The sequence below is a fragment of the Ascidia mentula genome, chromosome 6 (assembly GCF_947561715.1).
Source record: "Ascidia mentula chromosome 6, kaAscMent1.1, whole genome shotgun sequence".
NCBI lineage: Eukaryota > Metazoa > Chordata > Ascidiacea > Phlebobranchia > Ascidiidae > Ascidia > Ascidia mentula.
The window spans coordinates 6,254,348-6,392,414 of record NC_138571.1 but is presented as its reverse complement, the minus strand read 5'-3'; the positions used below and the strand labels follow the sequence as shown (position 1 = coordinate 6,392,414).

The 138,067-nt window shown below is 37.4% G+C and overlaps 22 protein-coding genes across 26 annotated transcripts; 12 read left to right on the top strand and 10 right to left on the bottom strand.

The window, feature by feature from the left end:
- Positions 1–3,104: 3,104 nt before the first annotated feature.
- LOC145905640 (uncharacterized) lies at positions 3,105–9,422 on the bottom strand. Its single transcript, XM_082992893.1, has 8 exons — positions 7,785–9,422; positions 7,277–7,511; positions 6,883–7,069; positions 6,148–6,255; positions 5,817–5,872; positions 5,181–5,460; positions 4,275–4,394; positions 3,105–4,037 (listed from the first exon to the last, which is right to left on the bottom strand). The coding sequence occupies exons 2-8, from the start codon at positions 7,505–7,507 to the stop codon at positions 3,412–3,414; spliced, it is 1,608 nt and encodes a 535-aa protein (XP_082849019.1). The 5' UTR covers positions 7,508–7,511; positions 7,785–9,422; the 3' UTR covers positions 3,105–3,411.
- Positions 9,423–12,204: 2,782 nt separating this feature from the next.
- LOC145907040 (pancreatic secretory granule membrane major glycoprotein GP2-like) lies at positions 12,205–17,209 on the top strand. The gene is made up of 8 exons (XM_082994479.1): positions 12,205–12,324; positions 12,503–12,616; positions 14,714–14,925; positions 14,987–15,144; positions 15,520–15,774; positions 16,142–16,298; positions 16,492–16,690; positions 16,980–17,209. Exons 1-8 carry the CDS (start codon positions 12,264–12,266, stop codon positions 17,207–17,209), a joined length of 1,386 nt encoding a protein of 461 aa, XP_082850605.1. The 5' UTR covers positions 12,205–12,263.
- Positions 17,210–21,498: 4,289 nt separating this feature from the next.
- LOC145907039 (uncharacterized) lies at positions 21,499–22,521 on the bottom strand. The gene has a single exon (XM_082994478.1). It carries the CDS (start codon positions 22,519–22,521, stop codon positions 21,499–21,501), a length of 1,023 nt encoding a protein of 340 aa, XP_082850604.1.
- A 7,693-nt stretch (positions 22,522–30,214) lies between these two features.
- Positions 30,215–31,237, bottom strand: LOC145907037 (uncharacterized). The gene is made up of 2 exons (XM_082994477.1): positions 30,727–31,237; positions 30,215–30,558 (listed from the first exon to the last, which is right to left on the bottom strand). The coding sequence occupies exons 1-2, from the start codon at positions 31,235–31,237 to the stop codon at positions 30,215–30,217; spliced, it is 855 nt and encodes a 284-aa protein (XP_082850603.1).
- Positions 31,238–38,952: 7,715 nt separating this feature from the next.
- On the bottom strand, positions 38,953–39,975 carry LOC145907036 (uncharacterized). Its single transcript, XM_082994476.1, has one exon. The coding sequence runs from the start codon at positions 39,973–39,975 to the stop codon at positions 38,953–38,955; it is 1,023 nt and encodes a 340-aa protein (XP_082850602.1).
- A 5,032-nt stretch (positions 39,976–45,007) lies between these two features.
- On the top strand, positions 45,008–46,030 carry LOC145907035 (uncharacterized). Its single transcript, XM_082994475.1, has 2 exons — positions 45,008–45,429; positions 45,598–46,030. Exons 1-2 carry the CDS (start codon positions 45,008–45,010, stop codon positions 46,028–46,030), a joined length of 855 nt encoding a protein of 284 aa, XP_082850601.1.
- Positions 46,031–51,140: 5,110 nt separating this feature from the next.
- On the top strand, positions 51,141–106,752 carry LOC145907034 (uncharacterized). The gene is made up of 2 exons (XM_082994474.1): positions 51,141–51,884; positions 106,573–106,752. Exons 1-2 carry the CDS (start codon positions 51,141–51,143, stop codon positions 106,750–106,752), a joined length of 924 nt encoding a protein of 307 aa, XP_082850600.1.
- Positions 55,531–58,408, top strand: LOC145906163 (hillarin-like). The gene is made up of 12 exons (XM_082993576.1): positions 55,531–55,629; positions 55,682–55,742; positions 55,800–55,857; positions 56,122–56,182; positions 56,325–56,400; positions 56,648–56,760; positions 57,014–57,140; positions 57,204–57,352; positions 57,432–57,604; positions 57,663–57,799; positions 57,874–58,104; positions 58,169–58,408. The coding sequence occupies exons 1-12, from the start codon at positions 55,619–55,621 to the stop codon at positions 58,286–58,288; spliced, it is 1,317 nt and encodes a 438-aa protein (XP_082849702.1). The 5' UTR covers positions 55,531–55,618; the 3' UTR covers positions 58,289–58,408.
- On the bottom strand, positions 58,540–61,260 carry LOC145906158 (protein unc-93 homolog A-like). Its single transcript, XM_082993569.1, has 8 exons — positions 61,010–61,260; positions 60,808–60,954; positions 60,555–60,736; positions 60,049–60,495; positions 59,825–59,995; positions 59,529–59,763; positions 59,297–59,464; positions 58,540–59,228 (listed from the first exon to the last, which is right to left on the bottom strand). The coding sequence occupies exons 1-8, from the start codon at positions 61,119–61,121 to the stop codon at positions 59,152–59,154; spliced, it is 1,539 nt and encodes a 512-aa protein (XP_082849695.1). The 5' UTR covers positions 61,122–61,260; the 3' UTR covers positions 58,540–59,151.
- On the bottom strand, positions 61,575–69,493 carry LOC145906172 (cytosolic sulfotransferase 3-like). 3 transcript variants are annotated; one of them, XR_014402802.1, is made up of 8 exons: positions 69,247–69,493; positions 68,964–69,077; positions 68,434–68,543; positions 68,068–68,197; positions 67,392–67,507; positions 67,107–67,278; positions 65,851–66,410; positions 61,575–61,657 (listed from the first exon to the last, which is right to left on the bottom strand). XR_014402802.1 is itself a non-coding variant. In XM_082993589.1 (7 exons), exons 1-7 carry the CDS (start codon positions 69,455–69,457, stop codon positions 62,009–62,011), a joined length of 999 nt encoding a protein of 332 aa, XP_082849715.1. In that variant the 5' UTR covers positions 69,458–69,493; the 3' UTR covers positions 61,922–62,008. The 3 variants fall into 3 exon arrangements, 2 of the variants coding, with proteins under 2 accessions (XP_082849715.1, XP_082849714.1); XM_082993589.1 differs by lacking the exons at positions 61,575–61,657; positions 65,851–66,410 and adding an exon at positions 61,922–62,154; XM_082993588.1 differs by lacking the exon at positions 61,575–61,657 and having other exon boundaries at positions 65,698–66,410.
- On the bottom strand, positions 62,829–65,490 carry LOC145906157 (protein unc-93 homolog A-like). The gene is made up of 8 exons (XM_082993568.1): positions 65,224–65,490; positions 65,022–65,168; positions 64,770–64,951; positions 64,260–64,706; positions 64,036–64,206; positions 63,740–63,974; positions 63,508–63,675; positions 62,829–63,450 (listed from the first exon to the last, which is right to left on the bottom strand). Exons 1-8 carry the CDS (start codon positions 65,333–65,335, stop codon positions 63,374–63,376), a joined length of 1,539 nt encoding a protein of 512 aa, XP_082849694.1. The 5' UTR covers positions 65,336–65,490; the 3' UTR covers positions 62,829–63,373.
- On the top strand, positions 71,001–75,392 carry LOC145906169 (N-acylethanolamine-hydrolyzing acid amidase-like). The gene is made up of 8 exons (XM_082993584.1): positions 71,001–71,329; positions 71,450–71,515; positions 71,829–72,017; positions 72,371–72,497; positions 72,639–72,803; positions 73,006–73,181; positions 73,730–73,859; positions 74,669–75,392. Exons 1-8 carry the CDS (start codon positions 71,205–71,207, stop codon positions 74,780–74,782), a joined length of 1,092 nt encoding a protein of 363 aa, XP_082849710.1. The 5' UTR covers positions 71,001–71,204; the 3' UTR covers positions 74,783–75,392.
- LOC145906168 (N-acylethanolamine-hydrolyzing acid amidase-like) lies at positions 75,397–79,845 on the top strand. Its single transcript, XM_082993583.1, has 8 exons — positions 75,397–75,551; positions 75,668–75,733; positions 75,793–75,981; positions 76,341–76,467; positions 76,713–76,877; positions 77,264–77,439; positions 77,753–77,882; positions 79,224–79,845. Exons 1-8 carry the CDS (start codon positions 75,424–75,426, stop codon positions 79,335–79,337), a joined length of 1,095 nt encoding a protein of 364 aa, XP_082849709.1. The 5' UTR covers positions 75,397–75,423; the 3' UTR covers positions 79,338–79,845.
- LOC145906160 (uncharacterized) lies at positions 80,110–85,068 on the bottom strand. Its single transcript, XM_082993571.1, has 9 exons — positions 84,956–85,068; positions 84,665–84,748; positions 84,502–84,612; positions 83,110–83,296; positions 82,096–82,222; positions 81,526–81,671; positions 81,172–81,321; positions 80,965–81,109; positions 80,110–80,732 (listed from the first exon to the last, which is right to left on the bottom strand). The coding sequence occupies exons 1-9, from the start codon at positions 84,957–84,959 to the stop codon at positions 80,163–80,165; spliced, it is 1,524 nt and encodes a 507-aa protein (XP_082849697.1). The 5' UTR covers positions 84,960–85,068; the 3' UTR covers positions 80,110–80,162.
- LOC145906161 (uncharacterized) lies at positions 86,237–88,746 on the top strand. 2 transcript variants are annotated; one of them, XM_082993573.1, is made up of 6 exons: positions 86,237–86,580; positions 86,731–86,854; positions 86,920–87,562; positions 87,733–87,849; positions 87,918–88,059; positions 88,214–88,746. In XM_082993573.1, exons 1-6 carry the CDS (start codon positions 86,436–86,438, stop codon positions 88,525–88,527), a joined length of 1,485 nt encoding a protein of 494 aa, XP_082849699.1. In that variant the 5' UTR covers positions 86,237–86,435; the 3' UTR covers positions 88,528–88,746. The 2 variants fall into 2 exon arrangements, with proteins under 2 accessions (XP_082849699.1, XP_082849698.1); XM_082993572.1 differs by having other exon boundaries at positions 88,211–88,746.
- Positions 89,188–92,873, top strand: LOC145906156 (uncharacterized). Its single transcript, XM_082993567.1, has 9 exons — positions 89,188–89,409; positions 89,582–89,662; positions 90,048–90,155; positions 90,240–90,423; positions 90,597–90,723; positions 90,877–91,022; positions 91,169–91,318; positions 91,592–91,736; positions 91,814–92,873. The coding sequence occupies exons 1-9, from the start codon at positions 89,379–89,381 to the stop codon at positions 92,387–92,389; spliced, it is 1,548 nt and encodes a 515-aa protein (XP_082849693.1). The 5' UTR covers positions 89,188–89,378; the 3' UTR covers positions 92,390–92,873.
- Positions 93,554–96,966, top strand: LOC145906159 (uncharacterized). Its single transcript, XM_082993570.1, has 9 exons — positions 93,554–93,927; positions 93,983–94,063; positions 94,453–94,563; positions 94,670–94,853; positions 94,993–95,119; positions 95,505–95,650; positions 95,789–95,938; positions 96,036–96,180; positions 96,246–96,966. Exons 1-9 carry the CDS (start codon positions 93,876–93,878, stop codon positions 96,780–96,782), a joined length of 1,533 nt encoding a protein of 510 aa, XP_082849696.1. The 5' UTR covers positions 93,554–93,875; the 3' UTR covers positions 96,783–96,966.
- On the top strand, positions 98,407–104,699 carry LOC145906151 (protein-glutamine gamma-glutamyltransferase E-like). The gene is made up of 13 exons (XM_082993561.1): positions 98,407–98,913; positions 99,977–100,159; positions 100,753–101,016; positions 101,130–101,377; positions 101,439–101,613; positions 101,858–102,052; positions 102,273–102,412; positions 102,652–102,808; positions 103,109–103,269; positions 103,568–103,697; positions 103,818–103,981; positions 104,187–104,323; positions 104,387–104,699. Exons 1-13 carry the CDS (start codon positions 98,874–98,876, stop codon positions 104,526–104,528), a joined length of 2,136 nt encoding a protein of 711 aa, XP_082849687.1. The 5' UTR covers positions 98,407–98,873; the 3' UTR covers positions 104,529–104,699.
- An 88-nt stretch (positions 106,753–106,840) lies between the features above and the next one.
- On the bottom strand, positions 106,841–108,225 carry LOC145906178 (uncharacterized). Its single transcript, XM_082993597.1, has 5 exons — positions 107,708–108,225; positions 107,495–107,654; positions 107,380–107,438; positions 107,131–107,267; positions 106,841–107,056 (listed from the first exon to the last, which is right to left on the bottom strand). The coding sequence occupies exons 1-5, from the start codon at positions 107,853–107,855 to the stop codon at positions 106,844–106,846; spliced, it is 717 nt and encodes a 238-aa protein (XP_082849723.1). The 5' UTR covers positions 107,856–108,225; the 3' UTR covers positions 106,841–106,843.
- Positions 108,226–109,443: 1,218 nt separating this feature from the next.
- On the top strand, positions 109,444–114,866 carry LOC145906162 (uncharacterized). Its single transcript, XM_082993575.1, has 10 exons — positions 109,444–109,563; positions 109,877–109,957; positions 110,566–110,676; positions 110,793–110,976; positions 111,616–111,627; positions 112,636–112,762; positions 112,819–112,964; positions 113,039–113,188; positions 113,355–113,499; positions 114,113–114,866. The coding sequence occupies exons 1-10, from the start codon at positions 109,521–109,523 to the stop codon at positions 114,668–114,670; spliced, it is 1,557 nt and encodes a 518-aa protein (XP_082849701.1). The 5' UTR covers positions 109,444–109,520; the 3' UTR covers positions 114,671–114,866.
- Positions 114,867–116,706: 1,840 nt separating this feature from the next.
- Positions 116,707–123,198, bottom strand: LOC145906149 (protein-glutamine gamma-glutamyltransferase E-like). 2 transcript variants are annotated; one of them, XM_082993558.1, is made up of 15 exons: positions 123,180–123,198; positions 122,912–123,016; positions 121,791–121,946; positions 121,362–121,544; positions 120,994–121,257; positions 120,562–120,809; positions 120,052–120,226; positions 119,312–119,506; positions 118,950–119,089; positions 118,550–118,706; positions 118,262–118,419; positions 118,018–118,147; positions 117,515–117,678; positions 117,105–117,241; positions 116,707–116,942 (listed from the first exon to the last, which is right to left on the bottom strand). In XM_082993558.1, exons 2-15 carry the CDS (start codon positions 122,937–122,939, stop codon positions 116,801–116,803), a joined length of 2,277 nt encoding a protein of 758 aa, XP_082849684.1. In that variant the 5' UTR covers positions 122,940–123,016; positions 123,180–123,198; the 3' UTR covers positions 116,707–116,800. The 2 variants fall into 2 exon arrangements, with proteins under 2 accessions (XP_082849684.1, XP_082849685.1); XM_082993559.1 differs by lacking the exon at positions 123,180–123,198 and adding an exon at positions 123,054–123,068 and having other exon boundaries at positions 122,912–123,020.
- Positions 123,199–128,411: 5,213 nt separating this feature from the next.
- Positions 128,412–136,320, top strand: LOC145906154 (putative flavin-containing monoamine oxidase A). The gene is made up of 10 exons (XM_082993563.1): positions 128,412–128,625; positions 128,840–128,927; positions 128,985–129,162; positions 129,400–129,514; positions 129,812–129,969; positions 130,802–130,891; positions 132,108–132,311; positions 132,646–132,798; positions 133,675–133,865; positions 134,865–136,320. The coding sequence occupies exons 1-10, from the start codon at positions 128,502–128,504 to the stop codon at positions 135,160–135,162; spliced, it is 1,599 nt and encodes a 532-aa protein (XP_082849689.1). The 5' UTR covers positions 128,412–128,501; the 3' UTR covers positions 135,163–136,320.
- Positions 136,321–138,067: the final 1,747 nt, after the last annotated feature.

The following is a 138,067-nucleotide window of genomic DNA, read 5'->3' as shown; positions in this document are numbered from 1 at the left end:
AATGCAAACCATTATTGTTTTTTACGAATATTATGAAAATTAATGACGTCTTTGATCGAATATTGAATGAGGGCATTTGGCATCTTTTTATTGCGTAATGCGTTTGCTTGCTGTGACGTTGTGTCAATGCCTGACTACAAGGTTCGAGAAACAGGGCGCGGGTTTACAGTGCAGCAAAAATTAACATCATAATTACAATATTGTCGTGGTTCGTAGTTGCTTCGCTGGGCAGCTTTTTTGAATAACTGACTGCAACTGCATGTTTAATTGAAATGCAATGTTTCACTTGATTTAAAAGATTTAATTGCGGTATCCACTGGATTCAATCGCGCTGCAATGATAACCGCATTTGTTTAGATTTTACTTTTGAATTACACCTTGTCTCGCTGTATACATTACGTCACATCCTACGCTTTGCATTGCTGCTCAAATACATTTGTTATTGTAAGTTTTCTCGGTTAATTTTGCATTTAGAGACATCCTCCATAATCGTACTGTACATTTTCTGCAAGTTACTCACCGTGGATCTTGATAAGCATATATATGTTATAGAACACCAGTTGCAGCAAGGAAATATGTAATGCTCAATATTTATAATTATAAACGTAAATAACAGTTCGTCGTATTCAATTTCAAAAGTGGGTTTGGTATCTTGTTGAAAGAAAACGTAGAATAGGATAGTGGTTGATAGTGGTTAATAGTGGTTGATAGTGGTTGTTAGTGCTGGTATCCCACTAAATTTCAAACCATGGCGTAAAAATTAGGACAACGTTGCAGATATTTCGTCTTTTAATTAACTTGTATTTTATTTTTAGGGCGTCTTGACCGATGTTGCCAATTCACGTCAATTCAGTTTATTGATATAAATCGCCAATCGACTGATGTAAGTCGAACAGGCGCTGTTTCAACAGCTCCCACTAACGGCTTTCAAATACTAGCGACAAAACATACAAGCAGTTATGCCTCATTGTCGTCGTTAAATGTTTCAGAACTAAACCTCAAAGACTTCAAACCAATTAATTTATTTCTAAGTTTAAAGGAAGTTTTCTATATTATTAATCGTTGTGAGAAAATTTCGGTTGTATTTTTCCAGTGTTTATATACAAATGTTTACGCAAGAGGTTGATCAACTTTCGTCACTTGGTGACGCTGCGCAGCAAACATGATTGGGAGGTTTCTCCCCCGAGGTACCCGGCCCACTAGGGGAAAACCCTATAGAGAGAGTTAGCTCCTCAACGACTTCCGCCATTTTTTCATTGCGCTGGAATCATAGCGCCCTCTATACAGGTGGCTGGAATGTTTTGCAAAATTTTCCACGATTTCGGCACCAGCTTACCATGTGGACGATACCAATTAGCTCTATTCCTAATTTTTGGAATAGTTTTCATGACATTTCTTATTGTGATTCTTAAAGTGTTTCAAATATTTTCATGAAGTCGAAACAGCATTGTTGGTCACAGTTTCACCAAATTTCTAATCAATGGCCGAACACCCTGGCGAATATTAGAGATATTTTATTTTTTTTATTTTAAACGCCTTAATTGAGTCTGCTTAAGCCGTAATTTAGTTCAGATCGGCCAATATAGAGACGCGAATATTGGCCTGGATTTACAATTGTTTTTGGTGGAAGAGGAAACTTTTCCCACTGCAGATGCATGTGTGCTTGTTTTGAGTCAATCCGCATGGAATGTCATGTTACGGTTGTTAGGAAAAGGACAAATAAGAATAAAAGACAAGTAAGCAAAACCAGAATAAGAAATAGTCACAATTGACTTTCTGTGTTCATTGCAGAATAACCCAGATTCCTCAGATTTTTACACTTGCACAAACTTGTAAATGCTTCGCTAATTTGAGAAACACCACGAAAATAAAGGGGTTTTTCAACATTAGACTCACAAATTACCAAACCACAAGAAAATGGGAGGATAGTTTGTGTGTTACGTATCAATTATTCTTAAAGGTAAAGTAAAATGTACACACATTGCTTTCAGACTTCAAATGACAATTCCTTGTCATATTAACACAGTTTTGTGTGAAAGTAACGCATGTGTGTCGAAGAGGTGGCGATAGAATTTCGTCACCTGTTGGCGCTGGGCCGCTTTTAGTCACCGAGAGTTTCTAACATGCGGTATCCGCCACCTGGGGAATCCCCTATACCAAGAGACAGCTCCTTCAACACCAAAGTCCGCCATTTTTTGAAGTCGAAGTCGGTGTTGTTGTAACGGCATTTCGCAACCAAGCCCGATTGCGACATCATCTCTTTATACTGGCGAAACCAAGGTTTTGACCCGTTATAGGCTTTTGATGGCTAGTGATGTAGTTACATACAGAAAACCAATTAGATCTTTCGGTTGGCTGGCAATTGTCTGAGACTGCAAGTGATTAAAATTGTTTTGTTGTAACGATAAGGAGTAAAGTTTTTTTGTAAATATGCGCATTACACAACTTAAACGAAATCTATATTTTCGATGTTTTTAATGCAGTTCAACGTAACTCACACTTCCTTTCTGATGCCTGTGTGAGCTTGGAAACCCAATAATGTCACAACAGAATAATAGAAAGAATTTTCCTTCACACAATTGATTTTTAATCTACAACTTACAAGGCGAATCAAAATTGAACAGGAAGTTGGCGAAAATGAAAACTACAACAATTATTCTCACTCAAATGGAAAACTGGAATCAGTTGTACTTGGAAATAATGTATTATTGTCCACTCTATATCTTAATGTGTACCAAGAATTATTGTAAGTGCCCATACAAACTCAACTGGTACAATGGGTCAAAGTATGCCGACGTGCTGTACTAAACATTATCATGCAACGTTGAAGAAAAAATAAACATAGCCGTCTTGGACGGAAACTTTGTACAGGGAACTGTCAAATCGTTTAGAAATTGTTAAAATAACGCGAGGAAAGAAATCCGTTCAATAACTCGGCTTTAAAACAAGGCAATTATTTCTGACGCATAAAATGGGGGGGGGGGGGATTAGGTTTACAAAGTAAAGTTTGATTTTTCAGAAACACGCGTTACGGAAAAAATAAATATGTCTAATTAGCAAACAGAGCAGAACTTTGTTTAAACGTCAAGAAATAATGTTAAAAAAATGTTCCTATGTACGGGTTTCTGTGACTCAAGGGCTAGTAGTTTAAGCGTTGAATACTTTTACAAATATACCAAAGAAAAGTACTTCGAATCGCAACCACCAAGCAATTATTCACAAAAAATATCACAATTTCACTGGAACATGTGGACTGACAATGCAAAAAGAATTAAATTTACAGAAGGTCACTGGCATCATTCTAACAGTATATTTGCTTAGTTTAACAATATGGTATTTTTTCGTGTCCCAATCAGCCAATTCAAAGAAGTTTGAACAGAAAATGGCTAAAAACAGTCAATTTTGAACGTGTTATAACATGCGCAGGAGATTGTCCAGCGAATTTTGAGCGCTGAAGGCAAATAAGGAAGTAGGGTCAGGACCAAACACGCTCTCAATCACCTTGCTGGCTGCCACAGGTGTTATGTTAAGTATCACCGCTGTTTGTTTGCTGGGCCCGCGGGGTTTCGAACCAACGTACAGGCGATATTCCTGGTTTGGTTTCCGACCGTTGACGTGACGTTGGTGCAAAGCCTTCTTCATTGCATCCTGGAACGAGAAGAGCTTGACAGGTTTGTATCGTTCCAGTTTAATGGGTGCCGTTGGAGATACTTCCAGATCAAAGTAAAATAAGACGCTCTGAGAGAGACGTGTGACCCACAAGTTTCCACCTTCGTCGCATTTGAATGCAAACCCTTGGTCAGTACGCTGGAGAATTTCCGACACAGTAGTATGGCCGTTGCCACACTTGGGCATGGTGTACGAAGGGTATTCGAAGCCCTCAGCTGGTATAGAACGACCGAAAAGTTCTACGATGGCCTTTTGTAAATTTTCGTCGCCGTAAAATATGCGCAAGCCATTGGAACAGTCGAAGGATTTGTAGTCGACCGTCGTGTTGTCGTACTTAATTTCAATTTCGAAAGTAAACAATTCCTTGTCTGTAATAAGTCATAGATTGGTTAGACTTATGTTGTGAGTAATTTTTTTACCATATTACTCCAGGCCGACTTTTTTACCATATTACTCCAGGCCGACTCGACTAATAACAAAGATATAATAAATTATAACTTACAAAATTATTATGACGTATTATTTTCAGATCAAAACTGTCAAAATAAGTTGCTTGAACCCGTGACATTAAAAACAGTCACGTTTGTTAGTATAAAAACTCTTACGTTCGATGTTATTTGAGCGAAGGATGAAATCGTAAGCTTGTGGCAAAGTAGCGGATTCCTGACTGCTGCAAGTTTGTTCAGCGCCAATTGACATTGGAGAGCCGTCATACGAATTCGAAGCTGAACAACAACTTATATGAAAATACGTTGACAAAAATTTGGTTTCAAAATACCAAGTTTAACGTCCATCAACGGAATGCTGCAATAAAGTCACATGTGGAGCCCTAATGTAAACGAGTCTAGAAAACCTTTAGTTGTTAGAGATTTTTTTACCAAAATAAGTCGCAAAATTGCTTGTTGGGACGAACAATATAGTCTAAATGGAATTGTTCTTTTGGCACTTAAGTTACGAAATTGTTTATTGTAACCAACGTTCCATCCGGCGAGATTTCCTCAGGATTATGTCGCAACGATAATGCATTAAACGCATAAAACACCAACGTCAGAAAAACACAAGAAAAAGGGATTCGATAGCAATGGCACTGCTTGCATCGTCACGTGACCGTTTGCGTCTACTTTCCAGCGATTTTTAACAGCTTGTCTTTTTTATTGTTTATGCGCTTAATGCATTATCGTTGCGACAAGTCTCGCCGGATGGTGGACGAAACGTTGGTTACAATAAACAATTTCGTAATTTTAGTGCCAAAAAAACAATTCCTATTAATTACTCTGCCTGGCAGCAAGTAGCACTGCATAGTCTGAATGGTTTTCAATCCTGGTTTTGGCCAAAATGGACTGAAACCATTTTTCGTGGACGTTGCATGTGCATAAATGGTGGGGATTATCAGTCATTAACTTAAATAGTCAAAACAAGGTGCCTTGCAATTTCCTACGACGTTAAGAACGCACCCAATATTAAGTATACTGATCATAAAAACCTAATTCACAGCTAAACTTTTAACTTACAGTTGCCAGGACTGCACGCCAGAAGATCATTTTGGCTCAAGTTTGTAATAGAAACGTCACTGGATGCCGGCAATGCAAAATTAAAATCGTCACTAGCAGGTTTCAGTGGTGTTAATTCGTCAAGGCTTCGTTGCACGAAACCGGCCTCATTCATGGGCTGCATTCCCTGTGCGGTTGAAAAGGCTGAGGGCTGAAATACAGCAAGCTCTCCATAACCCTGGTTCGTTTCTATGGCATTGGCTGGGTTTGTTGGGCCAGACGCTGGATGTTGTCCGTACGCCTGTGACGAATAGGAAACGATGATATAGTTGAATGGAGGTAGATATTTCCTCTTGCAAAGTCATTTATGTTGAACAATGCACCCTAAGTTGCTTTTGTTCGTTAATATTGTTATTGTTATTTCCATTAAGATTACATGGGAAAATCAATGCCCCACAACCATCAATAACAGCTTTTATAATTATCTAATCTTTTTCCACCAAGGAAAATGCTTTTACAAGGGAATGGAACAGGGTAACACAACACTAATTTACCCTTTGACGTGACAAGGTGAAATATATTAGGTTACGGTAAACACAATCTGTGTACATAAACCAATTTATGACACAAAAATACACATGGAATGTAACACAATACCTGCTGCATTGAAACATGAGCTGGAATACCTGCAACCATATCTTGGCTCACATGACCTACATACAAGATAAAAGGCATTTAGTTCTGCAAGAGTTCACAATTGACAGGTTTTTGAAGATCAATGTACACACAAAGTAAAGGCTATCAAAATATATCGTTATTTGGTGTGTGCATTCTTAGGGCGCAGTATTTGACAAACATTGGGTAACTATTGTGATTTCATAATGTCGAAGGACAGAAAACTGTGTACACACTTAACTGCACAAACATACATCACAGGTATTAGCAGCATGGAAATTATATGAACCGATAAGAAAATGTTATACATTACCTGGAGACATTTTTATATCAGGGTACACAGATGTTGGTGTTTTTTGCAGCAATTTAGAATCATGTTTGTGGCTTTGATTGATGCTGATTTTCTTTTGTCTGTTTTTTTCTGTTTAAAAGCAAATAAGATGAACACAATTGTCTATGTTTACAACTAACACGGATACTAACCAAGTTGTTTCACTAGGTTTATGTTTTAATTTTTGCTTTGTTACTTTTATTGTTCTTTTATATGAACGTATTGGCATGATATAGAAAATGTCAAAAGTGACTACAGGAATCAGCCTGTGAAGTCGGTGATCATGTTAGCATGATACATGTTTTTCTCAAAAGCACTGATTGTTAATATAGGACAGGGGTGCACAAATAAAACAATTATGTATCCCATATTTGATTTGTACTCTTAGGTCCAGTGCCACACACAGTTACAGCCATACAATATTACAAAAATATCAACACGGTCGAAATTGTTTGACTTTTGAGGAGTGTTGTATGCCAAGACAGATGTATATCACATAAACTATGTTAAAGTTGATTTTGCATTGTTAGACAGCTGCATCGCTGCATGGCATGTCATTTTCAAACCAACATTGTTATATGTCTCATTAAGCATGTTTCCAATATTGTAAATATTTCATTGCTTTCAATCAATTGTAATGAATTCAAAACTTTCCGAAATAATAAATCAGTGCACCCTATAGAAGTGACGGTGTATGCAAAAAAAGTCATAAATTACCTTTAACTTCTTCACGTCGAAGCACTCGATAAATCTTGTAATTGCCTGTTTGTTGACCCATAGCATTTGAGCTGCTAATTTCGTCAAAGTCCACAGACTTGTGCAATGCACACCGAAAGTTGCCCTTAAGCTTTTTCTCATCGGGTGGATTATTTTCATCATATTTGTCCTTGTGTTTTGCCCAAGCCTAGCAATGGTAATGTGATGTTTACAAATGAATTCAATTGATTCTTTTTGAATAGGTTTCATTAGGTTTTTAGGTACATGCCAGTCTATATAATGACACAAAACTAAAGATTTTTAACTCGATTGATGACTATACTGGGAATTTTTTAAAAATTTTCTTGCAAATTAAGGTAGACTAATTAAAAAAAAGGCATGTATATTTTCATACCCGAAAGATTTCAAAATGCTCATGCCAGTTTGGATAATGCTTCTGCGTCCACGGAATCTTGAAAGTTCCCTCACTTTTATCCAACCACTCAACATCTTTGAAAGCTTCTTGGTCGAGCTTGTTTATGAGCCATTGTCGGAGTGGAAGTTTGTACTCTTGCTCAATTCGTGCTTGGTTGTCCATGGTATAGTTGCCACTCAACCAAGTTTGTTTTGAAGACGCTTGTGGCATTTAACTGTGGCAACAAAAATTCATTACAAAACACAAAAAGGTGCACAAGGTAAAACAAGGGTTAAGTCACTTAGCGAAAATAACATTTTCCAAAAATAACAATTGCCAAACTATGACGGAGCAAAATTTATGCAAAAGACGCTTGACTGCTGAATATTTTTTTATAGCATTGCAATTTAAAACAAGCAAAACCAACCATCAAAGAACAAATGAAAAAAACACGAAATTATCAAAACAAAATTTAAACACATATTGACACCCACATTAATAAACTTACTCTTTTGACATGCAATAAAGCCAAGGGCAACACGTAACTCAATTTCCAAAACTGCCATAAGTCAACCGCCGAAAATATAAATACCATACTATGCCTTCTTTTCGCGCTTGCCTCAGCAACACACATTCAATAATAAAGTGACGTCAGACAGCGATACCGAGGATTCGCCCAGGGTGATTCCCCAATACCAAGAAGTGACTTAAGACTTTGGTCATTTTACAAATTCGTGGTTGACCGAACACAACTGATATATGGGCCATTTTTGCGTATATATTTTTACACATATTTTTAGCGACAGGGATTTTGTATTAATCACTTTGTAAGCAATAAACCGCGGAATTGTTTTTTTGATAAATCGAATTAGTTTAAAAACTTTCCTAACCTCGGGCAGAAATAAATTTCACGTTTCAAATTTTTGAAATAAGTCATCAAAAACTGATAAATGTTGCTACGTGGCTATTATATACTTGTTAACCGCAATTATATAACAAAAATATTGCGTGACATATCAGCATTTAGGGCTATGCATTGTACAAATATTTGAACAAAAATGGCAAACAACAAAGTCATCTGATTTTCGTTTTGTCTCTAGCTTAGACCTCCAAAATCTTGTAACGCAACCATTCCAGAGCCAACAACCGAAATCTAGGGTAGGCATATAAGCTATATATTGCGGCCTGGATGCTGAAGTGGGAGATAAAAAAAAAACGAAGTATTAATTTTACGAGGGCAATTTTAGACGTGGACGCCTGACGCTGCAGAAGCTTTGTAGAAACAATTATAGAAGGTCTAGCAGAAAAATTTTTGATGAGTGGTCAAATGCATCATTGACCAAATTGTACTTTTTCACGCCAAAAGTAGGCTACCTTTTTCATCTAACTAATCACCTAAACCCAACATCAATTCCTGATGAAAATACTTTCCCAAGATCAAATGCAAAGCCATTTAGCAAACAGATTAGTATACACGATTTCCTTGGGTACCTTGTTACACTTTTCATTTTACATGCGTGTTAAAGCACGAAAGTAATGTGAATAAGCATCATAAGAAATGTACAATATGTTTAATTGGTATCGGTCGGAAGAAGTGCAACATTTATTACGCTGGACAAAAGAATTGGATACATATGTTTTTTGTGTAACACCTCATACAAAATGGAATACACAACTTAATCTCTTCAATTTTATGCTGTGCAACAGATAACCAACTGCAGAACGTTGAAATATTTCGGTTGAATTACGAAGGCTCTCATGAGGCGCTTAATAATAAAGAACCTTACGCTCTTGTACATAGCAACTAGTCAAACGGGATCTTCTGTTTAATCTTGAACTGTTTAGTGATACATTCCAACCTTACATTACATTGTCACTTATAACTTTAAAGGCAAAATAAAGACATGCCCTTCACAAGCAGTTAGATTTCAATAACAGTTTGTACAAAACATGTTGAAATTTTGCAAAAATTAGGAGGGATTAGGGCGGCTTATACAATAATGTAAACTCTGTGGCAAACTCCACGTGGCAACGAAATGCGCCATTTTGTCACAAATATCAACATGTACAGCAAATACAGGTTAACTGACTCAGACAACTTGTAAAATATTTCATCTATATAATCAAACATACTTTAATGAACATTTGGGAACAGCCAGCCTATTGACACAACTAACAACTGTTATAAAGTCGTTGCTTCGCATCATGGTCGTACGAGAACGGAGAAACTCTAGTTTCGCCGACTGGTGCGCTTACAGCTGGGTCGGGGCCTTATAGTGACATCCTGTGGACAAACTTCGGGTTTAATTTAGTCGCATGTAGGCGCAAAACAGCCTACTCTATCGAAAAGGAGATCTGCATCCCAGCCCATAGGCGTCGATTTAGTGGTGACTGGGGTGACATGTCACCCCTCACAAACAAACAGGGGTGACAGCGCATACATTGTCACCCCTGGATTTCGTTCAAATTAAAAATTATTGCCAGAAAAAAACACACACATTATACTATGCATTAAGCTATTTTCCTGTATTATCACTGTCACAATCTTGACAAACAAATGTGTCTGGTGCATTATTGCGCAGCGCAGCAATTGTTGTAGCATAATGGTAAGAATCGACATTGTTGCGTATTAGATTTGATTGTTACTTCATAATTACTAAATCTGCAATAGGCCGGGTGAAACAAATGTGCCGCTTTTAGTAAGGGGATTCGTAATTAAAGTGTTTGAAACTCATGATTTAGTGTAAAAACAAAGTAACACGAAACGGAATTTGCATCGTTTGCCTACGTTTAGGGCGATACGAAATGTTTTTTGCGAGTTTCTAAAACCTGGAAATGTCACCCTTAATATTTTACAAAACGTTGAAAAATCGACGCCTATGTCCCAGTCATGTTGTGGATCGAGGGTTTGAACGCCACGTTTTCCTGAAATGATTTGATGTGTTGAAAATTTATCCAATAGAAAAAATTTTACTTGTAGAAAGTTTAAAATTTGAAACGACAATTGTAGTAAGTGACTGATCCAGCTTGACTGAGATGCCAATAAACCTCAGATCAAAATACGAGAACTGAAATCGCATAATAAAAAGACAGCATACGCAGTGGGGCGATCCAGCCTTGCTATGCGAAAGCATGGTAACACTTCTGCGTTGTTGTGTGGGGCGAGAATGATAGTGTGTCGGTTTAATTTTGACGGGTGAATGTGTTGAATGTTAAGTTGCAGAAAACTTTATTTTCCTAATTTTTTAAACATTTACAAATGTTTGAATATAACGTACCTCCACACATACCCGCTATTTAAACATGATAAACATTGCATTTTATCTACAGCAAAATATCTCCGAATCCAAGACCTTTTGGCCATTTAATTTACATGAGATCTGATACATCGATAATATCGTTATCTTCACACCACAGGCGATGACAGTTTACCTGCAAACTTATCTGCTTACCATATCTTGCAGGTCATAGAGGTTCCTGTTGTTCCCACGGAAACGGGGTTTCTCAGTGCTTGTTTATCTGCGCAGGTGATTTTATGGTCGCAAGAAAGCGCAACGCGGACCAACTTCTATTTCTCGCTTCTTGGGTTGTCGTGTTTACGTTGAGGTGACAGTTGTTTATCATCATGCAACAAACCACAAATATCCGCAACTTTGTAAATAAAACTGCCAAAAGTTATTGCGCTAAAATTTATAAATTCTTTTGGTTTTGCAACTAACGCCAACAGCTTAATTATAACTCATATATTAAATGTAGTTACGGATCTGGCATTCGCTTTTTTTTCAATTAACCATAATTTAAACTTAGAAAAATAGCTGGTGCTCTGTCTATTTTTGTTTGCAAATGATACTACAACTATAATGAGTCGACTCATTACAATTATGTGTTGGATTACAGCTAAATAGTTTTGTTGCAATAAACTTACACGGTGAACAACGGTTGCGCGGTGCCAGCATTTCGTTCGACGTTCTTCCTCAACGTTCGCTTCGAGTATATTTTGGCTCCATCGTTTTCCCAGAACATGTTATGTGTTTGTTTATTGCCTCAATACACAAAAATTGCATTGAGAATGTTCGAGGGATGGCGAAACAAACACAACGCCATGATTTGCTAGAATAAATTGTTTGAAAGAATACTTGTTGATTTTAGAGGATTTTCTTCAATTACATCCAGCGAAATGTGACTTTTTAGTAGACACAGGGATGTCATACCGTCCTTATTTCTAATTTTTGGATGCAAAATTTAAACTGAATCAAAATTTCATCCATGGTTTAGGAGTTATGTTTAAACAACCTCCGAACCAGTAGAATATTCACGAAATGATCCACTACACATATAACACTTAGGTTTCTGTCTAGTTATCCGGGATACGACCTTCAATTACGTGCGGAATAACACCGTGTAATTAACGAGCGCAACAGACTGTAACGAAAACGTCAGTTTACAATTGTGGAAGAGAAAACTCTCAACTTCTTGGTTATTTCCCGATCATTTCCCACGCAAAACTGTCAAGTCGTAAAATAAAACCACTAACGACTTGACGAAATGGAAGTTTGTATGCTTGTTAGTAATTGTTTGGCATCACGTCCACAAAAAACAAGAGGCGTCGAACAGCGGTTGCCTGCGGGCACATTCTGAATGTCACTTACGTCCGGCGTGCAGGCAGAAGTTGCCATCAGTGTTCTATCGGCTTCGGCGAACCGCACCGTTAAGCCTTTGATGTGTGTTCAAGTAAGATGTACAAAGGTATAATGTTGGGGTAGTTACATGTATGTTATGTTTAGAAGTTAAAAAATGTGTATCTCTGGACATGGTCCAAAATACAGTTTACCGATTGAAATTCGCAAAACTATAATTGTTGGTATGTTGTCTGAGTAAATTGATAAAGAAGATTTATGCAAATAGCATTACTTCATGTATATCTACAAAAGATAGCTTGGTTTAGGACAAGGACGATCGTATTAAGTATTGACTGCCACGAGGAGTTATGAAATGTTTTTTGTTATTGGCCTTTCTGGTGGATTTTGGAAGGACGCAGTTTATTCCAGGTATTCAAATATCACCGTTGCGCGGTGATTACTTTTCTGCAACACATAGTGGTTATAGTTAGCCTAAATTGGACAACTTAATAATAAAACTTTTGCATTTATTTTAACATTTGCTGTCGTGTCAGTTATTTTAGTTATGATGCTGTTTTTTATGACCGCTTTTTTACTTTGTTGACAGTATGCACTCCCAACCTGTGTAATTACAATTCAACATGCGTGGAAAGACCAATGGAGCCTGGTGGGTTTATTTGCATATGCAAGGATGGCTACCATGGAAAAACCTGCGCTAACCGTAAGTTACATGTATAGAAATCTTAATTTACAAAGATAAACTTTTTATGCTGGGGAGATAACGAAAGATACATGTTGCTTAATTGTCGTATTTATTTTATTGGAAGAACCCACCAAGATATTATGGAAAGGCGATTGTTGAGGATGTAAATATTGCGTCGTTAATCATGCGACAATTTCCCCAGTTTCTGTCTGCGCAAAAACCAATTCATCAACATAAACGTTGACGTCAAGTTTAAACACAATATTTCTAAACAACGGTTGCCCTAGAGTTCGTGTTTGTTTACCAAGGATCGACCTGTGACGTTTTAAGTTGCAGTGACAGTGTTTTTATACAGCAGGCAATAATGAAACGTAGTGGTTATGGTTTTAGTTTTAAGACAACGTACGCTAATTGGTGCAGGTGATATACTTTGCTTTTTAATTGGATAAAAGCTTATTCCAGTGGATCGGTTGCAAAACTTACTGTTAGCTGTAGTGTCTCCTTGTGGAAAACCAGAGGTTCCACACAAATTGTTGGAAAACAGCAATAGTCAAAACAAACTACCAACTGCACATTAGCTTACACCACTACGTAGCATTGGTAATAAAAAATGAGCAACGTAATGCCAAAATAACAATAAACGAAACAATATAAAATTGTCCCATGCTTGGATTGCAACAAAATCGAAATTAATAACCTAACAAAGGGTTTTAGCGTGCATTGTTACGTTTAGTGTTACGTCACAGTCGACATTTTGGCAGCTGAGATTCATAAACCAGTGTTTGATGATGGCAAATTTGCGATAAGAGGGACAGGTTTTATGTAACTTGATACCCTTGCGTACGCGCGAGGTACAAATCGTTTCTATTATTGCGTTAGAATGAATTGAACAAATTGCTTCTAACGGCAATTGCTGTCGTAAATTCGACAATGAAATGAACTGTACGCGGGAAAGTTACTTCTAAACGGAAATGCTGACATTCGAAAGAGTGTCGCGAAATCTAATGGGTCTTGGTTCGGATAATTAGGTGTTAATTGATTGTAACGCATTATTGTCGCATCAGATTGCATGTCCTTTAAATTAGTGCTTCCCAACCAGTGGGTGGCTACCCATTGGTGGGTCGCGAAGCATTTCTTAATGGAACAGTTTTCTATTAGATCACGAAAATATTGTATTATCATTACGTAACATTCGTTTGGTCATATCTCATTGTGGGTCGCACAATAAAACTTGCATTAAAAGTGGGTCGCGAACTGAAAAAGGTTGGGAAGCACTGCTTTAAATAATGGAACTATTTGTTATTCGTGTGTTATAAACCACATCTTAGTGGTTTGCTGTCGTCGTAGAATGATCCGGTATCATCACTGTTGGCTTACTGGCTGTTTACGAATGTAATAGATTGATTTATTGGAAGATAAGATGTGTCATACGTAATAACCAATATCTGTAAATCGTAAAACACATCCCAGGAATTGCGTACAGACAGAAGATAAAAATGGTCATAGTTATAACATTAGACCAGTGATTCCCAACCTTTTTGTGGTTGCGTACCACGTGGAAGTAAACAATTTCGACGCGTACCACCTAGTTAAGTGTTACAATTTAACCAAGGGGATGAAGTAATGAACATTTTGAAATCAGTTATGATGTTTAAATTCGAACTATATCCGAAAATTAAAGAAAGTTGCTCGCTTACCACCTGGAATGTCGCCGCGTACCACCGGTTGGGAAACACTGCGTTAGACACTTTACAATGTAGTCGTGATGTTTATTTCACCACCATTGCCAAAGTACAAAACCAGTAAACAAAATTTACTTGATTTTCCGCAAACTACTTAAACTGGAATAAATTCCATATACTTAACTTTTCCAGCAACTTATCATGTTTTTCGTGAAAAACAACCTTTTGTGTACCTCGTTTTTTGTCAAATGCAGTAGTTTGTCCGAATCGAGTTTTTCTGTCCAAATATAAACAGGCAACTTGTTGGTGAAATCTTTGGGTCTAATTATTGTTTCATGTGTTTTGAATCCTTCTTTTTAACCAACGTTTACTTATTTCTACGAACACGTTTTTTCAATTTTTTTCAAAACAAACTTTGTTATGCATGTTGCAGGACTACCAGAAGTCGATTGTCTGAGTGACCGGATAGTACTGAAAGTTGATAAAGGACTGGTAGCAGAAGAGGCCGACTTCGTGGATGCGAAAATCGTATTCCTCGGCGAACAAGCTTTCAACCAATCAGACTGCGTGTCACGTGATACAAACAACCAATTAGTGGTCGAGCTACAAAGTCCCTTTGAAAAATGTGGGACAGACGTAATTTCTGTAAGGTTTTGTTTAATTCCCAATAGTTTTATGACTTGCTAAACCAGTGTGTGCTACACAGGACGGCGTAAATGTGGAATACCGAAACCGGTTGTATCTCGACACAACTCGCTCACCATTGGCGCAGTATCAACATCGAATGGTTCTGCTGGATTGGTCATGCGTTTATTCCAGCAAATATCAAGTATCGTTACCTTTTGGCATCAGACCGGCTGTAAAGTAAGTTTTGTTTCGTGTTTATCCACGTATGTGATAAAAGTGATACTGTACACACTGTTTGAGACAGCGTAATATAACACAATGACCAATTTCTGTTTTTACATAATTTTACAACGCGCAAATAATAAGTCAACAAAATGGGGATTGACCCATATGCAGGTAATTCTATCGCAAATACACAATTAACCCAAAGAGAACATTTGGGGCAAGATTCTCAAAACTACACTAAGAACGGGTGATATACATTCCAAGTGGGTCGTGGTTTGGAATGCAATCCCACCGTTAGATGAACCAACATCACCCCTGCTTCTTCTTTATAACTGCAACCATTCGTGTGAACTGTATTCCTTAATTCGTATTTTATATTTTCACCAGCAAACCGGAACGCCGGGTTGCATTTGGTCGATTCACAGTCGATTTGAGCGTCTACACTAATGAGGATTACCTCCCTGCATCGCGTCTTCGTACACCTGCCACACTCAGCTCGGGTCAAAGGCTCTTTGCACAAGTCGAGTTAATGTCGTCACAACAGCCTGATCTAGTTGTGACGTATAAATCTTGCAGGGCAACAAACAGTCCACTGGAGGGAGTAAATGGGACATTGTTTTCACATGAACTCGTTAATCGTGGGTAAGAATTGCATGTGGTTAAAAAAAAACGTTTTTTATTTTTGAACATTTACGATGTTTGTGTAAGTGGTCTTTTAATTTTGTAGTTGAATCGCTTGTTGCATTCGAAATAATTATTTTGTTACAATTAACAGCATTAAGGAGTTCCATGTTAAGAATTGGTTATGCGGTGGAAGACAATATAATTCCGTGTTACGCCGTTTGTGCGCAACCTGATATAAAATATCGATTTGATAAGAAAATTAACACAGTAAAATATGAAAATGACAGTACCCATAATACCGAATAGATTTTTAATATTAAATATTCTTAATGTAGCGCATTTCCTCAGTGGTAGAGGATAAATATAAATATATTCGTTTGCTTAGGTGTCCGAGCGATCGTGATCCAACGGTGAACCTCATATCGTCCGGCGAAAGTCAGAAAGCTAGATTTTCGTTTCGTATGTTTATGTGGTCAGGAGAAAAGTTGCCTGTCTATCTCCATTGTGTCGTCACAATCTGTAACGTCACCCTCTACGAAAGCGTGAGTGCATGTTTACAATTGCAAAACCACAATACCCGAGTATCGAAATTATTCAAATTACCACTTGCTCTGTGCACGGATAAATTGCATGCGTTTAATACCTCTTCTGAATCAAAGTAACTAAAGCTTCCATACTTTTTCATTTGTAACAATTCTGTCCTTCGTCTAATTTCTGAATCAAAACTTACTTTAGGCTTGTCAGCCACCATGCGTGTCCACGTCTGGTTCTCGAGAGCGCCGTTCAGCGGACGATAATGCGGCCAGAGAACCGGATTTGTTGTTGGCGCTCGGCCCCTTCCTGATCACAGAGGATGAAATTTTGCCGACCGAAAAAGTTGTAGTTTACAACACAACGCAGCGCACAGTTGCAACCAAAGCTGCAAATTCCGCAGGTAAACATGTTTATTTTTGCATTATATAGTTGTTAGCATCAGCGTATTGGAGACGGGTTATTAGGCTTTATTACGGCTTATTAAGTTTAAGTAAAATTTTTTTTTTTTAAAAGTATTTTATTCTTCTTTTGAAAAAATTCAGTACAACAAACAATCAAATTTCCCTCGTTTCGCAGCTTATATTTGTAGGTGCGAAATGGCAATATGTAAGCTGGCAACGTGTTCAGCTAACGCAACAAACAAATTGCTCGTTGAAAAAATACCGAATAACGTTTGAACATTTTCACAGATGCAGCAAAGCCGGAGTATTACGTATTAGCTGTAATCGGCGCCTTTGGAGTTATTTGCCTTGTCGTAATCAGCCTTCTCGCCTATCGTCGTTACTGGCAAAACAGTGGCTACAACATAAAGAGGCAAAATCGTATGACGTCATCAGACGAGGATGTATCGTTTCGATCCAACGCGTCAGTAAGGACGATATCACACGGTCAATTTGAGGAATATCGTGAAGCGCCGTAAGATCTTTCCTTGAAACTTTACAAACTTAAGTGCGAATATGTTGCTGAGAATAGGTTATCGATTGATGGTCTTTTAAACTAAGAGCAACATAACGAAATATTCTATGTGTAAACATATTTTTGCACTTCAAAATCGAATTATTACAAAATATTTTACGTTATTTTTGCACGTTTTCTTTTTCCTCGACTGTGTTGTCTTATCATTCGTTAGAATAATAAACATGAATTTTTAAACTGTTGTGAAAGTTAGTCAGATACCTACTTTTGTATGTCTTCAACGTTTCTGAGTTTATATAGCGTTTCTAAATAAGATTGGCCACTGCCGGTGCTTATTTGGCGATCTTAGGCATCACATATCGATTATAAATTTATGAACCTTACCATGCAGTATATCAACCGCTAAGATTCTGCATTGTCTGATAACGGTGTTCGAGATTAGCTTCAATATGGGTCTTGCACTTCAAGTGATTTTGGAAGTCATACTGCAATACTTTGCCATACATCCCGGATTGTGTTGCATCAGAGAGTAAATTCCTAAAATGCCTATAGTCCGAGGATTGTAGTAATTTACCATTATAATGTATGTTGCAGTCAAGATGCAATGGTGAATACAAAAAGCTGTATATATTTTGGTGTGCGTAAACACGCGAAGTTACTAACATTTTAACATATTTGTAAAATGGCACTCGGCGTATAAAATGTTGCCGACCGCTGGCTTGCAAAAATGTTTAGGGCGCCTGGAAAGTTGTGCGTTTGGGAACCATTGTAACTTGACAACAGTTTACCAACTCCTATCGCTGAGTCTCCGCATATGAATCGGAGCAGTGATCCTGTGTACATTATAGTATGCCCTTTCGACATCCATGAAAAATGTCCAACATTGATGCGATGACAGTTGATCTCATTTCATACTTTCCACTTATTGTTCAGAAGAACAAGGCAGTATACATTTTTGTGTAAAAAAATCTGTTATGCAACTACAGCACAACTAATTACAAAATAAGGTCTTGACATGCGTGTGTAAGTTGTACACATCGTTTATCAATCAATTGTGTTTTCCATAAGGCTCGCCCCAATTTTGACAACACCATGCAAAAAAAATTGAATCTATTACGTAACATTGATACAAAACACGTTATTTAGCACTGATATTGGTTGAACAAAGGGCTAACAAAATACGCCCTTAAACAAAAAAAAGTCGACCCTTTTATGTGATTCACTTTCTGGTTCATTGGTTGACCTTTACACAGATATGAAAATTATGAAAACATTACATACTTATATTCATGTTCACTCTGATCCTTTGCAACAAACATAACTTCTGCTCACAAGTCTTCACATAACAAACAGGAATATTACTGGACTAATTGAACAGTAACCATAACCCCCTTGCGCTCCTACATGACTCCTTATCGTCCATAAAACATCGTACATTCATGGTACATACAATGCCTTTACAACAGGAACTTATACACATTTCTGCTATTTAAACGTTATCTTCCTCCATGCTTACTATCGCATTGAACACATATGCTCGCTTGTGCAGTTGTCCTTTTTTCCTGGAGGGTTTACGCACGCATTCACGTAATAAACCAGCACCCCGAAAGCAATCAACTCGTTTGCAACCAAGATAACAACGTGCTAGTATCAACGATTTGTCTGGACCCCTACACTGCACTAGAACACCACGTCTTTTTAATCAAGAAATTACATTTTGTGAAAAAAAAAGTTGTCTAAAAAGATTCCGAACCACTACATTGTATTCAATCTATTTCTATACCTAACGTTTAAATTTGTAGCTTGACTTACAGTTTTACATATTTTTTTTCGTCAACTTTAACAAAAGATAGTTTTATCTGAAATTATATTGGAACAACGGAGGTTTCTGAATTACTTGTGTTTTGAACTTGTGAAGTGCTTTGACTCGGCGACATAACTTTCGAGTCTTATATATTTGAAATGTAACTGATTAACGTGGATACAATTTGGTAACTGTGGTAGGAGGCATGTTTTCGTTGTACGTTGTTTGCATCAGTGGTACTGTAACGTAACAATCCGCTTCGTGTGAGACCAGGAGTTTTCTGAAATATACGCTTATACGGAGCCTGGTCCTGCGCCGTTCGTCCCACTAGGTAAAACGCGCCCACCCAACTATCCACCAAGACAACCCACTCCTGGTCTCACACGAAGCGGATTGTTACGTCACAGTACCACTAACACAAACAACGTACAACGAAAACATGCCTCCTACCACAGTTACCAAATTGTATCCACGTTAATCCGTTACATTTCAAATATATAAGACTCGCAAGTTATGTCGCCGAGTCAAAGCACTTCACAAGTTCAAAACACAAGTAAAACTAAACGTACCAACTGTGGGGTGACCCAGGTTCGTACCAGCCCACGGCTAGTGGTTCCACCAAAGTTCAAATTTACATACATTATTATGTTTGCACCTTATTCAACTAGACACCGGATAAAAATTAGTTATTTCTTAACAGCACCCTACAAATGTGTCGCCCTAAAGACAAGCACATGCGCGGATGGATACAAAACACTTTACTGGTTAAAGGTGAACCCAAATCAGTCAAGCGTTAATTTTAGCTGTAATAGTTTGGCGTGGAGTTGGATCACATGGGACAGGAAATTATTAAACGCTTGTGATTATGCGAGTTTGTATCTAGAAGTTGCTTGTTTTGTTCTACTTCTGGAAAAAAAATCCAAATTTGTTTTGTTCAGATACCACCAGCGTGAAACATCTAAAATAATGTGCAATTGGTTACGCTTGAGTGGTCATTCAATAAAACATGTAAGATATGTTGTTCAACTCTTGACATTATTTTGGTTTAAACTCTTGATATATTGAATAACTGTTGATAAACGCAAAAAGCAAATGGTCGTGTGTGTAGTTTGCATCCTATATACAGAAGATTATGTATGTGTAATGTTGATTCTTTATATTTTAAGCACCCTGCTCCCCCTGTTTTTTCTCTTTGTTCACAGTTGGCTGACACAGTTGGCTACTCCAGATTCACATAGTTTGGCGTTGCGTTGGATCACAATCTATGCTGGACAGGAAATTATCAAACGTTTGTGATTATGCGCGTTTGTATCTAGAAGTTGCTTGTTTTTCACAACAACTTAAAAATTGTAAGATGGCTTTTGTTTGAAATCTTGTTCTGGTGTTGGACAAAAATCTGCAACTGGTTACGCATGAGTAAGCAAGCGGTGATAAAATCATGAAAGAACTTTGGTCCGACTCTTGATGACGGCAAAAGCAACTGGTCATGTGTGCAGTTTGCCAGTCTATACACAGACGGTTGCAGATTATGCAAAATGTGGCCATTTTCCTTATTTTGAAGGTTGTGTTTTAAATTTATACAAAATATATGGGCAGAGCGTGATAAGAAGAAAGGCGACACTTTCTGCAAAACTGTTTCGTTCTTTCGTTGAAAAACTACAAACAAACATTTTTTGACGATTCGTCTGTAAAATTGACTGAGCGTTTTCACGGAATAAAACCAACACAGTGAGAAAACCAATGGGCAGGCATGAAGCATTGTTTTATCACCACAAGCAACGCAATATATCGTCGCTGGTTGCCCATTACGTCATAATGGGTAATTTCCCTAGGCAACAAACAATTATAAGCTGGTTGTAAACCAACGACTTACCAGATTTCGATTTTTAGTAATTTGGACATTTATAACAATGGAGTTGGATTTTACAGAATAATCATATGTGGATACCCGGGAATACAAGAGATTTTATAGTTGGAATATCCAACCTTTGAAGGATTTTTATTTGTTACAATGGTGAGTGAGTAAGAAAGATGCGTGGTTAGTCCTGGCAAGTACAACTGACATAACTGCATTACATGAAAAAAAAATGGCTCCCAGTATAATCAGCATTAGTTCCAATTACTCTTATGAGAAGGAAACATTTTGTATTAACCAAAGTAACGAAGACAAATTATAATTATAATGAATATCAAATGATATAAAGCTAATCACATGTACAAATTTCAGAGGTGGTTATCGACTTCGCTTTTAAGTTTTAGCGATAAGGTGGTTCTTCTAATATGCTGTAACGTTTTTTTTGTATTATCTCTCCAAAATATGTGGCGATAATTCGCAAATAATGACGTCATTGTCCTGCATCTTCTCACAAGGGAGCTGTTGTCACGTGATGACTTTGTTTAAGAAAGCTTTTAATTTAAATATGTCAGCGTTGATGCAAATATGTTCAATCTAAAAGGTTACTCTCCATTGTGAGTTCGAACATGCCTGCTTAGATGTCCTTGGCCTTGGAATGTTTTTGAACACAACGTGCACCTGACAGTTTCTCTGCAGTATGCGTTTTTCTGTGGTTTCTTGATTCCCCTGCTGTCTTGAAGCATTTTTCGCATATGTCACATCTGTAAGGCTTTTCACCAGTGTGAATTCTAACATGTGCAGTTAGATGTGATGTCATGCGGAATGCTTTCGAACAAAATGTGCATTTGTAGGGCTTCTCTCCAGTATGAGTTCGCACGTGTGTGTTTAGACTGGAACTCTCGCTGAAACCTTTGGAACAAATTGTGCATTTGTATGGTTTCTCTCCAGTATTAGTTCGTCTGTGCCTTTTTAAATAATCTGCAGAATTGAAGAATTTTTCGCATATGTCACATTTAAAGGGTTTCTCTCCAGTATGAATTCGAACGTGTCTTGTTAGATGGGTTTTACTTGTGAATGATTTGAAACACAATTTGCACTCGAAAGGTTTGTCTCCATTGTGTAGTCGAACGTGTCTATTTAGATTACTCTTGTGGCTGAACGCTTTTGAACATAAAGTGCACTTGAAAGGTTTCTCTCCGGTATGACTTCGTCGATGGATATTTGCTTCCCCTGACGTTGCAAAGCATTTTTCGCAAAATTCACATCTGAAAGGTTTTTCTCCAGTGTGAATCCTGGCATGCTCAGTTAGATGGAATTTATTGCTGAATGCCTTTGAGCAAAATGAGCACTTGTATGGTTTCTCCCCAGTATGAATTCGTACGTGTTGGTTTAGAACGCTACTACGGCAGAAGCTTTTTGAACAAATTGTGCACTTGTATGGTTTCTCTCCAGTATGAATTCGTCTGTGCATTTGAATTTCTCCTGCGCTTTTGAAGCATTTTTCGCAAATTTCGCATCTGAAAGGCCTTTCTCCAGTATGTATTCGAATGTGTGTGACCAAATTACCTTTGAAGGTAAACAATTTTGAACAAAATGAGCACTTGAAAGATTTCTCTCTTTTCTGTTTCAGTACCGTTGTATCTTGATCCTTTCCCATCCCGGCAGTTTCGTTGAAATAACTTTATACAAAACGTTCATTGAACGTCTGTTCTTTTGATTTTGTATCTTTTTTTGCTTAAACTTTTTTTGTGGAACAAAAAGATCTGAAAAACCACAACAGACGAAATTTTAATTTATCACAAAACTTACTGTAGACGTGTGTGTATAACACGTTAGTATTTAAGACATATTACGTTGATATAACGAATTGCACCACATAAAAAAATCGAACCTTTTGGGCGATTCACTTTTTGGTTCATTGGTTGACCTTTACACATATATGAAATTTATGAAAACATTACATACTAACATTCATGTCCCGCTCTGATCCTTTGCAACAAACATAAACTTCTGCTCCCATGTCTTTCACACTAACAAACAAGAATATTACCAAACTGAACTAACTGAACAGTAACCATACCCCTCTCGATTCTACATGCTGCAAACATTCAGACACCTTTAGACCATAAAACATTGTACATTCATGGTACGTACAATGCCATTACAACAGGAACTTATACACATTTCTGCTATTTAAACGTTATCTTCCTCCATGCTTACTATCGCATTGAACACATGCTCGTTGTGCAGCTGTCCTTTTTTTCCTGAAGCGTTTACGCACGCATTCACGTAATTTCCAACTGGCGTGACTAACGCCCTAAAACAATTACGTCGTTTGCGACCAAGATAACAACGTGTCAGTATCAACGATTTGTCTGGACCCCCTACACTGCATTTTGTGAAAAAAAAGTTGCAATTGTCACAGTTTCTTTTTGTGAAGGATTTGAAAATCTTTACCAAAATCGTGGCACCATGTCTTACAAAACCTCCGATATTGAAGGTCGTCAACCTTTCAGATCTGGAGAAGTTTATTGTGAAGATGGCTGACAGGTTGAGTAAAAGTGTTTTACTAAACAGGAACTCGCGTTATTGTATCATGGTTTAGGACCTGCATTAATTATAATTTATAATATGTTTATATATATAACCTACATACTGTTTCTCAATACGATATAACCATTCGTACCAAAGTTATGATTAGGTGTTTCAGCGTCGTTATGATGGATCTGCTAGTTTCGATAGAGATTGGGTGGATTACAAGAACGGGTTTGGGGATCTATCAACAGAATTTTCAATGCGTTTGTATTCCAATAAAGCAATCCTTGACTAAACACCTTACAAGTTTAAACAGAAACCAAACACAAATGTATTTTAAACAAACGCCATGTTTTTTCCTCTCAAGAAATACTTTTAAACTGGAGTTGGATTTTTAAACTAACAAATTTTGTTTCTTTTACTGAGCGATTGGTAACTATTCAATCTAGGTTAGTAATGTATATATGTACTTATTGTAAATACTTTAAGGGTCGTTACACGATCAATAGATCTAACCAGGTGTTCATACCGGCAGTTCAAACAGCAGTTTCCATGATTTAGATGCAAATGGTTTTGTTCACCCAACAATATTATTACAACGAACAAATTTTATCAGGATTGGAGTAGCTTTATTAAATCACCAGTGCGTCCACTGGGTGTCGCATTTGTGTCGATCTTCGTGATTTTTTCGGTAGCCAAGCTTTTGCCGAGTGCAGGTAAGACTGTGATTTCAGATTGAACTCAATGAATTTGTAGCGGTGCCCAACTAGCGGATGAACCTACAGTCGTTACAACACGGATTTCTGAAATAAAAAGTTTATCGAATCAAAAAACATTACGAGGCAATTTTGTTGCAACGCAGAATAAATTCGTGCTTCAAAATTTGATGAATTTTACTTCAGAAAAGATTTCCGTTTTTGACTTTGGCCTTCCTGGCTCTTGAATAGCCCTTGAATAATGTAACATCAAGGTATTTTTCAACCGAACAAAACGACCTACGCTCTTATTGGTTTACCTATAATGACCTTGGTCGAAGGCTTACAAGATTAAAACACGCAAAATGAAAACAAACAATATCACTCTTTTATCTAACATACTTGCACCACCGTCAGACCTACTTTATTACGTCACCAAAGAGTTTGAACAACATCTTAAGTCAGAAAAATCTAATTTATATCAAGTAAGAATCCACCAACTTTTATCTCCCATCCAATCACCGGCCTTGTATGTTGCGGAACTTAGGTCTCCTGTAGCTTCTAAACCAGTGGTTCTTAACTTTTTTTCTATCACGCCTCCCTTTAGTAACGGTCCTGTACCTTATAGGTTATTAAAGTTACCACATATATTGCGTTGCTTGTGGAGAAAAAACAATCCTTCATGTCCTGGAGTTTGATTTTCTTACCGTTGGTTTTATGCCGTGAAAAGGCCCAGTCAATTTTACAGACGAAATGTCAAAAAATACAAAAGATGTTTGTTTGTAGTTTTTTAACGAAAGAACGAAACAATTTGGCAGCAAGTATCGCCTTTCTTCTTATCACGCACTGTCCATATCAATTGTTTAAATTTAAAACACAACCTTTAAAATTAGGAAAATGGCCACATTATGCATAATCTGCAACCGTCTGAGACTGGCATCAAGAGTCCGACCAAATTTCTTTCATGATTTAATTACCACTTGCTTACTCATGCGTAACCAGTTGCATTTTGGTCCAAAAGCAGAACAAGATTTCAAACAAAGCCTTTTTTTGCTTTATGCGCGCGTGAATATTTATCACCGTGTGGGCGTTTTTACTTCATTATCCTGATGAAGGTTTGTTGTATAACAACCGAAACGTCGAACAAACAAGTTTTTCTTTTGCCAGAAGAGCTTTTAATTACAAATTTTTACGTTGTTGTAAAAAACAAGCAACTTCTAGATACAAACGCCCATAATCACAAACGTTTGATAATTTCCTGTCCAGCATAGATTGTGATCCAACGCAACGCCAAACTATGTGAATCTGGTGCAGCCAACTGTGTCAACCAACTGTGAACAAAGAGAAAAAACAGGGAAGCAGTGTGTTTAAAATAAAAAGAGTCAACATTACACATGTATAATCTGCAACCGTCTGTATACAGGAAACTACACACACGACCATTTGCTTTCATCAAGAGTTATTCAACATAACGTCAAGAGTTAAACCAAGATAATGTCAAGATTTGAACATCATTTCTTTCATGTTTTTATTACCTGATCACTCAAGCGTAACCAATAGCACAATATTTATTATTAGATGATTCACACTTGTGGCATCTCAACAAAAAAAATTGGATTTTTTTCGACAGCAGAACAAAACAATCAACTTGTAGATACGAACGCGCATAATCACAAACGTTTGAAATCTCTACACAATTTCCTGTTCAGCATAGATTGTGTTTCAACTCCGCTATGCTGTGAATGTTTAGCAGCGTTTCGATCCAACGCGTCAGTAAGGACGATATCGCACGGTCAATTTGAGGATTATCGTGAAGCGCCGTAAGATCTTTTCGGGAAACTTTACAAGCACAAGTGCGAATATGTTGCTGAGAATAGGTCGTCGATTTGATGGTCTTTTAAACTCAGAGCAACACAACGAAATATTCTATGTGTAAACATATTTTTGCACTTCAAAATCGAATTATTACAAAATATTTTACGTTATTTTTGCACGTTTTCTTTTTCCTTGACTGTGTTGTCTTTTCATTCGTTAGAATAATAAACATGATTTTTAAAACTGTTTTGAAAGTAGACGGATGACTACTTTTGTATGTCTTCAACGTTTCTGAGATTATATAGCGTTTCGAAATAAGATTGGCTACTGCCGATGCTGATTTGGAGATCTTAGGCATCACATATCGATGATAAACTTATGAACCTTCCCATGCAGTATTTCAACCGCTAAGATTCTGCATTGTCTGATAACGGTGTGCGATATTAGCTTCATCATGGGTCTTGCACTCCAAGTGATTTTGGAAGTCATACTGCAATACTTTGCCATACATCCCGGATTGTGTTGCATCAGAGAGTAAATTCCTAAAATGCCTGTAGTCCGAGGATTGTAGTAATTTACCATTAAAATGTATGTGGCAGTCAAGATGCAATGGTGAATACAAAAAGCTGTATATATTTTGGTGTGCGTAAATAAACTGACACGCGAAGTTACTAACATTTTAACATATTTGTAAAATAGCACTCGGCGTATAAAATGTTGCCGACCGCTGGCTTGCAAAAATGTTTAGGGCGCCTGGAAAGTTGTGCGTTTGGGAACCATTGTAACTTGACAACAGTTTACCAACTCCTATCGCTGAGTCTCCGCATATGAATCGGAGCAGTGATCCTGTGTACATTATAGTATGCCCTTTCGACATCCATGAAAAATGTCCAACATTGATGCGATGACAGTTGACCTCATTTCATACTTTCAACTTATTGTTCAGAAGAACAAGGCAGTATACATTTTTGTGTAAAAAAATCTGTTATGCGACTACAGCACAACTAATTACAAAATAAAGTCTTGACATGCGTGTGTAAGTTGTATACATCGTTTATCAATCAATTGTGTTTTCCATAAGGCTCGCCCCAATTTTAACAACACCATGCAAAAAAAATTGAGTCTATTACGTAACATTGATACAAAACACGTTATTTAGCACTGATATTGGTTGAACAAAGGGCTAACAAAATACGCCCTTTAACAAAAAAAAGAAGTCGACCCTTTTATGTGATTCACTTTCTGGTTCATTGGTTGACCTTTACACAGATATGAAAATTATGAAAACATTACATACTTATATTCATGTTCACTCTGATCCTTTGCAACAAACATAAACTTCTGCTCACAAGTCTTTCACATAACAAACAGGAATATTACTGGACTAATTGAACAGTAACCATAACCCCCTTGCGCTCCTACATGACTCCTTATCGGCCATAAAACATCGTACATTCATGGTACGTACAATGCCTTTATAACAGGAACTTACACACATTTCTGCTATTTAAACGTTTTCTTCGTCCATGCTTACTATCGCATTGAACACATATGCTCGCTTGTGCAGTTGTCCTTTTTTCCTGGAGGTTTTACGCACGCATTCACGTAATAAACCAGCACCCCTAAAACAATCAACTCGTTTGCGACCAAGATAACAACGTGCTAGTATCAACGATTTGTCTGGACCCCTACACTGCACTAGAACACCACGTCTTTTTAATCAAGCAATTACATTTTGTGAAAAAAAAAGTTGTCTAAAAAGATTCCGAACCACTACATTGTATTCAATCTATTTCTATACCTAACGTTTAAATTTGTAGCTTGACTTACAGTTTTGCATATTTTTTTTCGTCAACTTTAACAAAAGATAGTTTTATCTGAAATTATATTGAAACACCGGAGGTTTCTGAATTACTTGTGTTTTGAACTTGTGAAGTGCTTTGACTCGGCAACATAACTTTCGAGTCTTATATATTTGAAATGTAACTGATTAACGTGGGTACAATTTGGTAACTGTGGTAGGAGACATGTTTTCGTTGTTTGCATCAGTGGTACTGTGACGTAACAATCCGCTTCGTGTGAGACCAGGAGTTTTCTGAAATATACGCTTATACGGAGCCTGGTCCTGCGCCGTTCGTCCCACTAGGTAAAACGCGCCCACCCAGCTATCCACCAAGACAACCCACTCCTGGTCTCACACGAAGCGGATTGTTACGTCACAGTACCACTAATACAAACAACGTACAATGAAAACATGCCTCCTACCACAGTTACCAAATTGTATCCACGTTAATCAGTTACATTTCAAATATATAAGACTCGAAAGTTATGTCGCCGAGTCAAAGCACTTCACAAGTTCAAAACACAAGTAAAACTAAACGTACCAACTGTGGGGTGACCCAGGTTCCTACCAGCCCACGGCTAGTGGTTCCACCAAAGTTCAAATTTACATACATTATTATGTTTGCACCTTATTCAACTAGACACCAGATAAAAATTAGTTATTTCTTAACAGCACCCTACAAACGTGTCGCCCTAAAGACAAGCACATGCGCGGATGGATACAAAACACTGTACTGGTTAAAGGTGAACCCAAATCAGTCAAGCGTTAATTTTAGCTGTAATAGTTTGGCGTGGAGTTGGATCACATGGGACAGGAAATTATTAAACGCTTGTGATTATGCGAGTTTGTATCTAGAAGTTGCTTGTTTGGTTCTACTTCTGGAAAAAAAATCCAAATTTGTTTTGTTCAGATACCACAAGCGTGAAACATCTAAAATAATGTGCAATTGGTTACGCTTGAGTGGTCATTCAATAAAACATGAAAGATATGTTGTTCAACTCTTGACATTATTTTGGTTTAAACTCTTGATATATTGAATAACTGTTGATAAACGCAAAAAGCAAATGGTCGTGTGTGTAGTTTGCATCCTATATACAGAAGATTATGTATGTGTAATGTTTGCTCTTTTTATTTTAAGCACACTGCTCCTCTGTTTTTTCTCTTGGTTCACAGTTGGCTGACACAGTTGGCTGCTTCACATTCACATAGTTTGGCGTTGCGTTGGATCACAATCTATGCTGGACAGGAAATTATCAAACGTTTGTGATTATGCGCGTTTGTATCTAGAAGTTGCTTGTTTTTCACAACAACTTAAAAATTGTAAGATGGCTTTTGTTTGAAATCTTGTTCTGGTGTTGGACAAAAATCTGCAACTGGTTACGCATGAGTAAGCAAGCGGTGATAAAATCATGAAAGAACTTTGGTCCGACTCTTGATGACGGCAAAAGCAACTGGTCATGTGTGCAGTTTGCCAGTCTATACACAGACGGTTGCAGATTATGCAAAATGTGGCCATTTTCCTAATTTTGAAGGTTGTGTTTTAAATTTATACAAAATATATGGACAGAGCGTGATAAGAAGAAAGGCGATACTTGCTGCGAAACTGTTTCGTTCTTTCGTTGAAAAACTACAAACAAACATTTTTTGACGATTCGTCTGTAAAATTGACTGAGCGTTTTCACGGAATAAAACCAACACAGTGAGAAAACCAATGGGCAGGCATGAAGCATTGTTTTATCACCACAAGCAACGCAATATATCGTCGCTGGTTGCCCATTACGTCATAATGGGTAATTTCCCTAGGCAACAAACAATTATAAGCTGGTTGTAAACCAACGACTTATCAGATTTCGATTTTTAGTAATTTGGACATTTATAACAATGGAGTTGGATTTTACAGAATAATCACATGTGGATACCCGGGAATACAAGAGATTTTATGGTTGGAATATCCAACCTTTGAAGGATTTTTATTTGTTACAATGGTGAGTGAGTAAGAAAGATGCGTGGTTAGTCCTGGCAAGTACAACTGACATAACTGCATTACATGAAAAAAAAATGGCTCCCAATATAATCAGCATTAGTTCCAATTACTCTTATGAGAAGGAAGCATTTTGTATTAACCAAAGTAACGAAAACAAATTAGAATTATAATGAATATCAAATGATATAAAGCTAATCACATGTACAAATTTCAGAGGTGGTTATCGACTTCGCTTTTAAGTTTTAGCGATAAGGTGGTTCTTCTGATATGCTGTAACGTTTTTTTTTTGTATTATCTCTCCAAAATATGTGGCGACAATTCGCAAATAATGACGTCATTGTCCTGCATCTTCTCACAAGGGAGCTGTTGTCACGTGATGACTTTGTTTAAGAAAGCTTTTAATTTAAATATGACAGCGTTGATGCAAATATGTTCAATCTAAAAGGTTACTCTCCATTGTGAGTTCGAACATGCCTGCTTAGATGTTCTTGGCCTTTAAATGTTTTTGAACACAACGTGCACTTGACAGTTTCTCTGCAGTATGCGTTTTTCTGTGGTTTCTTGATTCCCCTGCTGTCTTGAAGCATTTTTCGCATATGTCACATCTGTAAGGCTTTTCACCAGTGTGAATTCTAACATGTGCAGTTAGATGTGATGTCATGCGGAATGCTTTCGAACAAAATGTGCATTTGTAGGGTTTCTCTCCAGTATGAGTTCGCACGTGTATGTTTAGACTGGAACTCTCGCTGAAACCTTTGGAACAAATTGTACATTTGTATGGTTTCTCTCCAGTATGAGTTCTTTTGTGCCTTTTTAAATAATCTGCAGAATAGAAGAATTTTTCGCATATGTCACATTTAAAGGGTTTCTCTCCAGTATGAATTCGAACGTGTCTTGTTAGATGGGTTTTACTTGTGAATGATTTGAAACACAATTTGCACTCGAAAGGTTTGTCTCCATTGTGTAGTCGAACGTGTCTATTTAGATTACTCTTGTGGCTGAACGCTTTTGAACATAAAGTGCACTTGAAAGGTTTCTCTCCGGTATGACTTCGTCTATGGATATTTGCTTCCCCTGACGTTGCAAAGCATTTTTCGCATATATCACATCTGAAAAGTTTTTCTCCAGTGTGAATTCTGACATGCTCGGTTAGATGGAATTTATTGCTGAATGCTTTTGAGCAAAATGAGCACTTGTATGGTTTCTCCCCAGTATGAATTCGTACGTGTTGGTTTAGAACGCTACTACGGCAGAAGCTTTTTGAACAAATTGTGCACTTGTATGGTTTCTCTCCAGTATGAATTCGTCTGTGCATTTGAATTTCTCCTGCGCTTTTGAAGCATTTTTCGCAAATTTCGCATCTGAAAGGCCTTTCTCCAGTATGTATTCGAATGTGTGTGACTAAATTACCTTTGAAGGTAAACAATTTTGAACAAAATGAGCACTTGAAAGATTTCTCTCTTTTCTGTTTCCGTACCGTTGTATCTTGATCCTTTCCCATCCCGGCAGTTTCGTTGAAATAACTTTATACAAAACGTTCATTGAACGTCTGTTCTTTTGATTTTGTATCTTTTTTTGCCTAAACTTTCTTTGTGGAACAAAAAGATCTGAAAAACCACAACAGACGAAATTTTAATTTATCACAAAACTTACTGTAGACGTGTGTGTATAACACGTTAGTATTTAAGACATATTACGTTGATATAACGAATTGCACCACATAAAAAAATCGAACCTTTTGGGCGATTCACTTTTTGGTTCATTGGTTTACCTTTACACAGATATGAAATTTATGAAAACATTACATACTAACATTCATGTCCCGCTCTGATCCTTTGCAACAAACATAAACTTCTGCTCCCAAGTCTTTTACACTAACAAACAAGAATATTACCAAACTGAACTAACTGAACAGTAACCATACCCCTTTCGATTCTACATGCTGCAAACATTCAGACTCCTTATCGACCATAAAACATCGTACATTCATGGTACGTACAATGCCATTACAACAGGAACTTATACACATTTCTGCTATTTAAACGTTATCTTCGTCCGCGCTTACTATCGCATTGAACACATGCTCGCTTGTGCAACTGTCCTTTTTTTCCTGAAGCGTTTACGCACGCATTCACGTAATTTCCAACTGGCGTGACTAACGCCCTTAAACAATTACCTCGTTTGCGACCAAGATAACAACGTGCCAGTATCAACGATTTGTCTGGACCCCTGCACTGCATTTTGTGAAAAAAATGTTGCAATTGTCACAGTTTCTTTTTGTGAAGGATTTGAAAATCTTTACCAAAATCGTGGCACGATGTCTTACAAAACCTCTGATATTGAAGGTCATCAACCTCTCAGATCTGGAGAAGAAGTTTATTGTGAAGATGGCTGACAGGTTGAGTAAAAGTGTTTTACTAAACAGGAACTCGCGTTATTGTATCATGGTTTAGGACCTGCATTAATTATAATTTATAATATGTTTATATATATAACCTACATACTGTTTCTCAATACGATATAACCATTCGTACCAAAGTTATGATTAGGTGTTTCAGCGTCGTTATGATGGATCTGCTAGTTTCGATAGAGATTGGGTGGATTACAAGAACGGGTTTGGGGATCTATCAACAAAATTTTCAATGCGTTTGTATTCCAATAAAGCAATCCTTGACTAAACACCTTACAAGTTTAAACAGAAACCAAACACAAATGTATTTTAAACACACGCCATGTTTTTTCCTCTCAAGAAATACTTTTAAACTGGAGTTGGATTTTCAAACTAACAAATTTTGTTTCTTTTACTGAGCGATTGGTAACTATTCAATCTAGGTTAGTAATGTATATATGTACTTATTGTAAATACTTTAAGGGTCGTTACACGATCAATAGATCTAACCAGGTGTTCATACCGGCAGTTCAAACAGCAGTTTCCATGATTTAGATGCAAATGGTTTTGTTCACCCAACAATATTATTACAACGAACAAATTTTATCAGGATTGGAGTAGCTTTATTAAATCACCAGTGCGTCCACTGGGTGTCGCATTTGTGTCGATCTTCGTGATTTTTCCGGTAGCCAAGCTTTTGCCGAGTGCAGGTAAGACTGTGATTTCAGATTGAACTCAATGAATTTGTAGCGGTGCCCAACTAGCGGATGAACCTACAGTCGTTACAGCACGGATTTCTGAAATAAAAAGTTTATCGAATCAAAAAAACATTACGAGGCAATTTTGTTGCAACGCAGAATAAATTCGTGCTTCAAAATTTGATGAATTTTACTTCAGAAAAGATTTCAGTATTTGACTTTGGCCTTCCTGGCTCTTGAATAGCCCTTGAATAATGTAACATCAAGGTATTTTTCAACCGAACAAAACGACATACGCTCTTATTGGTTTACCAATAATGACCTTGGTCGAAGGCTTACAAGATTAAAACACGCAAAATGAAAACAAATAATATCACTCTTTTGTCTAACATACTTGCACCACCGTCAGACCTACTTTATTACGTCACCAAAGAGTTTGAACAACATCTTAAGTTAGAAAAATCTAATTTATATCAAGTAAGAATCCACCAACTTTTATCTCCCATCCAATCACCGGCCTTGTATGTTGCGGAACTTAGGTCTCCTGTAGCTTCTAAACCAGTGGTTCTTAACTTTTTTTCTATCACGCCTCCCTTTAGTAACGGTCCTGTACCTTATAGGTTATTAAAGTTACCACATATATTGCGTTGCTTGTGGAGAAAAAACAATCCTTCATGTCCTGGAGTTTGATTTTCTTACCGTTGGTTTTATTCCGTGAAAAGGCCCAGTCAATTTTACAGACGAAATGTCAAAAAATACAAAAGATGTTTGTTTGTAGTTTTTTAACGAAAGAACGAAACAATTTGGCAGCAAGTATCGCCTTTCTTCTTATCGCACTCTGTCCATATCATTTGTTTAAATTTAAAACACAACCTTTAAAATTAGGAAAATGGCCACATTATGCATAATCTGCAACCGTCTGAGACTGGCATCAAGAGTCCGACCAAATTTCTTTCATGATTTAATTACCACTTGCTTACTCATGCGTAACCAGTTGCATTTTGGTCCAAAAGCAGAACAAGATTTCAAACAAAGCCCTTTTTTGCTTTATGCGCGCGTGAATATTTATCACCGTGTGGGCGTTTTTACTTCATTATCCTGATGAAGGTTTGTTGTATAACAACCGAAACGTCGAACAAACAAGTTTTTCTTTTGCCAGAAGAGCTTTTAATTACAAATTTTTAAGTTGTTGTAAAAAACAAGCAACTTCTAGATACAAACGCCCATAATCACAAACGTTTGATAATTTCCTGTCCAGCATAGATTGTGATCCAACGCAACGCCAAACTGTGTGAATCTGGTGCAGCCAACTGTGTCAACCAACTGTGAACAAAGAGAAAAAACAGGGAAGCAGTGTGTTTAAAATAAAAAGCGTCAACATTACACATGTATAATCTGCAACCGTCTGTATACAGGAAACTACACACACGACCATTTGCTTTCATCAAGAGTTATTCAACATAACGTCAAGAGTTAAACCAAGATAATGTCAAGATTTGAACATCATTTCTTTCATGTTTTTATTACCTGATCACTCAAGCGTAACCAATAGCACAATATTTATTATTAGATGATTCACACTTGTGGCATCTCAACAAAAAAAATTGGATTTTTTTCGACAGCAGAACAAAACAAGCAACTTGTAGATACGAACGCGCATAATCACAAACGTTTGAAATCTCTACACAATTTCCTGTTCAGCATAGATTGTGTTTCAACTCCGCGCGAAACTATGCTGTGAATGTTTAGCAGCGTTTCGATCCAACGCGTCAGTAAGGACGATATCGCACGGTCAATTTGAGGATTATCGTGAAGCGCCGTAAGATCTTTTCGGGAAACTTTACAAGCACAAGTGCGAATATGTTGCTGAGAATAGGTCGTCGATTTGGTGGTCTTTTAAACTCAGAGCAACACAACGAAATATTCTATGTGTTAATATATTTTTGCACTTCAAAATCGAATTATTACAAAATATTTTACGTTATTTTTGCACGTTTTCTTTTCCTTGACTGTGTTGTCTTTTCATTCGTTAGAATAATAAACATGATTTTTAAAACTGTTTTGAAAGTAGACGGATGACTACTTTTGTATGTCTTCAACTTTTCTGAGATTATATAGCGTTTCGAAATAAGATTGGCTACTGCCGATGCTGATTTGGAGATCTTAGGCATCACATATCGATGATAAACTTATGAACCTTCCCATGCAGTATTTCAACCGTTAAGATTCTGCATTGTCTGATAACGGTGTTCGAGATTAGCTTCAATATGGGTCTTGCACTCCAAGTGATTTTGGAAGTCATACTGCAATACTTTGCCATACATCCCGGATTGTGTTGCATCAGAGACTAAATTCCTAAAATGCCTATAGTCCGAGGATTGTAGTAATTTACCATTATAATGTATGTTGCAGTCAAGATGCAATGGTGAATACAAAAAGCTGTATATATTTTGGTGTGCGTAAATAAACTGACACGCGAAGTTACTAACATTTTAACATATTTGTAAAATGGCACTCGGCGTGTAAAATGTTGCCGACCGCTGGCTTGCAAAAATGTTTAGGGCGCCTGGAAAGTTGTGCGTTTGGGAACCATTGTAACTTGAAAACAGTTTACCAACTCCTATCACTGAGTCTCCGCATATGAATCGGAGCAGTGATCCTGTGTACATTATAGTATGCCCTTTCGACATCCATGAAAAATGTCCAACATTGATGCGATGACAGTTGACCTCATTTCATACTTTCAACTTATTGTTCAGAAGAACAAGGCAGTATGCATTTTTGTGTAAAAAAATCTGTTATGCGACTACAGCACAACTAATTACAAAATAAGGTCTTGACATGCGTGTGTAAGTTGTACACATCGTTTATCAATCAATTGTGTTTTCCATAAGGCTCGCCCCAATTTTAACAACACCATGCAAAAAAAATTGGGTCTATTACGTAACATTGATACAAAACACGTTATTTAGCACTGATATTGGTTGAACGAAGGGTTACAAAATACGCCCTTAAACAAAAAAAAGTCGACCCTTTTAGGTGATTCACTTTCTGGTTCATTGGTTGACCTTTACACAGATATGAAAATTATGAAAACATTACATACTTATATTCATGTCCCGCTCTGATCCTTTGCAACAAACATAAACTTCTGCTCCCAAGTCTTTCACATAACAAACAGGAATATTACTGAACTAATTCAACAGTAACCATAACCCCCTTGCGCTCCTACATGACTCCTTATCGGCCATAAAACATCGTACATTCATGGTACATACAATGCCTTTACAACATGAACTTATACACATTTCTGCTATTTAAACGTTATCTTCCTCCATGCTTACTATCGCATTGAACACATATGCTCGCTTGTGCAGTTGTCCTTTTTTCCTGGAGGTTTTACGCACGCATTCACGTAATAAACCAGCACCCCGAAAACAATCAACTCGTTTGCGACCAAGATAACAACGTGCTAGTATCAACGATTTGTCTGGACCCCTACACTGCACTAGAACACCACGTCTTTTTAATCAAGAAATTACATTTTGTGAAAAAAAAAGTTGTCTAAAAAGATTCCGAACCACTACATTGTATTCAATCTATTTCTATACCTAACGTTTAAATTTGTAGCTTGACTTACAGTTTTACATATTTTTTTCGTCAACTTTAACAAAAGATAGTTTTATCTGAAATTATATTGAAACACCGGAGGTTTCTGAATTACTTGTGTTTTGAACTTGTGAAGTGCTTTGACTCGGCGACATAACTTTCGAGTCTTATATATTTGAAATGTAACTGATTAACGTGGGTACAATTTGGTAACTGTGGTAGGAGGCATGTTTTCGTTGTACGTTGTTTGCATCAGTGGTACTGTGACGTAACAATCCGCTTCGTGTGAGACCAGGAGTTTTCTGAAATATACGCTTATACGGAGCCTGGTCCTGCGCCGTTCGTCCCACTAGGTAAAACGCGCCCACCCAACTATCCACCAAGACAACCCACTCCTGGTCTCACACGAAGCGGATTGTTACGTCACAGTACCACTGATGCAAACAACGTACAACGAAAACATGCCTCCTACCACAGTTACCAAATTGTATCCACGTTAATCAGTTACATTTCAAATATATAAGACTCGAAAGTTATGTCGCCGAGTCAAAGCACTTCACAAGTTCAAAACACAAGTAAAACTAAACGTACCAACTGTGGGGTGACCCAGGTTCGTACCAGCCCACGGCTAGTGGTTCCACCAAAGTTCAAATTTACATACATTATTATGTTTGCACCTTATTCAACCAGACACCGGATAAAAGTTAGTTATTTCTTAACAGCACCCTACAAACGTGTCGCCCTAAAGACAAGCACATGCGCGGATGGATACAAAACACTTTACTGGTTAAAGGTGAACCCGAATCAGTCAAGCGTTAATTTTAGCTGTAATAGTTTGGCGTGGAGTTGGATCACAAACTATGGGACAGGAAATTATTAAACGCTTGTGATTATGAGAGTTTGTATCTAGAAGTTGCTTGTTTTGTTCTACTTCTGGAAAAAAATCCAAATTTGTTTTGTTCAGATACCACAAGCGTGAAACATCTAAAATAATGTGCAATTGGTTACGCTTGAGTGGTCATTCAATAAAACATGAAAGATATGTAGTTCAACTCTTGACATTATTTTGGTTTAAACTCTTGATATATTGAATAACTGTTGATAAACGCAAAAAGCAAATGGTCGTGTGTGTAGTTTGCATCCTATATACAGAAGATTATGTATGTGTAATGTTGATTCTTTATATTTTAAGCACCCTGCTCCCCCTGTTTTTTCTCTTGGTTCACAGTTGGCTGACACAGTTGGCTGCTTCACATTCACATAGTTTGGCGTTGCGTTGGATCACAATCTATGCTGGACAGGAAATTATCAAACGTTTGTGATTATGCGCGTTTGTATCTAGAAGTTGCTTGTTTTTCACAACAACTTAAAAATTGTAAGATGGCTTTTGTTTGAAATCTTGTTCTGGTGTTGGACAAAAATCTGCAACTGGTTACGCATGAGTAAGCAAGCGGTGATAAAATCATGAAAGAACTTTGGTCCGACTCTTGATGACGGCAAAAGCAACTGGTCATGTGTGCAGTTTGCCAGTCTATACACAGACGGTTGCAGATTATGCAAAAATGTGGCCATTTTCCTAATTTTAAAGGTTGTGTTTCAAATTTATACAAAATATATGGGCAGAGCGTGATAAGAAGAAAGGCGATACTTGCTGCGAAACTGTTTCGTTCTTTCGTTGAAAAACTACAAACAAACATTTTTTGACGATTCGTCTGTAAAATTGACTGAGCGTTTTCACGGAATAAAACCAACACAGTGAGAAAACCAATGGGCAGGCATGAAGCATTGTTTTATCACCACAAGCAACGCAACATATCGTCGCTTGTTGCCCATTACGTCATAATGGGTAATTTCCCTAGGCAACAAACAATTATAAGCTGGTTGTAAACCAACGACTTATCAGATTTCGATTTTTAGTAATTTGGACATTTATAACAATGGAGTTGGATTTTACAGAATAATCATATGTGGATACCCGGGAATACAAGAGATTTTATAGTTGGAATATCCAACCTTTGAGGGATTTTTATTTGTTACAATGGTGAGTGAGTAAGGAAGATGCGAGGTTAGTCCTGGCAAGTACAACTGACATAACTGCATGACATGAAAAAAAATGGCTCCCAGTATAATCAGCATTAGTTCCAATTACTCTTATGAGAAGGAAGCATTTTGTATTAACCAAAGTAACGAAAACAAATTAGAATTATAATGAATATCAAATGATATAAAGCTAATCACATGTACAAATTTCAGAGGTGGTTATCGACTTCGCTTTCAAGTTTTGGCGACAAGGTGGTTCTTCTAATATGCTGTAACGTTTTTTTTTTGAATTATCTCTCCAAAATATGTTGCGACAATTCGCAAATAATGACGTCATTGTCCTGCATCTTCTCACAAGGGAGCTGTTGTCACGTGATGACTTTGTTTAAGAAAGCTTTTAATTTAAATATGTCATCAGCGTTGATGCAAATATGTTCAATCTAAAAGGTTACTCTCCATTGTGAGTTCGAACATGCCTGCTTAGATGTCCTTTGCCTTGGAATGTTTTTGAACACAACGTGCACCTGACAGTTTCTCTGCAGTATGCGTTTTTCTGTGGTTTCTTGATTCCCCTGCTGTCTTGAAGCATTTTTCGCATATGTCACATCTGTAAGGCTTTTCACCAGTGTAAATTCTAACATGTGCAGTTAGATGTGATGTCATGCGGAATGCTTTCGAACAAAATGTGCATTTGTAGGGTTTCTCTCCAGTATGAGTTCGCACGTGTGTGTTTAGACTGGAACTCTCGCTGAAACCTTTGGAACAAATTGTACATTTGTATGGTTTCTCTCCAGTATGAGTTCTTTTGTGCCTTTTTAAATAATCTGCAGAATAGAAGAATTTTTCGCATATGTCACATTTAAAGGGTTTCTCTCCAGTATGAATTCGAACGTGTCTTGTTAGATGGGTTTTACTTGTGAATGATTTGAAACACAATTTGCACTCGAAAGGTTTGTCTCCATTGTGTAGTCGAACGTGTCTATTTAGATTACTCTTGTGGCTGAATGCTTTTGAACATAAAGTGCACTTGAAAGGTTTCTCTCCGGTATGACTTCGTCTATGGATATTTGCTTCCCCTGACGTTGCAAAGCATTTTTCGCAAAATTCACATCTGAAAGGTTTTTCTCCAGTGTGAATTCTGGCATGCTCGGTTAGATGGAATTTATTGCTGAATGCCTTTGGGCAAAATGAGCACTTGTATGGTTTCTCCCCAGTATGAATTCGTACGTGTTGGTTTAGAACGCTACTACGGCAGAAGCTTTTTGAACAAATTGTGCACTTGTATGGTTTCTCTCCAGTATGAATTCGTCTGTGCATTTGGATTTCTCCTGCGCTTTTGAAGCATTTTTCGCAAATTTCGCATCTGAAAGGCCTTTCTCCAGTATGTATTCGAATGTGTGTGACTAAATTACCTTTGAAGGTAAACAATTTTGAACAAAATGAGCACTTGAAAGATTTCTCTCGTTTCTGTTTCCGTACCGTTGTATCTTGATCCTTTCCCATGCCGGCAGTTTCGTTGAAATAACTTTATACAAAACGTTCATTGAACGTCTGTTCTTTTGATTTTGTATCTTTTTTTGCTTAAACTTTTTTTGTGGAACAAAAAGATCTGAAAAACCACAAGAGACGAAATTTTAATTTATCACAAAACTTACTGTAGACGTGTGTGTATAACACGTTAGTATTTAAGACATATTACGTTGATATAACGAATTGCACCACATAAAAAAATCGAACCTTTTGGGCGATTCACTTTTTGGTTCATTGGTTTACCTTTACACAGATATGAAATTTATGAAAACATTACATACTAAGCTGCAGACAGGGTGTGTACACGCACTGTTTCGACCTGTAAGGTCTCATCAGTGCAGCTGTTGAGTGGCACTGTGCTAGCTTTCACACTAGCAGGCACACTAGTTTCCACTTTGTGGTACCTTTCGGTCAACGTCGATCTGCAGGGTACCCTATACTAGGTACCGAACAACAAAGACGACAAACCACTGTGGAGCGCACTATGGCCAAACGGAACTGCTTGGTAACCGATAGTGCAAGAGGCAAAAAACACCAATGTAATATATGTGCAAAAAAGCCATAATATTGCAAAGCTGCAGACAGGGTGTGTACACGCACTGTTTCGACCTGTAAGGTCTCATCAGTGCAGCTGTTGAGTGGCACTGTGCTAGCTTTCACACTAGCAGGCACACTAGTTTCCACTTTGTGGTACCTTTGCTCCACAGTGGTTTGTCGTCTTTGTTGTTCGGTACCTAGTATAGGGTACCCTGCAGATCGACGTTGACCGAAAGGTACCACAAAGTGGAAACTAGTGTGCCTGCTAGTGTGAAAGCTAGCACAGTGCCACTCAACAGCTGCACTGATGAGACCTTACAGGTCGAAACAGTGCGTGTACACACCCTGTCTGCAGCTTTGCAATATTATGGCTTTTTTGCACATATATTACATACTAACATTCATGTCCCGCTCTGATCCTTTGCAACAAACATAAACTTCTGCTCCCAAGTCTTTTACACTAACAAACAAGAATATTACCAAACTGAACTAACTGAACAGTAACCATACCCCTCTCGATTCTACATGCTGCAAACATTCAGACTCCTTATCGACCATAAAACATCGTACATTCATGGTACGTACAATGCCATTACAACAGGAACTTATACACATTTCTGCTATTTAAACGTTATCTTCGTCCATGCTTACTATCGCATTGAACACATGCTCGTTGTGCAGCTGTCCTTTTTTTCCTGAAGCGTTTACGCACGCATTCACGTAATTTCCAACTGGCGTGACTAACGCCCTAAAACAATTACGTCGTTTGCGACCAAGATAACAACGTGTCAGTATCAACGATTTGTCTGGACCCCCTACACTGCATTTTGTGAAAAAAAAGTTGCAATTGTCACAGTTTCTTTTTGTGAAGGATTTGAAAATCTTTATCAAAATCGTGGCACCATGTCTTACAAAACCTCCGATATTGAAGGTCGTCAACCTCTCAGATCTGGAGAAGTTTATTGTGAAGATGGCTGACAGGTTGAGTAAAAGTGTTTTACTAAACAGGAACTCGCGTTATTGTATCAAGGTTTAGGACCTGCATTAATTATAATTTATAATATGTTTATATATATAACCTACATACTGTTTCTCAATACGATATAATCATTCGTACCAAAGTTATGATTAGGTGTTTCAGCGTCGTTATGATGGATCTGCTAGTTTCGATAGAGATTGGGTGGATTACAAGAACGGGTTTGGGGATCTATCAACAGAATTTTCAATGCGTTTGTATTCCAATAAAGCAATCCTTGACTAAACACCTTACAAGTTTAAACAGAAACCAAACACAAATGTATTTTAAACACACGCCATGTTTTTTCCTCTCAAGAAATACTTTTAAACTGGAGTTGGATTTTTAAACTAACAAATTTTGTTTCTTTTTCTGAGCGATTGGTAACTATTCAATCTAGGTTAGTAATGTATATATGTACTTATTGTAAATACTTTAAGGGTCGTTACACGATCAATAGATCTAACCAGGTGTTCATACCGGCAGTTCAAACAGCAGTTTCCATGATTTAGATGCAAATGGTTTTGTTCACCCAACAATATTATTACAACGAACAAATTTTATCAGGATTGGAGTAGCTTTATTAAATCACCAGTGCGTCCACTGGGTGTCGCATTTGTGTCGATCTTCGTGATTTTTCCGGTAGCCAAGCTTTTGCCGAGTGCAGGTAAGACTGTGATTTCAGATTGAACTCAATGAATTCGTAGCGGTGCCCAACTAGCGGATGAACCTACAGTCGTTACAGCACGGATTTCTGAAATAAAAAGTTTATCGAATCAAAAAACATTACGAGGCAATTTTGTTGAATAAATTCGTGCTTCAAAATTTGATGAATTTTACTTCAGAAAAGATTTCAGTTTTTGACTTTGGCCTTCCTGGCTCTTGAATAGCCCTTGAATAATGTAACATCAAGGTATTTTTCAACCGAACAAAACGACTTACGCTCTTATTGGTTTACCTATTATGACCTTGGTCGAAGGCTTACAAGATTAAAACACGCAAAATGAAAACAAATAATATCACTCTTTTGTCTAACATACTTGCACCACCGTCAGACCTACTTTATTACGTCACCAAAGAGTTTGAACAACATCTTAAGTCAGAAAAATCTAATTTATATCAAGTAAGAATCCACCAACTTTTATCTCCCATCCAATCACCGGCCTTGTATGTTGCGGAACTTAGGTCTCCTGTAGCTTCTAAACCAGTGGTTCTTAACTTTTTTTCTATCACGCCTCCCTTTAGTAACGGTCCTGTACCTTATAGGTTATTAAAGTTACCACATATATTGCGTTGCTTGTGGAGAAAAAACAATCCTTCATGTCCTGGAGTTTGATTTTCTTACTGTTGGTTTTATTCCGTGAAAAGGCCCAGTCAATTTTACAGACGAAATGTCAAAAAATACAAAAGATGTTTGTTTGTAGTTTTTTTTAACGAAAGAACGAAACAGTTCTGCAGCAAGTGAAAATGGCCACATTATGCATAATCTGCAACCGTCTGAGACTGGCATCAAGAGTCCGACCAAATTTCTTTCATGATTTAATTACCACTTGCTTACTCATGCGTAACCAGTTGCATTTTGGTCCAAAAGCAGAACAAGATTTCAAACAAAAGTCAACTTACAATTTTTAAGTTGTTGTAAAAAACAAGCAACTTCTAGATACAAACGCCCATAATCACAAACGTTTGATAATTTCCTGTCCAGCATAGATTGTGATCCAACGCAACGCCAAACTATGTGAATCTGGTGCAGCCAACTGTGTCAGCCAACTGTGAACAAAAAGAAAAAACAGGGAAGCAGTGTGTTTAAAATAAAAAGAGTCAACATTACACATGTATAATCTGCAACCGTCTGTATACAGGATAGCAAACTACACACACGACCATTTGCTTTTGCGTTCATCAAGAGTTATTCAACATAACGTCAAGAGTTAAACCAAGATAATGTCAAGATTTGAACATCATTTCTTTCATGTTTTTATTACCTGATCACTCATGCGTAACCAATAGCACAATATTTATTATTAGATGATTCACACTTGTGGCATCTCAAAAAAAAAAATTGGATTTTTTTCGACAGCAGAACAAAACAAGCAACTTGTAGATACGAACGCGCATAATCACAAACGTTTGAAATCTCTACACAATTTCCTGTTCAGCATAGACTGTGTTTCAACTCCGCGCGAAATGCTGTGAATGTTTAGCAGCTAACTGTTTGAACGAAGAGAAAAAACAGGGAAGCAGTGTTAAACAAATATGTTGAGTTTTTAAGTTACTTAAGTAATGGTTTGTTCCAAGTGCAGTTTTAGATGCGTGTTCGTAATTCAGAAACCTCCGTAGTTATATTACTAATTCAGATAAAACTATCTTTTCTTAAAGTTGACAAAAAACTTGTAAAACTGTATACATGGAGTCAAGTTACAAATTTAGAGGTTAGGCATATAATATAGAAACAGATTGAATACCACATTGTGGTTCGGAATCTTTTTTTAAGACAATGCATTACTTTGCGTTTTACAAGATGGCAACTTTTTTTTCACAAAATGCAGTGTAGGGGGTCCAGACAAATCGTTGACACTGGCACGTTGTTATCTTGGTCGCAAACGAGTTAATTGTTTAAGGGCGTTAGTCACGCGAGTTGGAAATTACGTGAATGCGTGCGTAAACACTCCAGGAAAAAAGGACAGCTGCACAAGCGAGCATGTGTTCAATGCGATAGTAAGCATGGACGAAGATAACGTTTAAATAGCAGAAATGTGTATAAGTTCCTGTTGTAAAGGCATTGTATGTACCATGAATGTACGATGTTTTATGGTCTAAAGGTGTCTGAATGTTTGCAGCATGTAGAAGCGAGAGGGGTATAGTTACCGTTTAGTTAGTTCGGTAATATTCTTGTTTGTTAGTGTGAAAGACATGGGAGCAGAAACGCATATTTATGTTTGTTGCAAAGGATCAGAGCGGGACATGAATGTTAGTATGTAATGTTTTCATAAATTTCATATCTGTGTAAAGGTCAACCAATGAACCAAAAAGTGAATCGGTCGACTTTTTTGTTAAAGGGCGTCTTTTGTTAACTATGATCCCTTTATTCAACCAACACCAGTGCCGAATAAAGTGTTTTGTATCAATGTTATGTAATGGATTCACATTTTTTTGCATTGTGTTGTTAAAATTGGGGCGAGCCTTATGGAAAATACTGAGAGATATTGCAACCAGATGAATCTGACTATATGGTGCGATTCGTTATATCAACGTAATATGTCTAAAATACTAACGTGTTATACACACACGTCTACAGTAAGTTTTGTGATTAATTAAGTTTACGTCTGTTGTGGTTTTTCAGATCTTTTTGTTCCACAAAAAAAAAGTTTAAGCAAAAAAAGGTACAAAATCAAAAGAAAAGAACGTTTCAATGAACGTTTTGTATAAAGTTATTTCAACGAAACTGTCGACATGGGAAAGGATCAAGATACAACGGTACGGAAACAGAAACGAGAGAAATCTTTCAAGTGCTCATTTTGTTCAAAATTCTTTACCTTGAAAGGTAATTTAGTCACACACATTCGAATTCATACTGGAGAAAAGCCTTTCAGATGTGAAATTTGCGAAAAATCCTTCAAAAGCGCAGGAGAAATCCAAATGCACAGACGAATTCACACTGGAGAGAAACCATACAAGTGCACAATTTGCTCAAAAAGCTTCAGCTCTAGTAGTACTCTAAGCCAACACGTACGAATTCATACTGGGGAGAGGCCATACAAGTGCTCATTTTGCCCAAAAGCATTCAACGAAAAATTCCATCTAACCGAGCATGTCAGAATTCACACTGGAGAAAAGCCTTTCAGATGTGATATATGCGAAAAATGTTTTACAACGTCAGGGGAAGCAAATATCCATAGACGAAGTCATACCGGAGAGAAACCTTTCAAGTGCACTTTATGCTCAAAAGCGTTCAGCCACAAGAGTAATCTAAATAGACACGTTCGACTACACAATGGAGACAAACCTTTCGCGTGCAAATTGTGTTTCAAATCATTCACAAGTAAAACCCATCTAACAAGACACGTTCGAATTCATACTGGAGAGAAACCCTTCAAATGTGACATATGCGAAAAAGTCTTCAATTCTGCAGATTATGTGAAAAGGCACAGACGAACTCATACTGGAGAGAAACCATACAAATGCACAATTTGTTCCAAAGGGTTCAGCGAGAGTTCCAGTCTAAACACACACGTGCGAACTCATACTGGAGAAAAACCCTACAAATGCACATTTTGTTCGAAAGCATTCCGCAGTACATCACATCTAACTGCACATGTTAGAATTCACACTGGTGAAAAGCCATACAGATGTGACATATGCGAAAAATGCTTCAAGACAGCTGGGGAATCAAAAAACCACAGAAAAACGCATACTGCAGAGAAACTGTCAAGTGCACGTTGTGTTCAAAAACATTCCAAGGCAAAGGTCATCTAAGTAGGCATGTTCGAATTTAAAATGGAGAGTAACCTTTTAGATTGAATATATTTGCATCAAAGTCAGTGTATTTCAATTTAAGCTTTCTTAAACAAAGTAATCATGTGACAACAGCTCCCTTGTGAGAAGATGCAGGACAATGACTTATCATTTGTGAATTGTCGCCACATATTTTGGAGAGATCATACAAAAAAATGTTAATGCATATTAGAAGAACCTCCATGTCGCTGCAACTTAAAATCCAAGTCCATAACCACCTCTAAAATTTGTTCATATGGTTAGCTTTATATCATTTGATATTCTTTATAATTCTAATTTCATTTTGTTACTTTGTTTAATACTAAATGCTTCTTTCCCATTAGCGTAATTGGAGCTAATGCCAATTATACTGGGAGTCATTTTGTTCTTATGTTCATGTAATACAGTTATGTCAGTTGTACTTGCTTGGGCTAAGTTGGAATCTAACATGATGTTGCTGATGTCAATTCATTTTAAAAATTTCAAGCGAATACAAAAAAGTGATTTTACAAATAAATATTTTCTCAGTTTTGAGAAAAAAAGTGTGTTTGAATTCTACGAAAAGACCTGGTGACTATATGTGTTTTGTCCAAATAAAATATTTTTAAACCAACGTTTATTAACGCTTTCACATGTTACTGTCCTGTATTGGCAGAAGAAATAGGAGTTGTATAATCTGCCAGATTCCTCATCAGCAATTAAAAATGGCCGACGTCAATTTCGTTCATAATTACTGGCAGCATGAAGCCACTCTGGAGGCTTTGTTTTTGAGAGGTAGATTTAAACTTCTCTGTTAAGCGGAGCATTGTGTAGTAAATGATAACACCCTACAGCAACATTTTTAGGTAATGTTGTATTGGGAATTTGAGGGAAGTGTGCCGCCAAAATATGCGTCAGTGTTTCCCCTTTTACACTGACCCACGCCTTTAAATCGTTATGATTATATGATGGCCTAAGGTTTTTTGATATTTAATTCATTCTACAGACAATTTTAGCGCTTTGATATAAAAACGCATGAAAATAAAATGTTTAGATGGTAATCTAAGGTAAATAAAGTTACCTGTATCACAAATGTAGCGCTGCGTATGTATCAGTATAGACCTGTCAAACCGATATTATGTTACTCAGTGTCTATGATATTTCGTTGCGATTTGTAATATTTCGGACAGCAAAGGAAACCACATGGATTAGCAGTCTTTCATGCTTTCAGTTAGTGGAACTTTCATTATCTCAACACTATTACTCCAACTCCGTTCATAACTATAATGTTTTTCCGTTCATAACCTAAGTAATTATGTAAGTTTATAATTCGTTGATAAAAAAAATATGACAAAAATTCAAATGCTAAATGTAAAAATTAAACCAAGTTTCGTATATACCGTGCATGGCGCATGGAATTACATTTTCCAAATTAAAAAAACATTTAACTGAGGTTACGTGACTCCAATGTCTAAGATTTCGGTTTACGAATAATATTGTTCCTGACAACAAAGAAACAAACATAGTCATGTAAACAGGGTTTGACAACAACTATACTATCATTACTTCGACCTTCATCCACCTTCAACGCTACACTAGTAATTATGACTTGTAAAGTGACTTTTAAACAGGGTTTGCACTTTATGAAAAATATAATCTTTAAAACAAGTTCTGCTGAAATGCAAACTTCATCCGAACATGAAAACAATCATTTTCCGCCAATTCGACCAGACCAAATGACATAATGTGGCCGCGACTCAAGACACGATTGTGACCTTTTGAAAAGCACGTTGGAATTGCACCACCGTCTGATCAGAGCAGACAATTGCAAGACGCTGACACAACCTCTCGAAAAAAAGATAATTTGTGACAAGTGGACTGAAATACACATAAATTGCGTACACCAAGAACAAGGGTTAATACACTTGACTAGGCCAGGGAAAATTTGGTTGGCAACGAAGGGCGCAAAAGTATGTAGAATACCTGTCTTGCGACCAATCAGAGATGGCTAGTTGGTTTATCACTTGTGAGTGTGCAGACAAAAGCACGGAACAAACCCCATTCCTCTCATTGATGGGTCATGTTGTCCGCACAAATGAATAATTGTAAAAGCATATTAAAGATAAACAAAAAGTTGTTTTTGAACTGGTATTAATCCAACTGTTTATTAGCAACTGATTTTTACAATTGCTCATGTATGCAGTTAATAATTTCCACTAATTTCAACGACATTATTTATAAAAATCCATTTAATCAAATTCTTTTTTTTTCATAAATAAAACAAAAACATAACCAACCACGCATCTTTCTTACTCACGTTGTAACGAATAAAAATCCTCCAAAGGTTGGATATTCCAACTACAAAATATTTGTATTCCCCAGGTATCCACATACGAATATTCTGTAAAATCCAACTCCATTGTTATGAATGGCAAAATTACTCGTTGGCTTTAAACCAGCTTATGTTGGTTTGCGGCCCAGGGAAATTACCCTTTATGACGTAATAGACAACCAGCGATTATATGTTGCGTTGCTTGTGGAGATAAAACAACGCTTCATGTCCTGGAGTTTGATTTTCTCACTGTGTTGGTTCTATTCCGGGAAAAGGTCCAGTCGGGTTTACAGGCGAGATGTTTGTTTGTAGTTTTTCAACGAAAGAACGAAACAGTTTTGCAGCAAGTGTCGCCTTTCTTCTTATCACGCACTCTGTCCATATCAATTTGTTTACAGTTAAAACACAACCTTTAAAATTAGGAAAAAAGCCACATTTTGTATAATCTGCAACCGTCTGTGTATAGACTGGCAAACTACAGAAATGACCAGTTGCTTTTGCCGTCATCAAGAGTCGGACCAAAGTTCTTTCATGATTTTATCACCGCTTGCTTACTCATGCGTAACCAGTTGCAGATATTTGTCCAATACCAGAACAAGATTTCAAACAAAAGCCAGCTTACAATTTTTAACTAATTGTTCTAAAAAACAAGCAACTTATGGATGCAAACGCGCATAAACACAAACGTTTGATAATTTCCTGTCCAGCATAGATTGTGATCCAACGCAACGCCAAACTATTTGTTACAGCTAAAATTAACGCTTGACTGATTCGGGATCACCTTTAATCAGTACAGTGTTTTGTAGCAGCCAACTGTGAACAAAGAGAAAAACAGGGAAAACAGTGTGCTTAAAATAAAAAGAGTCAACATTACACAGGTATAATCTTCTGCATATAGGATAGCAAACTACACACACGACCATTTGCTATTTGCGTTTATCAACAGTTATTCAATATAATGTCAAGAGTTGAACAACATATCTTTATGGTTTTATTAAATGACCACTCAAGCGTAACCAATTGCACATTAGTTTAGATGTTTCACGCTTGTGGTATCTGAACAAAACAAATTTGGATTTTTTCCAGAAGTAGAACAAAACAAGCAACCTCTAGATACAAACTCGCATAATCACAAGCGTTTAATAATTATCTGTCCCATAGTTTGTGATCCAACTCCACGCCAAACTATTTGTTACAGCTAAAATTAACGCTTGACTGATTCGGGATCACCTTTAATCAGTACAGTGTTTTGTATCCATCCGCGCATGTGCTTGTCTTTTGGACGACTGGTTTGTAGGGTGAAAGGACGAAATTGTTTTGCTGTTAAGACATAACTGACTTTTATCCGGTTTCCAGTTGAATAAGGTGTAAACATAATAATGTATGTATATTTGGAACTTTGGTGGAACCACTAGCCGTGGGCTGGTACGTGCCTGGGTCACCCCACAGTTGGTACGTTTAGTTTTACTTGTGTTTTGAACTTGTGAAGTCCTTTGACTCGGCGACATAACTTTCGAGTCTTATATATTTGAAATGTAACTGATTAACGTGGATACAATTTGGTAACTGTGGTAGGAGGCATGTTTTCATTGTACGTTGTTTGTATTAGTGGTACTGTGACGTAACAATCCCCTTCGTGTGAGACCAGGAGTGGGTTGTTTTGGTGGATAATTGGGTGGGCGCGTTTTACCTAGTGGGACGTAAAATGACGTTGCGTTCTAGTGCAATGTAGGGGGATACAGACAAATCTTTGACAATGACACGCTGTTATCTTGGTCGCAAACGAGTTGATTGTTTTAGGGGTGCTGGTTTATTACGTGAATGCGTGCGTAAACCCTCCAGAAAAAACAAGCGAACATGTGTTCCAATGCGATAGTAAGCATGGGCGAGAAAATTGGAACACTATAGCAGAAATGTGTAAGTGCTTGTTCCAAAGGCATTGTATGTACCATGAATGTACGATGATTTATGGACGATAAGGAGTCGTGTAGGAGCGAGAGGGGGTTATGGTTACTGTTGAATTAGTTCAGTAATATTCCTGTTTGTTAGTGTGAAAGACTTGGGAGCAGAAGTTTATGTTTGTTGCAAAGGATCAGAGTGGAACATGAATATAAGTATGTAATCTTTTCATAATTTTCATATCTGTGTAAAGGTCAACCAATGAACCAAAAAGTGAATCACCTAAAAGGGTCGACTTCTTTTTTTTGTTTAAGGGCGTATTTTGTTAGCCCTTTTTTCATCCAATATCAGTGCTAAATAACGTGTTTTGTATCTATGTTAGATAATAGATTCAATTTTTTTGCATGGTGTTGTTAAAATTGGGTGAGCCTTATGGAAAACACAGGCAGATATTGTAACCAGATTGATCAAACTATATGGTACGTTTCGTTATATCAACGTATGGTTTCTGAAATACCAATGTTTTATACGCACACGTCTATAATAGGTGTTGTGATAAATTAAGATTTCGTTTGTTGTTGTTTTTCAGATCTTTTTGTTCCACACAAAAAGTATTTAGCAAAAAAAAGATACAAAATCAGAAGAAAAGTTGTTCACATAACTTTTGTTTAAAGTTATTTAAACGAAACTGTCGGCATGGGAAAGGATCAAGATACAACGGTACGGAAACAGAAAAGAGAGAAATCCCTCAAGTGCTCATTTTGTTCAAAATTGTTTACCTTCAAAGGTAATTTAGTCACACACATTCGAATACATACTGGAGAAAAACCTTTCAGATGTGAAATTTGCGAAAAATGCTTCAAAAGCGCAGGAGAAATCCAAATGCACAGACGATTTCATACTGGAGAGAAACCATACAAGTGCACAATTTGTTCAAAAAGCTTCTGCTCTAGTAGCGGTCGAAACCGACACGTCCGAATTCATACTGGGGAGAGGCCATACAAGTGCTCATTTTGCCCAAAAGCATTCAGCGAAAAATCCCATCTAACCGATCATGTCAGAATTCACACTGGAGAAAAGCCTTTCAGATGCGAAATTTGCGAAAAATGCTTCAAGACCTCAATGGAAGCAAATATCCATCGACGAAGTCATACCGGAGAGAAACCTTTCAAGTGCACTTTATGTTCAAAAACATTCCGCCACAAGAGTAATCTAAATAGTCACGCTCGACTGCACATTGGAGACAAACCTTTCGAGTGCAAATTGTGTTTCAAATCATTCACAAGTAAAACCCATCTAACAAGACACGTTCGAATTCATACTAGAGAGAAGCCCTTTAAATGTGACATATGCGAAAAATTCTTCAAATCTGCAGATTATATGAAAAGGCACCTTAGACAAACTCATACTGGAGAGAAACCATACAAATGCACAATTTGTTCCAAAGGTTTCAGCGAGAGTTTCAGTCTGAAGAAACACGTTCGAATTCATACTGGTGAGAAACCCTACAAATGTACATTTTGTTCAAAAGCATTCCGTATGACATCACATCTAACCGCTCATGTTAGAATTCACATCGGGAAAAAGCCTTACAGATGTGACATATGCGAAAAATGCTTCAAGACAGCTGGGGAATCAAAAAAGCACAGAAAAACGCATACTGCAGAGAAACTGTCAAGTGCACGTTGTGTTCAAAAACATTTAAAGGCCAAGGTCGTCTAAGCAGACATGTTCGAATTCACAATGGAGAGTAACCTTTTGGATCTATATAACTTATTTGCATCAACGTTGGTATCAAGACGTTTTCATTTGCGAGTTGTCGCTACACATTTTGGGGAGGTCATAGATAAAAACATGTTGGAAGAACCACCCTGGCACTACGACTTGCGGAGTCCGTGATCATCTCTGGAATTTGTTCATATGGTTGGCTTCATATCATTTGATATTATTTAATACTAAATGCGTCTTTCCCATTAGCCTAGTTGGAGCTAATCCTAATTATACTGGGAGTCATTTTAATTTTGTTCTTCTATTCATGTAATACAGTTATGTCAGTTGTGTTTGTCAGGACTAAGTTGGAATCTGACATGATGTTGCTGATGTCAATTCATTTCAAAAATCTTAAGCGAATACAAAAAAGTGATTTTATTACAAAAGTATTTTCTTTGTAAGTTGTTTCTGTTAAGGAGTCATGAATATTCTTCATTATCACAGAGGTCTTAAAAAGACATGACATCAATGTCATCTGTATTGAGTTTGGGTGTCGGACCCACCAAATCGGTTCAACCCCCTTCCATTGTTTGCTTTCCACAAAATCATGCATGGCATCTGATTTTCGATGCCCGTTGTATCTCCAAAACTCACCATCCTTTCCAAAATAAAAGGTTGGTAGTGCCGTGACCATGAATCTCCCACTTAACCCTGGTTCTTTAGTGATGTCAACCATGGCTACATTTATTTGCAAGTCATCACTCCATTCTGCAAAACCTATATAGTCAGCTTCATTTGCTTTACATGCAGGACACCATGGCGCATAAAATTTTAACATCCATTGACCCTCTAAGCATTGATGCCAATTGCTGTCATCTAATTCCACTATGGTTCCAGATTTGCGGCAGTTCTTCGTAAATTTTGAGAAAAAAAGTGTGTTTTAATTCTACGAAAAGACCTTGTGACCATATGTGTTTTGTCTTAAGAAAATAGTTTGGAAAAGCTTTGTTTTTGAGAGATAAATTTTAACTTCTCAGTTCATCATAACATACTGTAGTAAGTGATAACTCCTTATTACAGCAACATTTTTAGGTAACGTTGTATTGTAAATTTGAGGGAGGTATGCCGCAAAAATATGCGTCAGTGTTTACCCTTTTAATTGTTAATAAACAATGAACACGCATTTAAATCGTTAAAATTATTTGATTGCCCAGGATTTTTTGACATAGCCAGTCAAATAAAAACAACCCATTTCAAAACATTTATTGCATTCTACAAACTTTTTTGGCGCATTGATATAAACGCGTATGATAATAAAATGTTTAGATGGTAATCTAAAAGTAAATAAAGTTACCTGTAGCGCTGGGTATGAATCAGTATAGACCTGCTAAACCGATATTATGCTACTCAGTGTCTATGATATTTCGTTGTGATTTGTAATATTTCGGATATCAAAGGAAACCTTTTGGATTCGCAGCATCCTGGGGGGATGAAAGAACCGGCATTTTTATCACCAGTTCACCTTTATCTTTTTTACAATAAATTGACTTGAAAGAGATTACAGTGACAGCAAACTTTTGTTGATTGATTTAATTTAAACGTGATTCATCAGTGCGAAAAATTGTTATCTCAATTACATCTTCCAATTTAAAACAACACTTCACCGAGACTCCGTGCCTCAATGCTTAAAATTTTGGCTTGCGAATAATATTTTTGGCAAAGAAACAAACGTATTCATGTAACTGGGTTTTCCAACAACTAATATATGACTTGATTTTGGTTCGGCCTTCATCCACCTTCAACGTTACGCTCATAATTGTATCTTGCTTTCAAACGGGGCTTGCAATTGATTACAAACATAATCTTTAAAATGTTGAAACGCAAACTTTATCCAAACATGAAAACGTTGACTTTCCGCCAACATCGACCGAGCAATCGCCATGATATGGTCACGACTCAAGACACGACTGTGAACTTTAATAAAGCACGTCAGAATTACACCACCGTCTGACCAGAGCAGACAATTGCAAGACGCTGACACAACCACTCGAATGCCCAACGCTGGAGAAGGCTCTGCTGGGCCCAAGATACCTTGTGACAAGTGGCCTGAAATACACGTAAATTGCGTTTACCAAGAACAAGGGTGAATACAGTTGACTAGGCCAAGAGAAAATTTGGTTGTCAGGGAAAGGCGGAAAAGTTTTTGGGAATATCTGTCGAGCTGCGACCAATCAGAGATCTATCCATGTTCCGTACTTCAAAATTCGGCCGCTTGTCGGTAAAATGCGATTACGAGAGCTCCTCTTAATGTCAGTGTAGTCACAAGATGTCTATGACGCAATAACGGTCATTATGTTGACAAAAGTTATTTAGGCTTACTTCCATGGCTAGTTGTTTGACACATGAAACCGAGCGTTCTCGACAGAAATCCCTTTGTTATTAAATAAACAATTGTGTTCGTGGGTCCGCTCTTGCTATGTTCATGTCCCCCCAGGCTGCTGGTATGGGTCCTGATACTCCGCACCAGCTGCACCCCCTCTCGTGGGACATGATCTGAATATTGTTTGTGATATGTATTATTCACCTCGTAATATGTATTATTCACCTTCCTGTTACACGTGTTTTTAGGGTTGTTTCCGTTGTTTACAAATGCGATTAGAAACGACTTCGTGCGTCAGGTAAATTGTGATTGCCACGCGACTGTTAAATCTTGTATAAATCCACCTTGATATTAAAATTATTTTGTCATGAATTGAGGAAACCAAAAAACACATAGTTTCAAATCACTTATTGTGCTGTAGGGTTTTGTAATTTATTTTGTGGTCGTGCGACAAGCGGTTATTGCAACACATTTCTGGACCTTACTGTCTACATAGAGGAAACTTTTCTTGGAAAACAGCCCATCCATTACGTAAACGTCTGCAGTTTCAATTTATCACATTATATTATTTGCCAGCGTGCATTGCCTCTGACAAAATTTAGTGAGTTTGCGGAATAATAATGACCTAAAATTCCATCATAAAAACGTCAACAGTTTTCGTGATGAGTGGGTTTTTGTTTGAACATACGTGCAGCAACTAGGCGTCCGATGCGGTATGTTGCAACCTATATCACCTCCGAGTAAAATCGACTGCAGTCACAAGGCTGTGCGCGATTATAAGGAAGTCATATAATTGGCGCTATATCCGCAACCAGCAAGGTTTTACCTGTGTTAAAGTTGTTTTTTACGTTGTAGTAACTTGCGCAAAACAACAAACAACATTCAGTTTGATTAGTGGGTTTGGGATGAGTGTACGTCGTAACGGTATCCGCCAGTCACTTTTTTAACAGCTCACAGCTGCCATTTTTCAATGTGTCTTGCTGACATAGTGTATTGTTTACAAAGAGGTCAGGTGTTCTTATCACACTGCACGTCATCAATCCCCCTACACGCCAAACAACACAACTGACATCGGGTTCAGGTTACATGTCTCCATACGCGTTAGGTTTCACTTAATTGTCGCATTAAATTGACGTCGGAACTTTTTCAAAGGGAAAACAATTAACAACCTTGCTTTGGCACCTCAAACGGGAAACACAACTCTTATTTCAAATTGCTGCGTACAGACTGCGGCAACCTGATTGCATTGTGAGCATTATGCGAAAGAAGTATGGCACAACGGTGAGTAGAATATCCACAATACTTTTATATATTGATAATTGTATATTTATAGACACATGATACCAAGAAGGCCGAATTGGGTTGGCAGAACAAGTGACAGAAACTATAACACGGTGAGCTGTGTAGTGAAAACGTGCAATCAGATTCAATATTCTTGCGGTTAATTGCAGACGCAAAGTACAAACAGTCAAAACAACGACACTTCTTTTTCGAGCGAGAGAATGAGCGGTAGGATTTCCAATTCTATATTTTATGCAAAATAGTACAACAGTATTAGATGCGAAACAAATGAAATGGTAAAAGCGCTGAGAATTCCAAAGAAACCTTTGCTTTTATTGAAAAATCAACACTTCTTCTGTTTGTTTAAACTACAACTGAAATTGCACAATTGTTAACCTATTGTTATCTTTGCTGCGTGCCACTATCTAAAGTGGCAACTTGTTAGGGCGAAAGTGATTAAGAATATACGTACAACTCCTGTTTTACTCAAAGTAAAAGAGATTGCCAATTTCTTCGAAAACAAGACCAATGCACTTCGCGATGAAATCGTAAGGTAATTTTAAGTGTTCAGCTTTTTGTTAAATTATAGCCATATCTTTGTCCCACATTACATGGAAGAGTATATTCTGGTGCAGGTTTCATAACAAATACCCTCTGTTGCAAATTGTTTTTGCATGACGTATGTTTCATTACAGGCGTGAAAAAATCAAACGTCGCAACCAGGAAGCTTGGAAACGACATTTAGAGGAACGTTTGCGAGCAAGAAAATCGGTAATACAATGTTAAGCGTTTGTCAAGCTGTGCTCTACGCTAATAGAAAATTTCATCAGGTGCCCCACGCCACATAACACCACTTTCAGAATATAACCTACCATTATATTGTCTTTGGATTTTCTAGTAAAAACCTAATGTATTGTGACCGATACTTCGGTGGGTATATAGTAGTGCAGGCCTTTGTCAGCATAGCATACAACATAATCTATATATTTGCATGTATTGATCCGTGCTTTGTTCACAGGTGGGACCAAATAACAATGCTGTGAAATTAAAAAGTACAGAAGAAATTGTTCCGAAATTGGGGCGGCAGCCTCAGCCAACGCCACCCAAAACATCAAAAGAGGATTTGTACAGGTAGTGGTTTTAACATGTTAGATCATTGTTAAAAACTTGCAATTGTATTAGTGTACAAAACGTACATCTTGGAAAACTTCTAACAAAAGTCAACAAACCAGGTAACATTGGTCAGGCAATAATGGCATAACATTCTCACATGATTTTACTTCGAAGTTTACCTTTTTATTGTAAAATATCTTTTTAAACAACTGATAATATTTTTCCTGTCTGGTTGGCCTTTTAATCACAGATTTGTTTTGCTTTTTTGCAGTGTGTCTGGAAACACAGGGCTATTCGAAGTTTTGGAGAAATATGCCCTCAGCGTGGTGTCTGAAAATGTAACTTTTTCAATTCTAATGCAACAACTCTTCGTTTGGGATCTCACCGACCTTGAAAAGGCAAGCATGCGAACTGTTTGTATCTGGGTAGAAAGAAACATCATTACTATCCATATGTTTTAGGTAAGAATATTGTTCCACTGGGTCAGCACGCAAAATTTGAATGAAATTGTGTTCGATCGCAATGTGACTGAAGACTCGCCGTATGGTCATCTGAAAGCAATTAAAGGTGGAAAGTCCACTTATGAAATTCTTTTTCAGCGTTTGTGCAGGTATGTAATTGATGTTTGAAATTTGACGTTCCAAATTTTAGGCGTTTTTTTAACTTTGAACCCACATTATAAATTACAGGGCAGCAGGATTGCATTGTGCAACTATAGCCGGTTACGTTAAAGGTGCCGGTTATTTTCCTGATTTCTCGTTTATGTCCCACCCCGAACAACATCGTTCACACTGGAATGCTGTGTTTATAAACAACGAATGGAGGTTCATTGATACAAATTGGGGAGCTAGAGGTGTCAAGGGTAAGTTACGTTTGCTCCCATAAACGCTGGTAGATCTTACGGGATATTTGCATTGTAGAGAATAATGGTGAAATGGTTTACAAATTTGATGAACATTATTTCCTCACTGACCCGGATAAATTGATCACGAGTCATTTCCCTGACGATTCCGCTTGGCAACTTCTCCACGAACCAATAACTCTTAAACAATTTGAAGTAAGACTGATTATAAGGCACTAATCGAACCGAAAAATGTGTATTAAATTCTTAAACCCTGTCGTGCTTTGCAGAAATCCGTTCAATGTTTTCCGACATTTTACTTTCTTAAACTTCGACTTGTTTCACCCAATAGCGGCCTAGTTAGATGTGATGAACGGGGTACTGTGAAAATCAAGCTCGGATTTCCTCGAAATTCTGATCCAGTTCTTGACTTTGATCCAGAACTCTGTGAAAAAGTCGATGAAACCCTACATTGCGAGATTCGCGACGCTGTTACGATGCAGCAAACTGTTGGTGAAGTGGTGAGAATTGTGCAGTGCATTTTTGTGATTTTAAATTTTTAGTTTCGCATTGTTTTCCACACAGATACTCGACGTACGTCTTCCGAAATCAGGTGACTTCATTCTCACGTTATATGGAGGAGAGAAAAACAAACCGTTAAAAGGGTTGTGTGTTTTTCAGCTTGTTGGGCGAATGATATTTTGAATTCACTTTCCTCTTTGTAAATATTATTTGAAGTTTTGAAAATGACATATATTGGTTGTGTTATTTGTGACAAATGTATTGAAACAACTTTGCTTTCCAAATATATTGTTGTCTTTTCCACACGGCTTTTTAGCTTTTGAATCACAGGAAATTGCCTACGTACATTATTAATTATTCTTCAAAGGAAAATAAGATTTAATCTGTTATGAAATAAGTTTCTGTTACGGAACCTTAACTATGGAAAAACCTCTCAACACCTATAAAATGGTATTAGATTGCCAAACGCTGACAAAACTTATCAAACAAACATGATTCAAAATTGTATTTGAGGTCGTGAGAATATATGGTGAATTTCACCAACATATATCAGGCTGCAAATGTTATTTTTTTTTAACAACTTTAAGTACGTATACTCGTATCTGTGCAAACAGTAACGGGTAGCCAGTACATACTGGCTATGTGTGCTCTACGGACATCGGGCTTTGGTGCATAACCAACCAAGTAAAGGCCAAAATGCAGATCGACATATTTTTCGGTCAGTTGTTGATGATCTCAAATGTTTTCGCATTTTTACAAGGCTTTTATTTAATCACGCAACATGACTGTGTCAGCTCGTCGGTTTTTCTGTTTTTTTGCGTCATGTTTGCAGCAAATTCTGTTTGATGATTACAGGTTATATGCTGCGGTCACTTCCGGATAATGTGTGCAAAAATGACACGGCCACTCATGTCGCGCCGGTTATTACAACAAAAAACAAATTACCATCATATAATTATGTTGCATAAGTATGAAATATGATGATAATAAATCATAAAAATCTACGGTGGTTGAAAGAAAACGATTAGATGCTCCATCATGAACAGCTATTCTGATGCACATCCTGACTTGCGTCTGGTCATAAGAAATAGTTCATGGGGATAATAGATAACCTGCGAAATTCCTGCAAAACGACATTGTAATTACATTGTAATCACATCACATATCACATCCTCCAGATAATTCACGTACCGTACAAGCTAATTGCAAGACACAGCACAGTTATTTGGAGATAAATCTTTGCATAAACGCACAGTGAAGTACTGATCGCAAACTGGACAAGGAGGCCAATATTGGTGATCACATTCCACAGGTTGTACGCCAACTTTCTTTCTTCAGGAAAATATTCCCCATACATTGCTGCAGTTCGAACCAAGTTTAAAATTTCCCTATATGATATACGTGCTACATACAACACTCTCACCTGTATTTAAAGTTTGCCAAACACCGTCGGAACAACCCAAAAAAATGAAAATAAAATAAACAACCCACAAGTTGCCCCTGTTGGGTTTCCACAAAAGGCTGGATGTGTAAATGGAAAGATCTAATACAAAAGCGAAGAGAAAAGGAAAATTTCTTCCCATTTTCCCAGCAACCTTCCCGGCGAGGAGGGAAAACACCGAATCCGCGAACGCGTACAACATGATGCAGACGCCAACCTGTCGTTGCATAAACGCTGTTTAAACATGTTTGCGGGCACAAAGTACATACAGCATATACCTTATCAATGCCAAGCATGCAAGATGCATAAGCCCTAGTGAGCTCGCCATAGCTGTAGCTGATAGTCATACCATTATATACTGGAAGTAAAACTATCAGCAGATGTTTCGGTTTAATAAAAGTCTTCGTTCCTGCCTTCAGCGTCTCTGTAAAAACTGTTGCCAATGGCAACTTTATAGGAGTTTTTTAATGAATATAATAAACTTAATGCACCTATTCTATACCTTTCTTTCTACCTCGCCGCCGGAAACTTGGTCAATGTTGTTTATTATAGGTGCAGTTTTTGACATTAGATCCTCCGTTTCGGCATTTTTGGTATGAAGTTGGCTACCTGGTAATTGATTGGTTCTGATAGCTGTCTCTTCAGCCACTGTTTCAACATGATTTGTAACCGGTAGCTCCCAAGTGATGTCATTTGGCAAACCAATAGCATGAAATAGTATAGCACATATTATTAGGAAACTGAATAGGCCGATTAAGGCATATCTTGTTGATGTAAACACGGGCTTGTATTGTGCGATATTGGCCTGTGTTATGTTGGAAATTTGGCAGTCGCCAGCCCCACAGAAAGTGTAATTTGACAATCGCGCTTCGGTGTCAGTTGTGTTTTGACCTCCAGACAAGGACCTATCGATAAATAGAACGGCAAAACTCAATCCATTTCCAATGACCTGTGAATATACGTTACACATGTAACAACAGCTTTTGAGTCTATGCAGCTGGGTCATACCGCAGCGCCCTGAAGAACTCCGAAATAATAGCCTGTGTAATACCGGATAAGTTTTGCCTTGTTGGCGGAATCTTCACTTGCCCGAATTTCAGCAAAATAAGTTGTTATAATCGGCATAGCGGTCCATGCTAGGGCTTCACTTACGCCCAAAAATATTCCAGCTGGCAGCAAAGTGTAATAAGCTGTTGTAAACGCACAAACAGTAAACAAAAATCATTCTATCTACAACAACCACTGTAGGCTACATACGTACAGGCGTAGCAATTTCCGGCCACAAACAGCAGGTAACAAACTTCAGCGATAAGCAACAGCTTCTTGCAACCGACCAAGTACCCAATTACAGGGGTGCAAGGTGCTACAAATAAAGATGTAACGTATGCCAGGGCAAGTGACCATGTTCCTGTAAAGAAGCCTAAATAACATCTCCTTTCCACTGAAGTAAACACAGGACTTACCAAGGCCTTGGTCCACGTTTAGACTAGAAGCAAGTGCGTAGACCCCTCCTACCGAGCAATAGCAAACCAGTATGCCTACGAGAAACAGGCAAAATTTTACGTGTAATGCCATGCTGTTATCTACTTGTAGCCCCAAGCAAACTTCTGCGCCTCTGTCATAATGAGCAGAACAGTTGCCAGCGGCGCGTTAACACAAAACACACAATAACGGAATGTCAACATAAGTGGTTTAAAGACTAACTGCGCTGTTTACTGTTATTTATACAAAACGGTTTATATTGAATAAAACATTCGCTCTTGTCGCCGGTATTTGTCCTTTCCTTTAATATGTCACGGTTGATTGATTTTGCGCTTCGTGAAAAAAGGGGAACTTTGTCATGTGGAACGTAAATCGTTTGTACATGACTCGGTCAGGGACTTTTGTTAGTGTTGCGACAAAACCGATTTTTCAAACTAACACATGCTGCATTGTTTACATTTAGATTTATTCTGTTTTTGACGTTTAAACAATGTTCAATGTTTATGCAAGATTAACTTAATACAGGTCGTGATGAGTTTCCCAAATCTGTTACGTCAAACACGCTGCAATAATGTCGGTTGTTACAAAATTGTACAAAACAATACAGTTCAGCAGCTTGGCAGCAAAACCTACCCAATTCCAGATAACATGAAATACAGACAAAACTTGTATTTGATACAGTTTAAATTTAGGTGGATTCTGGCTAAGTTAAGTAACCAGTGTGTACACTTACATTAAGAAAGAGTAAATGTTATGCATAAATACGCTGGTTAACAGCTGTTGAAAACCATCTGCAGCACCACAATGCCACAAGAAGCAATTCGATAGATTGAGGTATAAAAATTTAATTCGCCGTCATATGTAACTTCAAACTTGGCACTGGGAAAATGGCGTGTGGTATACATATCGTAAACGTGAACTGTTAGAGGCATTCACTGTGTTTTTAACCACATTTACGTGTCATTTTTAAGTACATCTTTTTAAATACTGGATATTGAATGATCTTGTTTCGGAGTTGGTTCGTATGTAAACTTTATATCCGTTCCAGACAGTTTGTCGCTGAAAACTTTGTCCATCTTTTCAGATTGCGAAACCGTAAAGTAATTTTTCCATCCGCCGACTCCACCTAAAATAACATGTAACAATTCCAATTAAAAGGCATGGTTTTGTGATATTTATCGTACGACTTTTGCCGACAAACAAGACAGAAATAACCAACATGAAACTACTACCTGCATTTGTTGACACATAAGCCAAAATGCTATGGGGTCAAATCTATTTTTCGTCTATCTGTAGCAATTTATCAGTATAAATAATTTCAAGTAAGACTGATTATAAGTCACTAATGGAACCGAAAAATGTATATTAAATTCTTAAACCCTGTCGTGCTTTGCAGAAATCCGTTCAGTGTTTCCCGACATTTTATTTGCTTCGACTTGTTTTACTCAATAATATGGTCTAGTTAGATGTGATGAACGGGGTACTGTGAAAATCAAGCTCGGATTTCCCCGAAATTCTGATCCAGTTCTTGACTTTGATCCAGAACTCTGTGAAAATCTCGACAAAACCCTACATTGTGAGATTCGCGACGCTGTTACAATTCACCAAACTGTTGGTGAAGTGGTGAGAATTGTGCAGTGTATTTTTGTGATTTCAAATTTTTAGTTTCGAATTGTTTTCCACACAGATATTCGACGTCCGTCTTCCGAAATCAGGTGACTTCATTCTCACGTTGTATTATATTGCCAAACGCTGACAAAACTTATCAAACAAACATGATTCAAAATTGTATTTGAGGTGGTGAGAGAATATATGGTGAATTTCAACGTTCATTTTCACCCAACACATATCAGGCTGCAGTTCATCGAATGTTATTTTTTTGAAAACAACTTAAAGTATACGTACATTCTTTTCTGCGCAAACAGTAACGGGTTGTCAGTACAAACTGGCTATATGTGACATCGGCTTTGCTGATGAGTAACCAACCAAGTAGACGGCACAATGCAGATCGTCATAATAGGTCAATTGTTCATGATATTATGTGGTTCACACTTTTACAAGGCTTTTCTTTGATCACGCAACATGACTGTGTAAGCTCGTCGGTTTTTATGTTTTTTTTTCGTCATGTTTGCAGCAAATTCTCTTTGATGATTACAGGTTATATGCGGTCACTTCCGGATAATGTGTGCAAAAATGATACGGCCACTCATGTCGCGCCGGTTATTACAACAAAAAACAAATTACCATCACATAATTATGTTGCAAAAGTATGAAATATGATGATAATAAATCATAAAAATCTACGGTGGCTGCAAGAAAACGATTAAGTTCTCCATCATAAACAGCTATTCTGATGCACAATCTGACTTGCGTCTGGTCATCAGAAATAGTTCATGGGGATAATAGATAACCTGCGAAAGTCCTGCAAAAGAACATTGTAATCACATCACAAATCATATTTTACTGATAATTCACATACCGTACAAGCTTATTGCAAGACACAGCACAGTTATTTGGAGATAGATCTTTGCATAAACGCACAGTGAAGTACTGATCGCAAACTGGACAAGGAGGCCAATATTGGTGATCACATTCCACAGGTTGTACGCCAACTTTCTTTCTTCAGGAAAATATTCCCCATACATTGCTGCAGTTCGAATCAAGTTTAGATATTCCCTATATGATATACGTGCTACATACAACACTCTTACCTGTATTTAAAGTTTGCCAAACACCGTCAGAACAACCCAAAAAAATGAAAATAAGATAAACAAACCACAAGTTTCCCCCGTTAGGTTTCCACAAAAGGCTGAATGTGTAAATGGAAAGGTCCAATACAAAAGCAAAGAGAAAAGGAAAATTTCTTCCCATTTTTCCAGCAACTTTCCCGGCGAGGAGGGAAAACACCGAATCCGCGAACGCGTACAACATGATGCAGACGCCAACCTGTCGTTGCATAAACGCTGTTTAAACAAGTTTGTGGGCACAAAGTACATACAGCATATACCTTATCAACGCCAAGCATGCAAGATGCATAAGCCCTAGTAAGCTCGCCATAGCTGTAGCTCATAGTCATACCATTATATATTGGAAGTAAAACTATCAGCAGATGTTTCGGTTTAATAAAAGTCTTCGTTCCTGCCTTCAGCGTCTCTGTAAAAACTGTTGCCAATGGCAACTTTATAGGAGTTTTTTAATGAATATAATAAACTTAATGCACCTATTTCATACCTTTTTTTCTACCTCGCCGCCGGAAACTTGTTCAATGTTGTTTATTATAGGTGCAGTTTTTGACATTAGATCCTCCGTTTCGGCATTTTCGGGATGAAGTTGGTTATCTGGTAATTGATTGGTTCTGATAGCTGTCTCTTCAGCCACTGTTTCAACATGATTTGTAACCGGTAGCTCCCAAGTGATATCATTTGGCAAACCAACAGCATGAAATAATATAGCACATATTAACAGGAAACTGTATAGGCCGATTAAGGCATATCTTGTTGATGTATACACAGGCTTGTATTGTGCGATATTGGCCTGGGTTATGTTGGGAATTTGGCAGTCGCCAGCCCCACAGAAAGTGTAATTTGACAATCGCGCTTCGGTGTCAGTTGTATTTTGACCTCCAGACAAGGACCTATCGATAAATAAGACGGCAAAACTCAATCCATTTCCAATGACCTGTGAATATACGTTACACATGTAACATTAGCGTTCGAGTCTGTATGTGCTGCTGGGTCATACCGCAGCACCCTGAAGAACTCCGAAATAGTAGCCTGTGTAATACCGGATGAGTTTTGCCTTGTTGGCGGAATCTTCTCTTGCCCGAATTTCAGCGAAATAAGTTGTTATAATCGGCGTAGCGGTCCATGCTAGGGCTTCACTTACGCCCAAAAATATTCCCGCTGGCAGCAAAGTGTAATAAGCTGTCGTAAACGCACAAAAGTCAACAAGAATCATTCTATCTACAACAACCATCGTAGGCTACATACGTACAGGCGTAGCAATTTCCGGCTACAAACAGCAGGTAACAAACTTCAGCGATAAGCAACAGCTTCTTGCAACCGACCAAGTACCCAATTACAGGGGTACAAGGTGCTACGAATAAAGATGTAACGTATGCCAGGGCAAGTGACCATGTTCCTGTAAAGAAGCTTAAATAACATCTCCTTTCTACTGAAGTAAACACAGGACTTACCAAGACCTTGGTCCACGTTTAGACTAGAAGCAAGTGCGTAGACCCCTCCTACTGAGCAATAGCAAACCAGTATGCCTACGAGAAACAGGCAAAATTTAACGTGTAATGCCATGCTGTTATCTACTTGTAGCCCCAAGCAAACTTCTGCGCCTCTGTCGTAATGAGCAGAACAGTTGCCAGCGGCGCGTTAACACAAAACACACAATAACGGAATGTCAACATAAGTGGCTTAAAGACTAACGGCGCTGTTTACTGTTATTTATACAAAACGGTTAAAATTGAATAAAACATTCGCTCTTGTCGCCGGTATTTGTCCTTTCCTTTAATATGTCACGGTTGATTGATTTTGCGCTTCGTGAAAAAAGGGGAACTTTGTCATGTGGAACGTAAATCGTTTGTACATGACTCGGTCAGGGACTTTTGTTAGTGTTGCGACAAAACCGATTTTTCAAACTGCCACCTGCTGCATGGTTTACATTTAGATTTATTCCGTGTTTCACGTTCAAACAATATTCAATGTTTATGCAAGATTAACCTAATACATGTCGTGACGAGTTTCCCAAATTGACTGTTACGTCATACACGCTGCAATAATGTCGATTGTTACAAGCAGCTTGGCAGCAAAACCTACACAATTCCAGATAACATGAAATAAAGACAAAATGGCACAAGAAGTTCAAATTTAGGTAGATTCTGGCTAAGCTAAGTACTCAGTGTGTACACTTACATTAAGAAAGAGTAAATGTTATGCATAAATACGCTGGTTAACAGCTGTTAAAAACCATCTGCAGAACCGCAATGCCGCAAGAAGCAATTCGATCTAGGTGTAATTTACCAATTCTAATCGCTGATGCATCAAAGAAAATGCAATCAACAAAAACCCCGCGGATATAAAAATTTAATTCGCCGTCATATGTAACTTTAAACTTGGCACTGGAATTTTTTTTGATGGCGTGTGGTATACATATCGTAAACGTGAACTGTTAGAGGCATTCACTGTGTTTTTCACCACGTTTACGTGTCATTTTTAAGTACATCTTTTTAAATACTGGATATTGAATGATCTTGTTTCGGAGTTGGTTCGTATGTAAACTTTATATCCGTTCCAGACAGTTTGTCGCTGAAAACTTTGTCCATCTTTTCAGATTGCGAAACCGTAAAGTAATTTTTCCATCCGCCGATTCCACCTAAAATAACATGTAACAATTCTAATTGAAAGGCATGATTTTGTGATATTTATCGTACGACTTTTGTCGACGAACAAGGCAGGGATAACCAACATGAAACTACTACCTGCATTTGTGGACACATAAGCCAACATGCTATGGGGTCAAATCTATTTTTGTTCTATCTGTAGCAATTTATCAGTAGAAATAATGTCATATTTTGCAACACTTAGATCAGGCGTCGGGAACCATTTTGGCTTAAGGGAGCCATAAAAGCTACATATTTTTATTTGTATTTCTGTGAGAGCCATATAATATTTTTAACACTTGGCAATTAAGTTCAAGCGACCGAAATTACGCCTGGCATTTAGTAGCACTATTGTTACGCTAGAGAAAAAGTTTTATTCGTAACAATCGTGCTCACAAATGGCAAGTTAGTTTCTGCAAGCCAGATGCTGTCATCAAAAGAGACACATCTGGCTCGCGAGCCATAGGTTCCGACCTCTGACTGAAAGCTTAAACTATGAAATGAACAGAACACGTGTTTTCGCTGTTAAACGACAACTTGGTACCACAGCTAAAAGATAAAATTGTTCAAAAATGATGAGAGTTGTAAAATACTTAGGAGCCTTCACTGTTTGTTACTACAGGTACATGGGCTAAACCCAATCACGATAAAAGAGCGCAAAACAATTGCTCGCAGTAAAGATATCTGACCTTTTCGTATCATTTCCATTTTTTGCTCCTGCTGAGATAGAAAGTCTTTCTTTTCGAATAAAGCCTTTTTCATGCTGGGAAACATGCATTTTTCAGCAACTTGTAGAATCTCCTCATCCCCCGCATCTCTTCCAATAAAGCTGGCGATTTTTTTAACCCCTCCAATGAGATCCTTCGCACAACATAGCAAATTTGCTCTTAAACATGGAATGTCGACTTTCTTACATCAAAGACAACTAAGCATAAATACAAAACACATGCGGTACAAAACACAATAATACATACATTGGTCAGATTTTCGTATGACAATGGCAACACTTTGGGGTGAGTCCAGTACTTGTACCAGGTGAGGAGAAAATCGGGATGAAATTCTCCTTGTTTCATGTTGGAACACGTTTCCCCTTCACAGAAATGTATGAGAATAATAAATTATTATTTTGTTTCAAGCACTTCCGAGAGAGTGATTAAATTGATGATAAAAATGATCAACAGCATTCGCTTGTTTTGGAAATATATGTTTTTCTGCCTCGGGGTATCGTCCGTTTCTCATTCAAAAAAAATTAGCTGTAATGCATTCTTCAGAAAAAATATCAGACTAAACCTGATTAAAATCAAATGCTTTGTGAAATGTTTTGCTTAGGTCAGTTTTGAATAGGTCCAATTTAAATTATCAAATTATAAAAAGCCAAGAATTTAAAACAACGTTAAATTTTTAACGTTAAAAAGATTTTTTGTGGATTCTAAACAACACAAAGCGTTTAGGTCGTAACCCGAACGAAATAAAGATTGAAATTATGACATTTAATTACGGCTTCATCGGAAGCACCTTCTGCAACAATGTTTTCATGGAAAAATTGTAACCCAATGGAAATGTGGATATATTGTTTCCGGAGTTGTTTTCCGCATTTTCCGGTTCAGCAATATTAAAACTAAAAGTACAATGAATGCTTTCACTGCTAACCTGACATGAATTTTTCGAGCCACGGAGACCAATCACGTGGCAGGCGGTCGTTTCCTGCATATGGAAAGTGTTGGCTGAAATGGTACCACGATACGGCCTGGTCTTTTGGGTTTCGGTATATGTTAATAATCTAAAAATGAGTGACACATAAAGCACAAGAAGTATTATAGTCATGTTAGGTGAAGTCACATTCCACTGTTCCAATTTAACTTGTTTAACAAAGCCCCATTTTATGTAATAATAAATAATGCAAAAACTTTAAAAAAACAAACAAGTTTTGACGTAACCGGTATGTGACGGCCAATAAACTGCACTTGACTTGAGATGCGCATATATTTACTGAATAAATCGTTGTGATGTGCTCACCCTAATGTCCTTTTGAAACCACTCTTCTAATGGAAGTAGATTTGTAGGTAAATGCGTTATGAAAATCCTTCTCGGTAAAGGAATCTTGTCAGCTAGCCTTAAACTGCAAACTAAGTGCAATTGCAAATTATGTAAGTTTCCGTTGGTGCAAAAAATTCGGAGTTAATTAATTTGAACAAGATAGCAAAAGCAAGTATGCTAAACACAGAGCAGACGTGTCGAAAGCGCAGTGTTCATCAACTCATTACGTCTAGCTGCAACTCATTAATTACAACTGAATTCTCCCGGTTTGGCACTCTTTTGTAGACATAAGACAGATACAGCACATTTCATTATTAATTACAATTAGCACTGATGCTAAACACAGCGTGTTTTTCGAAACGTCTGCTCTGTCCAGCATACAAGCTTTGGCTTTCTTGTTCAAAATACATTCTTCTATCAACATTCATGCTACTAATTTTTAGACATGACAGCAAAAATTGACTGAAACAAATGCGGAAAAAATTTAGCAACACCTATTGTTTACCGACCTGGCCCAGATTCAATGTAAAGCAAGGGCAATAATATAGAGTCGCTCAATTCGTTAAGCTTGTCATCGTTTCCGTATAGGAGTTGTCGAACGCACTCCTTGGCCAAGTGTGTCCCTGTTTTAAATTTGAACAAAATAACTTATTTTAGCCAGGCAAATGGAGCATTCAGATAACGCGTTTCTACTCCTGGCAGTGATGTTGTGTATGAATGGTAAATATGTACTTGTTATTATAATTAAATATCTTTCAATAATTAGTGTAAAAATGTGGTCACATTTCTTACCGGATCTTGGATAACTTGCAATAATGACATCTCCATCCCTTACTTTCCATTCGGTGCATGCGTACTTGATCGTTTCCGCCCTAAAAACTATTGCAAAGCGATGCCCCTTCCACTCAGTCACCTCTCCCGTGCCGATGTTAGAAATGAACTGCATGAGTGCGTTTATGTCGTCACTGCATTCTTTTGGCAAAATCTCGAAAAGCTTCTCCATCTTGTTAGCTGAAGAGCTACAAAAGGTGTAATACCTACAAACTGTATGCAAGCAAAGACAATTAAAGCTGTTGATATATAAACTATTTCGTACTTGCAAATCCTTTTAAGTTATTTCACACAGTATTGCTGACATTGCAATGCCATGGGTAACAAAAATATTTTTGAGTTCTATGCGAATCAATCCTTCCTACGCAGACCGAACACTTCAAGCTGCAACGTTTTGGACAACAATTGACCAAATCGTTCGCTGGCTTGGGTCAAAGAAATGCACCGTGACAACCGCCAGATTGAAAGCACAGCGTTATTCGCTTTTTTCTGTGACGTTTCGAGTTAGTTGGCTGGTGGGCGCCCTTTGGGCATATGCGCTCTGGCTACAACGTGCCAAAACGACCCAGATTTAACTCGCCTGCAGCCCAGCGACTAGTTGTTAGCGGGTTTGTCAACATATATGAGTACGGATTTGTGAAACGTTTACGTTTGTCATACCAAGGTCAAGTGATTAAACCAACGAACCAATCCGTATAACAACTGAATTCGCTACAGTTTAGTTGACAAAGTTTGACACGTTATTGTTTATCACAACCGATAAATAACACTGTAACTGCAATACAAACATTCGAGAAAAAAATATCGCCAAACAAAAATCGCATATCTAAACATTTCGGTGTAGCAACATGTATCGAATTGTTGGCGCATTTGAGGTGAAAACATTTTGTTTACAAGCAGGCAACGAACACACAAACGTATACACAACCATGAGTGCAGCAGATTCATTTGTTTAACGGACCATGGTACGATATGACTGCAGTCATGGTTTCACTTTCTGTTCTTTTTGAAGGATCTACGTGCCGAGCGAGTTTTAGTCGTGTTGTATTAATTAAATTTATTTTTTGACAAAGGTAAAAAAACAGAGTAAATGTGTGAAAGTGACAGGTATGCATTCGTTCTTTGTTTGTAGTTCGCTGGTCCGAAAGGATAACACAGAGAGAGTTGTTATATTTATAACAGGGTGCGACAAAAGAAATCACCAAGCCGGATGTCAGAGCACTAGGGCCCATGTCTGTTAAGAGGGCCCATCACCAGCAAATGGGGGCCCATGAAATATGGAATTTCTGCTGTAAAATGCTGGGTTTCACCGACGATGTCAAAGCGATCTAAATTACTAAAGGTCCTCGCACCGGTACATTTTTGCTCTCGAGGGCTCTGGTCACAATATGCACAGTAACTTGCTTTTATTGAGTCAGCAACCAAGACTTGTTAAGAGATACCTGGGTGATACCAGAATGTGTTAATAATCTTACTTTTCTCCATGATCATTGCAGCAAATAAAAAAAAGGCATTTAGAAGCACAATTCTCAAGTAGAAGCGGAAGATTGAAATAAGCCCACAATGGTAATCAGTATTTGTCACTCAAGCAGGTTTTAAGTCAAGCGGGAAACTGCTGTAAATTGATAAATATGCCACTAGGTGGCACCGGTTTGTCATGTCATGTGTTGTTTATTGTTTTATTGTTCAAGACTTTGTCATCGTGTTGTTTTGATTGTTGTGTGGTGATGTAGGCTACCTTGATAAAATATTGGACATTCATGATGTTTTTTATCTAATTCGTAATCGTGCATACGTTCGTTTTAATTATAGTTGTATGTACGATCCCGCGCTAGACACGACACCTCGTAATTATCTTGTCAGTAAATGAGCTGAGCTTTAAGATTTTGATAACAGGGCATAAAACCAAAAAATAGGCAATGGCTCGCTGTCGTTTGTACTTAACGGTCTTTGCAGTTTGCCTTTATATTTCAATGTTGGAAGCAAGAAAGGCTGAACCAGCAAAAACATATGTCGTAGACCTGGATCTTCCTCCAATGCAAAGGTTCATATAATTGTCACAAATATATCAAGACAAAAAAAAGACCACGTGCAAAATTAATTATTTTTTTTGCTGACTTGAAACAAATAGCAGGTTTTGCTTGTTTAAACATTTATTTTTTAGGTGGGGAAAAGTTGTGCAATCTGTGGATGTCAGCTACATAAAACAAGGAATCAACCAACTTTTAAAGTTAGTAACATAAACACCTTTGACCACTTCAGTGTTTCGAAGTAAACATAAGCATGGCTTCACTGATCACTTATTATTAACATACTTTACACTCATGGTTTGACGTGTGATAGAAAAAGGGGGACATATTAAAACTATGAGCTATGACAGTAAGTTTATGAAAATATTTGTTCACTAGGAGGCTAATGAATTTTAAATTTTGTGTTGCCTTTTGGTGATGTTGGTTTGCATTTAATTTCATCTTAGCTGGGTTGTAAAATATAATAATAGTATTTAAATCTTGTAAAACATGTATTTTTCTTAATTTTTTTAGAAATGCGCTGACCAATGAAAACCTTGTCAAGCTTGCTGAAGTCATAGCTGGTGATCTGGAGCATTTCATTCCTCAACCATTTGCGGATGAAATCCGTGGCATAAGCAAACTTACTGGCATTCCTCTTGGTGATATTGCCATCATAAATGTTATCTATGATGTTTCAGCATTTGGATCTTCAAGTAACAAGTAAACACTGTGGAATCATACACTTAATTGGTAGATGCTTATAGCAAAAGGTTCCAACAGAGGGTATTATGACCCACTAGTGCATTATTTAGTACCCACAATGGTATATCAATCTGTGAAGTTAAACTTTTTGCTGTGGTGATGATACAAACTATCTTTCAAAGGTGTTAAGATACAAATACATAAACAAATTCTTGAAAAATGTTGATATCTTTTGTCTGCCATGTATGAGTGCATCACTGGTTTGTTGAATTGGGTATATATGTTACATGCTAATACCACTGTTTCAATCCAGCACTTTAATAGAAGTTAAGTTATGTAAATGCAAAAAAAGTAAAATAATTTGTGTGTAGAGCATGCACCAGTATTGTTACCACTGATCACAATGGAAAAGTTTATCATGGTCGAAATCTGGATTACTATCAGCCAAGCTTCTTGAAAAACTTAACCATACAAGTAGACTTTCATCGCAATGGCAAGGTATTGTACTAATTTGTATTAGTGTGCATAGTTTTACAACTTACATTATTATTTTTTATTCTTTGTATTTTGTGGGTAACGAAACAAGGCAAAATGATATGTTTAGCCTCTTCAGCATTTTACTCTCAAAAACATTTGTAGCCCCTGTATATGGCCACAACGTACATTGGATATGTTGGAGTCATCACTGGATGTCGACATGGAGCATTTTCGATCAGTGGAGATGAAAGGGATATTGGGGAATGGTGGAAAAATCTCCTCGCACTTGCAGAAGGATCGCAACTTACATTCTTCCACGAACGTAGGGTATGTTAAAAATATATGTGATTGTATATATATGCATAATCGCCTGTTGATCTATGGGTAACGGAAACTGGGTAATGCAGAAACTCTGTAACAGATTAGCAGAAATAGGTAGTGACAATTTTATTTTAACTATTCTTGTCACAAATAACATCTTTTTTTTTAATATTAAGATTTAATACATATTTGCAACAATTTGTGACAGATTCTTGAAAATTCCAAAACGTATAAAGAAGCCTTAATGGAGGCTGTTCAGAAGCCAACAATTGCTCCAGTTTATTACATAATTGGTGGCATAAAACCCAAGGAAGGTGCCATCGTTGTTAGAAATGCTCATTCATTGGCAAATGTTTCAATGCTTGGAATGGACCAGACTCATCCGTGAGTTAACCCAGAAGTTTTACTTAATATACTTGCTTGCCTATACCCAAGGAAATAGCAATCTTTGTTCAAATTTCTCTACATGCTTAAAAACAGTTATTTTTTTGTTGATTTTATAATGAAGTTTGTTGCTGCAAAACAACACACTGCTGGGGTTGTTTTGCAGCTTCATTGAAGTTTGTTAATTATTGCAAATGCAGATATGTGCAATAATTTTTATCGCAACCAATGTATATTGACATAACCGTGTGCAATCACAAAGTTTGCTGCAAAGCTGTCATGTGACTTTTGCATTGTACTGCCACAGAAAATAACCTTTAAACTCACTTCTCATTTGCCCACATGATTAATATTGGCACTTTGACAATAAGTATGGATTTACTAATATGCATGATGCAGTACCATGCTCTGTATTATTTACTATTTTAAGTATTCTTTACATGACACAAAAAACTCTAAAACATTATATAAAATTTGAACTGCAACTACTAATTTTGCCAAAGTTTGTTGTTACTACCTAGATGTTTTACCGATACCATTAAAAACAGGTGGTATTTGGTGGAAACAAATTATGACCCATGGAATGCACCTCCAGCATCAGATGATAGAAGAGATGCAGCAATCCATGCAATGAACAGGGTTGGACATGACGCAATGAATGGGGATACGTTATACAAGGTGATTATGATCTACTTTAATGCAATATATGATTTCATTTAGTGTGAGGCATGCAAAGCAATGTTCGCCCACACCAATTTACTGAATTCAGAAAGTTGTCTGACCACCCAGTCATAATTATTATTGTACAGTAGGTAAAATGTAGGCATCACTTGATAGCCTCTGGCCATAACTCAACTGGTAGAATATCAAAACAATTATCTGATATCCCATTTTTCCCCATTGCAATTTTATTTGTTTGCAGTAAGTTTTAGTTTATTAAATCAACTAGTGTTAATTCTCGAACTAATAGACATGTCTTAATTTTCCAAAAATGTGACAGACAGGAAAGACCTGATGTACAATTATAGACTATGATGCTTCCTTAATAGACTTGCTTGCAATTGGAATTTCTAAATCCAAAATCTAAACAATTCAATGTTTGCATGCCGTCCTTGAAAGTCATACATTCCTACAATATATCATTACTGTATGGAAGCAAGGTTGTGTGCAGATTTTCACAGTAACACAAGTTGCCGTTATTCACAGAACAATAATTCAAAATATTCATTGCACAGGGCTGCCAATAGTTAATTCTAGAAATAACAACAAATTTTGAAAAGAAAAGCCAAAGCTAGGATGCTGTTAATCATATTCTAAGTAAACGTTTCGAACTCATACTGGGTTCATCATCAGTACTACTATATTGAACAACAAACTTCTTAAAACGAAATTAATCAAACTTAACTTTACGATTTGTTTATTTTAAGAATATCCAACTCAAACACAATGATGACTTCTTGCCAAGAAATGTATTTATTGCATTTCAGGTATTGTCTTCACCACTTGTCTTTAATGACCAAACTACCTATACAACCATCATGAGTGCTGCTGATTCATCAGTTTATCACACTATGATCAGATGGGATTGGCCTGAACCATAATGAATGCTTCAAATATTGATATAATGAAAAGTTTTACAATTTATTGTGCGTATACTTTGTCAATTTTTTCAGTTTTTTTGACTTGCTTGGTTTTGTGGAATCTTTTTTTGTCCTTGATTTTGTTGGACATTTAAAATTAGTTGCAATAGTTATATTGTTTTTTCTATAAAGTTCAACAGCTATGTTTGGTCAATCACATGTCAAGCCACAATAAAAGTCCGGTATTCTTGCATTTTAAAAACCGCTAAATCAAATGAAAGCGTCACCTGTGAACAAAGTTATATAGAAACTTTTAGGACATGCAATTTTTACATATTTTTCCTATCAGTGTTATCACCAACCAAAGTGACCAGATAATTGTTTGTATGCTCACATTTATTTTACTATTTATTTTGTAAAAGCTGTGAAAATAAACAATGTTTTTGAAATTTATGTTAAAATCTGTATTTGTGCTGTTTTGTATGTGTGTTTGTAAATGCTTATAATTTTCAAATATCTTAAACTTTTCAATACTTGCATTTAACACTGGTTTTAAAGTTCCCCATCATAATTTGATATCTTACAGTGTGTGACATGTTTATTTTAAAATAAATGGCAATTTTGCTCTTAGGTCACAGATCTAGGTACTTTGTTGAAAAAACATGCTCAAAGTTTTAAGTTGTGCGTTGGTAGTGCTATTATGCCTGGTTACTGCGAAGTCTGTCAGTAGTCGTAAAGCTGAACCGGCGGAGTCTTATGTTGTCAACTTGGATCTGCCACCAATCCAAAGGTAATTTCGTCACAGTTTCTCACTGACATACTGTATATCCCAACGTTGCAAATTTGTCCGTAATTATATAATGTGTTTGTTAAAACCCATTCTTGTAATGTGTTTTTATTTTGTAGGTGGAAGCACGTAGTTGGATCTGTCGACCCAAACTTCATCAAGCAAGGGATTGACAAATTGCTAAGGTTTGAACACAACGTAACTTGGGCATCAGAGTTTTGAGTGACGTCATGATTCTATACAGAACAGCTTTGCCCAATGAAGCGCTCGTCAAACTCGTGGAAGCGATCGCGGCAGACATCGAGAAATACATTCCCCAGCCGTTCGCAGACGAAATTCGTGGCATTAGTGAACAGACTGGGATTCCGTTAGGAGATGTGGTTATTGCAAACATTGTCTATGACGTTTCGGCTTCTTCAACAGGTCGAGACAAGTAAGTTTAATATGGACACATAGTAATTTTTCTTCATGGAATTTCAAATGTTCCAATAAAGTTATGTAAGTCCATTGATATTATGCGTTTGTGGCGGTGAGGGGAGTTACATCATATGTTAACACAGTCCTAGGCATCAAACCACAGTGTGGGGTTAGATATGCATTAGGCATGCAATACAATCGGGGTTGCCATAACGTCTGTATTTCTAGTTCTAACCTTATGTATAACTTAGCTTCCGTACTTTTCTGCTATTTTATCCCCAAGCGTCTTTTCAGCCGTCCTTATTTTGGTTTCACGTTGACGACAGCCCTGAACTTAACATAGGCGAAGCACACAAGTTTTACGCATTTTTTCAGGGCATGTACGAGTATTGTTGCCGCCGATCGTCACGGAAAGATATTCCATGGCAGAAACCTGGACTACGCGGTGCCGAGTATCCTCAAAAATCTAACGATTCAAGTGGATTTTCACCGTGGCGGGAAAGTGTGTTATAACTTTTTTAATCTACGCAATATAGCAAACAAATTAAACCAGAAAGTTTAATGAATGTTAGTATTTTATAAATGAATAAAAGTTATGTTATTTGGTAATGACGTGTCATCACGTCTCGAAATAATTAGTTTATAATTACCAAATATATTCGCTTCAGAGGCGCAACTATCAAGCTATATCACTGCATAAAAACAAGAAAATCGTGACTACAGTTTCTATTCTAATTTTGCGCGCAGTCTCTTTTCATGGCGACAACGTACATGAGTTATATCGGGGTGATAACTGGATGCAGACACGGAGCGTTTTCCATCAGCGGGGATGAGAGAAACGCTGGTAAATGGTGGGACAACTTGTTGGCTGTTGCCGAGGGCTCTGACATCACCTTCTTCCATGAACGAACGGTGAGTGTTTCAACAAAAAAAAACATAATTTTTCACAGATGAGGTTATAGATCGTGAAAAAGCATTGGATTGTAAATCTTTTGATTCCTTGAAGAAGAAATCAAATTGACCCCTGAACAATTCGGTCAATCAAAATCCCCGCATTCATGAAATATTTTTTTGGAATTTTTAAAAAAGGATTAACCTTTCACAGTGTTTTGTGTTTTTGTACTACATGTATTTTTATGTAAAAGGGGGGTTTCTATCACAGTAAAAACACTGAACATAACAGGTTTGACTAACCTTGGAAACGCACAACATTGCGAATATATCAAGTTCTTTGTCATGACATTTTGTTAATAAAGAATACTACCCGTTGTTTACATAAAACTTACTGGAAAATGTAGATTTTGGAAAAATGTGAAACTTACAAAGAAGCGTTGATGGAAGCTGTGTTGGGATCAACCATAGCACCGGTGTATTACATAGTGGGAGGCATTAGACCACATGAGGGAGCAATCGTGGTAAGAAATGCTCACTCTCTGGCCAACGTCACAATGATGGATTCCTATACATCCCACCCGTAAGTTTTTCTGACTTAAAAGTTGGTAATTATGCCGAGATGATTTTACGGGGTTTTGACACCATGAAAATGTTCCTAAAATAATTGTGTGTGGCTAATTATGATGTAGAAACCGCTTCGTTTTCAACTGAAACGTTTAACAAACAAACAAAAAATAAACAACATCAAAAAATGGTACAAACCAAATCAATCAGAATAAGGTACATGTAGAAACGTTTCCAGAAACTATCATGCCACTATTAGTAATTAACAGTCACATTCATTTGCCCAGTACTTATATTTGTGGGTAGAAATTAACTTGTATTCGTTGTAGGTGGTATTTGGTGGAAACAAATTACGACCCATGGAATGCACCTCCAGCATCAGATGATAGAAGAGATGCAGCAATCCATGCAATGAACAGGGTTGGGCATGATGCAATGAATGGGGATATGTTATACAAGGTGATACGACTATTTATGTAAAGCTAACTTGGCAATAAAAGTGACAAAAGTGATTTTTCTAATGTTATGCTTGTGCGTGGGTCTGACTCAGGCCATCACATGATATGTGATCGTGTCACGCTATGAAAAGATTTGGCTTTATCATCAAAAGCGCTTATCACGAAATTTTCGTGTTTATTTTGTCGTGTTAAGTTTAGTTTCGAGCAAAGGTTATTAAAGTTGGTGCCTTGGCCAGTAAATGCGAATTTCCAATTTTCCTAGCGCTGCCTTAATACTCATTCAGTTTCCCGTGCCCCTTTATAATAGCGAACGCCCTAGGTGGCGCTGGAGAGTGATTGGGCGGTGTTGGGAAAAACTGCCATTTCAGCATTTATTGGTCACAGCTGTCGTACGACTTATCACGATATCTGGTTACATTGATGTTAGAGAAACTGGTGTTGTTGTATCTGCTTCGTCCATCGCAAAGATATTGTCCGCGTACAAAAATTAAAACAAAATATGCCGTAGTTTCTTGTCGCTTGAGTGAACGTTTTCAAATTACTAAGCTCTTCAGGATCGATACACCGGTACATAGAGATTTCTACGTTACTTGAGCAACTTTAAATCGTTTTCAAGCTGGTACAGAAATAGATTTCGGCTTCCCAGTAGTCCGGCCTTATATTTTACGCTTCGCATAGATGCACGTGAACCTTGAAGACTTTTCTGCACCAGTGCAAGATAACAATGTTGGCACCTGATCAAAAATTTCGCCACAATCGTTGCAAACGACAAAATGGGTCTGATGTACTATTTGGAACCTCGGTGAAAAATTGGGTAGTTTTCTTGTTTTCGTATTCGCTTAGTTTGGACGTTTGTCGTGATATATATATGTTTCGCCTATATTTACAGGCATTAACAACGTCAAACAAATGACTTAGGATTACTTGCGGGAAATGTTATAAAATCTGTTACTGAGTCTTAGTATACAACTTTTTGTATGTAGATATTCACTGTACAGTCTATTATTTTTAAACGGTAATATTTGGTAACTTGCCACTATAAAAGAAGCAAAACTATGACAAACACATAAATTAATGAGTAACAATTTGTGCTACACCAGCGAAAACATTACAATGTCTAGCGTTATCTGACTCTCCTATAAGTCGATTTTGTTGAACATAGGGTGATACTTGTGTCGTATTGCTCAAAACTTGTTTTTTGTGAGTTTACGATATTTTTGTCAACAGGTAAACGATTGATGCCAAAACAATAACAATGCCACCTTCCAAAAGTGGGTGGATAAACTTGTAGCTAGATTGTAAACGCATTTGAAGTAAAAAAAATACGTTGTTTACAATGCAGGTGTTGTCTGTACCTCTCGTGTTTAACGAACATACAACTTACACGACCATCATGAGTGCAGCAGATTCGTCCGTTTACCAGACCATGATACGTTGGGATTGGACAGGAAATTAAACACGGCAAGCAAATTGTCGTTAATTTGAAGCAATTGTTGGTATTTTTTACGAGACTGCTCTTTTAATTTAATCTTCCGTGTGTCCGTGCTTTTAAATTCCTTCGCAATGGTATATGCAACGTTTATTTTAACTTTTTACTAATTTTCACATTTGCCTTTTTAATTCTTCTTCTATACAAGTTTTTTTTTCTTCACTTTCTACTTCCTGTTCAGCTTTTATGGATATCCATGGTTTTAGCAATGTTAAGTACCCAAGGTGTATTGGAATTATTTAACTTACGAAGGACGGAACAAACGTAGAAGTGACAAACCTTTAAAACGGAGCAGGGTGAAATTTGTACTGATTTCTTCTCGCAAATTTGTACTGATTTTCTACTGATTTCTTTCTCAATGTGTGCCGATTTGATCCATTTCTATATGCAATTTCTGTCGCTGTTACATGCAATTTTTAACATGGTCCTGCATGTAATTTTCAGGTTGTTTTGTAACGTTACTGTAATTTGTGCTACCTCCTTGAAAAATATCATTTATTTTGTCAGAATGGTTAATTTTGATCGCAATAAATCGATTGCAGAAAAGTAGTACAAAGCCAATATAAGGAGCCTGACTTATCGGTCACGAAAGTGGAAGATTGTAACTCCTGTTTTGACTCAATAAGTTGCTTGACTGAACAAGAAACAGTCGAAATTTATCTTTCAAATACAATTTTTATTTTTCTCTAAAAACGTTTGAACATATAGTTGCATGAACTTGAACAATTTACAGTTGATTCATAGCTTGTTATACCAGCACAAAAATACTCATATGTGAGAATAGTTGTAAATTTACAAATCGTCAACGTACACGTAATTGACATGCTCGCCACCGGCTTTATCATCTTTGCCCATTTTCAACTCTTTGGCATTCGAAAGCTCAGGAAATACGCCGCGATCCCTTTTAAACAAACCGTCAAACCACACCAAGCTAACCCCAACCATAGCAGTGAAGAACAGACTGTAAACGATCATTAACAAAAGCCCGTTTGCGCTTGCATGCTTCGTCAAGTAAGCGATAATAATAAAAACTACGAACATTAACATAACCAAAAAGAAATACAAGAATTGCCTCGTTACGCTGGGCTCATGGCAACACCGGCTTGCCGAACAACATCGTTTGGTTGTGAACTCGCCTACTCTAATGCTCAAAGCTGCCGAACCCCAACCAATCAGCACGGCAATATAAAACATAGCGGGGACATAACAGAGCTCGTATATTCGATGAAAACCTGATCTTGTTGAATCGTCTCTTCCTCTAACTAAAGTGGCGGACAAGCTCAAGACAACAGCAACGTAGATAATTGGAGGAATGATTCTGAACCATTGGGAAATTTTCCACCAGAATGAAAGACCGAAAATCTGGATGAAAAGTTTTATTTTCAACGTAAGTTCAGTTGTAGATTCTGAAACCTTGCAATGTTTACAAATTTCGAACATAAATACTGCGCATATTTACATGTGTTCTCAGCTGCAAACAATATGGTTATAATGTCTAAACATACAGACTCAAAAATTATCTCGCTAATGCTATTTACAAACACTCAACATTATTTCATATTTTGTCATTGAAGAACTAGTAATTATCGTGTACCTGTGTAAACGCAAAAAGAAATCCAAACCCAAAAGCAAACATTGGCCAGAAGTTGCTTCCATTTGCTTGCGTGGGGTTGGCAATCTGCACAGCGACATAAGTTCCGTGAACAAGTACCCATGACTCGTTTAGAAGTCGCCAGTACCTTGGTGCATTAAACAGAGGTTAGTATACATGAACGCTCAATGTCCAGTACAATGATGTCACCTGTTCAAGTGGATTTTGGTGAAGGCCAGACTTCCCTGAAGCAAAACGATGGCGCTATGAAAAAATCCCAGTATGTGACCAACAGTGTTTTCCATTGGGTGATACCAGAATGTGTAGATAATCGCCCATGAAAAGATGTAGCCGTGATACCTATAGTAGAAAAATGGAAATCTGAGGCTTATATGGTGCTGCATTTATACATGATGACCGTCATGAAAAACGCAGTCCCATACAAAATATCGGGATATTGCAAAAAAATTATGCAGCAAAAATTTATTTTAGAATATATAACATTATGACTATATATACAAGCATTTGTACAATATTTGAACATAAATCAAATTATATTCTTACTTTCGAATCAATCGAATTGGTTCATTACTCAAACGTAAGTGTCTTGCCACTTGGTCAGTAGATTTGGGGTTTGGCCACATTAAAATCATTCCCCTATCCTTGTATTCTATGAGCATGATAAAGACAACCATCATAATAACTGCACCCTGGAACAAAACATAACGTTGTAAATGTAGCGAAGGACTTATGCACTGTGGTCTTCCATTCACACATTGCTTGAGAAAGTATTTTTCTTTCGTTTAAATTCGGGATTGCCAAACATTTTCGTTCGAGACACACTGTAAATTGTTCCGTGATAAAAAATGTTTCATGTTTGACAATCATCTAGTTTTTAGATATTTATTGAACAGGGATTTAAATGAAGAGACTGAAAGGTTTACGGGTCCAAGCCTGCATGTTAGTAGGCGTGGTTTGTGAAATACAACACACTTAATTAAATTAGATATGTATTTTGTGTGGCATTGGTAACCAACCTACTTATAAAATTGGTGTGCGAGCACAAGAGTCAAAGTCCTCCACTTTGGAAAGTCCCGATATCATACATATGACACGACTACGTCACACACATACCTGAGACGAAAAAACGTCAACATCTTGTGCAAGCCCGTCGTATGTCCAATGCGTTTGAACCAAGTGCAGAATGTGGAACAAAGCGTTGACTGCCAACATAGTCCAATTGAACCACTTTAGATCCGTTCTGATGAAGGAAAGTGTGCATTATACAACTACACAGTAAGCAACATAGTATAATATAGATAACGCACGCTGAAATTGTGAAAAAGGTTATATTTTATACATCGAAAAGAATCTCAAGACTTTTATACATGTAGGTGGAAGTTGCACGAGGAATTCATTGATTTCTTTCATTGTTAAGTTAATATACATCAATAATGCTGTGAAAATTGGCGCTTGTGCAAATTGCACGGTTGTCCAAGCAACACAAGGGCACTTTTGTGGCATGTAAAGCACCCCCAGCTGCCTCCACTAGTTTGCTCTGACTTGACCCAACGTGGTCTGAAATTTGTGTTCTTAATATGCTCTTACGTCATAATTACACACTATTACAGCAGCTAAACCAGTTTATCAAGATCTAAGTACTTTGGATGCAGAACTTCGTGAACCATCAAGGATTTTGGAGCGCAATTTGCGTTCTTGGACGCATTGCACGAACTAATCGATGAGATAAGAAAAGTATCTTTGTACTAGACAAGATCACCTAAGATTTGCCCTTAATTTGTGCTACAGGCGCCTTATTTTTCTTTCAGTGTTTAAATTTTTCTGTCAAGAATGGTAGCATTGTGAGAAATGTCAAATGAAAAAGACGCCGATACATTCGGTGATATAAAAAAATTGTATTTCTGAGCCATGAAAATAAATCACAGTGCTTTGGTGACCAAACTTCAAAGCAGGAGGCAATCAGCGCCACTGCGGAGTATTGTCGGTCCATAAAAATATCTTGGCGCTAAGTTAAAGGATGTTCAATTCCATGAAATTTAAATAATATTAAGCAGCCACCAATAATTGTTATTTTTACGCTCAACCGCAAAATTTAGGTTGTCTCTAGAATATGTCAATCGGTGGTACCCATATTTTTTTCCAGCTTTTCTTCCAACGGTTGAGTTTAACATTTGTGCTCTGTATAGTAAACCCCATATAAGTAGCTGATGGCAAGAATAGAACAACCAAACCATTGCTCGTGTCAAAGGTTTCACCTCACTTAGGGGAAGTTTCCAATAATACCAATGCGCAACACAATCCTGTCCATGTCGACCTAAAAAGAAATAATGGCGGTTTCCGATTATTCTGTTGCTCACAAGATCTTTTAATTATGGTTGTCTTTCAATACGTAATTTGCTGGAAACGCATTACGTATTTTTGTTTGCTTTCGTTTTGAATGTAATGTTTTCTGCTCTAGGCGTAATGCAAAAATGATTACCTGGTTATGTATATGTCAGAACGTATAGATTACAATAAAGGCCAAATATTTACGATAAAAGTAGAATGTAATGGCTTGCGATACATGTTTGGGGCTTTCACTAATATAGGCAAAACACATAAGCGAATAGCGTAAGTACCTGACACAGGGGATGTGAAACGATAGTGTCATCTGGAACTAATTAAAGCGTATTATATATATCGATAGTGCACGTCTTCCTAACTTAAATTTAATCCTCATATTAATCCCGTTACACAGCAACACATTGTTGATAAAGCATTGCAGTTCAGTGATAACAGGGCAGGTGTGAAAGTGCTGTTTGACACCTAAAACTACCGTGAATTATCGATTTTCAATGCCTTGATGTAAGAAACCGTCCACAATGTATACATTATACCAGTACTCTGCAACCTTTTTGCTTTGACGTCACATTTATGAGGTTTCAAAATTCGGCGGGTCACCTCAACTCGAGTTATGACGTCACAATACAATTTTGTAGCCTGAAAAATGGAGTGTAACCAAAATGTCTGGACTAGCTTTAGCGAATATTAAAATCAACAGATTGTCCAAAAATTAAAAGTTCATCAGTTTTTTAAAATATTGCCAGGTTCTAGCTAAAATCCGCGCCAAACCTGGCTTCTTTCCGCCTTAGTTCAGTGCGTAGGGAAACACTGGTTGCTGTGAGCACTGACTTTATATTATGTTTTAGTTTAAAGTTTAACCTAAGTTACATATGTTTTGTGTTTGACTGAGAGTTGTGTATCGGCCAAAAAAAGTGAATGCTACCGAAAAAATCATTTGATGTGTATCTAAATGCACTGTCCTAAACACGAAATAGCATTATAAAGAGCAATATTTTTGTGTACAAATTAGCATGTACACAATAAATGCTTGCAAGAACAAAATTCTGCAATTGTCAGTTGCAAAAAGTCATGTCATCTAAGGTAACTAGAAAAGAATCGTTATAGATATTTGTTGCTGTGTTTGCAGATAAAAACTGCGTTGAAGCCCATCACGTTATGAAATGTAGAAAAACTAACCTGGAATAGTTGTGTCATTGCAGCCAAAGGGTTCATTCATAAGCCGAAATTTAGTATTGTTGTTTTCTTCATGAAAATATCCGGACCTTGCATACCACTGTACTCCATAACCTATTTATCCACAAATGAGAAAAATTCAATTATCAAAATAAACTGATCTTACCCCATCCCCATAAACCAATCAGAAAGGCAACGATGAAAATAATGCCCCCTGTCCATGCTATCACGTCTTGCCTGTGCTTACAAACTGCAAGAAAAAATACCTGTAAAAATTCTACTATCAACACTTTACACAAAGATATATTGTAAGCAAACAATGTGCGTGAATTTTGACAATTTTTTCAACGATACACAATTTGTCTTTTAGTAGTAATGAAAGCATACGTTTATAACCATTACCAAAACTATTTTCTGTAAACATTTTTTTTTTAAAGGTAATTTGTCCAACACTTACCCATAGTTTATCAATAGCGAGCAGATATACAAAAACAGGACCATCCAAAATACAACGACCTTTGTGATAGGCGCTCGTCAACACTGAAACACGAAGCCTTTAAGCCTGGAGCCACCCCATACCTCCTCTGCCATTGCGCGAACCGAAGTTCGACGACCGTGTCAAAGGTTGCCGCCAGGAATTTGTCACCCACTGAGTCCAAGCGGCTGAACGAGAAAAGCGACACCTCTACATCCACCACGGTCCATTCATGGTGACCACAATACAACTACTGCGTCACTATTGTTTTTACTTTGTCCCACAGCGGGCATCTCCATTACTTTCCTAGGAATGATCAGCAAACGCGTACAAGTCGAAGTTAATTACCCACCCGTTCGAATATTAATGTGCTATACACTACAGCGTATTTTCAAATACTTTTCGCATGAATAAGATTATTGCATGTTTGCAAAATGTCGTAACAGTCGCAATCACCACATAAAGTAGCCTAACAGCGATTTTAATCAGCAATTTTTCCGTCGGTGCGCAAGTCTGAAGTTTTGTGTACGCTACTATCATCACGTACGAATCAAAACCATTGGGCGATAAACTACATACTTCCGGTCGTCACTCGCCCATGGTAATCCCTGCATGATCACTTATCCCTCCATATCGCTTCTTGTTATCATGTAAACTAACACTTTTAAAGTTATAAGAGGTTTTAATTTATATTGAATGATTTTTGGCGATACAGTCAAAATCATGACAAAGCAACAACAAATAGGAAAGCGATTTAACTAACCGCCGGGTGGGCTTTCATCTTGTGCCGCTAATTAATTTGTTGATACCTGCTACTACATTCGGCTTGTAGTTTAAAGTTTGCGAAACAAACAACAATGAACTGACGTGTGTTTCATATGCCCGTTTTAAATTTCGTACTAAATACATGTGTTCTTTCAATTTAGTCTACTTTTACAAATATTTGGTCAATAAGCGATTACGTAAAAAATGCCTCAACGTCCATCATTGGCAAACCAATAACTATACAATACAGCTCGCCAATTGTGTGATTTTAAGCTGGAAAAAACATATACTTTGTTTCTAAATGTTAACACAAACATATAACCTGCTAGAATGCTGAAGACAATCTTGTGTTTTTTTATTAATTATGCTTATGGTTACGGTAATTTGAAAGTTGCTGATTGACCTTGTAAAACCATCTCAACGCGTCAATGTGTCTGTTAAGAGGGGAACTCCCTTTTATCCTCTTGATTTCTTTCATGACGTGCAAAGTAAGTGTTATCTAAGTATTAATACGTGGTTTTAAATGATTGAATACCAACAAAAAAGTCTGGAGATATACTATATCATGTAAAAAATGACGGCAATGTAACTAGCTTTAAAGTTTTGTTACAAAGTCTTTAAAATGGCCTAATTTTGTCAACATAGGATCCCTCCCTTTGGTAAGTTTCGGGGTCGTCACGACCCGGTCGTGTATTTGATGGGCCTTGAGGTGCAATATGACGTAGTTATTATCGGAGCAGGGCCACATGCTCTGTCCCTTCTCACTCGACTCTTGGTTGACGTAAAAGATAAATATGAAGAAAGACCAAACAATCAATCATTGTTTTCACGGAATGATGAAGGTTAGCAAACTACGGTTATGTGTGTGTGTGTGTGTGTGTGTGTGTGTGTGTGTGTGTGTGTGTGTGTGTGTGTATATATTTCTTAATATTCAAAAACAATAATTAATTTAAATTCACATAATGGCAAGTAATTTTATTCCCTTTGTTTAGGAAAACTTCAGGCCAAAATTAAAGATAATCCTCAAATGCAGCGAACACCGAGACAGATAAAATCTTTTCTGCAATCAAAGCAGAAAGAGAATAATTTGTTGAACAACGTATGTGTTATTGATATGTAAGTATACCTTAAAATGTAAGATAATGTGTTACATATAAATAAATAAATTTGTTTATCCACAGACATGGTTGCTGGTTGGCACAGTGGGCAAAGCAGTTTGACATTTTGGGCATTTCACATTTAAGATCAACTTCCTCAATCCACCCAGATGCCTTCGACTTACAAAGCTTAATGGCATTTGCCAAGATGCAAAAACGTGAGTCAGAAATGCTTGACATATCCAGGAGCATTAGGGGTTCAAAGTTTACAGGTCCGTTTATTATTCCATCCACCAAATTATTTTGGGACTTTTGCAACCAAATTGTGCACAACTACTGCCTTGACAAATGTGTGAAACAAGGCAAGGTTGTAAATCTTTTAAAACAAGAACATGTAGGCATTGGTACCGTGTATGAGGTCCTGTTAACTACTGGTGAAACTGTAAAAACGAAACAAGTTGTAATTGCCACCGGAAACACAACAAAAAACATTCCTTGTTGGGCTGAGGATATTTGTGCTGCCTACACTGGTCGCACATTTCGGCATTCAGCAGACTTGATTAACCAAAGTATGGTAAATGGAATTACTGCCTCATCATCTCCTGGCAAATATGCCACAAATGGCAATTCCAGTTTCATTAATGATGGAGATAGTGTAGTAATAATTGGTGGAGGTCTAAGCTCAGGGCATTTGGCCATCAAAGCTGCAATGATGGGTGCAAGTCATGTAAGTACTAATCTGATTGTATTATTATACATTATTTCTGCCTAAACGAAAAGCTGCAAGATATTTTATTTTTTTTAGCTATGATGCTAACCTACATGAAGTGATCAGTAAAGCTAAAGAATTATATAATATACATATATATGTTTACTATCTACCTGGAATGTTTTTAGGTTTATTTGGTGTGTCGATCCTTTTTGAAAGTCCGGCAGTTTGACTTGTGTTTGGAGTGGATTGGTCGAAGCCGCTTTATCAAGCTAGCACAGTACTTTTCTATCTCCAACCATCAAGTAATTTTTCCTAATTTTCTGCTGCTTGTTGTCATTCCACTTTGTGTGTATTTATTTAAAATCTACAGGAACGTTTCAAAATTCTGACTGATGCTAGAAATGGAGGGAGCGTAACTCCTTTCGTGCACGAACAGCTTTTAAAACTGGTAGATGAAGGGTTGTTGGACATATTTGAGCAAACTGATGTGTGGTCATGTGAAAAAGATTTTGGTAAATTTTTTTACCACAATGTTGCCAAGGAAAATAGTAACTGCATATTAATGTTTAACTTGCATGGGCTAGTATTTTTGGTCTTAATTTTTGGTTGGTACTTCAACAAGGACATTATCATAGGTCATCTTTAACACACATTTTGCATCAGTAGATGGCAAGTGGTTTGTCGAATTAAGCAACGGAAATTCAGTTCTGGCTGACAATATTATTCTTGCCACCGGAAGTGTGGTCGATTCAAAAGAAGATCCTCTTCTCAGGAAGCTGCATAAAATGTATGATGTCGACACCATTGGAGGATTACCAGTTTTAACAGAGGACCTTGAATGGTGTGAGAACAGTGGTGTGTTCGTTATGGGACCTTATGCAGCTTTGCAGTTGGGCCCGGATGCTTTAAATGTTGCTGGTGCACGTGGCGGTGCCAGTCGTATTGCATACAAATTAAAAAAATCATTAGGGATATCATGACAGTCCCAAATCTATTGAATTTAATACCTCTTTGCTTGTCTGCTGCATATACTGATACCATTATGTGGTGATAACTGCTGCTTTGTGTGTGTACAATGTTCGGCTGAATTTTTATAACATTGCAAAGTGCAACATCATTTAGAAAAGCGTTTTATCAATCGTATGTACCTACATTTGCAATGGAATATACGCAAGTTACAACTGTTTACAATACAATAATTGAAACAAAATACACATCATAGTTTAGTATATGCTATCAGGGTTTAGCATTTTCAATCTTTAGGCTGAGGAACGGACAAAATAAACAATTTTGATTACACCTAGTGGGTGCAAACAGGTTTCCATAAATATTATACTCACATTAACTTTGGTTTGTTATCTTAAAACATTTGGCCACACAAACAAATTTAAATTGTTTTTTTTTATTACCGCGCGTGGGCGCTAAACTGATCAGTCGAAAGAAAAAAAGGACAAGCTTGTGTTAAGTCAACCATGACGCGCATTGTTGTGTTGTTTGTGCGCTGCGGTATTTCAGTCACAACTGTTATTGTCCGTTTGTGTATGGTTAATTACTTTGTAGTTGTGCCAAGGGCGAAACATGCATGTGCAGCACTTTTTTAAAGTTCTTATTTGATCATTTGCTACGGACTGCCGTTTGATGTTCAGTGATGCGTAACTGGAAGTATCACGTTACCAGAGCCTTGCGTTATATAACACGTGACGTAATAGAACTGTCAATAATTGACCGCATAATCAACTAGGTTCCAGGTGGTCAAGTTAGCAATAAAATTAGTCCCTGATATGTGTTTTGAAGATTAGAAATCAGTGAAATACTGGAATCCAAAGCAAATATGGGAAGCACTCACGAGCAATCCGGAAAAGGTGTTGTAAGGTTACACTTGTTATGTAACATAGTAATATATCCAAGGCAAGTAACTGCTCCTTGACCAATGACAATAGCTATAGCACACGGAAATGAAATTGTTTCACTCTGATCTGTCTACCAGTTAATATGTATGGAGTCACGGTAACGTGCTTCCGCTGTGATTCACAGACAAATCAAGACAGGACGTGCTAGCATGGGGAGTTTCAATGCTTTTCATTATGGCTTGGCTCGGTGGAATGTGGGCTTGGGGTAAGCATTGCAGATGTGTGAACACAGAAAAGATTTTGTCAAAATCCCTTGTTCTATTACAAGTAACAGTTTGGATATTTGATGTAGCGACACAATTCTACTTGAGTTTCCGTATAAGTGTGCCAATACGCTTGGGTTTGTTTCATGTTGCCGTATTTTTGGGCAAAAATCTAAAAGATAAAAGGTATTAAAAGCGCCGAAAGTAAAAATGTAGACTTGCTGTCATTATTCGAAATCGCTGTCAATTTCTTCTCAGTTGAGAAACATGACCATATATATACTAACACCTTTGCCTCTTGCCGTAATATTAAAACTTGGTGTTTACCGCATGCCCTGCAAGATAGCCAAATGCTAATTTAAAAACAAGATGAAAATATTGCCACAGGAATTGCTGAGGGGTGGAATGCTCCATCTGGATATTATTACGAGGATTTGAATAATACCAAAGAACGGTTTTTGCCCGAGCCTTTTGGATGTAACGAAACAATACCAGGTACTATGTTGGTTAAATAAGTAACTTTGCGCAGGAAAAAGTGCGTTGAGGTCATTTTTTTACCCTTCCACTGGCATGTTACAGGTCGTGACAGCGGAGAATGCACTGCGACTTGGTATTTCTGGCAAATTCCCCCCAATCAAGCTTCTGTTCTCTCTCACGCTATGGTATGGCTGTTTTATTGCCTGCATCAGATTTTTGTGTGGGCGCTTATTTATAGAGCCCAACTCGTCATGACATTTCGGAAAAAGGGGATTCAAAAATATGAGTAAGAGATTTTAATACAACACTTGGAAATTATTTAAACATGTACATACTATACATGTCCCGTAGTGTGTAAATTTGCGATATTAACTGGAGACTTTCCTTGACTATACTGTATACCGATAATGATTTGTTTAATTGGCAGAGGTAACATTCAAGTGTAATTTTTTATTGCAGTACAAATCTGCGTTGGTTTAATTGGTCGCTATTGGTAGTGAATGCAATCTTTCACGTTCTTCATTTGGTACAAACACATTGGACCTATGATGGCACAGCGCAAGATGTGGCAATGTCGTCCACCCAGGTTTGTAACAATACTGTCATGTTGCGCAGGCCTACTAGAACATAACTTATATGTTTATGCATAAACATCTCGAATAAAATGTGATGATGAATTACCAAACATTGCACATCGGATATATGGCCTGTTGTGTAATAGTTATGACTTGCTACGTAGGCCTCTGTTCTTATGATGGCATGTTTCATTCTGTTGATGGAATACAAAGACCGTGGGTTTATGTTGATGTGGCCCAACCCGAGGTCAGATGACAAGTTTGCCAAATACCTTCGACTACATCCAGCTCCCATTGAACTTATTAGAAAGTAAGTTTAGCGAAAATCACCTGTTTGCAATTACACTACTCTTTGGGAGCGGTACATATACATATAAACATACTGGATATTTTTTATTATGCGCCAATCATATATGTATGAATAGCTTGGAAATCCTAATGCTTTTTTGCACTTAGATACCACGGAATTGCGTTTTCTTGGGCATCTATCTACACGTTCTGGTATCATCCGATGGAAAATACTTGGGGGCACACCTTAGGATTTTTCCACACTGCTATTGTTCTCCTTCAGGGAAGTCTCATCTACACTGACATGCATCTTAACAGGTAATAAAAGTTATAAATGTGTTTACACAAGTGTGTTATTGCCATATCGCACAGAACTGGCACCTTGCTGTGATTAGGTGGTTTCCTCCATGCCTAAATCAAAATTACTCGCTGACAAAAAATACTGTGAAAAATATGCATGATGGTAACCTGTATAGCCTACTATCACATTCCATAAACGCGTTATAGGTTATGTAACCTTTAAAAGTATCAACGATTACCATTAAGTAAGTCATAAAGTTTTTTTTATGACTGTTTTATGCCATGTTTCAGATACTGGAGACTCCTTAACGAGGTCTGGGTATTATGCCACAGTACAATAGTTGCTGTTCAGACCAGCGATCCTATCAAAGCGGGGGGAAGCAGTGCTTGGCCCATATTTGCATTCGGGTTTGGATTTGTTTTTGCCTTTACACAGGTAAGTGCAAACCACAAACAATATATTCAATTTATGTTAGAATTGGAATTTAATTGATAATGCCTTTTGATACATAGATTTTCGGCCTGCCTTTTTGGAAGAAGATATCTCCGTATTTCCGGATCGTTCCCATTCTTGTCTTCCTTGCAATTGTACTGACTTTGTGCGGTACAGTTGTGAAAGGTTTGGAACCGGATCAATCCGGTTTCAGTCGGATGTATGAGATGTTCTTCGTATCTGGCCAGGAATACATGATGTTGCTTCTATCCTGGCTGTTTCTTTTCATTTTTATTCAGATAGAATCCTCGATGAAGAAATCCATAACTCATCCAGTTGATAACGACCCCAAAGCAACCAGACAAGCGTTTTATGTTGCGCTTGTTGTATTTGTATACGCTTTAATGGTTGTGGGTTCATACCTTGCCAGAAACCTCACCTACAACCTTGTCATAATGATGATTGTATTCAATATCTTGTTTTCTTTTGCTGTTTCTATCACGCTTATGTTTTTTAAGCAGCTTACAGGCCCTTTCCGGAAGATGACACACGGTTGTAAGTCCGGTTCCGTGACGTCAGACAAGGGAAATGCAAACGAGTCGTATGAACCCGAGACAAAACTTTGTACTTTGCCATCACAGAAAACTGTATTGTAATTATATAGTAACAAGCACTTAAATATTTCTTTTGTAATTTTGTATGCTTTTCAATCCGTCATCAGGTTAAACTATCTCAATAAACCTCATTTGTAGATGATTACAAAATATTTTCGAACATTGTTTTTGTTAGATTCGTATCAACGTTTCTGTAGAAGTGATTTTCTGTACCATCACGTGTGTGATTTCATAAAAATATCAAAATAATATATTTACTTTCATTCTGATCCTATAACCACAAACATTTGTACACTTTTTAGATTTACTCTTGTGAAAACCTTTTATTAGGAATTAAATGTTCATTTCCACAAAATAGTTTAGAAAGCCTTTGTTCAATGATGCCTGAAAACCAGAATTCAAAACATTTCGATGTTTGTCGAGAACTTTACATACTGGTTTTCACATTATATGCCAGCGAGATGCAAATAAAAATTACAGGTGTTTATTCTGTCGATATTGGTTTGTCTGTGGCTGCAATGTGAATAAAATTTGTCCCAACTTTCTTTTGTGAGCTGCAGACAGGGACACTGTTTCGACCTACTAGGAAATAACCAAGTCTTAGCCGGGTATTATTTGGCAAGATCGTCACCAGACCAAGCTACATTATTGAAATCTAATTGGCTAAAATAAGTTTTCGGCTCTATATTGCTTAGTGGTAGAGGATTCATTACTTTTAAAGTGCGTACTCAAACACATATAAACTTTTCAGCAAAATGTTTTAGTTGCTGAATACTGCTTTCTGACAAACTTTATTTTATTTCGGCTGTTATGCAGCAGCCTTCATCTGGAGGTATGAAATGTAAATCAAGCAATGTGCGATAGAAGGGCAGTATTCGCCAATAAAATATGCCTGGCAGCGCCAGTAACAATTTATTGAAAATGTGCTAGTATCTACCTAATTTCGAGAAACAGTGCAATAGCGCACCTACAAGTTGCTATTACATCAATCGTTGTGCAAAGGTTATATAATACATGGGCCGAGATATGGGTGAAAAGTCAAACCCAAGTTGAGGATTCGCATGAGTGCTCTGCTGGCTAGTACAAAAATCATCTTGACTCTGAAACGAAAGAAATCTTTCAAGCGCATCACGCAAGTTGTAATTATTTCTGAGCACTTTTTAACCGAAGTCTTTCGTTCATATGTTTGGTTTAGCGCCTCATTGCACAAGTTCTGACAATTTCTACTTTATGCGACAACAAGCAACGACAATGATCATGGCTAGTTGTGTTACACGTAACGTCAAACAACACCCCGACGCAACCAAGCAACTCCTGAAGCGGAACGAAAAGTTCTTCAATAACGTCTGAACCTTTCTGTGGAGAGGTTTTTGCGGCTTGTATAACAATATGGTTGCAACTTCAAGTTTGGAGTTTGTGGCTTGATTAATCTGTTTAAATGCGATTAAAATTTTATTTACTGTAGGTTGGCTGCTGGGAAGTGTTGTTACGACAAACAGGTTTATAATCCACTGTTTTGCTTTACACAATGGAGGTAGATAAAGAGAAAACATGGGTGTCGAACATCAGAAATGCAAAATGTAGGATATGTGAGTAATCGTAGTTTTGAGTGAAAGTTAAATGCTTGTTTTCTAGGTTTTCCAAAGCAGGATACAATAGCTTGGGGTACGTCTATGCTTTTTATCATCACGTTGCTTGGATGCATGTGGGCTTGGGGTAAGTGTGAACCAACTGCAAACACATAATCTTTCCTATTGCATTTCGGTTCGGCTGCCAACCACGAAAATAAGAATTCAATGCATTTAAATAATTCTTGAAAGTTAATAAGTTTGGGTGGAACATGATAAGGTCAACGAGTCAATAATTACATGAGAATAACCTGTTGACTATTGATTTTTCTGTGTGTTTGTGTCAGCACACTGGTTCAGCGTTATAGGTATACAGAATTTACCTACATTTAAGTATTTCAAACATTCATAATGCGATGTCCAATTCACTGTATGGCTAGTTACATAAGACCCAGCATTGATGACGCCTATGTAGCATCGACTTACCTTACACGTTACAAAGGCACGGCTTGAAACTTTTGTTTTGCAACTGTATAGGAATCGTCGAAGGTTGGAACGCGCAGTCTGGGTATTATTACGAGAGTGTGAACAATACACAAGAACGATTTCTGCCCGAACCGTTCGGATGCAACGACACGTCGGTGCCAGGTAAAACCAGACATTAAAACCCAGTAGGACCATTGTTATGTATTTAATAAAAAGCAACATGGGGTTTTCATTTTCCCACATCTTATGCTATCCATTAATATCACAGGTCGAAACAGTGGCGAATGTACAACAACTTGGTATTTCTGGAAAAAGCCACCACTTGAAACTTCGGCTGTCAGTCATGCCGTCGTTTGGCTCTTTTACTGTTTACACCAAATCTTCATGTGGACTCTCATTTACCGAGCCCAGCTCATCATGTCATATCGGAAGAAGGGTTCAAAAAAATACGAGTATGTGTAGATATATTAGTGAATGATTTATTATTATTGAAACTTAAATGTCGTTTACTTACCACGGTTACTTAATTTTCCGCTTTTCCTGCAATTTGTGTGAGGCGTGGTTAAACGAATTAGCGAGCTGTTTTTGAAGACCAAGATTGCGTTGGTTCAACTGGTCTCTTCTGTTCATCAATGCAACGTTTCACATCATTCATTTGGTGCAAACACACTGGACGTACGATGGAATAGCTCAAGATGTTTCGGTGTCGTCATCCCAGGTATTACAACATCATGGATGTTTCTTTACTATCTGTATGACTGTTTACAGTAGTACACTGAATGCTTTTTATAAGCTTATATCGATCGTCCCAGAGTAGTGGTTCCCATCCTTTTTTGAGCTTGCTGACCGGTAAAGTGTAATAAACAGCTAATACGACTCGGTGAATATAATCCACGATAACATTTGATGAAATGCACTTCGAACCAAAATCAATCCATTGATTGCAAATAGAAAAAAAAAAGAGTAACAAAGGACTAAAGGTTAAGATAGATTGTTCTAGATCTACAGAACGGTTTCACGATTTTATTGAAATTTGATTGCACCCCGCATAATCTGGAGGATTTGCTCTGAAAGCATCATAATCATATTGGTTTAAACCACAGGCTTCGGTGATAATGATGATCTGTTTTATTCTGTTGATGGAATACAAAGACCGTGGGTTTATGTTGATGTGGCCCAACCCGAGGTCAGATGACAAGTTTGCCAAATACCTTCGACTACATCCAGCTCCCATCGAACTTATTAGAAAGTAAGTGTTACAAATGCCAAAAGACCACGTAAGCATCAAGTAATTGTTAACGCCTGTGCCGAAGCTAAAAAGTATTGAAACTGGCAATTGAATTCAAATTGTTAGAGGAAATATTGAAAGTATTTTGTTTTCCACTAGATACCATGGCATTGCCTTCTCTTGGGCATCCATCTATACGTTCTGGTATCATCCGATGGAAAATACTTGGGGACACACCTTAGGATTTTTCCACACTGCTATAGTTCTCCTGCAGGGAAGTCTCATCTACACTGACATGCATCTTAACAGGTAAAAATTGGTTAAAAATGGATTTCTCAAGGATAATCAAGAACAACCACATTGCGTTGCTGTACTGCCCCAAGCCAAAGACTATTATCTCCGTTAGATATTGGCGATTATTGAATGAGGTGTGGGTGTTGGTTCACGGTACTCTGGTTGCAATTCAGACGAGTGATCCAATGAAAGCAGGAGGTAGCAGTGCGTGGCCAATATTTGCTTTCGGCTTTGGATTTGTTTTAGCTTTTACCCAAGTACGTTGTGTTGCAAATTGTTGCCACTGTCACAGCCCTTTTAAACCATGTTTAATCTTTTTTAGATATTCAGCTTGCCTTTGTGGAAAAACCTACGTCCATATTTTCGGATCATTCCAGCCCTGGTGTATTTTGCAATAGTACTGGCGCTATGTGGTACAGTGGTACAAGGACTGCAACCGGATAAAAGCGGTTTCAGCCGGATCTATGAGATGTTTTTTATAGCTGGGGAAGAGTATATGATGTTGCTTTTCTCCTGGCTCTTCATATATATTTTTGTTCTTATTGAAACATCGTGCATGAAAAACGCTTCAGCGCCGGTAGATGGCGTAGTTTCAGCAACAAAGCAAGCTGTCTACCTTGGATGTGTAATCTTCATCTATGCCATTTTCATATTAATTTCCTACTTATCACGCCATTTCACTTTTAATTTTTTGATCATGATGATTATTTTCGTCTTCATATTTTCCTTTGGAGTTTCCATTACTGTGTTACTTCTAAAGCAGATCACTGGCCCTTTCCGCATGGTGGTGCACAAGAGTAAGACATCACCGAACAAATGTGACTCGGCAGTTGACAATGCAGCATATGTAGCTGAGTAAATAGTTTGTAAAACGACTCAATGGTGATCAGTTGTGTAGTTTGCTAAGACATTATCATGATTTCCACTTTAATGCACGTTTTTAACTCAAACCTAAAACAGAAAACATGTGTGTGTATTTCTTCTTTGTATATCACTATTTGTTTAAATATGGAATGTACTAATACATGTGGTATTTACAACTATTTTTTGTGAGACATCGGAAAGATCAACGTTTGGGGAAAAATGTTTACTTCTCCCCCTAAAGTCGTGCTCGGAATTGATAATAATCTTATCGCGTCAGATGGGATGTTGACGTCCACACTTATCTTCTTCAACTCGTCATCCTGCTTCGAAATTTTGCCACTCCATTTCGCTTTTTGTAGATCGGATGAAGATAAAGGAATACTGAGCTTTGTACCGTGGATGGCTTTCGGATCAGGCCCTGATCAGAGTGTTAATAAACATACATGTAAAAAAACTGTGAACGCGATTGTCCATTGAATAAAAACGACAATTCATGGTGTTTTATACAAATTGAACAAAAATGGCACCTGAATCGTTTGTTTTTTTCGCTAACAATGGCCAAGCATTAAATTTTCAACGACGTTAATAAGCTCTAAGATCCCCTCAGTCATGTTTGCTGTTGACATTGTGTGCACGGAATGGGATTTTCGTCCTTTACTATTGCGCAAAAATTATGCCAGGTTAAGAACATAATCTTACAGCCAGTTGTAAACGTCAATACAAATTAATGATAGACTGTTGTACGCTATTAAAACTCGAAGAATCGTCTGAAGATGAGATTCAGAATCGTCCGCAGGATATCGTGGGTTCAACTCCCGTTGGGTACCGTTGTAGCTATTTGCCATTCCTGCAGTAATATTTGCCATTCCTGCAGTAAAGAGAAATCCAGTGCTTTTGAAAGGAAGTGATGGTCACCTACAACTGTCCCACACTGTGGTGTATGAGCACAATTTAGGGTTAGAAGATCAATGCAACAGTTGATGAAGTACGATAATATATAGCGACGAGCAGACGTTATCTTTTTGAGGAAATTGGTTTGTGTGATTAAAATTGATAAAACTACGATTGTTTATTTTTTATTTGGATTCAGAATGAATCATATTTGTGGGTAAGGATATTCTACAATCCCCATCGCTCCAACTGTTAAATGCAACATATAGTCCCATCATACCAACTGCGTTCTTTCGAAAAGGTTCACGTGATTTTCAGCCATTCATGGTTGTACTGACACAGTATTGTTGCGACGAAAACCGTAACATGTCCAGTGTTTTCATCAGTTCCACTCAAGCGTAACTCCCACGTCTAGACATCAGCTTAACACGAAGCGTGACTTTGCCTGCTGAGGTTTGTCCCAAACGTTAGTGTGGCATACGAAGGTATGTGTATATTAAAAATCTTATAACTACAGTACTTTTTTTCATCTATCGTACTGTTCTAGTGTTAAAGAATAAATATGAATGTAGCATTTAATATTTTATAATCCTGGTTTCCATGTAACAAACAAGGTTATTCGCCTACTTTCTGAATTCGGTTTTGATTTTGTCATTTTGACTGCAAATCTGAAGGTTTGAACAAAAATGCAGTTTGTCACGTTAGGTTGGGCGAATATAAGATATCGATGAGTCTTGCGTGTAATTCGGTAACACGGATTTGCGATCTCAGCAACCACCGAGAGAATGGTTTCGTTACTGACAAATGGGTATTTCCCTAGTGGGTTCCTAAAGTATCGCAGAAATGGGCAAAAGTGAAGAAGGCAAAAATTACATGCCCAGACCCATTCTTTTGTGGCTCATAAACGTTCAAACCCCTTTTTTGTTATGTGGACAAAAATAATAGGACAGCCTTTTACACAATTAGCAGTTAGGCCTACCAAATTTAGTCGACAAACAGGTTTAAGCAAAACTAGTAAAAAGTAGCACTTTCTGTTTCTTTGATGTTCCATCGTTTTTGCAATAGTCGGGACGCATTTAAAAGCAGTACTCCTATAATCTGGAAACCTTATCGTTGTTAAAAAGACAATACTGTATTTGGAACTGAATTTACTGTTGCCCATCGGTGCCAAATCCGAAAATTTCTTTAATTCAACATGGCTGTTAAAATGAGAACGTGGAAAGGCTATTATCAAGGTTGGTAAACAATTTTATTTTGTTAAAGGATTTTACATCGCATGAGCGTTAGTCGATTTGCAATATTAGATTAAGTTGGAGTGAATCTACCCGAACAAACGTTGCAGTTAAAAATCAATGACAAAAAGTATAGACTAAAAACGCAAGACAGGCCCATCGCAATTGCATACTGATGTTGTTTTGTTTTCTTTTGTTTAAAAACGACAAACATTCGCATAAACCTGCGAAATACTTGAACAAATATTCAAGCAGGCTCTGCCACGAGTTCTTGTAGAATGTAAAGATATAGATTTGTATTTTTGTTTCAGTCAAAACACTTTAACCTATAAAAAGTTTGACTCACAAAAATTTTAAGTCGCCCACATCATTGCCTTCAATTCTATCACTTTTGTAGGTTTACCGGTTAATAGTTTAGTCTCAAATATTTTTCAGGAACTCTTTGCAACTTGGACGCGATTCCCATTGTAACTGGTTCTAAGTAATTTAAAACTTATAGTTGAATCTGTTTTAATGAAAAACTTGGCAGCATTTTGTACAAAGCAATGGAACCAGTCTCTTGTTGAAAACACCAAGAGGAAAGTTTTGTTGCTTTGAAAAACGGGTATTTCCCCAGTAGCTTCCTAAAGTATCGCAGGAAAAGGCAACAGTGAAAAAAGCAAAAGTCACATGACCAGACCTGTTCTTGTGTGGCTCACAAAACTATTTTTGTTATAAGTAAACAATATACACTGGGTAAAACGACAAACAATCGCATAATCCTGTGAAATACCTCAACTAATATTCAAGCAGGTTTCTGGCTCCCTTGGGTGCCATCACGAAAAAATTTGAAAACGGCTCAAATCAGGGCCCCTGAGAGAGAAAAAGATATGCCGGTGCGATGACCTTTTTCAATGGGGATCACATGATATTTTTTGGTAGAACCCAGCTTTACGATAAAAATCACTCAGTGCCTCTTTTTGCTATTCCAGCACCACCCCCCTAGACAGACAGGGGCCCAGGAGCACTGCACCGACTGTACCCCCCTCTCGTTGGGCTTGGTAGTAATGCACAACTTTATTTACAGAACAACAGCTCAGATTGTTAAACGTTAACTACTTGGCGGAGCGAAATACCATTGCACACAAAACAGACAAGTACATCAATGATAATTTGGTCGTGAGAAGGTCGGGCGTATTTAGTCTGGATCTCCACTTCCAAGACAAATTTAACCCTTCCAAACATAAAATCACCTTGGAATTTTCAATCGGTAAAAACCTTATTTTTTGTTTAGGATTAACTTGTGCCTTAACTAGTGTTATGATGTGTTTGCTTATTGTGTGGCATACGAAGGTATGTGTATATGAAAAAATCTTATTTTTTGTTTAGCATTGACTTGTGCCTTAACTAGTGTTATGATGTGTTTGCTTATTGTGTGGCATACGAAGGTATGTGTATATGAAAAAATCTTATTTTTTGTTTAGCATTGACTTGTGCCTTAACTAGTGTTATGATGTGTTTGCTTATTGTGTGGCATACGAAGGTATGTGTATATGAAAAAATCTTATTTTTTGTTTAGCATTGACTTGTGCCTTAACTAGTGTTATGATGTGTTTGCTTATTGTGTGGCATACGAAGGTATGTGTATATGAAAAAATCTTATTTTTTGTTTAGCATTGACTTGTGCCTTAACTAGTGTTATGATGTGTTTGCTTATTGTGTGGCATACGAAGGTATGTGTATATGAAAAAATCTTATTTTTTGTTTAGCATTGACTTGTGCCTTAACTAGTGTTATGATGTGTTTGCAACCATCTTGATTTTATGCGATATGACATGTATGTGACGTCGTTTTCTTAAACAGGACCTGATCCGAATGCCATCCACGGTACAAAGCTCAGCATTCCTTTATCTTTATCGAATCTACAAAGAGCGAAATGGAGTGGCAAAATTTCAAAGCAGGATGACGAGTTGAAGAAGATAAGTGTGGACGTCAACATCCCATCTGACGCGATCATCGGTCGCTACAAACTCACGGTCGAGATCACGAGTGAGCTTGAGGATGGAAAGAAGACGGAACGTACAACAAAACCTGACATCATCGTCATCTTCAACCCCTTCAGTCCAGGTATGATTGGTTTTGTTAAAGATTTGCGTCATTTTTCTTCTATAAAATTCTCTGCTGAGTTTATTCAGTTAGTGGTCTATTTAACCACATCTATTAGTAAAAATCCATTGCAGCTGATGATTGCTACATGGAAAGCGAAACAAAGAGAAATGAATACGTTCTCAACGACACCGGCAACATCTTCACTGGCCAATATTATAGGATAGGCGCAAGAAATTGGATTTTCGGACAATTTGAGGAAGGAATTTTAGACATAGTTTTTAAATTGCTTGGCAAAGATACTCGGGCTATCGACAATCCGAGAGAGAGCTTGAAAAAACGATCTTCGCCTGCTTATTGCAGCAGGGTGTTGTCGGCAATGGTATGCAATCAATACACAAACTTCTTTCAGATCTTAAACAACGTATTACTATTTTCCCCAGGTGAATAAAGACAACGACAATGGCGTCTTGTGGGGTAACTGGAGTGGTGATTACAGAGACGGAAAATGTCCTACAAGTTGGAATGGAAGTGTTCAGATCATGAAACAATGGAATGAGAAGAACAGACCCGTGAAGTATGGGCAGTGCTGGGTATTTTCTGGACTTCTTACCACGGGTAAGTATTGGTGTGCATAATGCAATGCATAGCATATATACAAAAAAGCAAGCAAATCTTAAATTATAGCAATTATAGCGTCACTGCATCACTGCGTCACTGCATTGTGATCATTACATTGAACTATTTGAACTAATTGTACGTTGAAATAATGTAAAAAACTTTTCTTCTTATTTTGCACTAATTGCGCTTTCACGGATGTATCACTTGAAACTAACTTTAACACAATATTTTTTCCGCACAGCTCTTCGTGCTATTGGGATTCCGAGTCGATCGATCACAAACTTCAGGTCAGCTCATGATTATGACTTTGACATGATCATCGACAGATTCATCGATGAGAATGGAGAGGAGATTAAAAAAAATGAAAAAAATGATTCCATCTGGAATTTCCACGTCTGGAATGAGGGTTACTTTAAGCGACCTGATTTGCCCCAAGGTACTATATGATTGACACATCCAACGTTTAAACATTCCTGTGATAAAATGTGGTATTTGCTTGTCTAAAGCCTGTGGTCAAAGTTATTGAAGAGCTGCAGACAGGGTGTACACACTGTTTCGACCTGTAAGGTATCATCAGTGCAGCTGATGGCTGTGGTTTTGCGCACATAAGGTTGTTCAAATAATGCGGTATTATATGGCAAAACTTTAAACTACAGGTTACGACGGGTGGCAAGCTGTTGATGCGACTCCGCAGGAGGAGAGCAGTAGTTTAATGCAATGTGGTCCAGCTCCAGTGAAAGCTATTAAGAAAGGGGAAATATACATCGACCATGACACCAACTTTCTGTTTGGCGAAGTAAAGTCAAACTTTATTTTTCTTGGTTATTTAGCTTACAAGAGCGGTAAACGTCGCCAAAGCTGTACTGGTTAGACCTATTAAATCGAAAAAGTGACCATGTACCTCAATAAAATATTTTTTTAAATTTCATGGAAAGGTATTAGATGCGTAATATTGGATTTCGAAATGCTGGAATAATTTTTTTTATTATTTATTGCAATCAATAAAGCGTTTGTGACGAAAGTTTATCTTTGCAGGTAAATGCTGACGTGATTTGGTGGTCGGTGAACCGCTGGGGGGAAGTCAATGGAATGCTTAGACGTGACACACGTGATGTCGGGAAACGCATAAGCACTAAAGCTGTTGGATCTGATGAACGAGATGATGTTACAGCAGAATATAAATATAGGGAAGGTACAAATTCAGCACTAAACTTTAGGAAAGCGATTATAGGTTGGGGTTATAATTACCAAGTATTGAATTTGAAATACTTGACGCAATAGCGCTTTTCATGGAACTTGCTTTAAATTAAATGAACGCGATATACTGTTTCGAATCTCTTGTTTTCTAATCTAAGACAAGTTTGATTTTCAAAAAGGATACAATGTCTAAAACAAAAATTTTATTTATAAGTTGCAGTCCCTTAACATTTGTGTATCTGTTTGTACAAATACACATTAGATGGGTTAAGTTCCTTTGCGATGTTCTTTTTAGGATCTCTTGAGGAAAGAGCTGCTTTTGAGCGAGCATATGCTCATGGTCGCAAAGCTGATTACCACGACAAGTTCGTTATTAAGGATGAAGGAGCAATTGCCATCGATATTAAACCAGTTGGAGAAGTTATCAACGGAAAACCTATTTCCGTCAAAATTTTGGTACTAAAACACAACTATGAAAGACCCAAAACCACAAACAAGTTATGGCTGCAAAATTCATAAAACAATTGATTGAATTTACGTTAGGAACCCAAAAATGAAACATTAAACCAAAACAAACTTATGTTAATTAACATACCAGCTGAAACTCGGGACTGAAATCTTTTTTCTGCCAAAATATTTGCAAATAATAGTCCTATGCATTGTACAGTCGAATTTTATGTGCTTCGATGCAGGTAATGCAAAAGAAGCAATACACGTTGCTCAACTTAGCTGTAAATTCAATTAACTGTTTTAGGTGAAAAACATGACAGCAGAGAATCGAAACGTTTTGGTGACAACTGTCATGCACACATTGTTCAACAACGAAAGTAGAAAATCGTTTGTGAAACGCGACAAAGTAGAAGGTTTCATTCCAAGAAGACAATGTAAGTTTTTGACATTGAAACAACCATTGACATTGATCTATTGATATTGAAACAAGACTGTGCGTTCCTTAAAGGTCTCTTTTAAGAAAAGTACCTTTTGTATTGCCTTCCTCTAAACAGGTGTTGAACGTCAAATCGTGCTTCCGTTTGGTGAGTACGGTCATCGTCTGGTCGATAACAACGTGATTCGAGTGACGACAACAGCACGTGTGAAGGAAACAAACAACTTGTATGTGGATACTTACGACATTCAAGTCGACAGCCCAGACTGTCTCAAGATAGAGGTAGATAATACATAACATAAAGTGCATAAATAAGTAAAAATGAAAATAAAAAACTCTGAGAAAGGAATGACTAAAATAGACGATGCACCCATGAGCCAATAGTCATGTTATCTTGAAATATTTGGCCAATCTTTTGAAAACCATTCGTTTTGTATGCATTCATTGTCTTTCTGTTTGGGATACAACCTACCGTTTGTGTTCAAAGTGTCCCAGTATGTTACCACTACATCGCTCCTGCAAGATATATTTCACCATCACTAACCCACTTCCTGTGACTTTAACCGACGGAGTTTTCACCATTGAAGGATCTGGAGTTTCTACTGGCGAGACAGTGAAAGCCAAGTGAGTTAAACTGTTTGTGCAGAGTCAGTTTTTCGCAAAAAATAATTTGTTGTGCGTTTTTAGTGGCCCAATCGCACCTGGTGCACCTTTCAGTGGTCGAGTGGAGGTTCGTCCATGCAGAAGCGGAAGAACTTATCTCTACGCCGACTTCGACGCGAATGAGTTTAAGAACGTGAAAGCTGCCAAGTCGATCAGAATTGAGTGAATTTATGTTTTTAATAATCTTGAAAGGAATTCATGCTGTTCTTTATTCACTCTCTGAATGCTGTAGACTTGATTGTAGTATTGACATTTCTGTTCGGTTTTCCACATATTATTTTATTCTTGTAACCAGCACGTACAGCAGCAGTGCACATTTAGGTTTCCGTGTTGTAATAAAAATAAAAATAAACTTGTGATTTTGTCCTCTTCTGTCAAGGAAATATTGTTGATAGAAAATTCATCGCTTTGTAATATTATGAACAATTTCTCCACACGCGCAGCAGTTTTTATTCAGCAGAGGTCGTATATGCACCCGGTGAAGCCACTTCACATGATGTTAGCAATAACTTAGTGGAAGTACCCACTCTAGGTCGCCTGGTCGGTCTAGTATATGTACCTATGTTCTAAAAAGGAATGCCCACATTACGTTACAAGGAAGGTGGGGGTCAATTTATGACGCCAGGCCATTAATTACGTCACTGTGACTGTAAACAATACACAGTGTACACTTGTACATAACTATGAAGAAAACTTCGCAGAAACCTAAAATTCGGCAAGATCAACCAAAATGATGTCGGCACCAACGTAGAAATCTAAGTGATAACGAAATATTAACCCTTTTTTAATAGACGAAAAACATTTTTTTGTATTTTTGTCACGTTCCAACAGCATTAAAATCAAGTTATAGTTGTTCTATACTTGTGTTTATCTTGCATGCAATGGTTTTCTTGCGATCTTTCTCCTATTGCACATTGTACGATTATAGAATTCGATTTGTGTTGCACGTATCAGTAATCATGGAACAAGGTGCAGGCCGAGAATATGGTGCTTCGTAAGAATTGGAAAAAAGCAACGTGTTACATAATATATCGGGTGGCATAATACTTCAGCTCAAAAGGGGGGATTGGGGGGATTTTGTTCGGCGTCTTTAGTGAGAGAGACTATAGTATGTGTGTCGCAGGATTCTGTAGTTGTTTTGTAGCCGTCGCTGAATTTGCTTTTAAGGATAATTTTAATTATAATGCTGAGATTTTCAAATAATTGTACGAATATTATGCTCACATCTTTTAAGAACGCGTTTACTGGTTTTATCGGGTTTATTGCCGTAAAAACATTATGAGCAAACATCAGCAGTCCATATTTCTACAGTTTTACACTACATTATGTGTTATGATGAAACACACAAACATATTCTTCTCTTTAAAACCATATTTAATCTTTTTCAGATATTCAGCTTGCCTTTGTGGAAAAACCTATGTGCATATTTTCGGATAATTCCAGCTCTAGCCCTTTCCGCATGGTGGTGCGGAAGAGTAAGACATCACCAAACAAATGTGACTCGGCAGTTAACAATGAAGCATATGTAGCTGAGTAAATAGTTTGTAAAACGACCCAATGGTCATGAGTTGTATAGTTTGGTAAAACATTATTCATGTTTTCCACTTTAACAATACATGTTTTTTAACACAAACTTAAAATAGAAAATATGCGTGTGTATTTCTTCTTTGTAAAGCACTATTTGTTTAAATATGGAATGTACTAATATACATGTGGTATTTACAACTACTTTCTGTGAGACTTTGGAAAAATCAACTTTTGGGCGGGAAAATGTTTTGCCTGCCCTGCACTTTCTACTCTTAAAGTCGTGCTTGAAATTGCTAGTAATCTGATCAGCGTTTTAAAAGTAATAATAATTGTTAGAATGATGTTAGTTTTAACATAAACTATAGTGAAAAGTTGTATGAAACAGGGCAAATTATACAGACAAATATCACGGACTGCATCAGTGGGATCGAGGTACAACGGTAATTGAGAATTAACTGTAGTTACTGTTACTGACAACTGACCAGCCAATGAATATTTCATCATGTACCATGTTATAACTTGACGCAATACACTGTTTGCTTTGCTTTTATCACCAGCCCCAAGCATTTGCATTGTCATTGTACTTGGTCGCAAACACTTCGGCTGCACAGAATTCGCCTTTTTTCTTTTGTGGACAGATTCAATTACTCGTATGGTTTGGCCTTGGTATTTTATTCCTAAAGCGGGATGCACACTGTAAAACAATTGCGGCTGCGGCCGGGGAATCCCCAGACAGTCTGCGGCGCTCTTGTGCGGCTGTACGGGCGTATGCGCACACAGCCTCTGGGCCGCACACCTGCAAGGCACACACTTTGTTTTGTATCACCTCAAACAATTCCTCACAAAAAACCAACTTCATGTAGTTTTGTTTTATCATTTTTAAATTTTATTAAAAAGAACAGAAAAGAACATTGAAAGAAATATTGAACATTGAAAGAAAGTAACGAAATTAGTCTAACTGGACTGTTGTGCAACATTAAACTCCATGGCACAATTCGCAAATAATACACTGTTTATTTCCTTCATGTACACCTCCACAAGCTCTGCAGGTTTTTCTCTTAATTGTGCCACCACAAATTTACCGAAGTGGTCTAGTCGATCTAATTTCCTTTCCTGGAGTTCTGCAAGATGACTTGAGCTTTGCCTTAAATAATTTAGCATCTCTGTCTGCAAAACAGAAACATTACTGATTTTAGTTTTTATTCATAATATCATGAACTAAAGCATAGGCTTGAGCATACCTGTACTTTCTGTTTGTCTGTTTTTTTTCTTTTGCAACTTGGTTCTTCTGGTTGAGTTGCATTTGCAGGCATGTCTGCAGTAGCAGCATCAGAAGAAAATGAATTATCTTCTCTGGTACTTTCAATGCTGGAATCCTCTTTAAATATTATAAACCAAAAATATAACTTCTTTCATGGTAATGAGCAAAAGTGCTACAATAATGAAAGACACACTTGAACATTATAAGCATAAACATTTAACATACTGACCAGGGTTGTCGAAAAAAGACTGGGGAGAACTACTGTCATCAGCAAAGTTGTCTACAGATCTACATAAACAGGAAGAACAATAAATCCTTTTTATTACTACATACCATCCACATACCCTCTATGCTTGATATAACTATCCAAAAATGATAGTTGGTTGTAATATGGCCATCTCTCTGGCGGGAGGGTACCAGACCCACTTGGAGCTCCAGTGTTTTTTTTGTGTTTTTTACCATATGCTGTTCGCAACGTACGCCAACGCTTTTGACACTGGTCAACTGAAAGTAAAAATCAATTTAGTAATTATTTTTGTAATAAGATGCAAACTTACCAGTAGAGTTTAATTCCTGGGCAATGTTTCTCCATGCAGAATCTGTTTTGCCTCTAATTTTGTGGTCTGGGTGACATGGGTTGAAAATTAGGTTAGCTTCAGACACAAGGTCAATAAGCTTCATATTAAAACTTTGTTCAATATCCATTGTACTGCACTACTTCGTAGAATAACTTGATGTAAAAAGAAATAGAAACTGTCAAATCATAAATTGATGGTTAAGGCACTGCAATTTAGCAAAAACTGCCAGCTTGAATTAAGGAAAGAAGTAAATACTTTCTTTTAGCATTCCATGCACCCAAATATTTCTGAACATTAAAATGATAGCTTTATAAATACTTAAATAAGATATATATAGGTTACTCTCACTTAATCACTACCTTTCACTCCCAAATAAACTTTCATACAGAACATATGCTTCAATTGTGGAATGTAGATTAAGCAAGGTTTCAAAGCAAACGTCATCCATTGCAGCACACTTGTTACAAACTTCAATCTTTTTAAGTATAGGGCTACAATAATTTAATACCTGCTACTGGGTGCATGGAAAATGAGCTGTAATATATAGCTAGCCCAGGCAGAAAAAAGGTCATTTTAATTTGGTCAGCATAGCAGTATCCCGCTGCTGTAACGTCCACATGGGAGCTTTGTTGCTTTCAAGGCACCATTTTCTCACGCACAAAACCCAGTAATTTGTCAAAACTGTCACATCAAACGAAACTGTGACCCAAAATGTCATTTTATATCAAATTTTTCAACTTCGAGCCGTTCGCGGCGATGTGCGGCTGTGCGGCAAAGTAGAAAATTTTCTACTTTGTCGCAGACACCGCAAGACCAAGTCCTCGCAGCCGCACATCGTCGCACAGACGCGCGACCGTCGCAGTGTGCATCAACCGCCGTAAGTTCGGCCGCAAGCCGCGCCGTAGACACCGTACGGCACCCGCAAGGGTGTATGTGTGCATCGGGCTTAACGCTCACCGTCGCAACGTCGAACAAGGATTATGCGCGTATTGTTGTTGAAATGAATGTTGCTGCTATTCTTTAAGAACTTGTTCAAAAAAAGGAGTTTGAAAAACATTAATAACCAAATCTTTGTGATACTGGAGATATTTGTCGCTCTCTCTATGCAATATCTGCAGCTTTGCGCGTTCTTAAGTCGTTGACAAAAGTAAACGTGGACAAGTTAAAAGGTTTTAAGCATTGAAATTCTTGATGAGATATTACTTGGAACTATTATATCAGTCATTAGGTCAACATAAAACGCCTTCCTTTTTTGACCTGACCCAAAGTTTGTTCTTCGATTGTTTTCTGTTACGCAACGGATGAAGGTAAATAGGCGTCAGGGTGCTGGAGTACCGCGGCAATGCCGGCTATGTTGGTGTCCTGAAAGCTTTTTGTTACGGTACCATGCGAAAGTAGTGCTTATACGTTTATTAATTTGAAGTCAAAGAACCGTTGTACTTTTTGAAAAAGGACTATCTGCCAGATAAATTTAAAATCTAAGCTAAAACGAACGGAATAGATGGATAAAATATTTAACTAAGCAAAAGTATGTATTATGTAGAAAAGTGTCACAAGTATATTCCAATATATGGCCAATTTATATATTGAAATAGTAAAAGTGTATCGGACCAAGTTTCTAAAAGTCGAGGTAGTCTAATATACTTTTGAGGATCGGTTAAAATATCTCAGGAGGCGGGGATTGGTTCTCGAAGCCGGTCATGAAAAAATGTGTTTAAATCTTTACAAAGGGCACCGGAAAACTTTTAGGTAACTTAAAGGATTTACACAAGCAAACCTGAATACGTAAAACATGGAGCAACCAGAGAAGTTGGCATCCATGGAGTCCAAGAAAAGTATGTACTTTTATAGTTGATGCAGTGTAGCAGAATTATGCGCCGTTTTAATGTTGTACAGGCGACTCAAGCATACTTGAAGGCTTTAGACCAATTTTATTTCAATTAAAAACTGTGTGACCTTTTAGCTGTTCAACTAATAGAAAAATTATTTGTCGTATTTTGTGAGTGAATTCGTTTCGAAGATCATGTTTTCGGGTACAACGTTATAACATTTTGTTGGGAATAAGTGTGTCATCTGTTCATTAACGATGGTAACGACTGGAGTATTCCATTGTTATTTAGCGGTAACCACTCATGTTTTGTTATTTAGCCAAGTCGAAGCAGGATCTAATAGCTTGGGGAGTTTCGGTGTTGTTCATTATAACTTGGTTGGGATGTATGTGGGCATGGGGTAAGTTACTTTAAGCTATACGGTCTATGTGTAAAATTTGTGCTAACGTACAAAAGCATAAGCAAAGTACATACTAAAAAGCAGTACAAACGAAAAATAACATAGAGCACGGATATCATGGCGCTGGACGATATTCGTTGATATTTTATTTCAATATATGCTGAAGTATTGGCCTGCTATGGTAAAGTAATGGAGTTAAACAATTAATAAACGGTGATACTTCTCAAACGAACGTAATACTGTATTTTTATTTATGCTCAAGCAACTTATACTTTGCACACCAATTTATATTAATAATGTAACATAAACTACGATTGCTGCACAGAGCCGTGATTGGATTGGATTTATTTGTAAAACACAAAGTGTTTGTATCTCTTTTGCAAATGTCTTAACACAAGACTTGTTCACATCAGTTGTAACTGCATATCTAACAAAAAACAAACACTTTTTCCGGTGTTCAAAATCCAACAAGAAATAGTACACAGATGTAAACCATCATTATTTACAAACACATCAATTAGTGGTTAGTTGCACGAAACTCTTTTGTACAAAAATTTGGACCATATTTACGTTCAACTTATATCATAATTTTGATTGTAACTGTATAGGCATCGCCGAAGGTTGGAACGCACAGTCTGGGTATTATTATGAAAGTGTGAACGATACTCAAGAACGATTTCTGCCCGAACCGTTCGGATGCAACGACACGTTAGCACCAGGTATCCTTTCTAGTGTACGTAATCCATCTTTATACAAACGTGCGAAAAACTGTTTGGCCATGCTGGTGTAGTGAGATGTACATGCACGTTTAATTCCACGAGGTTCTTTCACGCAGGCCGTGATAGTGGGGAGTGTACAACTACGTGGTATTTCTGGAAAATTCCTCCAGGTGAAGCAACAACACTGAGTCGAGCGATGGTTTGGTTATTCTATTGCTTGCATCAGATCTTCGTGTGGGGCCTTATTTATCGAGCACAGCTGGTCATGACATTCCGCAAGAAGGGAACGATGAAATACGAGTGAGTTACCGTTAAATTTGTCGACATATGGGACGACAAACTCCAGTCCTACGCCATGCGATTGAGTAATGGCGACCGCCTGAAACGAATTCGACAAGATAATAACATCACGTTTCCATAGCACTTCTAATTGTCCTTGCAGCGTACGACGCCTATGAACCAAGTTGGTCATATAAGTACTGCTAGGTATACTTATTGCATTAGCGCCACCGCCTACAGTGATTTACTGCGTTTAGAAGCACGTAAACATAACTGCCCATGGCCCCATACCCACTGGCGTTTACTACTTGATGTTAATTTATTTCTTGGATCATATTAGATATACTACATATTTTACCAGACGTCACTAACGGGTTTTACCATGCCGCATATCTTGCCAGATGGCAGAATTAATTAATTTACTGCCGAAAATTACCAATTTTGAGGTAGTGCGCGTAAGTGGATTAGGTTGTTACGGTACAATTTCACGGTACATTTAATCTTATTTCTCAATCGCCGACTGGACGTTTAAGCATTTTCTGACGCAAAACGCGATGCTGCCAGCGCAACATTTTCGATTCTGTCGCCTTCCGCTGGGCAAATCCTTTAGACACGGTCAATGTATCTGAACCAGCGCTCATGTTAGAGATTTGCGCAAAGCCCTTATGCTTTGTAAAACATTAACAGCGAGTCCGTGGTGTTGAGGGATTCCACAGCGCACTTCAAGTTTGGATTAAGGTATTCAGCTAGGCACTGACAAACTGGATTAAAGTAGTCAGGTTTCAATAATACGTAAAGCCTAAAGAAAAGCACACATCGCCACAACCAATTGGTACTATGATGTCGCGTTTCTCATAACAAGTTTAGCAAACAACATATACTGACATGTATGTGCATTGTCCCGTTTTATCCCGGAGAAACACGGGTTTTAGTGTTTGATTGCACTCGTTTCATATTGCATTGTACAGCTTTCCATTTAACAACATACATGTAATATAAACCAATGGTTCTCAATCTTTCTGTACATATTCTCTATATCGGGAAAATTTAAAAAAACTTTCACGACCCAGTGCAAATTTTGCAAGTCGTAAGTATGTATTATTTATCAAAAAAATTTATATTTGATGTGAAAATTCCTGCTTTGGGGTACAGGTAAAAAATAACGCGAATCGGACAAGCGTAACACTCATATAAACAGATCCATGGCGCAAAAAGTTTCTGAATGCATCCGTCTTACATTCTTTTATGCATACGTGGACCACACAGCATTTTCGCGAAAAAGTGTGTTGACAGAAGTCAAACAGTTTCAAGATTGTTAAAAAAGTTTCAGAAAAAATCGGTTATGTACACACATATAAATGTTGCGACGATTGATATCAGGAAAGTCGGGTCTGCTTTTTGGATTGGAGAGAGGCTTAAAATCACGACCGTGACGATGGTCTTTGAGAACTATTTTTGTCCTCCTCTGTTTGCGACGGTAACTTTTCCCACGCTTTATCACAAATGTCCAACAACATTTTCTCGGTTAGGATATATTAATGACTTTCTATATAGCTCGTGATAAGTTTAATTTATATTTTGACTTTTTTCATTTGTCCTTCACTGGTATCTTACCTGGTTAATTATGTTACTCTTTCCTGGAAAAAATAACACTATTCAATTCTTTGTCAACTGTTTTAGTACGAAGCTTCGTTGGTTTAACTGGTCCCTATTGATTGTCAATGCAATTTTCCACATTCTCCATTTGGTGCAAACACATTGGACCTACGACGGTACAGCTCAAGACGTTGCAATATCGTCATCTCAGGTGACTCCATTGTGCAGAAAGGAAGCAATGTTGTGTTAACTACATGTACTATACAGGCTTCGGTGATAATGATGATCTGTTTTATTCTGCTGATGGAATACAAAGACCGTGGGTTTATGTTGATGTGGCCCAACCCGAGGTCAGATGACAAGTTTGCCAAATACCTTCGACTACATCCAGCTCCCATTGAACTTATTAGAAAGTATGTTTAACAACTTGCTGAGCCACGGCTGTGCGTGGACATTATTACTTTATTTTGCTTCTGTTTGCCTGTAGGTATCACGGAATTGCGTTTTCTTGGGCATCCATCTACACCTTCTGGTATCATCCGATGGAAAATACATGGGGACACACAACCGGATTTTTCCACACTGCTATAGTTCTCCTACAGGGAAGTCTCATCTACACTGACATGCATCTTAACAGGTTAAATTAAACACGTGTTTGAACTGCTTTGTTCGCGCATCAGGCTTGTAATATGCCAAGAGTGCTTTTATTAGCTATATTGTTATAACAGTTTTGCAACAATTTGGTGTTTGGTAGCGCAGGTTTTGGTGTCAAAGACGCAATCTTGAACTAATATTTACTTTAGATACTGGAGGTTGTTGAATGAGGCATGGGTATTGTTACATGGAACTTTAGTAGCTGTTCAGACAAGCGACCCAGTGAAGGCTGGAGGAAGCAGCGCTTGGCCAATATTTGCTTTCGGGTTTGGACTTGTCTTTGCCTTTACACAGGTAGATAACTACGTATGGTTTGCTTGTACGTATAACTTGACACTTTCTTATCTATTTGATGTTTGCTTCTGTTAAAAATTAGACGAAAGGTTGATACGTGTACAAGTAGCTGTATTTACTATTTTAACAGTTGATTTAACTGGAAACGTTAAACGTGTACAGATAGGTCGCTTTGTATAAAAGCTTTACATATAGTAAATGGTTTTAAACATTGTTCGTGTTTTACACCAGTCAAGGTCGTATACTGAGTTAATCCTATGTTACGATATTTTATTGGGTCTCCGGGACATGTCGAAAACCGTTAAATAGGGTTTTTGTGTGGTGACCGTTCAATGCAAACAGCGCTTATGAGTGGAAAGAAAGGCCATGTTGTTGACTTGTGTAACGAGGGTTGGATCTGAATGTTGTGATAAATGTTACTGTGTGTTCCATGTCCTATATCACTTTTGGTTGCGTCTGCTTGGAATTATATTTGGCGGGAATAAACCATAGTATAATGTGAATATGTCTAAAAGACAGATAGATTATTGCCTTTATAACGATTATCTACTCTGTGTGCGTGTGCAAGCCTTGTTTATTTTAGCACACAGTTAATAAACTTATACCATTTTAGGTTTACGGTCTTCCGTTTTGGAAAAAGATTTCTCCGTTTTTCCGAATCATCCCCATTCTTATTTTTCTGGGTACAGTTCTCGCACTATGCGGTACAGTGGTGGAAGGCTTGGAACCGGGTCAAACCGGTTTTAGCCGGATGTACGAGATGTTCTTTATAGCTGGCGAGGAGTACATGATGTTGCTTTTCTCTTGGCTCTTCATCTACATTATCCTTCAAATCGAAACGGTGTGTAATAAAAGCATCCCACAACAAATACACGACGAAGCTTCAGCAACAAAGCAGGCCTTCTACGTTGGACTGGTTGTACTCATATACGCACTTTTAATGGTAATTTCATACCTTGCACGCAATCTGACTTTCAGCCTTATAGGAATGATGATTATATTTGTTTTTATTTTCTCAATTGGAGTTTCAGTTACGTTGCTGCTCTTTAAACAGCTAATGGGTCCTTTCCGCAAGATGGCGCATGGTTGTAAATCGGCGAGGGTTAAAACAAAGGGCGATGAAAACGAAAATGTTTCCGCCGTTAATCAAGCGTACGTCACTGAACTTTGATGAAGCTACTAAATGATTCAATAAATAGGAAGTTGTGAAGAATATCTTGTTGAGTTTGCCGTAATATATTTGTAATTCATCTGCCACTTGCTTATGAGTTCAAGTTTAATTTTCTTATTTCAGTGTCATCATTACATAAGCTTATGTGTGGTTAAGATTATTTCATTCCTATAATTTCATTTTGTGATTTCTTCTCCGTAACAACCTTTACTTTATGGAACCATGCGTTAAGACATAAATCTTCACATATTGTATTTGTCACGTCTGTACTTCTAATGCGTTTAGTGCAAGCTTGAGAAACAACCATTTAACGTTTCAAAGCAAAAATTTAATCTCGTTCAGGTTTTCTATGCAAACAAATGTTACATAACCGAAAAAAGTGTTATTTAACACTGATAGTTAATAATTAACAGTCGCCTAACCTCTAAAATGTGGACTCATGGCATTATTTTGACCATTGAGATGTTATTATACACAATATCCGCATGCGGACAACATACAGAATGTTCAAAGACTCTAATTTGTCAGGTTCTACAATAAGACCGTTTCATGTAGTGTTCATGGTTCTTTCATATTACCTTGATGACGTAATGTGCATGGTAATTAAATAATTACGTCATTGCCATGTGAGGAAGTTATGTAAATAAGTAGTTCAAAATAAAATGTCAGTTCATATGTGTTCTGCGCCGTGATTTGTACAATACATATAGTAGTAGTGACATAAATCGTTAAAACGAGTGTCGTAACCTCTACTGCTACTCACTAGCGCCGTCTTGCGTACATTTATACTACCATTGAAACAACACACAAATTTTTTATTGACTTTGCAGCTAAATGAAATGGTACTGTTCACTTACTCTGATAAGCAAGTTCTGACTGTAGCGATTTCGTACCATTGTTTACTTCTAAGATCTTGCTCCTAGATATATAGGCTACTATTATTTGCATTCGGAGATCAAGTTAACATTTGCTTTAAAATCTATTGTGATGTTTACATCTGTATATATGTGACAAAAAGAGTTGCTGATCCAATGGTTACTTTGCATAATCCGCTTTTCCTAGTTTTTTTTTGTGCTAGGAAATGTTACGTAACACTAAAAAGTACGTTTTATAACACCAGTGGTTGGTAATTAAAGAATGCCAAATACATCATACATTTATCTTATCATGTCATTGTCATTGTCATTTCAATACTTCGACATTGATGTTAAAACAGAAAAAACTTTGTAAATGCCCCGTGTTACTATAAAGCTGTCTTATACGTATTGCTGACGTAGACGCGCGCGACAACAAATAAAGTAAAGGAGTTTCTTTATATATTTTCCAACAGCTCAAGATCACTTTACGTCTTCAGCACCTCTAGGTCCTCCTTGCAGCCCCGCACATCTTAAATGACGACGTCACTGCCGTTGTCTCCCGAGTATAGTTGCTGTCACGTGATTTGTTTCAGTTATGGCCTGTTTTTGTCTATTCAGTTGCCTGACTACCTCTTCGCGCGCCTTGCTGCAACGCAGTCTTCTCTAGCACCGATGATGAACACAGTAGTGTTTGAAACGACTCTTTCGGCATGAGTAGCATATTAGCTTTGCCTTTCCTTTTTCGACGGACTTGAATTTCATTTCCAACGCTTTAATGCAACTTGCTGTTGACAATAAACCTCATACGCAATGTTCCGATTACGTGAAAACGAGTTTATCAGCTTTATAATGACTCACTAGCGCCTACTTGTGTCAACGTGTATTTACGATGTCTACTAAAATGCGTTCCAGACAATTCATCAAGTGTACTAACATTAGTCAAGAATTCGATGCAAGCAAACCTATATATCGTAGATTAATTTCCCCAAATTTTGTTTACCAAAAACTGGTTTAACGTACGTACTTACGCACAGACTTTTTTGAGTTTTTTGTTTCTGTTTTTCGTCTGCGGCAGTTACAAAAATTAATGATGCTTTGTTAGGCGAAATATATTTTCCCGAATTAAACAACAACTGAGCTGTCTGCATGATTGTTGTCTCCAACTTACACAGAACCACATTATGCGCTTGAATATATTGCGACCACTACATCTCTACAAGTTTCGAATATAACTTTACATTTGTTTCACACTATATGTTTTCCGATGTTCTGCTTATCCAATTCTCACGCGTTTGCGTGCTTTCAAATCAGTAAATTCTTTGCAGTCAAAGTCAGCCAACAATGTTTTCCACCCGAATCTTTTGGGGGTGATGTTGTAGGAAACCCTGTATGTTTCTCCAGGAGCTATTGGAGCACTGCAAAGTTATATCACATATCAGGCAATGATAAATATTGAGGAAATACGTTCCTAAAAATAACTTGAAAACACATCTTCAGACCTCGAAAAAAATTACATGATTCTTGGCATCTTAATTAATAATTAAGATCTTGCGTTATTTCGACAAAAAATACGTTACCTAGCTTTGACTGCTCCTTTAGTTACAACTCCAGAACTTTCAATTTCGAAAACACCTTCTGTTAGCGGGGTGTTCAGTTCGTTTGTAATCACCAACGTAAGTTCGACTTCCTCATCATATGGCAGCTTGTCAGCACACTAATACATAACATGTGTTACTGCCATGGAACTGTTTAATACATATACGATAAAATATAAACAAGTCTCTTTCAAAAGTGCAATATATTGAAATTGTTTGTTGCGAATGTATGTTGATACTTAAAACCACGTCGTTTTTCGGGCTTGCAAGCTACTCGTCGTCAATTTATCATTGTTTCAAAAAAGGATATATATAGATAGAGCTTTATGACATCTAAATAGTTTTAAAAAAAAATGTTTTATCTAAATGCGAAAACGTAGACACTGTGTTACCTCAATTTTAAGCATTTTGGGGATTTCAGGATGAACGTCAAAAGTGTCAATGTACATTTTTTTGGTCTGTTTAACTGTAGCTGTTGTTGTGACACGAATCACATTGTCGTCCACCAACTGACTCCAATACTCATTGGCAGTTAACTCAATAATCTCTTCGTAAACTGGTAAAACAAAGAATAAATTGTTTCACTGGATTTTGGTAATACTTTTTTGCATAAGCAAGGTTTTTTTTTGCATCCAGCAAAAGTTTTTTTTGCACTAAAGAAAAACAACTGGAAGCTTTTTGGGAGTTGTCTTTCGAGACAGGAAGAGTATGTTACAAAGTACATATTATAAAAGGGCGGAGCAGCTGAATTTATCATTGTGGGATCTAAACCACCATCAAAATAATGACAACATATAGAAGGAGGGTAACGATATTTTTTGTGACGTTGACAAGTGTGCCCTGTTTTGTACACCCTGCGAAAAGTGTGCAATAAATGATCAAACGAATTTGTTACCTTTTCCAGCAGCAACATTTGCTTCTTTTATCACCTTTTTGACCAATCCCTTTTTCTGCTCGTTGTTTAGCAATGTAGACATCACTGTTGTCAATGTTACGTCATAATTTTCCGAAGTTGTATTATCCACCTTACATGGAAAAAGAGAGCAAATTGCAAGAGGAACAAATGTGTTTGAAGCTACAGATCACATCTAATTACTTGTGGTTTTTATTATTTACGCGCAAACAAACTGATGGTTCACCTGAACTTTTGTGGTGATAGTTTTGCCAATCACTGGATCTTCAACAGTTGATGTTTCGATTTTAATTTCCTCGCTATCAGAAAGGAATTTCTCGTGGTAATCGGGTTTCTTTGCATGGGCGTAGGCTCGGTCAAATGCTTGGCGTTCTTCCTTGCTTCCTGGTGGATGGGTCATTTAAGATTAGTTTTAGGTAAGGTTAATTGCTACTAATATTTTGAACCACATTAAAAGCATGTTGTGACAATCACACTGCAAACGTGAATCATACCTGAATATTTTAGTATTTACCTTCTCTATATTTGTATTCGCTCGTCACGTCGAGTCTTTCATCTTTACCCACAGCTTTGGTGCTAATAGTCTGTCCAACCCTTCGGTTGTATCTTCTCACCAAACCAGTCACTTCTCCCGTAGAGTCCACGGTCCAGTACATTACATCAGCGTTTACCTACGAGTTAACACAGCAAACTATATACATATTTCAATTTCTTCAGTTTGTCGTGTCTGTTTCTGATCTATGACTATATGCTTGCTTGTGCACTGCTTTTATAAGAGACTGACTGTTGTTTAACAGTCAGTCTCTTATAAAAGCAGTGCACAAGCAAGCATATAGTTATATATACATATTTGTGTAGGTCGTTTAAACCGCCGAAGATTTATCTGTGGCTTTAAAAAGGAATCTTGTAGTTACCTCGCTAAAAATAAAGTTTGTGTCGGATCCAATGTAAATTTCTCCGTTTCTGATCGCTTTGACTGGAGCTGGGCCGCACTGCATGACTCCTCCACTCGATTCTTGTGGGGTTGCATCGACAGCTTGCCATCCATCGTAACCTTCAAAAATACATAAAAGACTAAGTTTAGAGGTAAAATATGTGATAAAAGACAAAAATAAACCAAAAGGGTTTCATAAACACTTTGGAGCTGGTATCGTATCAATCTAAAAAAACAATAAAAAAAAACTGTTTCGTCCCAGGTGGTCTAAAAAGTACCACAAAAAGGAAAAATCTGTCCCTGATTAGTTAAAATAACAAACATATGGCTTCATGCTCACACCTTTGACAATGTTCGAATGTTTGAAGTAAGCCTCGTTCCACACGTGGAAATTCCATATGGAATCGCCAGAGTCTAGCAGATCTGAAGTTTTTCCGGTTTCGTCAACAAAACGATCAATAGAAACATTGGCGTCGGTATCGTGCGCCGAACTGAAGTTGGTGACTGATCGAGCCGGAATACCAAGAGCTCGGAGAACTAAATCAAAGTTTTACATTGGTTACCTTGGAACTCATCTACTGGCAAAACAGAAAGCATTTACACAGGAATTCAAATGAATTTTGATTTTCACATCTAACGTTAAGAGCTGTGTATTAGGATATGAAGAAATTTAGATTGTTGGACGCTGGAATAGCAAGTAAGAGCTTGGCGTGGCGAAGTGTGCAAGTTTCAAAATAGGTCAAAGTTGTTTCAATTGTGTTTTTAACGTTTATCGTTTATAGACTTTCAAGGATATTAGCTTCCCTTTTTTATGACGCATACGTAGCCACAGTGGTCACGCCTCATTAGCTTTAGTCTCAGCGGTAGGCCGGAAAATCTTGTTGTTTTTATTTGATTGCGTTGGCGACCACGCGTTGTATTGCAGTTAGGATTAGGTAGACGGTTCGGATATTTAATATCTTACATCGGTGAACATTAGGCGGAAATACTGGTTCACAAAACTAATTTTGTCTACAAAATTTATCTCGATTGAAAGTCATAACAAGTTTTGCGGTAACTTTTAGCAAAACCTCGCACTTTACCTGTGGTCAAAACTCCAGAGAAAACCCAGCATTGTCCATATTTCACAGAGGCATTTTCCCTGTCCCATTGTCTCAAAATCTTCACGCTTCCATTCCACTGTGTTGGTTTGGTCCCACCGTAGTAATCGCCCGACCAATTGCCCTCCAAAACCCCATTATTATCACAGCTGTTTACCTGCAATAATGCCATAAATGATTAGGTGTTTGTGGGGGCTGAGGTTGGGCCTATATTACTAGTGTTTTCAAAATGTGACTTGTGAACAAAATAAATCCTGCAAGTTTCTACAAACGCAGTAAATATAAGTAATGCCACTGTATGTAAGGAGTTTTGTTGCTTGTTTACAAAAGTTACATAAAACAGATTGGATCGAGATCTGTAGGATTTTTCTCCTGAGAGGCCACAACAAATAACACTAAACGTCTTTTTATCACTGAAAAAGGTGAGAGAACTTTTACAAAGCAACCAAACGAATGTTCTCATGGTGAAGCACAAAGGTTACAAAATATTACCATAGAGGTCAACATCCTGCTGCAGTAGGCGGGCGACGATCTCTTTTTTAAATTCTTCACTGGATTTAATTTGGTTTTGTTGTCACCTCGAAGAAGTTTAAGTGAAATATCAAGAATATCCTCCTCAAACTGACCGAAGAGCCAGTCACGAGCTCTTTTCACTTTCGGAATTGAGGTAAAAATCAAACCAGTGTCACTGAGAACGTATTCCTTGCGTTCTTCTGCGTCGTCCATGTAGCAGTCGTCACCTGAAAAAAAAAAAGTTAATTGCGTTCATTCTTTTACCTATCGCTAGAGATGTTTTATTATCTTGAGGTGGGCATGTAAGTAGTGTGTACAGCATGCCTTATTGTCATGATAATGCACTCACATAGTCCAAGAAAACACGCTGTTGAAAGGTTTTATTTCAGTGTAATTTATTGTAACTCTGACCTGGACTGAAGGGGTTGAAGATGACGATGACGTCAGGTTTTGTTGTACGTTCCGTCTTCTTTCCATCCTCAAGCTCACTCGTGATCTCGACCGTGAGTTTGTAGCGACCGATGATCGCGTCAGATGGGATGTTGACGTCCACACTTATCTTCTTCAACTCGTCATCCTGCTTTGAAATTTTGCCACTCCATTTCGCTTTTTGTAGATCGGATTCAGATAAAGGAAGACGGAGCTTTGTGCCGTGGATGGCTTTTGGATCAGGCCCTGATCAGAAAAACATGTTAACTGTTCACATACATGTAATAAAAGTGCAAACAAGTATAGTTTTGGAAGGAAGAAATCTCATCAAAACAAATAAGTTTTCTTACCAATCGTAAATTCCAAGGTGATTTTATGCTTGGAAGGGTCGAATACTTCCTGAAAGTAGAGGTCCAGACTGAAGGTTCCAGATCTTCTGACGACCAAACTCTTGTTGATATACTGGTCTGTTTGGTGAAGCGTGGTATTTCTTTTCGGTAAGTAATCAACTTTTTTCAACTTGAGCTGCTTTTCTGTGAATACAGTTATTTGGTTTCCATTTTTTTTGTCAAACATTCATGAACAAAATCCAAAACAGAAAAGGTTAGATTGACAAGCACCATTATAACGGCCTCGAGCGTTTATTGCAAAAAAGCATCAATCTAGGCGCTGGAATCAGAGCGCTCTATTAAAATTCTACAAAAATTTGATTCAGAATCGTGTGCACGGTATCGTGGATTCAAATCAGGTTGTGATAAACAATTTTTTGTAAATATTACCACTTTCCCGTTCCTTGATAGCTATTTGCCATTCCTGCAGTAATTGCTGGTCGGCTGTAGAAACCACGAACTGATTCACAACATCAGGTTGGCGTTTCAGGTAATCCAACAGAAACCCAGTGTTCTTGTCCAAAAACTCCGACACATTCTCAAAATCTATCAAAGTCAAATAAGAGTTTGATTTCTTTGAATCGCCTGTATATAAATATATATGTCGTATAAACAACAAACTGCGAACGATAGCGGTAAAAATGCCGGCGGTGATCTGACTCTACGTCACTGATAATGATTGTCACCATGACAACACACCAAACAAAGTTAAATACAAAAGAAAGTACGGATATAATATGGCACCAAATTTGTCGGGAGAAACTGGCAATAGCATCGGGAGAAACTGGCAACCTATAGACATGAGCTCGTATTTTGAGGATATTTGTTCGAATAACCTGTATTGAATTGTTCACACTAGGAATGTTGGTTTCCAATAGAAATCATAGCAAGAGCACCCTTTATATATGAGGCTAAGGATATTCCAAAACGCTATCGCACAAAAAGGTTGAATACAGCATAGTCTCGACATACTAACTGCGCTCTTTTGCTGAATCGGCTTTCAGTCCTTCACGGTTGGATTGATACAGTATTGTTGCGACGAAAACCATGTCCCGTATATTCCTCAGTTCCACACAAGCGTAACCCCCATGTCTACACACCGGCACGTTTTGCAACGTGACTTTGCCTGATGAGATTTTGCACTAAACCTTGGTGTGGCATTCGAAGCTAAATGTGAATTACAAAGAGTTTTTGCTGTGGAACATACTTTGTGAAGCCTAGTTGCCCAATTGCGGCCATTTTTGCTCAATTTGATTGTTGCGTTTACCGCTAAAAAAGCGCATAGCAGTTACATAACCGCGTTTTGCATTAAACTAAACAGTACAAGACCTTTTTCTCACAATTTAAAATTTGCACCAGTACGAAGAATTACTGCACCTCCCCAATGCACTAGTCAATGGTAAAACAGCTACATTTATTATTCTGTTATATTGCTAACTACTAAAGATGTAGAAAGCATTTAACGTTTTATTATACCTGTATCTGCAAAGCAAACAATGTTATTTGCTTACCTTCTGAATACGGTTTTGGTGTTGCCATTTCGACTGCAAAGCTGAATGTGGAACAGAAGTTCAGTTTTTCACTTACATCAACTGGTGCCTACAACAAATCCGGTTCTGGAGGCAAAGAAGCCGGGTTAATAATACTCCAAGGGCACAAAAGGTTCCGCAGTCAATTGAGTTTAAATTTTACAAGCGCAGACCGTGACGGTTGCGCCCAAAGCAAAAGAACGTTAAAGATTGATACAGGATACTTGCACCTTATTATTTAACTTGCTACCTGCTAGTTAAGCCCAGTCCAAAGCCTGCAACCCTTTTGAAACAGCTCCATTTATATCTAGGCGTTTACGCTTGCGGGCATGAAAAACAACCGAAAAAGGCATAATGACGATTTTTTTTCTGCTTTTGGTGAAATGCAATTTCTGTCTTGTCATACGAGAAAGGTTTTGGGAAAATTCCACAGCCAAAATTAACCCGATAATGTAAACGTCACCGCGATTGTAAATATTTCTAAAATAAATAAAACAAAGCAGGGTGAAATAACAGTTTTTACTGTTGGACATGCATGATTATTGAACCAAAACGGAAATAACGCGGTCCGAAAAAATGGTTTCGTTACTTCGACACTTAGTAAATTTGAACAGAGACATTTTAAAATAGAAGCATTGAGTACATTCTTACTGGTAAGACAGAAACTGCATTCCATTTGTGGCGACTAAGCAATCGTCGTATATGTATGTATGTAGTTTCATAGCTTATACAGTGTCACAGTAGCCAAGCAAGTAAAGCTGGCTTCACGCATCGATTGCACAACGCCACAGACCGTTACCAACCATGTTACGTGTAACTCATCGATATAATTGTATGGTAAGATGGACTTCGCCGTTGGACAATCAGTGGGATTTAAGATGATACAATGTTTACACTCGGTTTATGTTATGCCTCAGGGAAAGACGTTTCAACAATTTAAAAGTCATTACAAGAAAAACACAATTGGTTTCTAAGCAGTCGCTTTGACAATAACAGTGGTTGAACCTTCTTGCACTCGAATGTCATTAGCTCGAATGTATCATTTCCGCTTTGCTTACATCCGTTTCACACGTTGGGTGTGGTATTATAATCTACCAGACAACTGCACCGTCAAGTTACCTGCTGTCAATTTATCAAGTTCGAAGTAACGATAAACGCTGCCCGTTTTCGGCAAAATAGAATTTGGTCAGTGATGTATGTACATTTAAACATATAATAATTGAACTATCTAAAGTGTGACTACTAATGAAATATTGGAAGGAAATACAATAACTTGACAAGACGCCATTATAGTCTCCTTCACGGTTGAACTGAGATTATTCCCACAAAAACACAACAAATTCAATTTTACCACAGTTGCTCACAAGCGTAAACCCCACGTCAAAACTCAGCATGTGGTAAAACGTGACTTTGCCGAAAAAGCTCGACCTTACCCTGACATGGTATTCTAAAACACTTTGAATGTGTTTTTCGTTTGAAAACATTATTAAACACTGGAACACATTTGGGTATTTCCTGATGTAGATATAATTAATCAGTCGCTTTTACTCCTAGCATTCGTCCTGCACCTGAGACAGAGCAACTAACAAACGCAGATTATTTTAGAAAGAGGAAAGCGACCAACGAACGCAGCTGCGAAACAGAAAATAAATGGAACAGACAGCGTGGGAAGCAGAATCTCAGCTAGTAGACATTATATCTCGCTTACTTTTGTCACTTAAATATAATGTATGACGAATTGAACATTTCATGCTTTCATACCGTAAACATCTGATGAATCAAATATTAAAGAGATTTTGGAGTGATATATGTACACACTTTGCCATTATAGTAGCATGAATGTTCTCTGACAATTTCAAACACAAAAACGTAATGGAATACTGTCGCTCTTTTAAACAAACGTCTGCATTGTATCAGTACCACTGTCATAGGACTCTCAACAACAAACGAGTTTCAAGCCGGATGAAAACGTTAAAGCCCTGAAGTTGCGGACGTCCAATCAGTTGTTAGCTGAAAAGGCTCTTGACAAGTGACCAACCCAACAAAGGCATTTCCCAAAACAAATTGCCAATAATTACCGTACCCAGGGCATTACTCTACCCAAACTAAACTCGGCAATTATCGGACAATTGCCCATGGCAACAGCAACGCTCATAATTATTTGAACGATTTACTGTCTTGTCTGCATGCTGGAAGACTGCATAACTAAGTTACCTGGAACGTAACAATCAAAAACTAAATCCATTCCCTTTTCAGGCACAATTCAACGTACACTTTGTTACATTTTACGACTACGTTGAGTCGATTTTAGCTGAATCGCAGGCAAAACGCTGGTCAATAAAAGTGTACGTTTAATTGTGCCAGGAAAACAGATTATTTTGAATACAAAATGCATGGCAGCAACAGCAACAAAAAAACGATTATTTGTTAATCACTTTATTGTCGGTGCTCCCATTTTAGTAGCATGGGCCAAGAAATTCAATATAGACTTTACGCATTTTGCAGCAGTTAAATTGGAGAAAACTTGACGTCATTTAACTCAAAATTAGGTATTTACAACTGAATTTGTCGTAGGCCAATGGCGATGCTGTAGGCTAACATCCGCAACGAACATATATGATTAAATACAAAATATTTACGTAGCAATTGTTTCCTGAAAAATTATATTTTAATGTGTTGAAAACGACAAACCTTTACGTAAATCTGCCAAATATCTGAACAAATATTGCAACTCCTGGTTCACTTCTTTAAACAATTCAAAAACACAAATTTGGAGAACAATATTTTTACAGATTTAACACTTTTCAAAATAGCGCGCAAATGGCGTTTGTTTTAAAAAATAATATTCCCAAGCTGCATCTGCCTTGCCGCAGGAATCCTACTTGCTTAATGTTAACACAAGCTTCGAGTAGCACAAAATAATGCAAAACACAGCAACAAACATCCAGAGCAATGTCACCCATTTCGGATTAAATATGCTGCAAAGAAATAGTGGCACCCAAAAAGGAAATTTAACCTGTATTTCTGATGAGGTTTATTTAAACATATGACATTCGTCCATCTGGTGAAACGGTCGACCACACGCGATCCAAGATAAATCTCGATGCCAGCAGTCTCGGGTACGTCGAATGGAGGTACGTACGATAGGCCAAAACCACGTCAAAAACCTTCTTGTGCCATGTTTTAATACCAGTCGGGCGTGGCGTGCCTGTTTGAGTATCCCAAATTTTTTTGCATTCGGGATCGATGACAAAATCCAAGATGTCAAGATAATCCATAGGGTTAACCGCGATCACGTATTTTCCTAGACATGACCAAGCAGGGTATTTATACATTCTGGCACCTAATTATTATGAGATATATCCTGCCTTCTAGCTTTGAAACGTTCAGTTGTTGTTTTGCGAATTGTGAAGTGACGTCAGTCAGTGCAGGAGTAATGTCCTGTGATTCTCCTGTATCTCCCTTTCAACCTTTAGATCCCTTGAGTCCGGGAGATCCTTTTTCACCTTTTGTTGGTGGTCCAATGAATTCAGTAGGAAGAGAACAGGTAAGCTTGGCAGTTTTTAGTCCTGACACCAGACCGCAGCAGAACAGTAGAAACAGAAAGCAATGCATTGTAGGAGACTGTTAATACAGTAAATAACTACACTTAACACATAAGGGCTAAACCTGTATTTACCACTCGATGAAATTGATTTGCTAGTGAAATATGCACATGTTTCTGCTTCATTGCAATTTTTTGTTAATTCTACTTCTTTATGAAAAAAGTAATTACGAGGAAATACATTTCATGCTGATCTTTTATTGCATTTTATGTAGAGGAAACAAATTTATCTAAATTTGAATTACCTTTCCTTACATTTATACTATGCGGAATTACTTTTTACAATATAGGCCTATACCACATGTCTTCTGGTACATTTTATTGAACAAGGTTTAATTATGCGAAAATAGTGCATGATATTAAAACTTCATTAGATTTAAACAAAGTACGAGTTAAAATACAAATCAACATAGCCTACAATCCATCCACCACCGTCAGTTGTCGCAAAACACTTGCAGAGGTGTGGCTATTCCACAATTTTGGAATGGATAGATTGCATAAACTCCACTTCCACAACCGATCAGTTGAGAGCAACTGTGCTTGTTGACAGAGTCTAAAAAAAATAAGTGCAAGGTACAAATATAAAGAAAAATGTGTCCAACCTATTCCTAAGCATTATCTACTATTACTAAACTTGCATCATGTTTTATTCCCGAATTATAGGCTAACGTTCTGGACGCGGTGGAAACAAAAAGAGAAACGTACTTTCCAGTTCTGATTCTATTTTAGCCACGCGAAGAGACATTGTCCGAAACTGTGCTTGAATTTTTGGCCTGCTTGGCGAACCGGGCCTGCTGGACGTTTCTGTCCATAGGACCTCTTTTTCCAGGTCGACTAACAGATGCAATTTCAGATGCTTTTTCAAAGGGGATTAAACAAGAAAGTTGAGCCATTCGCATTTCTTGTCCGAGAGCGACACCAGCAAAGTAAAGTCATAAGATATTACGGGACATCCTTACTCTTTCAAGGCCCTCGTTGTATACCTCGTATTGCAAAAAGTATCATTGATAAATGATAGAATTTTGGTGTTGTGAACTGCCTTGCATCGGTTTAAAAAATAAAACTGCGTATAGATTTAGGTTTGTGCAGAAAAGCGAACGTAATTTCAAGTTTCCCATGATGGAAGTCTTAGTTTTATGATTTTGAAGTGCAAATTCTAATCTTATTTCTGACTTTAGTGCAGAAACCGATTTTAACCTTTTCTAGTTGATGCTAGCAGTGCAGTAACAACATACAACTGAACAATTGCGCATTTAAACTTCAGCATTGCATGAGATTCCAAAAGAGCGGATACCCGTGAAGTGTCGCAACTGCAGGAAGTGGAAATTTTTACCTAACTACTTTCTTTGATAATTTAATTGACGTCATTGTAAGGATTTTGGCTTGTCGTAATTCGAATATTTATTTATAGGTTTGATGTTGTGTTCGCGGTGATGCAATTCCATTTACACCTCTCGACAAACCAACTGCGACCCTCATCATCGTTCCTAAAGTCTGTTCTTGTCCATTCACGGACCCCTGAAACCATTTTAACAATTTTACCATTCTATAAATTCACGGACCCTGGTTGGAAAAAAATTTTCTAACGGTTGACTGCCCATTATGCGTCCAACCGTTTTATCAGCTGAAATATAAAAGTAAACAATAAAAGTAATTGAGGTTTATGCAGCAAAGCGGACGTGACTTTAAGCTTTGTACAATGAAAGACCTGTAAAGCTGTTCGTTTCTGCCTGCCCTTAACCTACAATTTGTCCCCTTGTTCCTGGATTGCGTCGCAGTGCAGAAAACCTTCCATTATAATAGAAGCTATAGCTTTTGTTTCATCAATGCAACTTTAATTTCGTAACTGACTCTGTTTCTGTCAGGCTAAAGTAACTGTGCTACGTTGGTGTGAAGTTTCCTTCTTTTGTGCAATTGGGTGGTAATTGTGGCATTGCTACTTTCTTTGTTGAACAGCTGGCAGTAAAAATGTCTAAACCTGTTTGTATTGATGTCGTCATTATTGGTGCTGGTATATCTGGACTGGCTGCTGCCCATGAATTGCAACATATTACAAATGGAAAAGCCGAAATTGTGATTTTAGAAGCTAAAGGTACAAATTACTATTTAAATCCTGGTTGTTTCGATACAAAGGCCAAATGTATTCATTGATACACATGTCTAACATTATACAGTTAGAGTATCTTGCAATTTATTCATGATACTAGTGCTTTGTAATATGGAATCCTAAGTTATTGTTAAAAAAATGATATTGCAAATTCCTAAAAAGTTACAAATGCTATTACAGTCATTACATGTATGATTAGATAGGTCTGGTGGGAGGCTTTGTGGAAAAACCCTTCCCGCTGCAAATGGAATGGATGACTGGGATTTAGGAGGACAATGGGTATCAAGGTATATTTTAGTAACTGTGGTTAGTGAAATGCATTTTTAGAAAAAAGATGTCGGCAGTTCGCAGATCTATGTTATGCAACTACTCGAGGAATTTGGATTGGGTACATTTCCTCAATTTTCTGATGGCAAAAAGAAGTTGATGATGTACGACAAATCTGATTTGAGGGAATACAAGGGACTTTATCCTTCTCTGAGTGTGTTTGAACTTTTGGATTTGGATCAACTGTTTAAAAAGGTAACATGCTGCCTTGTACGTCAATAAAATCTTAAACATAGGAATGCTTGTTGTTGTTGTGATACCCACATGTGATTTGTCCAAATGCTATATCTGCCATTGTAAGACTTGATCCACATATATTAGATTTCATTTAATGTTAGTATTCTGTATATTGAATACTTAGCAATAAAATGCTTGCTTTGGACATGTATTCCATTGAGAACTTTTGTCTGAAACAAATATTGTTTTTTTAAGATTGATAAAATGACAGCTGAAATACCCATAGGCAGTCCAGCATCTGCAAAACATGCATGTCAGTGGGATGGAATGACAATGGAAACATTTATAAAACAAACATCAAGATGCAAAGGTAAATGTTTTTTTGCTGTGACCCATTTTCCATTTGAGGTATTTTCCCATGTGAGTTCTCCATGAGATGTTTATCTACCAAATTTTAACAGTTTGTGGTATTTTTTCAAAACCAATCAACTGACCAAATACTGTTTTTTCATCATTTGAATGGTATATATATGTATATACACAATATTATTTGCTTCATATTTTGGTAAGAAAACATCTGATATATAGTGTATATACACATATGCCACTGTTTGCAAGGGTACATATGAATTGTGGTACTCCTGGAAACTAATGACATATTTTGCAGCCACGTTTGACACCATTGCATGTGGCATGCGCACCTTGTTTGGGGCGGAGTTGTCTCAAATTTCACTTCTCTATTTCCTTTATTACTGTGCTCTGTCTGGCGGAATCAACCGTCTGCTCGACCACTCTGTTGGAGATGCACAGGAAATGCGGGTTCAGGTATATTGTTTGTTTCACATTATAATAAAACTTTGTGAAAATTTTTTGTTTTATTTTCTGTTTTTCATTGCAAAAAAAAAACAACCCAATATGCATGAAATACTTTGGACTTTGTGCACTTCAGAACAAAACCAATTATTTATTAATGTGGCAAATACCTTTACATTCAACCAATTGACTTAAACGTATGGGTCTTAACATTTTGGAGTTGGTGGATTTGAAAGTGGGTATGAATCTGTCTCTAAATGAGCATTTTTATCCTTAATGGCCACCATTTCTGCTGCCCTGCATCGATGCAAGAAGAAAATGCCAAAGAGATGACAAAATTTGCACACCTGAAAATAAAGTTATGACATGACATTTTGTTTCAACTTTTAGTAATATCTTCCGAGATTGGTTGTTTTATCATACATCAATTTTTTGTAAATGGATATATACACTGCCATTAAATGCAGTATTGGTACAATTAATCAGCTAGTGTTAGCAAACTATACTAATTGTTTCAGCATTTGGTCCTGTATAGACCAATAGGTGAGGGAGAAATGACAAAAAAGGTTTAGAACCACTGACTTAAGCATTAGTTTGATATTCATCTCGTTGTTGCCTACAACTGTCAAAAACGCAAATTGTTTATCAGTTTGAGACTCAGCTTTTGATATGTTTGTAACTTTCTAATAAAATGAAACATTAAAAATAAATTGTGCCTTTACTCCTATTTTTTACAATGGAACAAGCTTTTTAATGAAAATATATGTAACAGAATGAAAAAAATGTTGTTACATTTTTTTTCAATGTCTTTTAAATTCACTATATTATATCAACGTTATTACAGAAAACTGCAGCCAAACTTATTGACAAGCTTAGTGAAAAAATTGGAACAGAAAGAGTGAAATGTGGACAACCAGTTGTAAATATTGACCAGGTAGGCTTTATTCTTTTATGTTACAAATGATCCACTCATCACAACATTCCTCTTAATGTCATTTGTTCTGTAGCCATTTTGAGATACGGGATATAACGCCCGATTTATTCTGATATGTACCAGCAAAACAGCACCATTTTTAGGTCTCTGTAGTTGGTCCAGAGTATTGTAATTTGAAAACATCTAATATGAGAAATCAGTAAATTATGAATCTGACGCTCTTCTGGTGGAGAACAACAAATATCCACCTTTTGTTTAAAAAAGATTGTATTTTCTGACGTTTCGCCTGTACGTATGACTAGGCTTCTTCAGAGAATAAAAACAAACACAGTAGCGAAGCGAACCCACAGGGCAAAGAAATTGAGCGACGAAAAACAAAAGGGCGTAACAGCTAAAACACAGCGGGACATAATTCAATGGACAACATCGATCATGGGTCAAACGGCCAAACATGGGAAACAAAAGTCACGAATTGTTACGGGCGAAATTGCGGAACACGGGCGAAAGTACTTTTCCATCGTTCCGATTTAAAACATTCGGTAGCGAATTAATATGATAATTTTCCACAACCAACCGTTTTGCCAAAATTGTTTCTTGTTTTAATACTTTTGCTTCCTTCCAATTGATACGGTGGTCGGTGTCAAGCATGTGGGCACATAGGGCAGATTTATTGGGTTCCATATTGCGTATGGCTGCCTTGTGTTCTTTAATACGGGACGTTAAATTGCGCTTAGTCTGGCCAATATACACAGTGTAACAATTATGATACCTGGTGGTCAAAGCCTATTTTCAGTTTTCATGAGAAATCAGTACATTAAACTGAAGTAAAACGTTTTTCATTATTTGTCCAGTTTCAGGGGTTTACTGTGTGATATATTTGGGTTCTGCCAGTGAGTTACTATTTATAATTATGCCCATAATTGCCCTCAAAACACCGGCAATGTTGCAGGTTTGCCACATGGCATAATTAATCATTCTTGTGTCTGAACTGCTCTAGATTTTAGTCTGGCAAACAATATTTGAAAAACCAAAACACAATTAAAATCGTCTGATGAACTAATGGCTATTTTTTTCTTGATTTTTTTTTGTATGTTTTTAACGGGTACTTATTTTTTGAATAAAATCCAATATACGTTTGTTTGTAAACGTGCATGCATCAATGTAAATGTATATTTTTTGCGAAATCTTTTCCAAAACATATTTGCCGTTGTTGCAGAGCAACCCTTCTGTATGTAAAGTTACAACGAAGGACGGTACAACCTACCAAGCCCGCTTCGTGATTATGGCAATTCCGCCACATTTGGTAAACCAGATAAACTTCACGCCTGATTTGCCAGTCGACCGACGCCGTCTGGGCGATCGTATGCCAGTGGGCCACCTCATCAAGTTTATTGTAACGTATAGGACAGCTTTCTGGAAGGTATGTTGTATTAATTATGTGTGAGTCGCCAATTATGTGATGCTTCCTTATTTACCTGTAGCGAAGTAATTAGGATTGTTTGGCTTATAACAGTTATTTAACAAATAATTTATGTATGGATACACACAAAAAAGCACTTACTTTGAACACAGGATCAGCCTGGTTTGCTAAAAGAATTATACATATTTCGCCCTACGGGCATCATCAGTTCCTGTATAGTAAATACATATTCAGTATATTTTATGTATAGAATACAACTTTGTGCATAGACTTCATAGCTCAAAGAAGTGTAAAAATGTAAAATTATACTCAACGATTTCATATACTTACAAAGAAACGCGGCGAATCTGGGGAATGTGTGGCACTGACTCACCCGTGTACAATCGGTCCTGTGTGTTACTTGATTGATGCAACAAGTTTCAAAGGTAATCCTGCACTTGTGGGTTTTATTGGAGCCGAGCACGCCACCTACTGGACGCACAAATCTGTGAGTATTGGTTTTCTCTCAAGTTCCAATGCCACAATTACCTTTATTGTTGAACCATAGGCATTAGGTTTTTTCAGTCCTGGCTAGGCAAAGTTAAATCTTACTTCGGTTGTAGCTGGGGTGAGCAAACCATTCTACTGACTTGCCAAAAATTATCACAAATTTCCCAAGCTGACCAAATGGTCAAGCGTAAAAGCAATGAACCAGTGTTTGCATTCACACTACAGTTATAATGATGTCACCCTTACTTTAATTAACCTTTAAATGATGCAATTGAAAAGCAAAAAAGGTTAACTAACTTGCATTGAACTGTGTTCTTGCGAGAACACAGTCGATATTCCTGTTCTAACAATCTCGTTTAAACAAAAAATCAAAACCGTTTGCTGTTTCGGAACATTGACATCCTGTGGTGATGAATATTATCTAAGACATTCCTCTCAGCAGTTTTTAAGATTGATAAAATGACAGTCTCAGCAGCCTTATCAGACTTTTTTGCAGGACGTTAAAATGCTGGTATTATCAAAATTTGTAGTCAAAGGTAACAAATCGACCATCAACACCAATAACCGAATCAATATTTAAAAGCGCGGGTTATATCTTATCAAATTTTAGCAATTATTGTAGTCTTGAAATTTCACCTATAAATTAATCCTTCTGGCCTGGTTTCACAATTAGTATATAGGTATATTTAAAATAGATCTTCACGATTCTCGCAGGAATTGTTTTGAACAAATAGAGACTGAAGAATTCAAGACCTTTGGGAGCGTATTGTCCGTAACAGAGAGAGTTTCCAGTAAACAAAGCACAGAATCCGTCAATCAAAGGCGTAAAATTTCCTCAAACAATTTAACAACTTGCAAATATTTTGTTGCGCAGATGGATGAAAGAAAAATGGCTGTTGTCGATAAGTTGGTGGAATTTTTCGGTTCAGATGCTGTCGACGAGTTAATTCACTACGAAGATAAGGACTGGGCAAAGGAGTCTCACAACGGGGGATGCCCCGCGAGCGTAATGCAGCCGGGCTGTCTGATCTATTATCATCACGCACTTACAGAACCCTTCAGAAGGTAAACCACGCTTTGTACCTAATTTGTGCACTTTATGTGGCTGGGGTGAGCAAAAGGCCACATATAAAGTGGACGATTAGTGTTTACATTGCGGTTTGACTATTCTTAGATTAAACTGCAATATGGACCGTGCTTATAGCTTTAGCACCATAATTTAATACCAACACCTGGTTGGCCATCTTGAAGGCATGCCAGATTTGGCTGGAGTTTGCCTGTATCTGGCAGATAGTCATGCAGCCGATGGACGCCTAAATATAAAATATGTTTTCCCCTAAGTCACGTGTTTGTGCTGGCATCGATTCTGTGGAGAGCTTGATGAATGCTAGGTTGACGTGTGTTTGCGGAAGTTGTAGAGTTGAATAAATTTGTTTTGCTCATTTCGCTTTGCGCTGCTTGGATGCACTTTCCTGCAACCCTGTGACTGTGGGCTGTGTATACGTGTTGTACAGCACGCACTTACGTCAACATAGCGGCAACATGATTCCTGCTTTGACTTTATGGGGATCACTATCATGCTCCACTCAAATATGTCCACAGAGTTTAGTTGGAAACGAAAAATTTTCCAATTCGAGCACGTTCGCATTAATGTTTGCTTTTCTTTTATATTCAGTAAGTTAAACCGTATATCAAACTGGTGTGCCAAGATTTTTGTGCCATTTAATTGATTAACAAGTTTATCCTCCAATATTACTTAATGTAGTAAAAACTACTACATTTTTTACGCACAGAATTTAGACCTACCCGTCATTAACGTTTGGACATTATTTGTTAACTTGCATATTGCTTTCATAAGGTTGCCGAACCCTTAAAAATAATTGTGCATCAAGTTAGTTAAAATTAATCCAATAAATTACTTCAGAAATCCACACAATTTAATTTGCCGGACTTTCAACTCCCAGTAATGAAGCACCGCCAATTTTTGTGGTTGAAGTATGGGTTGAGGCTTCGACCGAATAAATTACCGCCTGTATATGTTAACTATGTATCATGTCCCTGCAGAGTACATTGGGCTGGCACTGAAACGGCTCGTAAGTGGACTGGATATATCGACGGTGGCGTGGAAGCAGGACAACGAGCAGCTGGCGAAGTGGCTCAAAAATACAACAGCAAAAGTGGCGAGGTGGATGATTTTGCAACCCAGATTCGAGCTACAGTTTCCCCAGTATTCGAACTCAACACTGCAACGCGTCATCGCCCGTCTGGTACCGTTCGTGTGGTCAAGGGTATGTGCTTGGTTGCAGTGTTGTGCGGTGCGGGCTATGTGTCGTTCAAGTACTTGAAACAGAAATTCGAGTAAAAATAGATTTTCAACGCTGCTCGCAATCATTTTCATCCCCGCAAATCTTTTATCAACATTTGTCAATAGTTCGTGTTTTCAAAGTGAAACACCGTTTTTGTAACTGTTAAAGAGATGCTGTCGAATTATTAAAGATGCGATTCTTGTCGCATCTAAGACTACCTTGTTAAGGGTATAAATTTGTAAAACAAAATACTACCTTGATAACAGCGCTTAAAACAACAGTTACTACCATTTTGGAACACCATCTTAAACACATGCAAGACAGTTAAACTGAACGTTTCTTTTCGTTTCCGACGTAAATATTGTTACCATGTTGATATTTTCTTCACTACATTTTTTGCTACATGGTGTGAATATAATAGTTTCCGACTTACAGATGTCTCTGTTCCTTTATAATCGTTTCACTGTTTCCCTATGTTTTTTCTGTGAGAGTAAAGTTAATTATTTTTAGCCTTTTTATTGGAAATACCATTTGACCGAACGTTGCAAATACTATGCACTGAAGTCAAATGCAATACGCTTTTTAAAATTGTACTACTTTTTAACACCATCAGTATGTTTTTACTTTCAAGTGCGGACGTGTGTTTCGAAATATTGATTCCATATGTAGTACAACTTTTTTTATTTCGGTATGAACGGTACTTATGTTGAAGACAACAATGCGCTTGCCTGTAATTCGTGTGTGGTTCTAAAAAGTGTTTATTTGTCTTCAGCACTCACATGTCATAAAGTTATTGCCTGTATGTGGACACTGTCTAATTACCAATGCGTTCTCTGCTCGTTTATTCTTTCAGTGCATCGGATATTGGAGAAAGTGAATGCAAGGTCGTTCCAACACCGTCTTAATTTGTTGAAATATGTAAGATTGCAATTGTCATTGCTGTGATTGTGTTAAGTTCATGCAAAGCATTGCTGAAAGTGTGCAATTCTATTGTGCAGGCGCGTTATTTTCATTTTTCCCGCGTCGCTTAATTAAAGTGGAAATATGAAGAGTAAAATTGTTTAGTAAACATCTTGACGTAAAGAATTTGCTACAAAACTTGCTTTTGGACGTAATGTACATTTTGTGTTAAATGTTAATTTTTTTGTAAAAGTTTTTCCTATCGCTTAGGAAGTGTTCATGGCAGGCCGCCTGCTGAATATATGAAAATTTGTTCGAGTGTTTGTAGTTATCCAACCACGGTTTGCGGATGTATTCTTGTAGTGTTTGTTCTTATCTACTTGTTGGAAACTTGATTTCAACTTGTATGATAAGTTGAGAGTGGTGCGTTATTCGCTTGGGAAATTTTATATATGCAGCTGGAACAAGTATTTAAAAGTAGAGGAAGCCAAGAAAAAGTTCTGTGGTGTCCGTTGACCTCGAATTCAAACACAATACGTTGTAAAAATCTAGATGTCAGTTAGTACGGATTCCCAACATTTTGAAAGGTTGCTGATCAATTCGAAATTTCTGATGTGTTCAGACGAGAAAGTAAAGAAATTGTAAATGTGTAAAATCTGTACCAGAAATTGCTAAAGAAACTGAGTTGCTGCACGTTCCGTTATGATGTCGCAGTGTATTCATTTCCGAAAACAATCAATCAATTATTATTCGTTAACATCTGTGTGGAACCTTGCCAATACAGGCATTTCAAGCATTTCCTTAGCACTTAAGCCTTCCAAGTGTGTACCAACCAAATTCTCTTGAACCAACTGTATAACTGCATTGCAGTAACAGGAAGATCATCTTCATGTGTAAAATAACCTTCATCTGACGTCATCATACCACCAGAGTTTTAATCGCAATTACACTTGTAGCCGTTGTCAATACAAGATGCTGGAAAAATACAAAAGGCAATTGGGTTGTTAAATATTAAGCAGTGGTTGTGACGTATGGGTTTTTTACCCTACCATCCATCAGGCACTTGTGGACCACGTTTTTTCTGGAGTACCAGGTGGTCCACGATGAAAATGACCCAGTGGTTGCGTGTGATGTTGCGTTGGAAGATAATCGCACCCAAAATTTGGAATAATGATTCCTTTACAGGTGTCAGTTGCTGCTGCTGGAGTTGTAACTGCTAGCACGAAAATCATCACGCAGAAAGATATTCCAAACGTTTTCTTGTTCATGTTGATTTGAAAACTATTCTAAACTCCCACATGAGAAGTAACCTTCTTTACCAAGTTAAGTTTTTTGGGGCTAGACGTGCTTACCAATTTTTCGCAAACGTCTTTAAAAGTCTCTTGGAGTTAGCAGTTTGTAAAGCTACGGTATGTTGGTTGGAAATTACCAACCTTCTGTTTTGTGATTGACAATAATTAGACGACGTTGTAATATTTTGTTTTGTATAAAACATATACGTGCTATACAAAATGCCGACGAAACTTATTTTTATTGCCTAAATAATCTGCCAGTTGAATGGCAATACTTCTGATTTGTCTGCTTCATACCTAATTTGAAAATGTTTCTCGTTGACCTCATAAGTGGGACCATTCTCGTTCAATAGAGCATCATATTGTTATGGGTTACGTTCAATAAATATACCATACGTCATCAACCAAGGAGCAAAGGCAACAACGTCTTTACAACTAGTTGTGAAATGGAATTACAGCATTTTTCGAAATATTAACAAAGATTCAACAATTCATCAAACAATTATTAGGCCATGATTCATTGCGATTGGATTCAACTACCAAGGTAGCTAGTACTGTGTTAAATAGTTCACTTTAAGACATGCTATTGCCGCCAATTAATTGATATGTGCATTGTAATAATCATGTGTTTGAGGCTATGACATTTTCAATTCCACGGCAGGGACTTCTTTCTTGCAGCTTAAAACTTGAAAAAATGAGTGTTGGGGAAGAGCCTGATTCCTGCATTAAAAATAAAACATTATATTACAAACTAATTAGTTTCACCCAA

Excerpts from the sequence above, each read along its gene's own strand:
- LOC145905640 (XM_082992893.1), bottom strand. The coding sequence starts at position 7,507 with ATGCCACAAGCGTCTTCAAAACAAACTTGGTTGAGTGGCAACTATACC. Across the intron at positions 6,256-6,882 it reads TCGACGTGAAGAAGTTAAAG|AAAAAAACAGACAAAAGAAA; the intron begins GTAATTTATGAC and ends GCTTTTAAACAG. Across the intron at positions 4,038-4,274 it reads TCGCTCAAATAACATCGAAC|ACAAGGAATTGTTTACTTTC; the intron begins GTAAGAGTTTTT and ends GACTTATTACAG.
- LOC145907040 (XM_082994479.1), top strand. The coding sequence starts at position 12,264 with ATGAAATGTTTTTTGTTATTGGCCTTTCTGGTGGATTTTGGAAGGACG. Across the intron at positions 12,617-14,713 it reads TGGAAAAACCTGCGCTAACC|GACTACCAGAAGTCGATTGT; the intron begins GTAAGTTACATG and ends TGCATGTTGCAG. Across the intron at positions 16,299-16,491 it reads ACGTCACCCTCTACGAAAGC|GCTTGTCAGCCACCATGCGT; the intron begins GTGAGTGCATGT and ends AACTTACTTTAG.
- LOC145907039 (XM_082994478.1), bottom strand. The coding sequence starts at position 22,521 with ATGGGAAAGGATCAAGATACAACGGTACTGAAACAGAAAAGAGAGAAA.
- LOC145907037 (XM_082994477.1), bottom strand. The coding sequence starts at position 31,237 with ATGGGAAAGGATCAAGATACAACGGTACGGAAACAGAAAAGAGAGAAA. Across the intron at positions 30,559-30,726 it reads AAAAGCGTTCAGCCACAAGA|ATTATTTAAAAAGGCACAAA; the intron begins GTAATCTAAATA and ends TCTATTCTGCAG.
- LOC145907036 (XM_082994476.1), bottom strand. The coding sequence starts at position 39,975 with ATGGGAAAGGATCAAGATACAACGGTACGGAAACAGAAACGAGAGAAA.
- LOC145907035 (XM_082994475.1), top strand. The coding sequence starts at position 45,008 with ATGGGAAAGGATCAAGATACAACGGTACGGAAACAGAAACGAGAGAAA. Across the intron at positions 45,430-45,597 it reads TGCGAAAAATGTTTTACAAC|TAAAACCCATCTAACAAGAC; the intron begins GTCAGGGGAAGC and ends ATCATTCACAAG.
- LOC145907034 (XM_082994474.1), top strand. The coding sequence starts at position 51,141 with ATGCACAGACGATTTCATACTGGAGAGAAACCATACAAGTGCACAATT. Across the intron at positions 51,885-106,572 it reads GCGAAAAATGCTTCAAGACA|CGGGATGCACACTGTAAAAC; the intron begins GCTGGGGAATCA and ends TTATTCCTAAAG.
- LOC145906163 (XM_082993576.1), top strand. Across the intron at positions 55,858-56,121 it reads TTCGAGCGAGAGAATGAGCG|TAAAAGAGATTGCCAATTTC; the intron begins GTAGGATTTCCA and ends TTTTACTCAAAG. Across the intron at positions 57,353-57,431 it reads CTTTTTCAGCGTTTGTGCAG|GGCAGCAGGATTGCATTGTG; the intron begins GTATGTAATTGA and ends TATAAATTACAG.
- LOC145906158 (XM_082993569.1), bottom strand. The coding sequence starts at position 61,121 with ATGGCATTACACGTAAAATTTTGCCTGTTTCTCGTAGGCATACTGGTT. Across the intron at positions 60,496-60,554 it reads GAGTTCTTCAGGGCGCTGCG|GTCATTGGAAATGGATTGAG; the intron begins GTATGACCCAGC and ends GTATATTCACAG. Across the intron at positions 59,996-60,048 it reads GCGGCGAGGTAGAAAGAAAG|TTGCCATTGGCAACAGTTTT; the intron begins GTATAGAATAGG and ends ACTCCTATAAAG.
- LOC145906157 (XM_082993568.1), bottom strand. The coding sequence starts at position 65,335 with ATGGCATTACACGTTAAATTTTGCCTGTTTCTCGTAGGCATACTGGTT. Across the intron at positions 64,207-64,259 it reads GCGGCGAGGTAGAAAAAAAG|TTGCCATTGGCAACAGTTTT; the intron begins GTATGAAATAGG and ends ACTCCTATAAAG. Across the intron at positions 63,975-64,035 it reads GCATGCTTGGCGTTGATAAG|GTTGGCGTCTGCATCATGTT; the intron begins GTATATGCTGTA and ends ATGCAACGACAG.
- LOC145906172 (XM_082993589.1), bottom strand. The coding sequence starts at position 69,457 with ATGGAGAAGCTTTTCGAGATTTTGCCAAAAGAATGCAGTGACGACATA. Across the intron at positions 67,508-68,067 it reads GCTCGAAAAATTCATGTCAG|GGGAAACGTGTTCCAACATG; the intron begins GTTAGCAGTGAA and ends ATTTCTGTGAAG. Across the intron at positions 62,155-67,106 it reads AATGGAAATGATACGAAAAG|GTGGAGTCGGCGGATGGAAA; the intron begins GTCAGATATCTT and ends ATGTTATTTTAG.
- LOC145906169 (XM_082993584.1), top strand. The coding sequence starts at position 71,205 with ATGGCTCGCTGTCGTTTGTACTTAACGGTCTTTGCAGTTTGCCTTTAT. Across the intron at positions 71,330-71,449 it reads GATCTTCCTCCAATGCAAAG|GTGGGGAAAAGTTGTGCAAT; the intron begins GTTCATATAATT and ends TTTATTTTTTAG. Across the intron at positions 72,018-72,370 it reads TTTGGATCTTCAAGTAACAA|AGCATGCACCAGTATTGTTA; the intron begins GTAAACACTGTG and ends ATTTGTGTGTAG.
- LOC145906168 (XM_082993583.1), top strand. The coding sequence starts at position 75,424 with ATGCTCAAAGTTTTAAGTTGTGCGTTGGTAGTGCTATTATGCCTGGTT. Across the intron at positions 75,552-75,667 it reads GATCTGCCACCAATCCAAAG|GTGGAAGCACGTAGTTGGAT; the intron begins GTAATTTCGTCA and ends TTTATTTTGTAG. Across the intron at positions 76,878-77,263 it reads CCTTCTTCCATGAACGAACG|ATTTTGGAAAAATGTGAAAC; the intron begins GTGAGTGTTTCA and ends TGGAAAATGTAG.
- LOC145906160 (XM_082993571.1), bottom strand. Across the intron at positions 83,297-84,501 it reads CAATGACACAACTATTCCAG|GTCGACATGGACAGGATTGT; the intron begins GTTAGTTTTTCT and ends ATTTCTTTTTAG. Across the intron at positions 82,223-83,109 it reads AAAGCTGGAAAAAAATATGG|AACGGATCTAAAGTGGTTCA; the intron begins GTACCACCGATT and ends TTCCTTCATCAG.
- LOC145906161 (XM_082993572.1), top strand. The coding sequence starts at position 86,436 with ATGGGCCTTGAGGTGCAATATGACGTAGTTATTATCGGAGCAGGGCCA. Across the intron at positions 86,581-86,730 it reads GTTTTCACGGAATGATGAAG|GAAAACTTCAGGCCAAAATT; the intron begins GTTAGCAAACTA and ends CCCTTTGTTTAG. Across the intron at positions 86,855-86,919 it reads AACGTATGTGTTATTGATAT|ACATGGTTGCTGGTTGGCAC; the intron begins GTAAGTATACCT and ends GTTTATCCACAG.
- LOC145906156 (XM_082993567.1), top strand. The coding sequence starts at position 89,379 with ATGGGAAGCACTCACGAGCAATCCGGAAAAG. Across the intron at positions 90,724-90,876 it reads TGGCAATGTCGTCCACCCAG|GCCTCTGTTCTTATGATGGC; the intron begins GTTTGTAACAAT and ends CTTGCTACGTAG. Across the intron at positions 91,023-91,168 it reads CCCATTGAACTTATTAGAAA|ATACCACGGAATTGCGTTTT; the intron begins GTAAGTTTAGCG and ends TTTTGCACTTAG.
- LOC145906159 (XM_082993570.1), top strand. The coding sequence starts at position 93,876 with ATGGAGGTAGATAAAGAGAAAACATGGGTGTCGAACATCAGAAATGCA. Across the intron at positions 94,064-94,452 it reads TGGATGCATGTGGGCTTGGG|GAATCGTCGAAGGTTGGAAC; the intron begins GTAAGTGTGAAC and ends GCAACTGTATAG. Across the intron at positions 95,120-95,504 it reads TTTCGGTGTCGTCATCCCAG|GCTTCGGTGATAATGATGAT; the intron begins GTATTACAACAT and ends TTTAAACCACAG.
- LOC145906151 (XM_082993561.1), top strand. The coding sequence starts at position 98,874 with ATGGCTGTTAAAATGAGAACGTGGAAAGGCTATTATCAAG. Across the intron at positions 101,614-101,857 it reads TTCTGGACTTCTTACCACGG|CTCTTCGTGCTATTGGGATT; the intron begins GTAAGTATTGGT and ends TTTTCCGCACAG. Across the intron at positions 103,698-103,817 it reads TTTCATTCCAAGAAGACAAT|GTGTTGAACGTCAAATCGTG; the intron begins GTAAGTTTTTGA and ends TCCTCTAAACAG.
- LOC145906178 (XM_082993597.1), bottom strand. The coding sequence starts at position 107,855 with ATGGATATTGAACAAAGTTTTAATATGAAGCTTATTGACCTTGTGTCT. Across the intron at positions 107,439-107,494 it reads AGTTATATCAAGCATAGAGG|ATCTGTAGACAACTTTGCTG; the intron begins GTATGTGGATGG and ends CTGTTTATGTAG. Across the intron at positions 107,057-107,130 it reads CAGACAAACAGAAAGTACAG|ACAGAGATGCTAAATTATTT; the intron begins GTATGCTCAAGC and ends TCTGTTTTGCAG.
- LOC145906162 (XM_082993575.1), top strand. The coding sequence starts at position 109,521 with ATGGAGCAACCAGAGAAGTTGGCATCCATGGAGTCCAAGAAAA. Across the intron at positions 109,564-109,876 it reads ATCCATGGAGTCCAAGAAAA|CCAAGTCGAAGCAGGATCTA; the intron begins GTATGTACTTTT and ends TTTGTTATTTAG. Across the intron at positions 112,965-113,038 it reads CCCATTGAACTTATTAGAAA|GTATCACGGAATTGCGTTTT; the intron begins GTATGTTTAACA and ends GTTTGCCTGTAG.
- LOC145906149 (XM_082993558.1), bottom strand. The coding sequence starts at position 122,939 with ATGGCAACACCAAAACCGTATTCAGAAG. Across the intron at positions 121,545-121,790 it reads TATCAAGGAACGGGAAAGTG|AAAAGCAGCTCAAGTTGAAA; the intron begins GTAATATTTACA and ends CTGTATTCACAG. Across the intron at positions 119,507-120,051 it reads CTCTGGAGTTTTGACCACAG|TTCTCCGAGCTCTTGGTATT; the intron begins GTAAAGTGCGAG and ends ACTTTGATTTAG.
- LOC145906154 (XM_082993563.1), top strand. The coding sequence starts at position 128,502 with ATGTCTAAACCTGTTTGTATTGATGTCGTCATTATTGGTGCTGGTATA. Across the intron at positions 128,626-128,839 it reads TGTGATTTTAGAAGCTAAAG|ATAGGTCTGGTGGGAGGCTT; the intron begins GTACAAATTACT and ends ATGTATGATTAG. Across the intron at positions 132,312-132,645 it reads ATAGGACAGCTTTCTGGAAG|AAACGCGGCGAATCTGGGGA; the intron begins GTATGTTGTATT and ends ATACTTACAAAG.